The 115,446-nt window shown below is 43.4% G+C and overlaps 1 protein-coding gene across 3 annotated transcripts; it reads right to left on the reverse strand.

Annotated features, from left to right (window-relative positions):
• Positions 1-21,306: 21,306 nt before the first annotated feature.
• On the reverse strand, positions 21,307-110,868 carry EIF2AK3 (eukaryotic translation initiation factor 2 alpha kinase 3). 3 transcript variants are annotated; one of them, XM_036255646.1, is made up of 17 exons: positions 110,789-110,868; positions 97,404-97,533; positions 70,156-70,350; positions 68,346-68,476; positions 66,642-66,873; positions 65,348-65,510; positions 63,920-64,060; positions 62,970-63,092; positions 61,577-61,806; positions 60,893-61,005; positions 57,865-57,987; positions 54,646-54,795; positions 46,417-47,194; positions 39,847-40,014; positions 30,234-30,335; positions 24,066-24,128; positions 21,307-22,320 (listed from the first exon to the last, which is right to left on the reverse strand). In XM_036255646.1, the coding sequence occupies exons 3-17, from the start codon at positions 70,333-70,335 to the stop codon at positions 22,120-22,122; spliced, it is 2,898 nt and encodes a 965-aa protein (XP_036111539.1). In that variant the 5' UTR covers positions 70,336-70,350; positions 97,404-97,533; positions 110,789-110,868; the 3' UTR covers positions 21,307-22,119. The 3 variants fall into 3 exon arrangements, with proteins under 3 accessions (XP_036111539.1, XP_036111540.1, XP_036111541.1); XM_036255647.1 differs by lacking the exons at positions 97,404-97,533; positions 110,789-110,868 and having other exon boundaries at positions 66,642-66,829; positions 70,156-70,262; XM_036255648.1 differs by lacking the exons at positions 70,156-70,350; positions 97,404-97,533; positions 110,789-110,868 and having other exon boundaries at positions 68,218-68,460.
• Between the last annotated feature and the right edge of the window lie 4,578 nt (positions 110,869-115,446).

Raw genomic sequence — 115,446 nt, forward strand, 5'->3', positions numbered from 1 at the left:
AACATTTTTATTTTTATTTATTTTATTTTATTTTTTTTATCTTCACCCAAGGACATTTTTCCATTTTTTGTTCAGATATAGTAGGAGGGAGAGAGAGGAAGAGAGAGAGAAACATCGACGTGAAAGGGACACATCGAGTGGTTGCCATCCGCACGACCCAACCAGGGCTGGGGACAAACTGCAACCGAGGCACGTGCCCTTAGCGGGAACCGAACCTGGGTCTCTCTGGACCGCAGGCCGATGCTCTAACCACTGAACCAAACTGGCTAGGGTGAGAAAACATTTGTAAAATGCAATTAACCAAGAAATATATAGAGGTAAAGTGTTCAACTTTATTACATTTTATTTTAAAAGAATACCTATAAAATGGCAAAGCCTTGAAAGGTTTAGTAGCCATGGTTGGGAAGAGCCAGATGGACACTGGTGGGGGCTGAGTGGAAGTTCTCTGGAAGCCTCTCTGTCGTGTGCGTGGCTAAGCAACGGGTCTGAGGGGCCAGACTTCCCGGGTTAATACCATTCACCATTTCCCAGCTGTGGGAATAGTACTCGCCATCTGTTTAACTGTTCCTTATCCAAAAATGGGAATAATAATAGTTCTGGTCTTACAAAGTTAAGGAGCAAGTGAGCTAAAACGTGTAAAATGTTTAGAATGACCCCAGGCACACTATACGCACTACCGAATACCACTGGTTGCTATTATTTACGTTTTCACATACCTTCTTACCATATGACCTATGGACAGCAAAACCAAAGCCCGGTTTTAGTCCTCAGTCTCTTTCATTGTTCATCACATGCATTATTTCTGAAAACATTTTCCACCTTAATTTTCAAAATATTACAATAACCCAGTTTTCTTACATTTCTGTAATTTTTCTACTCTTAAAAAAAATCACAAAAAACAAGGTTCAGCCCATGGTCCTTTGATCTTTCTACACAATAACTTGCTCAGAGAAGTAATCCACACTCACAGTCTCGCATTAAACTCAAGTTGCCTTGATTTTTTACAAAAGTTGTTTGTCATGCCCAGTCCAGCGCCCTTCATTTTCTCAAGGTTGTACCATCCCCCCATCATCGGGACCTGAACTCCTATACCTCTGACTCTTCCTCATCTATTTCCCGTTCTCAGTGAGATGACCCATTTTTTAGGTTGTTCTTGTAAAACCTTTCTCAAGTATGTTCTTTCTTTTCCACCCCACTACCACCTTCCACGGACAAGAATAACACCACCTTAGCAGTCCGTCTCTTCCCCTCTCCTGCTATCCATCATCGATCATGGTTCTCGACAGACCAAAGAATAAAGTAAAAGCTCTAACGTTAGATCTTAAAGGCTTTCCACAGTCTGACCCCAACTATTTTTAGGATCACCACATAACACTTTTTTTTCTTTATTGAGAGGAAGGGAGAGAGAGATAAAAACATCGATGAGAGAGAACATCGACTGGATGCCTCCTGCATGTGCCCTGACCGGGAATCGAACTGGTGACCTTCTGGTGCATGGGACGACGCTCAGCCACTGAGCCCCACTGGCCAGGCCACCACGTAACACTTTTATACCTCGCTATATTGTAGTTTCAATAGACGGCAATCATTTCTAAATAGCTTTGTTCTCTTTTATCCAGTTAGCTTGACTTGTATTAATCTTCATGCCTATAATACTTCTCCCATCGCTGTCGAAACAAAATCATACCCATTCTTCCGCTGAGATCGAATACTAGCCCTGTACAGAAATCCTTTCAGTTCTGACACTATTCTCACTAATTTCACAGGCGGAGGCGCTGGGAAGCAGGGCGTAGCTTTGTGAGCTCCAGCCTGGCCTTGCCTTGAGTGGAGAAGGCATGAGACCTGTTACATAACTAATGAATTTCAGTCTGATTCAGGTTGTTCCTCGTGCTGATGAAGAGGATTCTACTTTTTGTTTTGTTTTTCAAATCCCAGAACCCCTTCTTCAAATGAAAATTGATACAAGAGGAGTCCAAAGTGACTAAGGATATCCAAAGTAGGGGCTCCACACTCTGTGGAGGGTCATGGGCAGAAAACTGCGCCCCACCCCAACACAATCCCCAAAGGGCTTCACTGGGTACAGGATATACCATAACTATTATTTATTCTAGGTTCTAATATACTTCTGAAAGATACTACTGATGACCAACAAATTAGTATGCTATATATATTTTACAAGTATTTTATTCTTTTTTTTATCCTCACTCGAGGACATGTTTTGCATTTATCTTTAGCTAGGGTGGGAGGGGGGAAGAGAGAGAGAGAGAGACAGAGAGAGAGAGAGAGAGAGAGAGAAACATCGATGTGAGAGAGACACATCAAGTGGCTGCCACCCACACGACCCCTACCGGGGCTGGGGACAAACCGCAAGTGAGGTATGTGCCCTTAGTGGGAACCGAACCCGGGCCTCTCCAGTCCGAGGGCCGACACTCTAATTGCTGAGCCAAACCCGCCAGGGCTATAAGTACTTTATTTTTTCAACCAGTTAAAACATTTTAGGGAAATGTTTAAAAAACAGCTCACCTCGCATTTTACAAAAGTGAGTTACAGACCAAAAAAAGAAAGGCCCTGGCTGGTTTGGCTCAGCAGTTAGAGCGTCAGCCCGTGGTCCAGAGAGACCCGGGGTCAGTTCCCGCTAAGGGCGCGTATCTAGGATGCAGTTTGTCCCCGGCTCCGGTTGGAGTCATGTGGGTGGCAGCCACTCGATGTGTCTCTCTCACGTCAATGTTTCTCTCTCTTCTCTCCCTCCTGTTCTACCTGAAGATAAATGCAAAAATGTCTTTGGTGAGGATAAAAATAAATTAAATAAATAAATAAATAAATAAATAGTATTTTCCAAATGTCACAGTCAGGTGATATCCAAGCTGAAACTTTATATTTATTTATTTTTAAATTTATCCTTGATACTATTACAGATGTCTCCCGTTTACCCACGTCCCCCCAGCCCGCCCCTCCCGTGGCCATCACCGCACTGTTCCGTGGCCACGGGCTGTGGTACCTGTTCTCTGCCTCCTCCCTTCAGCTTCCTTCATCAGTGCCGCCGCCCTCCCCTCTGACGGCCCGCTCCGTGCACCCATGCCTCTGTTTCTACTTTATCAGTTTATTTTATACACTAAATTCCACATATAAGTCAGATCATGTGGTATTTGTCTTTCTCTGACTTATTTCCCTTAACATAGTAATCTCCGGGTCCATCCATGCTGACACAAAAGGTAAGAATGCCTTCCTTTTTACAGCCATGTAGAATTCCACTGTGTATATGACCCCAGCTTTCTTGTCCACTCATCTACTGTGGGGCACTGGGGCTGTTTCCAGATCTTAGCTACTGTAAATAGTGCTGCCATGAACATAGGGGTGCATGTATTCTTTCAGGCTTCTTAGGATATATTTCCAGAAGTAGAATTGCTAGGTCAAAAGGCAGTTCAGTTTTTAATTTTTTGAGCAGACTCCATACTGTTTTCCACAGTGGCTGCACCAGTCTGCATGTCCATCAACAGTGTACTAGGGTTCCCTTTTCTCCACACCCTCACCAGCTCTTGTTGTTTGTTGATCTATTGATGGTACCATTCTGGCAGGTGTGGGTGGCACCTCTGAACGAGCAATCATGAACACTGCAGCCAGTGTTTGGTCGCTGGCCAGTAAATGGTAGCTGCTCTGCCTCCCTACCCCGCCACCACCACACACTTGCTTTGGACCTTGGTGTTCAGAATTGCATTCATCATAACCCTTGTTTGGGTACACACATCCATCGCTGATCTATGCATATCCTGCTTTTAAAATGTATTCAGTGTTTTAGTTAGTTATTTTTGGTAACAGAATAAGGACTACCTCTCCCCAAAGGCAGGGTCCTCCCGTGGTCCAGGGCTGCGGAGGCGGCGCCAAGTCCTGGCACCCACCGTGTTCTCCCTCTGTGCGTTCCTTTCAGTGGAGTGTTTTAGATCGTAAACACTTCGCAGAAGTACACACCCATAATGACTGCTCACTGTGATTTTACAGAAGGGGCACTGTGTACGTACCATTTGGACTTGTAGGGGCCCTTTCTCACCTAACACTGAATCGCCAGGACTGTCCATTTCTGTCACTGCGGTCCGTTTGCTTTGGCTTCTGTGGCTACTTCTTCCCACACTCTCCCCACCTCTCCTGCGGTAAGTGGGCCAGGGGCTGCTTCCCAGGGTGTTCCTACCAAGCCGGTGCTGCCATGCCCATGGGACCTGGACACACCTCCCCTGTAAGTGTGCAAGGGCTCCTGCCGGGGCGGCACCGATGGTACCGAACTGCTCAGCTGAGACGAGGTCAGACTGCTCTGCGGCGGTGGTACCTGGAGGCACAGCAGCACCGCACATGCGCGGAAGCCCCGGCCTTCGCCCTCGCGGCCACTCGGTCAGCCACGCCCGGCGCCTGTCCTCGCCGCGGAAGGACAGGGGTGGCCCTCCACCCAGACCTCCTCTGGGGAGAGCCGGGTCTGTCTTCTCCAGGGTGTACTCTGTGGCTGCATTTGTCCTCTTGGGCAGTGTAACAAGCACTACGTCTCAGGTTCCTCGTTATTCTCTTTCTGCAGGTTGCAGACGCTCCGCGCCTCTGGGAGGAGCTGCGGACAGCAGGGGCGGGGCTGCAGGTGAGATGCTCTGCGGTTGGGGCGGGCTCTGCGGGTGAAGCGGGTGTTCCCCTTCCGGAGCCAGCCACCCCTCCCGGCAAGGTCCGCACCCCGCCTCGGCGTCCACTGCAGGGCCGCTCTGTTCCCCTGCGCCCAGCGCTCCGGGCACCCGCCGCTCCCCGTCCTGGGCCCGCACAGGGACTCTGTCCTGCAGGAGCCCGCCGACAGCGCTGCCAGTGTCGCACCCTCGAGCCCTTCTGCGAGATTCTGATGCCGCCGCAGTCGGCCACGGCCCTCGGCTCCTGAACTGGCTTCTGGCCGCAGCAGGAACGTGCCCTCTCAGGAGCCCCAGGCGCCCTCCCAGGGGCCAGGAGGCCCAGAGCGGGCCCTATCCACCGGCAGCACGGTGAAGGGGCCAGGGCGGGGCAGGCTCCCAGGATGAGGGCCCCCTTCGGCCTAACCAATACCCAACACGAACAGGTGGTGGCTGTGCTGGGTCAAGTGGTCCAGCTGACTGGGCCTCAGCATCCCTCGGCGGTGGCCCTGGACCAACCTGTCCCGGTGGCCCAGTGTGGAGCTCAGCTGCTCGTCCTATGAGGTAGAAGCAGATATTTCTCCAGAGTCCCGTGAAGATGATGCTGGAAGACCTGGAGCTTGGGAGAGCTGGTCCTACAGGTGTTTAAAATAAAAGAAAGAAAATATGTGAACATCTCTCAAATCCTTCCCCTCCCCCTGCTATTTCCAGTATCCATCTGGTACCATACATAGTTATTGCGATATTATTGACGACAGTCCCTGTGCTGTACTTTACATCCCCATGACTATTTCATAACAACCAGTTAATACTTAATCCCTTCACCTTTCCCTCCTCATCTCCCAACTCCCCTCCCCCCTGGCAACCAGCAGTCTGCTGTCTGTATCCACAAGGCTGTTTCTCTTGTGTTTATATTGTTTTTGAGATTCTGAATGTAAATATATAATGTTTAACTTTCTCTGTCTGACTTATTTACTTAACCTAGAACTTCTAGGTGTATCCATGCTGTGACACATGGTTAGATGTCATTCTTTCATATGGCCAAGTAATATTCCACTGTGTGCATGTACCGCCGCTTTGTAACCCGCCCGTCTGGGGCTGGCACTGGGGCTGCTCCCATATATTGGCTATTGTAAACAATGCTGCAGTGAGCATAAGGGTGACTATATCTTTTCTTTCTTTCTTTTTTAATATCCAAAAGTTAATTCTTTCAAGACTATATAAAGAAACCAATTGTTCTTCTATCTATAGAAGGCAAGCCAGGTGCAGACAACCCCCTTGGGCAGTGCAGAGGCCCCTCCCCTGGCTTCTATAATCCTGCCCCTCACATCTGCCAACTGCCTAAACCACAGAGGAACTAGAAGGCCCTCACATACCCGGAGGCTTAGCATGTATAAAAGGCGGCTGGAACCCAGGCTCTGGGCTCTGCCTTTGGAGGAGAATCCGCTGGGGCAGCATCGGTGTGCATTCGTCATTTTCTAATCCTCTGAGTGCGTGCAGTCTGTCTCTTCCCGCCCACCGAATTTCTGCCACAACATCTACATGTGTGCACAGCCCATGGACACAGACTGCAGTGCGGTGAAGACCTGGGGTGGGACAGGAGCAGGGGGGAGGGGAGCAAAGGGGAAAGAATGGGGGACATCTATAATGCTCTGAACAGTAAAAATACGTTCAAAAATTTAAAAAGAAACCAATTGTTCTTTGCTATTTGTTTGTGCTTAATTTATCTTCTTTTCTTTTTTCCATCACCATTTATCCCCCTATGTATACCCTCTTCCACTTCCATCTACCCCGTTCCCCTCAGAATCACCACACTGTTCTCATTACTTTCTCTCTCTTTTTGTTTTGCTCAGTGACTCCACCCCCCAAATACCTGCCCCCAACACTTCCTCCAACCAGAGCTGTCTGCCTGCTCTCTGTAAGTCTTTGCTTTGCTTGTTAGTTCAGTTTGTTCATTAAATTCATATGTGAAATCATATGATACTTGTCTTTCTCTGACTGACTTATTTCACTTAGCATAATGTTCTCCAGGTCCATCCATGCTGTTGCAAAGGTTGAAATTTTCTTCCTTTTTAGTACTCCATTGTGTAAATGTACCATAGCTGTTTTTCCACTCATCTTGGACACTTGGGCTGCTTCCAAATCTTGGCTGTTGTGAATAACACTGCAAGAACATAGGGGTATATTCTTTTGAATTACTTTTTCGGATTTCTTCAGATAAATTTCCAGAAATAGAATCACTGGGTCATAAGGCAATTTAATTTTTAATTTTTTTAAAATATGATTTTTATTGCCTTTTTTTAAAGAGACAGAGGAAAGGAGTGAGATACAAACATCAATGTGAGCGAGAAACATCGATGGGCTGCCTCCTGCATGCTCCCTACTAGGGATCAGGCCTGCAACCCAGGCATGTGCCCTGACTGGGAATTGAACTGGAACTTCTTAGTCCATGGGATGATGTTCAGCCACTGAGCCACACCAGCTGGGCTTCATTTTTAATTTTTTGAGGAAACTCCTTACTGCTTTCCATAGTTGCTGCACCAGTCTACATTCCCACCAACAGTGCATGGTGGTTTCCTTTTCTCCACATCCCCACCACTGGTTTGTTGGTTTATTGACGATAGCCATTTTAACTGGGGTGACGTGGTATCTCACTGTGGTTTTCATTTGCATTTCTCTTACAATTAATGATGCTGAGCATCTTTTCATGTGTCTATTGGCCATTTGTATGTACTCTTTGGAGAAGTGTCTATTTGGGTCTTTGTCTCATTTTTCTTAATTGAATTTTTTGTTTTCTTGGTATTGAGTTGCATAAGTTCTTTGTAAATTTTGGAAACTAGCCCCTCATCGGTGAGCTGTCTTTTTATTTTGTTGATGGTTTCCTTTGCTATGCAAAACATTTTTAGTTTGATGTAGTCCCATTTATTTATTTTTTCTTTGTTTCCCTTGACCAAGGAGGTATATTGGAAAAAATATTGCTACAAGAAATGTCAGAGATTTTACTGCCTATGTTAGTATTTTAGTATTTTTATAGTTTAAAGTCTAACATTAAGTCTTTAATCCAATTTGATTTTTTTCTTGTATATGGTGTAAGAAAGTGGTCTAGTTTTATTGTTTTGCCCATATCCGTCCAAGTTTCCCAACATCATTTATTGAATAGACTACCTTTAACCCACTGTATGTTTTTGCTTCCTTTGTCAAGTATTAATTGACCATAAAAATATGGGTTTATTTCTGGACTCTCTATTCTGTTCCATTGATCTATGTGTCTGTTTTCATGGTAATAAGATGCTGTTTTGATTACTATAGGCTTCTAGTACAGTTTTATATCAGGTTGCGTGATTTCTCCAACTTTGTTCTTTCTCAAGATTGCAGTTACTATTTACGGTGTCTTTCATGATTCCATATAAATTTTTGGACTATTTGGCCCTGGCAGGTTTGGCTCAGTGGTTGGAGCGTTGGCCCGCGGACCAGAGACCTGGGTTCGATTCCTGCTAAGGGCATATACCTCAGTTGCAGTTTGTCCCCGGCCCCTGTAGGGGTTGTGTGGGTGGCAGCCACTCGATGGGGCTCTCTCACATTGATGTTTCTCTCTCTGTTTTCCCCCTCTCCCTCCCACTCTATCTGAAGATGAATGCAAAAATGTCCTCAGGTGAGGATAACAAATTAATTAATTAATTAATTAAATAAATAAAATAATCCCCATTAAAAAAAATTTTTGGACTATTTGTTCTGGTTCTGTGAAATACACTATTGGTATTTTGATAAGAATTGCGCTGAATACACAGATTTGCTTTTGGGAGTATGGACATTTTAATGATGTTCATTCTTCTTATCCATGACCATAGTATATGCTTTCACTTATTTATATCTTCTTCACTTTCTTTCTTTGGTGTCTTATAATTTTCTGAGTACAGGTCTTTTACATACTTGGTTTAATTTATTCCTAAGTATTTTATTCTTTCTGAAGCAATTGTAAATGGGATTGTTTTCTTAGTGTCCCTTTCTGATAGTTCATTATTGGTGTATAAATACGTATGCAATTGGTTTCTGGGTATTTATTTTGTATCCTGCTACTTTATTGTATTTATTTATCAGTTCTAGTAGCTTTATGGTGAAATTTTTAGGGCCCTCTATGTATAGTATAGTATTTTCTGCAAATAATAAGTTTTACTTATTTCTTTCATATTTAAATACATTTTATTTCATCTTTTTGTCTGATTGCTATGGCTAGGACTTCCAGTACTATATTGAAAAAGAGTGGTAATAGCAGACATACCTGGCTTATTCCTAAAGAGAATACTTATAGTATTTGCTCATTGAGAATGATGTTTGCTGTGGGTTTGTTGTCATCTATGGCCTTTATTACATTGAGGTATGTTCCCTCTACTCCCACTTTACTGAGAGTTTTTATTATAAATGGGTGCTGGATTTTATCAAATGCTTTTTCTGCATTTATTGATATGATCATGTGGTTTTCATCCTTCACTTTGTTTATGTGGTGTATCACATTTATTGTTTTGCAGATATTGTACCAACCTTGCATCCCCAAAGTAAATCCCACTTGATCATAGTATGTGATCTTTTTTTTTTTTTAACTTCACCCAAGGACATTTTTCCATTTTTTGTTCAGATAGAGTGGGAGGGAGAGAGAGAAAGATCGACATGAAAGGGACACATCGAGTGGCTGCCTCCCTCATGACCCAACCAGGGCCAGTGACAAACTGCAACCAAGGTACGTGCCCTTAGTGGAAATTGAACCCATGTCTCTCTGGACTGCAGGCCAATGCTCTAACCGCTGAGCAAAACCGACCAGGATGGTGTATGATCTTTTTAACGTATTGCTGGATTTGATTTGCTAATATTTTGTTGAGGATTTTAGCATCTATGTTCATCAGGGATATTGGCCTATAATTTTATTTCTTTTTCATGTCTTTATCTGGTTTTGGAATGAGGAGAATGCTGGCCTTGTGAAATGAGCTTGGGAGTCTTCCTCCTCTTGAATTTTTTGGAACAGTTTGAGAAGATAGGTGTTAGTGCTTCTTTGAGTGTTTGGTAAAATTCACCTATAAAGCCATCAAGGGCTTTTGTTTGTTGAGAGTTTTTTTTATTATTGCTTTGATTTCACTAGTTATAATCTTATTCAGATTCTTCCTGATTTAGTTTTGAAAGATTGTATGTTTCTAGGAATTGATCCATTTCATCCACACTGTTCAACTTGTTGGCATCTGGCTGTTCACAGTATTTTCTTACAATCCTTTGTATTTCTTTGGTGTCAGTTGTTACTTCTTTCATTTCTTATTTTATTTTTGGGGGTCCTCTCTCTTTATTTCTTGGTGAGTCTGATTAGAATTTGCCAACATTATTTATCTTTTCAAAGAACCAGCTCTTGGTTTCATTGATCTTTTTTATTAGACTCTATATTGTTTATTTCTGCTCTGCTCTTTATTGTTTCCTTCTTTCTACTCACTCTGGGCTTTGTTGTTCTTTCTCAAGTTTCTTTCTTTCTTTTTTTTAATCCTCACCCAAGAATATTTTTTTATTTATCATCAGATAGAGTGGCGGGAGGGAGAGAGAGAGAGAGAGAGAAACATCAATGTGAGAGAGACACATCAACTGGTTGCCTCCCGCACAACCTGACCAGGCTGGGGGTAAACTGCAACTGAGGTATGTACCCTTGACTGGAATCAAACCCGCAACTCATTGTTCCGTGGGCCAACACTCTAACTGCTGAGCCAAACCGGCCAGGCTTTCTCAAGATTCTTTAAGTATAAAGTTAGATTGTTTATTTGAGCTTTTTCTTGTTTCTTGAAGTAGGCCTGTAATGCTATGAATTCCCCTCTTAGAACTGCTTTTCCTATGTTCCCCATATTTTGGGTTATGTTGTTCTCATTTTCATTGTTTCAAAGTATCTTTTGATTTCTTTCTTGATCTTATTGTTAACCCATTCATTGTTTAGTAATATGTTATTTAGCTTCCATGTCTTTGTTTTTCAGTTTTCTTCTTGTGATTGATTTTTAGTTTTATAGCATTATGATCAGGGAAGATGCTTGATATAATTTCAATGTTCTTTTTTTTTTTTTTTTTTGTGGTATGTGCCCCTAGCAGGAACTGAACCCAGGACTCTCTGGTCCACAGGTCGACGCTCAACTGCTGAGCCAAACTGGCCAGGGCTGATTTCAATGTTCTTAAATATATTGAGACTTGTTTTGTGTACTAATGTGTTCTAGCCCGAAAATGTTTCATGGCACTTAAAAAGAATGTATATTCTGCTGCTTTGGGGTGAAATACTCTGAAAATATCAATTAAATTTATTTGATCTAGTGGGTCACTTTTAAAAAGAATGTATATTCTGCTGCTTTGGGGTGAAATACTCTGAAAATATCAATTAAATTTATTTGATCTAGTGTGTCACTTAAGGCCGCTGTCTCCTTGTTGATGTTCTGTCTGAAAGATCTATCCATTGATATTAATGAGGTGTTAAAATGTCCTACAATGACTGTATTGCTGTCAATCTCTCCCTTAAAATCCTCCAAGGGTTTTTTTTTTTTTTAAATATATATATTTAGGTGTCCCTATATTGGTTGCATATATGTTTACCAGAGTTATTATATACTCTCATTGAATTGATTCTTTTAGTATTATGTAGTGAGCTTCTTTGTCTCTTGTTACAGCCTTCGTTTTGAAGTCTATTTTGTCAGATATAAGTATTACTACCCTGCTTTTTTGTTTGTTTGTTTCCATTTGCATGGAATATTTTTTTTCCATCCTTTTGCTTTCCTCCTGTATGAGTCTTTTGTTCTGAGGTGGATCTCTTATAGAGGGCATATATATGGGTCATGTTTTCTTTTCCATTCAGCTACCCTATGTCTTTTCATTGGAGCATTTGATCTATTTACATTTAGGTTATTACTGATAGATACTTATTTATTGCCATTTTTTCTTTATGTCTATGTTTCTTTCTCTCTCTGTTTCTTCTTCTTACAGAATTCACTTTGCATAATATTCTCCAGGTCCATCCATGTTATCACAAAGGGCAAGAAATCTTTTTTTTTTTTATAGCCTGCAGAGTATTCCATTGTGTAAAATGTACCACAGCTTTTTATCCACTCAATTACTGATGAGTACTTTCCAGATCTTAGCTATTGTAAATAATGCTACTATGAACATAGGGGTGCATAGATTCTTTCTGGTTGGTGTTTCAGAATTCTTAGGATATATTCCCAGAAGTGGGGTCACTGGGTTAAACAGCAGTTCCATTTTTAATTGTTTTCCATACTTTTTTTTTACAGTGGCTGCACCAACAGTGCATTAAGGTTCCCTTTTCTCCACATCCTTACCAACACTTGCTTTTGTCAATTTATTGATGACATCCATTCTGAAAGGTGTGAAGTGACCTCCCATTTTGGTTTTAATTTGCATTTCTCTGACGATTAGTGATGTTTAGCATCTCTTCATGTCTACTGACCATCTGTATGTCCTCTTTGGAGAAGTGTCTATTCAGGTTGTCTCCCCACTTTTTAATTGGGGTTCTTTTTGTTTTGTTTTGTTTTTGGTGTTGTCTGAGTTCTCTATAAATTTTGGATATAAACCCCTCATCAAATGCATCATTGGCAAATCTGTTCTCCCATTCCTCAGGTTGTCTTTTCATTTTGTTGATGGTTTCCTTTGTTGTGCAAAAACTTTTTAGTTTAACTCAGTCTCATTTGTTTATTTTCTTTTCTTTTGTTTCACTTGCTTGAGGAGATATGGCAGAAAAAAATATTGCTAAGAGAAATTTATGAGATTCTGTTGCCTAAGTTTTCTTCTAGGATTTTTATGGTTTCATGTCTTATATTTAAGTCTTTAACCCACTTTGAGTTTATTTTTGTATATGGTGTAAGAGGTGGTCTAGTTTCTTTCTTTCTTTTTTTTTTTCCTTATGTACCTGTCCAATTTTCTCAACACCATTCATTAAATAGACTGTCTTTACCTGTTGTATATTCTTGCCTCCTTTGTCGTAGATTAATGACCAGATAGGCGTGGTTTTATTTCTGGGCTCTCTGTTCTGTTCTGTTGATATGCCAGTTTTTATGCCAGTACCAGGCTGGAACAGCCTGTAACTTCTTCAGCAAAAGGTTTGTCGTTCCTAAAGCAAGCCCTGTCCGTATTTTCTGTGCATCTGTGTTAACACACCTTTGAAATAAGTGGTAACCACCCTCAAGAGAGCACAGATCTGTTAACTCTCCCGCAATCCAAGTCCCTTCCTGCTTTTTCCCACGTCCCTGTGACCTTTCTTACTTTCCCTTCTTAATTTCAAATGCATAAAAGAAGTTGCAAAAGTGTCTTTCTCTAGAAAATCTGAGATTTTCCTTCCCGGCATTATTGTCAATCAATTTGGCTCAAATAAACTCTCATAAACATTTCCTAGGTTTGGATGTTTCTTATGTCAACACTCACGCGTTTGACTTTTAACCTGAGGTGAGCGGGAGCATTCAGACAGCGGCAAACAGGACATAACAGCACGGCCAGACTTGTTCAGTGAGCTTCCTCTCCCTTGTCAGCGTGACCTGTTTCACCATCAGAGGTGGGGAGACCCGTTTTGAGGTACAGTAGAGGTGATGGAGATCAATGAATGAAACCTACTTGAATCTGACGTTTTACTAAATGCCTCACATTGTTGATTTTCTTTAAGTGTTTAATCCACCTAGAGTTCTAACAGTCTGTGCCTGAACAGTTCTCGGGCCGGTTCTCCTTGACTCAGCTTGTCCAGATTTTAGGAGGAAGAGCTGGGCTTCCTCTAGAAGAGCCCTCTTCCCCACAGGAGTTACTCAGGGGATAGGAGTACACCTGTGCAGGGCCAAGCTGATTTTTATCTTGCTGCTGCCAGCCGGAGGGTTGTAGGCAACCGGGGCGGGCGAGGCTACAGGAGGGTTGAAATAATCTGAAACCACACCCACAGTCTATCACAACGATTAATGTGTGTAGGAATCACCCGGGGCTCCTGCTGAAAGTAAGCTCTGATCCAGCAGGTCTGGGGTGGAACCTGAGAGTCTGCATTTCTGCCAGTGCCCTGGCTCAGCAGCCACACTGGGCTCAGCCTGGACTGCAGCTGGGTCACCGGGAGCTTAAAAAGACCTGGATGCAGCCCTGGCCCGTTTGGCTCAGCGGTTAGAGCATCGACCCACGGTCCAGAGAGACCCAGGTTCGGTTCCCACTAAGGGCGCAGACCTTGGTTGCAGTTTGTCCCCGGCCTCGGTTGGGGTTGTGCAGAGGCAGCCAGTCCATGTGTCCCTTTCACGTCGATGTTTCTCTCTCTTCCTCCCACACTATCTGAACAAAAATGAGAAAAATGTCCTCAGTAAGGATAAAAAAAAACAAACCAAACCCGCATGCCTGGGCCCCAGGCTCGAGGCTGTGATTTAAAGGACTGGGGTGGAGTCAGGATAGCCGTATTTTTATTGTTTTTATTTTATTATTATTTTTTATGCAACAACTATTTATTGAGTGTTTAAATATACCAGATATTATTACTATCCAGTTGAAACAGGTGCATAAATTTGCTTAATTTTCTAAGATTTTGGGTTCTTTTTTTAAATTTATTTTTTTAATTTATTTATTTTTGTGACAGATGTTTCTCATTCCCCCCCCACTGATTCCCCCCTTCCCCTCCCTCCCCGCCCTGTCCCCAGCTTCGTTGTCCATGTCCACTGTTCATGCACACATGCATATAAGTTCTGAGGTTTATCTCTCCCCCACCCCCTCTTCTGGGGATGGTCAGTCTGTACCCCACTTCCACATCTCTGGGACTACCCCATTCCTCAGACTGTTATGTTCATTATATTCCACAAATAAGTGAGATCATATGATACTTGTCTTTCTCTGTTTGGCTTGTTTCACTTAGGATAATACTTTCCAGGTCCCTCCATGTCCTGTTTTTATTGTTTCTAAGGGCCCTGGAGTCTAACGTTCTATGAGATACAGACTTGGTGTTTTGAATCACAAAGGGAGCTTTCCTAAAGGTAGGTTCTAGGTAAACACCCCGACAGCTTTTCCTTCTTTCAGTCTTGGGGACAGTCCCCTGCAGCCACGCCCTGTGGAGACACCCTAGGGCAGGGGTCACTGCAACGAGAGCGGAATTGGGCCCCAGGCTGCTGCAGGGTAACTGCAGAGACTTGAAGAAATAATCCCTTTACCTGCCTTTCCCAGGAGGCTGCTATTGGTACGACTATTTGCGTAGACCTGGCTCTTAAAGGGAATTGTGTCAAGAGGAATTACCTTCACCTTTAGACAGATACTGGCCAAAAAGTTCACCGGAAAGCATCCCGGTGGGCACTCGTCACACTGCCTCCCAGGGACGCCCCTCGACCTCTGCGGCCTGGCGGAGACGCGGTGACCGTTGGCTGCTGACACCGCATTCCCGCGCGACAGCGAGGACAGCGGGCTGAGCTGCTCCGTCCAAGGAGATGCTGGCCGTCCGCATTGGGATAAATCCTCCCTGAGCCGCAGCTTCCCCTGGGAAATGGGGGATAATATCCCCCACGTTGTCGGGATGAGCTTTCAGGAATGCAGAGCTTGGCATGCAGCGGGCGATGTCTGCCTTGGAACCCCACGAAGGAGACCCCTTCCTGCGGATGCTCGGGGTGCTCGGCTCCTGGAGGGGGCGGCTCCTCCCCCCGACCCCTCCCGGGGTGCAGCGTGCCCCACCCCAGCCCCCCAGCTCCACTGCCCCCGGCGCTCGCTGCCTCTGCCCCACGGGACTGACTGCAACACCCAGTCCGCCAAAGCCCGGAGCACCCAGTCTTTCCTCGGTGTCTTGTCGCCCCCACGTGGCCTCTCGGCCTGGCCTGGGCTCCCAGCGCCCCGGAGCCGGATCCCGATCCCCACACCCTCCGGCCACGCTGCGCCCCGACGCCGCGCAGGGAAGCGGGCTGACTCGCAGGCTCCCTGTGCAGCGGCAGCTCAGGGCTCAAGCCCTGGAAGGAGAAGGAACCCCAGCACTCTCTGCTCTCCTGCACGGAGCCCCAACTCCCCAGTACAACAAGGGACATTCAGATCACTTCACCCTCAAGTCAGCGTAACGCGGTTCACACGCCATCAAATGCGCCTTGTCGTGTGCATGTTCAACGTCTCCATTTACGCAGAAACACACGGCTTCTGCTGCGGATTTATACTGCACACACTCGCTTGTTGTACTAGGAGGTGGTTTTTCTTTCCTCCTTCCCCCGTTTTCCTCCTTTCCGCCGCTGGAGTTCCCAGCCAGGGGTTGCTGTGTCCTCATCAGCTAACCACAGATTTGCATAAGTGCACGTTTGTCTGTCTTTAAACCCAGCTGTGCATTTAATCCTCACTGTAACACTTGACCAATTACGCCTATTTTAGAGTAGAGGAAACTGAGGTTATGGCTCAATTTTAAACCTCTTTTGATTGCGTGCTTACTACTTACCAGCTTCTATGCTAAACTTACCCATCTTATCCCCTGATCTTCGCCCGTGGCTGCGGGGGCCAGATTACAGAGCTCTGGGAGTGGTAAACAAATCGGTAAGCGGCTGTAATTGCAAAGCCAGGTGCTACCTGTCACTCCCTCTAAAATGCCCTCTGGATGGAAGGAATTCAAAGAAGGGAGCATTGTTATGCAAAGAGGGTGGGAGAAAGATAATCGGATTATTGCGAGTGTCCTGTTGGCCGCTGTCCTTATTTTAATAATCGCTGTTTCCTCACATGTGAAACAGCAATGAAAATATCTGAATTGCAGAGGTCCTGGCAAAAAGCAATGAGACACCGTTAAATCCTTCTCAACTACAAAGCAGGGTACAAAGATGTGATTAATTAAAACATTGTAAATGTGGTTTATTTTATTGGTTTCCTTTTTTGTTTTATTAATGTAACATTATTAACCCCAAAGTAGGGCATCTGTTGGAAGAAGTCAAACAATAACGGAAATGCAAGTTGAAGTTAATTATCATCTCCCTCACACCCTCCCCAGCTCCACTCTCTCCAGGCAGCCTGTCGGGGTTTGGGGCGGATACTGCTGAACCTTGTGTGCCGGTGCAAATACTCATGTGAACGGAGAGAAGCTGTCTGCTGTGGCTGCAGTCCTACCATTCAAGCTCCTCTGCAGCGCGAAGCTTTGCCCTCCAGCTGCTCCCTGACATCCAATCACGCACTATGCTCTGAGCTCAGACACTGTACAAATGCACCTGCCTTTACTCAGGCATTATCCTGAGTTTTTCCTCAAAAGGTTCGGAGAGAAGATGTTGCGAGAGGGAAGAGGGGGCCAGATCCCTTCCACATTGGCAGGCAGGAGGCTCTTGGGGCACAGTCGGAATAAGCATATTCAGAAGCCCCCTGGGAGAATGGATGGGTTTATTGCTGTGGAATTACACTCTGGGGTGTAAAGTCCCATGTCCCTCAGTCCAGTCCTGGAAGAGGGGCAGTTGGGGGTTTAGCAAGGCCAGAAATGAGGCCAGAGTCCAGAGTGTCCGCTCCATGACGCGGCCCGGTCCAGACGAAGATCAGCCCAGATTCAGTCCATTGATCTGCTGCATGGATCCCACAGTGGGGAGCAGACCTGGAGAATTAAATGAGCAAATGTTTCCTTTACTCCTTTCCTGCTCAATAATAACTAGGTCATTGCGCCGATATCAAAAACACCCGCACCCCTTCATTACTTAGTATCAAACCCTCCAAACCTTCTCTAGACAGCACTGTGACCTTCCTGGGGAGTGACCCCTCTGCCAGGCCGCTCCGAGGGCACCTGAACGGTGTGCTGGCATCGTTTCCAATCCTCCTCCCGATACCCTCCCGCCTTCGTTTCTGACACTGTTCTCTGGGCGCTCTCTAAGCACTCATTTCAGAAGGTAGCCACGTACTGCTGTACTGCTGGAGAAATGTTTCCGAAGTCCACAGCAGCCCTGGCCAGGCAGCTCGGTTGGTTAGAGTGTTATCTGGATTCACCAAGGTTGTGGGTTCGATCTCCAGTCAGGGCACATACAAGAATCAGCCAATGAACGCGTAAACACATGGGACAAATCTCTCTCTCGCAATAAAAACATCATAAAATGTAAAACAAACAACACTTCACACTAAAGGGCAATGACAGAGGGCGCACCCCCGGGCTATGGGAACCAGCACACCTGTAGTCACTGGACAAGGGGTGTCTTGGCTCCGGCTGATGTGGCTCAGGCCCTCTCACCTCTGGCTGGATACAGGCGTCTGCCGGGCTCTCTGCCCCGCCCCCTTCCAGTCCACCCTCTTCCTCACTTGCCACGGTGATCTTCAAATCTCATGTCCTTCCTCAGCTCTGCAACTTTCAACGGCTTCCCACTTTGTCTGGAGTAAAGCCCCAACTTTATTTATTTATTTTTTTCCTTATTGATTTTAGAGAGAGAGGACGGGAGAGGGAGAGAGAGGAACATCGATGAGAGAGAATATCCATCGGTCGCCTCCTGCACGCCCCCTCTGGGGATCGGGCCCACAACCTGGGCGTGTGCCGGACCAGGAATCGAACCAGCGACCTCTTGATGCATGAGTGGATGCTCAGCCACTGAGCCACACCGGCCAGCAAAAGCCCCAACTTTTGACCACAGTTCTGTGAAACATCCCTTTCAAGAGAGCATCTGTCTTCAAACCGCAGCCCCACGGAAACCAGGAGGCACCCTCCTCTCCTGCTTTCAGCTCCTTGTAGTGTCCCGGCCGCTCCGCCTCAAAAATGATTCTCCAATTGATCCATTTCTCTCTGCTCGCACCAGAGAATGCTTTCTCTTTCCTCTCCTCCGCCCAAGACTTCAAGGGCTGTTCCTGCCCCTCCCCCAGTCTGTCCTCAGCATGCAGAGGACTGAAGGTCGCCCTGCTGGGCCCAGGGGCGCCGAGCGAGGGCTCAGGCACACGGCTGCTGGCCCTGCCAGGCACCTCGTTCCCGTTTATTGTCCACTTGAGGAGTTCAAAGGCTGTTCCTGCAAAAACGTTATGGACTTGGAATGGTTGAATCTTTCCATACCCGGGATGTTTAGGTCAGTCGCCTGCAGACACACTTGTCATGCTGTCCTGTTTGGAGGAGGGGAATACCTTTGGTATCAGTGGAAGTGGGGGATGCCATTCCCCACTGGCTGCTGAGGGTCAAATCCTTACGATATCTTGAGAAAAAGAATTTTCTAAGACTCGCATGGGAGGATGCGTGATTTTTATTTGGGTAGAATTACATCTCTGGATTTGCAGTCTTATTTCCCATGAACCAGTCCTGGAGGAGGTGCAGCTGGGGATTCAGCAGAGCTAGAAGCAGAGCCAGTGTCCAGTTTCCATCCCGTGGTGGAGCTGGGCCCCTGTAGCATCACACTAGTTGTAGTCCATTAGTCCACTGTGTGGGGTCCACATGGTGTGGGCCATGTGGCGGACCTGGGAGCATGAGAGCCCCCTGCAAGCCAGGAGCACAAACCAAGAGGCAAGGGAGTCCACTGCTTCGTTTAGGAGTTTTAGTATCAAATCTTCTTTGCTTGCAGTGGCCACACTCACACTGGCCAACACCCTGTTCCCAGGTGTGACTGACAGGCAGGCACCTTCCCTAGGTCACTCGGACTTTACTGGACATGCCTATAATATTTGCTCCATCCCTGTTCATTAATATCCAGGTGCATTACAACGGCATCACCATTATAAGTGGGAGAAAGTTTTTCATTTCAGCCCTCAACTATCTGCTTCTTGTGGGGAAAGGGGAAGATGAGCCCCCTAACGGCAGCTGCTGTAGTTGTAGGGGCAGAATCTGGGAGGGGGAGGCTCCTTCAGAATCGCCTGGCCAACCCAGCTTTGGAAAGCAGGGTGTCCTGAGGTGGGTGGAAGGAACCCTGAGTTCCTGCCCAGCCCTTGACTCCTCCAGGAGTGAGAATGAATGACCCCCCGTGGTTGCATTGTGAGCTTGTTCCATCTCCACTTCCTTGAGAGATTTAATAGCTTTTGGAGTAAATGCACCCAAAGGATCCATGAGAAACAATATGGAAAAAGAAAAACACCCAAACGTAATATATTTCTGCTTTTCTGTCTGCTGCCAGGAGGCAAAGGGCAGAGTAGGTAGCTACTCTTCCATTTCTCGTGGTCTCCCTGCGCTTAGACCAGTCTTCACATCAGCGCCCGGGCATGCGGGTGAGCCTTATCCCCGCACCGTGCCCACATGGGGCCTCCGCCATGCCCGCTGGGGGTGGGGCCGTGCACCCGGCACAGGAAGGACAGTGGCGGAGCGGGTGGGCATTGTCCCAGCCCAGTTCCACTCCCAATGAAAGCAGAGGTCCCTTCCCTTCAGGAGACTCAGGATCTGAGACTTCTGTTTTGAACATCGGAATGGTTCAATCCCCTTTTCTCCTTAACCTCTGCCAGATGTTCACTGCATGACCGGCCCACTCCCCAGTGGCTGTATCAGCCACATCACGTTCTGCACACTCGACGCCACAAACACGGAGCCCGGGACTTGGCCGGGCGCGGCTGGATCACAGAGTGCCCCCACCAGGGCCTTCGCCACTGAAGACACCGCTGCGGCCAGACAGCGGTCTGTGCTGCAGTGTGCTGACCGCCAGCGCGGAGGGAGGGCTCAGATGCCAGGACAGCACCCGCTGGAGGGGAGAGGGGTCTGGAGGCAGGAGGAAGCGCTGCGTGGACTCGCCCTCACTGGCCCGGCCTGACCGCCCGCCTCCCTCCCTCCTGGGCCTGTACAGCACGAGCAGAATGGAAATGAAGGACGGCCTGACTACGTCACGAAACATTTTGCAAATCCTTGGACAGCTTGGGACAAGGGAAGAGCAAAACCCTGACGAGGAGTTGGAATAGCTGGGATTGGGTCCCAGCTCTGCCCTTACGGGCTGGGCTTCGCTACAGGTAGAACGGCTACCCTAACACCTGCACCCTAACACCTGCTGAGGCTAGCTCTCAGGGTACCTGTGAGGGCCAAAGTGCCTGCAGGGGGCCTGGCAGGGGGGAGAGAAAGGGAGGGAGGAGGGCAGCCCCTGCAGCAGGCAACCAAGAACTGGAGAGAGAGATGAGCGGGCCAGGCGCCACGCGGAACCTGCCCCAGAAGTGGGGTCTGGAGAAAGCGCATCAGTACCTGGATGGGGATTCCCTGTGTGCAGACTGCTCAGGACTCTGTGGGACAGACAATCTGTCTGCAGAATGGAAGCCGCCATGCACTTGGCCCTTGAAGGTTGTGTCTGGCTGCACCAGCCAGCCCAGCATGCCGCGAGCCTCGGTGGGGCGCCCAGCAGACACCTGTGCCCGGCCCAGCCAGCACGGCCGCGCCCTGCTCTGAGGGCCCCTCGGCGCAGGGTCCTGCGTGTGCCCAGGCCCCGGCACGGAGCAGGTGCTGAGCAAATATCTAGATGAGGGGCCCGGTGGGGTCTCAAAAGGACTGGGCCCTGGTCAAGACTGGAAAACAACACAGACATCTGTTTAGAATGGGCTAGGATGGAGTTTGAGAGCAAGGCAATGACCCTTCTTAGAAGTCTGACCCTATTTTATAAATTTGAAAACTACCGTTTGGGGGCCAATTCCCTCAAATAAGAGTCAACCATAAATAATTAATAAAAGTTTTATTAAATCATTTAGACTTGAAAGAAGTCACAATAGTTAACACACTTAAGTGCGTTCTATATACCACCAACCCAAATGGATTGAGTTCAGAATTTTTATAAATAAAAAATAAACATATTTACAATGGAAAATAAGAACATGTTAGCAAGTTAAATGATTAAACCGTTATCTATAATCAGTCATGGGAAAGTATCAACCTACAGAATTACATATAAGACACTTAAGATTGTATTAGGGTTAAAGTCCATAATTAAAGAAGTCAATGGTAACATGTCATTCGTTTCTTACTATGGCCCTTTTCCACCCCCACCAGGACTTCTGACCGACTACGTCACAAGCGTCACCCTCTCCTGCAGGCAAAGCACAGACGCATGCGCCCTCCCTGGAACCAGGAAGAACCTCAGCCTGTGAGGTCACAGAAGCCACCACATAACCGGCTGGGGACGTGACCATCGTCCATCGGTGCCATGCGTCCCCCAGAGCAGGGCAGATTCCTGATTCACCCACCAGGGACAAGAACGGAGTCAGCTTTTTGGAAATCAATTTCAAAATCACCGGTATCTCTAGAAAGCCTATTTTCTAGAACAATCTAGTTACCATCTGCAGGGATTTTCATTAATGTCTACTATAAAAATCTCTATAAATTTTGGGGATGGCTCCCGCCTCCCCAGGCAGAAGACGAAGGCTCTGAAGGCTGGCCGGCCCGTTCTGAGAGAGCAACAAAGACAAGGGCCACGAGGGACGCAGGAGTTTCCTCTTTGAGGACAGCAAACATCAAGAGCTGGCTCTGATTGGGGTATGCCCCCAAATCCAGTTTAAATTTGACTTAGAAAACGTAGTCCCAGTAAACTTGAGCAAAGAACGAAATCCTCAAGTCCACCACTTGGAGTCACAGTCCTGGGCCGCAGACTCTGCACCTGTTGGGGAATGGGCACAGCGGCGCCTAACTGCTGGGCAGAGGGCTGTGGGGGTTGCTGGGCTGTCTGGAATGTTTTGTCCCTGATGAACTCATGGAGCGGGACCTCTGCCTGAGCACCATCTTTCCCGGGAACTCCAAGTCCTCAAACACAGCGTTTTCAATGATGCTCGTAGCTTCAGGCCGGTCCACGGGGGATGGAGAGAGCATGTCTTGAACCATCACATACTGAAAGGCAAAGATTGTCTGGTGATGGAAGGGCAGGCTTAGCCCACCAGGCGGGCCCCTAACTCGGGTCAGCAGCACCCTTCCGTAAACACGCTGTCTGCAAGTCAGTGCCGGGCACGGCTCCTCACTCTGCTGAAGGGCAGGAGCCGCCACAGACACTGTACAGACTAGCGGGCAGGGCGTCCCACACTGTACTACAGACAGGTGACGGCGGGACTTGTCTGCGGTTCAGAGTGTCACTCCTGCTCCAAAGAAACATGGACCATCAGAGGTAACTGCTTGTTATCTGACATATAAGACAGGGTCTTAAATCACATTCTTGATACACAGACATGATGATTTTAAAAACAAATTTACCTTACTGCTGCACGTGAATGTACAATTCTCTCAATACAAAACTTCAATTAAAATATAACCATACCAGCCCAGCCAGTTTGGTCCAGTGGATGGAGCTCCGTCCCATGGACTGAGAGGTCCTGGTTCGATTCCCCGTCAGGGCACATGCCTGCGCTGCTGGCTCGATCCCCAGTAGGGGGCGTGCAGGAGGCGGCTGATCAATGTCTCTCTCTAACACTGATGTTTCTCTCTCTCCCTTCCTCTCTCTCTAAAAAAATCAATAAATCATATTTAAAATAAAATAAAATACAACCATGCCAGAGATCAATACCTGACACCTTTAAGAAAGTTTTCTGAATCACCATTTATGTAACATATTCTTAGGAGCCACCTTGGGAATGGATTCATTATAATAACAAATATATAACAAACTGATTTTTAGTAAATATATTTAATTTCGCTAATGTATCTATTATTATAAAATTCATTTTAATGTGATGCTTCATTATACTTATAATACTGAAAGATAAATTTAGACTTCAATTTGTGATAACAGTCTAATTTACTTCAACTTAATTATTCAAGAAAGTTCAAGATTTATCAATGTATATACATTTTTAAATGTTTGTGGACAAAACATTTTATGAAATAAAAATAAACAAAAGCTGAAGAAAGAAACTTCAGGGGTTTATTATGTATACTTTCACCATGAAAGACCAGCTACATTTTCCTCGCGCTCTTCTGAACCTTTACTGTGGGGTTCTGAGTGGTGTGACTCCCACACACACAATCGGTAGAAATTAGTACCCCTCAAAAGAACCCAGCTTTTAAGATCTCTCCCAAATACACTAAGATAAAGCAATCGTGGCATGATAATAGCAGTGGTTCTGTCCCCGGGAGGGGGAGGGCACAGCAGGAGCCCAGCCTGTGGACGCACCGCTGGGAGCCCAGAGCCGCAGGCCCAGGGAGCGAGCCCAGAGCCGCAGGCCCAGGGAGCCCAGAGCCGCAGGCCGAGGGAGCTCAGAGCCGCAGGCCGAGGGAGCTCAGAGCCGCAGGCCGAGGGAGCTCAGAGCCGCAGGCCGAGGGAGCTCAGAGCCGCAGGCCCAGGGAGCGAGCCCAGAGCCGCAGGCCGAGGGAGCTCAGAGCCGCAGGCCGAGGGAGCTCAGAGCCGCAGGCCCAGGGAGCGAGCCCAGAGCCGCAGGCCCAGGGAGCCCAGAGCCGCAGGCCAGAGGCTCGGCTGAGTCCCAGGCTCGGATTCTCACACGCACTGTGTTAGTGATCAGGTCCCTTTCTTCTCTAGACCTCTGGCTTCCTCATTAGTAAAATGAAGCAACTGATGAATTGACACTAATGACCCTGTAAGTTAGAAATATGATTCTAAAGAAAATAAAAGATGAGATTATACAAACCTCACGAGGATATTTCTGAGTAAACAGTGGTGGAAATCTGAGATTTCTTACATCAGTTAAGACCTAAAAAGAAAGAAAAGTGTTACTTATCTTTAAATCTATTTTGATATGTGGATCTATTTGAACATAAACTAGTCTTTGATACTTTCAAACAGTGGCTACGGAGAAAGGGCGGAGAGCAACCAGGAAGCGCGACAGCTGCTCCCGATGGAAATCTGCACCGCGGGCTCCCGCGCGGAGGGCCCCCGTCGGGGATGGATCTGGAGTCCCCGGTAATCCTGCGCCAGCTGCGCACGAGCCCACCCCTGACCTGCACGGGGGCGGACTGATCTGCACCGAAGTGACTCGGCCGCTCGTGAATACACCGCGTGTCCTGGAGTGGGAGGCTTCTCCTATTCGTTTCTAACATCCTTGCATTTGATAAAAAGAGCGTATTCTTTCCCTTTTTTGTTTTTTTGAGTGAAGAAAACCAAATCAATTATGCTAAATACTGAGCATAAAACTAAGCTTTTTTAAAAGTTCTCTGGGAAATTTTCATACAAATTATTGCTCTCTTTATGTTCCAGTTTCCGTATCTACAAAACAAAGATAACAGGGCCCACCCTACACACCTGCTCTGAGAATTACATGGGTAACTCAGTACCTCGCTTAACACAGGACCAGATACCTCTGGAATGCTGGCAAAACCAGCTTATAGAAATAAACAGTCTTTATATTTCGTAAGAAATAAGGTGAAAGGGGGGAGGCAGAAGACAGTACAGGGATGATGGTGATGGAAGGAGACTGAGAACACACAGTGCAATGTACAGATGATGTGTTACAGAACTGCACACCTGAGACCTATATAATTTTATTAACCACCCCAATAAATGCAATGAAAATTTTAAAAATAATTCTTTTTAAAAAAGGATAAGAAATAAATTGGAGTGTACTTTTAAAAAAAGTAAGAACTAGGCTGGCATTTGTTACTTCTCATTAAGCAGAAACAGAAACTTCACTGGACGAATCTATGCGGCAGGTCCTAGGAGGGAGGCTTCACTTGCTAATAGGTAGGTCACCAAACTAAGTGCAAATAAATGCTTGAGTCTGGGTTCACTGAATTACTTTTTAATTATATGACATTTAAAAAAAAACTTTTACTTTAAAACACAGAATTGAAGAAAGACTCTGGCCATAATTCAGTGGGGGAAATGGAGAGTCATTTCAACAAAAAGCATAAAGAAAAGACTGATAAACTGAACTTCAACATTAAAACCAGATGACCTTGGAAAGACGCAAGGAAGAAAATAAAATGGCAAACCACAGACTGGAAGAAAGTAGTCACAATACATCTACCTGGCAAAGGGCTTGAAAGGTGGTCACGGTCATTAGTCGTCAGAGAAATGCAAACTCCGACGACACGAGACTCCATTGTGCCTGTCCTAGGATGGGTGACGTTGCGAGACTGACACTCAGTGTTGGCAAGGGTGTGAAAGAACCATAACTCTCCCACGCTGATGGAGGGAATGTAAACTGGCACCTTATAAAATTAAACCACTTACCACATCACTTATCGATCCTACCTAGGTAGGTACCCGAGACAAAAGAAAACATGTCTACAAAAGACTTGTTCACAAATATTCACAGTATCTTTATCCATAAATGTTCCTCAGTAGGTAAATGGACATGTGAACTGTGGTATACATACAATAAAATATCACTAATAAAATGAATGAACTGATACACCAAGTCACATGAATTAATCTAAAATCTTTTTGGTGAGTCAAAAAAGGCAGACACAGAAGAGTATGTCTTGAAAGACTCCATTTATATGAAACTTTAAAAACAGAAGTAGATGAACAGTTGCCTGGGGTGGTGGCGGGGTGACTGGGAAAGAGTGAAGGAAACTTCCTCAGGTGACAGAAATGTACTATATGTTGAATGTAGTGGTGCTTACATGGGTATATAAGCTCATCAAAACTCATCAAACTGTACACTTAACATGGGTACACTTTATCTTACATAAATTGTACCTCAACAACATTTACTTTGAAAATACCTTGCTCAGATCATTGAAAGGTCTGTTTACATCCACAGAGAACTCTGGAGAGTCTGGCCACACACAGATCTCCCACCGCCTGTTCACTAGAACAGTGTGAAAGAGGGTGAGATGCACCATGTGTCCACACGAAGAGGCACCGGGGGAAGAGTCACATTTCTGGCAGACAGTGATGGAAGCATAGCAACTACCTGAGCAGGAGAGAGGAAGGTAAGCCAGGCTGCCTACAGGGATAATGCCAATGCACAGGGAGTGGTCTATCTGAAAGTAGGTACACGGATTGATACACCCACATATAAACAGATGAGGTTTATTTTCTGGAGAAACTGAACCAAGAAAGTCCAGACTGAGAGTCACTCAACAGGGGGAAAGGTGTGTGCTGCAGGTGTACATGGAACAGGGGGACAGGTGTGCAGGGAGCAGGAGGAAAGGTGTGTGCTTCAGGTGTGCATGGAGCAGGAGGAAAGGTGTGTGCTTCAGGTGTGCATGGAGCAGGAGGAAAGGTGTGTGCTTCAGGTGTGCATGGAGCAGGAGGAAAGGTGTGTGCTGCAGGTGTGCATGGAACAGGGAGAAAGGGGTGTGCTGCAGGTGTGCAGGGAGCAGGGGGACAGATGTGTGCTGAAGGTGTGCAGGAAGCAGGAGGAAAGGTGTGTGCTGCAGGTGTGCAGGGAGCAGGAGGAAAGGTGTTCATGGAACAGGAGGAAAGGTGTGTGCTGCAGGTGTGCAGGGAGCAGGTGGAAAGGTGTGCAGGGAGCAGGAGAAAAGGGGTGTTCTGCAGGTGTGCAGGGAGCAGGAGGAAAGGTGAACATCTGCTCACATCCTACCATCCACATGCTTTCTCAGACAGGAGCATGACAGCCTCTTCTCTGGAGAAAATGATTCCCCGGGCCAGGTCTGTGGATGGTGGCAAGTGGGGAGTTCACCACCACACCTCAGGACAGGCACTGAACTGCAGCCCTCCCAGTGACGCCCATCCCTGTCTCCATTTTAGAGCCCTATTCCTAAATGTGAATGAACAGGTAAACATTGTCAACATGAGAAAAAAATCATTAAAAACCCCCGAGTTAGCAATTTTGGTAGGCAGGGAATGTGACTACACAGGGGTAGTGGGAGGGAGCCTGTGCTGATGGAACAGTTGTGTGTCCAGACTGCAGCCGTGATCCACAAATCCATACATGAGATAAAACAACACGAGCTCTGTGAGCACCTTGTAGTGTCAAACACCTACTGTTACATACAATGTAACCATGAGGAGAATTGGGGGAGTGTATGCTGAATCTCTCTGCATTATCTTTGCACCTTCCTGTGGCTCTATATTAATAAAAAGAAATAAACCCTGAGGAAAGAAACAATACAGGGAGAAAACACACACACATACACTTGAGATGCTCAGAGATCAGTAAAGACACTACAGCCATGGAAAAAGTAACATGTTGTTAAAAAGGAAAAATCTTGGGACAATAAAAAGTGGATGGTCAAAGTAAAAAAGTAATTAAAAAATCTGGAATAACAACTTAAGGAACTCTTGCAAGAACAGCATAAAAAGACAGAAAGATGAAAAATAAGAGAAAAAAATAATAGGTGCTTATAGGATTAAGTCAGGGGTTCCAGGATAAGAAAACGGAAAAATTGAAGAACTTACCAAAAAATAATACAGACATTTATTAGAACTGAAGGATTCGTGTCTTTCGACTGAAAAGACCCACCAAGTATTAAGCTCAGTAAGTGAGGGAAAAAGATCAACAGAATTTCATAACAGCACTGATAAAGGCGAAGTCCTAAACGCTTCCAGAAAGAAGAGAGGTCAAACACCCCACACGAATAGTAGGCATCAGACCCACATCAGTGTGTCAACAGCAGCCCTGTAAGCTGCAGGGTCAATGCCCTCAGTGTTGTGGGGAAAACTATTTCCTCTCTAGAATTGGCACCCAGCCAATTTATCAGTTATGTGTGAGGATGGAAAAAAAATAAATTTTCACATACTTGAGGACTCTAACCATCTCTCTCTCATAGATTCCTCCTGAAGAATGTACTGCCAAATGTCCTCTAGCAAAATAAGAGAGTGATTCAAGGAGAAGGGGAAACATGGAATCCAGGAAACAAGGGGTCTAGGCCGGCAGAGAAGGGAAGTATGTCCTTGGCTGACAGCTTATAGAAGGTCTGGGGGTCAGAACAGACTGAAGGACAAAGGTTTTCAGAAGAAGACTCCAGAAGGAAAAAAAAACCTATCTATCTATCTATCTATCTATCTATCTATCTATCTATCTATCTATCTATCATCTGCCTGTCTACCTACCCATCCACTTATGTAGATAAATCAGCTACAGTGAGTACAGAGAAGATATTGTTTGATATGTGACAAATTTTGAACATTTGTTAAACATTATAATGAAGGTTCATAGAAAACTAAGCAATTGAGAGAAAACGATTCTGAAAAAAAGGATTGCGTCAGACAGAAAGAGTACATTTGATCTAGCATAGAATAATATTTTCATGGTCAAGAGAAATAATGACTTCATTTAACCAAAACTTTTTTATACAACCACAGGTTTGTTTGTTTTTAACATTTTTTAACTGAAATAAAATTCACCTACAAAGTATATACCTCAGGGGTTTTATTCTAGCACATGCTGCACAAGCATCAGCACTACCATTCTGCAGCACTTCCATCACCCAGAAAGAAACCTCTGAGACCACTAATCTACTGCGTCTCTAGATCTCCTCTTCTGGATGTTTCATATAAATGGATTCATACATTCTTGGCCTTTTGCGTTCAGCTTCTTTCACTTAGCACAGTGTTTTCAAGGTTCATCTGTGCGTAGCATAGACCAGCCTTCCATTCTGTTTCATGGCTGAGTAATATTCCACTATATGGGCACACCACATTTTGTTTTTCCATTCACTAGCTGGATGGATTATTTCTACTTTCTGGCTATTATAAAAATGCCACTATGAACATCTGCGTACACTCTTTTGTGTGAGCATGTTTTTATTTCTCTCGGGTATATACTTATGAAATTGCCGAGTCATATCTAACTCTATGTTTAACTTCTGAGTAATTATCAAATGGTTTCCCATAGCAGCTGTACCATTTTAAATTCCCACTAGCAATGTATGAGGGCTTCAATTTCTCCACCTCCTTGCTAACACTTATTTCTTCTTTTATTATTATACCCATTCTATGTAGTGTGAATTAGTATCTCATTATGGTTTTGATTTCTATTTCCCTAATGAATAATAATGTGCTTAGTGGCCATTTGTAAATCTTCTTTGGAGAAATCTCTAAGTCATTTGCTCATTTTTTAATTGGGTTGCCTGTCTTTCTGTTATCGAACTGTAATAGTTCTCTATATGTCTGGATACTAGAACCCTGACAGATACATGATTCACAAGTATCTGCTCCCACTCTGCAGACCACATGTGGACATTCTTATAGGGTCCTCTGATGCCCTGTCATTCCTGAGCCTTCACAGATGTTGGATCAGTTTAATATCCCTGCCTGGGATGTTCTGAAATTGACTCATTTTGGTAGGTCCTTAGGGTTAGACGATCTGAGTCCTTTGGCTACATGTGAGACCTACATCCTCTTCTACCAGGCCAGCTACCAACAGATAGGTCTAAAATTGACAAAGAAATGGTGATAGCGGCACACATTTCGGACAGCAGCTGAAGAAGTGGGGGCGCTTACGAAGCATGGGAAGAACGTGCGGAGGCGCACTTGTTAGCAGACCTGCAGGACTACCTTCCTTAAAGCCCTGGCCATGCTTCGGAGGAAACATTATTTAGGCCTTTCAGTGTATGAGTGTGTGGCTGCTTGTGCTCCCGAATATTCTCTCAGCCTCCACCCTGGGTCCTGGCTGTGCACTTACTACACACTCACTGAGTACTGGGAACTCTGAGTCACGATGGATTGTGTAACAAGCAACGAAAACAATTCAACCACACGAGTTTTGAAGACTGAGCTTCACGGAAGCAAACTGCCTGCAGCCCTCCCCGTGGAGCTGACCGGTCTCTTCACTTGCAGCCAACTGGTCTGCTGGGTCGCGGAGAACTCACTCCCCTTCCCAAGTTCCTCCTCTGTAAACACGAGAGTGTTTTCTTTTCCACCTTTCTGGGCGGGGAGAACTCACCCGCACTCGCTCCATCTGTGTGCCGAACGGGTACAGCAGCTCGAACAGAATGAGGCCTAGAGAGAAGATGTCCACTTTATGAGAGTAGTTGTTCCCGTGGATCTGAAATCCCACATAAAGAAGAAATGTCAGAAAAACAGTAACAGATATCACAACTGACACTACTGCACTGGTGAGCCCTCAAGTTGACTTAGCCACTTCTTGGTTTGAACATACTTGTAGGAATAAAAATGTCAGCAAAGAGTTAATAACCTCACAGGCCCCTTTGCTCCGACTCACCAGAGCCAGAGCAATTAGCTCGTCAGCATCACAGGACAGCCCAGGGCAGTGGAGATAGGCATCAGGGACACGCCGGGGCTGGGGGCCCAGTGAAAGCTGCTCCCGGGAGGTTTCCGAGCTCTATCTAAGGCACATCTCCCATTTCTACCCTTCTCAGTCCTTGCCCGTTTTTATGAGAAAATCTTCATTACTCCAAACCACTAATCAACTGCAGTTGGCCCTCATTACAGCGCTTAATTACGGACCACTCTGCATTCCCAGTGGTATATTTCATGTGCATATTTCCTATTCAGAACCAGGATGATGTCCTGGGGGGAGGGACTGCTTCTTTTGTATTCCCACCCCCAGCACTGGGATAAGTACAGAGCAGGCCCTCCATAAACACTCATCTGTTAAAGCGAAGGTGAATTATAACCCAGAGACTCTTAAACAAAGCCTCATTCACATTGAAGTGACCTTGGGGGACTCAGAAGAACCCTTTTATTTGTGAAAATGGCTTCAGGCACACAGAAGGTGTCCCCAGGGAACACACCGCACTGGCATGTCCTCTGCAGACAGCACCTGAGGCCTGCCTCCCGCTCAGGCCCCAGCACCTGCCTCCTGCAGACGGATGTCTCAGCCTCGCACCAGAGGCACCCCGTTCTCTTCCTCTCCACCGCCCTCCCCTTCCCTCGCCCCTGGGGCTCAGGAAACTGTCACGGGAAATATGCTCCCCAGCAGAGCTTACAGGTGAGGGGAGAAGACATCCCCATCCGATATCTGGAGAACACAAACTAACACACCAGCAAGAAAGCAATGGGCAATGCTGTTCACTCCCACTCGATGGCCCTAATGAGCCCACAGCCCCGGGGGATGGAATGTGGACAGAGATCTGTGCCCAGGCAGTTCCCGGGGGAGATCTGTGCGCAGGGCAGTTACCTAAGTGATATTTCTAACCGCAAAATTTACAACTAAAATGTCCAAAACAAATGTTGATTAAACTGCTTAACAGAAGAGTACTATGTAGCCAACATGGTTTTTCAAGAACACTTAATAATGTGGGAAATGCTCATATTTTAATATTATTCCCAAGATTTACAGACTAAAATCCCAGTTCTGTTTTCTAAAATAAGGTAGATATAAAAGTGTTATAAGATGTATGTACACACATATACCTTGTGTGTATTACATAAAAGGAAATAACTAACCACTTTAATGTTTTAGAGTTTTAGTAGGTAAGTTTTAGTTTTTCTTTATACGTTCCTATATTTTCCATATTCCCTACATAGAGGAAAGATTAACATATAATGAGGGGGAAAGCATTATTAAAAACATTAAAAAAAAACACATGCAGCCCTGGCCGGTTTGGCTCAGCGGTTAGAGCGTCCGCCTGCGGTCCAGAGAGACCCGGGTTCGGTTCCCGCTAAGGGCATGTACCTCGGTTGCAGCTTGTCCCCGGCCCTGGATGGTCGTGCGGGTGGCAGCCACTCGATGTGTCCCTTTCGCATCGATGTTTCTCTCTCTCTCTCTCTTCCTCTCTCTCCCTCCCACTCTATCTGTACAAAAAATGGAAAAATGTCCTCAGGTGAGGATAAAAAAAAACAAACAAACAACAAATGCAGCTTTCCTGAACACATACAAAGAGATCTTTACCAAACATCTAAAAAATAAGAAATTAAGTACAGAAGTCAAGAGTGCAGAATGAAATATACCCTTCCAGAGTTTAACTTGCTTGTTGATCATTGTGTGATGCTAGAACCTGGCCTGTATTTCCTGGTAATTACAACCAAGAAGAAAGTAAGTGTGGTCTCTGATCTAGAAAGAACCTAAAAGCATAAGAAATTAAGAGCTTTGATAAAAGATATTTTTAAACAATGTCTTAGAACAGCTTGTGCGGCTTGGGTAAGACAATTCACAATCAGTGCATTTTAAGAAACTTTTAAAAGCAACATTGTATAAAGTAACAGCTTCCATATTTGGAATCCTGAAGACTAGTAAGAGATGTATTAAGAGAATTGAGACTGTCCACCTTTAGCTACCTGACTGTCATACACTGCGGTGACCAAGTCTCTACAGCTGCCTTTGACTTTCTAGTATCTGCACAATAACAAACATGGCACCACCTGCCATCCATCTCTGCCTTTCTCAGATGGTGGTCAACACACACACACACCAGCCACATGCCAAAGCAGTCAGCACAGCAGTGTGGGCGTGGCCATGGTCACCTGCCTGTTGTTTATCTTCTCACTGACATTCACATTCACTCATCCGCCAAACATTTATGCTAACCTCTAGGCACTGTTTTAGGTGTTGGGGACAAAACTTAAAGAAAAAAAGACAGGCTAAATCCTTCTTCTGATGGCTTATTATTTTAGGGCAGAAGAGTTACTTTCAAAGAGTTAAAAACGCTATGAAAAGAATAAACAGTATAGCCCTGGCTGGTTTGGCTCAGTGGTTACATCATCAGCCAGGGGACCAAAGGGTGGCGGGTTTGATTCCTGATCAAGGGCAGGTACCTGGGTTGCAGGTTTGATACCCGGCCCTGGTTGGGGTCGTGCGGGAGGCAACCAATGGATGTGTCCCTCTCACGTCAGTGTTTCTCTCTCTCTCTCCCCTCTCCCTTCCACTCCATCTAAAATATTAATGGAAAATGTCTTTGGGTGTGATGGACCCTGCCGGGGTGGGGACGGCCCTGTCTCAAAGGGCTGGCAAGGGCTCCACAGTGAGCCCCTCAGGTGCACCTGCGCCAGACAGAACCCCTACTTCCTTTCCACAATACTTCGCGTATGAAGGTTTATTTCCAGCTTTGAATAATGACGAATTAAAATAAATAGTGCTGTTAAAAAGATTTTAGTATCGCCCTGGCCAGTTCGGCTCAGCGGATGAGCATCGGCCTGCAGTCCACAGAGACCCGGGTTCAGTTCCTGCTAAGGGCACGTGCCTCGGTTGCGGTTTGTCCCCAGCTCTGGTTGGTCGTGCGGATGGCAACCACTCGATGTGTCCCTTCACGTCGATGTTTCTCTCTCTCTCACTCTCTCTCCCTCCCACTCTATCTGAACAAAAAATGGAAAAATGTCGAGGATTTAAAAAATATATATATTTTAGTATCAATTCTGATACATGCCCATATAGAAAATTTGGAAAATAAAAAGTCCAAAATGCTTTTCGTTTATTTATTTATTTATGTTTTTAAATCCTCACCCGAGGACATTTTTCCATTTATTTTCAGACAGAGTGGGAGGTGGGGAAAGAAAGGGAGGGGGCAGAGACATCGATGTGAGAGACACACTGATTGGCTGCCTCCCACATGACCCCGACCAGGGCTGGGGACGGAACCACAACCGAGGTACGTGCCCTTGACCGGAATCGAACCCGTGACTCCTTGCTCTGATGGCTGACGCTCTAACCATTGAGCCAAACCGGCCAGGGCCCAAACACCTTTCAAGCTGCTGCACAGAGGCAGAGATGCCGCTACCTCCTGGCTCTGCCTGCTCTGTGTCACGTGGAGGGACAGCTCCCAGCTCCTTGCTGTCTCGTGCAGCCTTCACTTGTCTGGCTGCAGGGTCCGGCCTCCTCACTCGACTAGATGACAAGGCGGGGCAGTTACGTGGCTGATAGATTTCTTCTACTCAAGTCAGTTTGGATACTTTTGGTTACAAAGGATCAACCATGTATAATAAACTTCTTATAAATTAAAATCTTTGCCACAGCCCTGACCGGTTTGGCTCAGCGGTTAGAGCGCTGGCCTGCAGTCCGGAGAGACCCGGGTTCAGTTCCTGCTAAGGGCACATACCTTGGTTGCAGTTTGTCCCCGGCCCTGGTTGGATCGTGTGGTTGGCAACCACTCGATGTGTCCCTTTCACGTTGATGTTTCTCTCTCTCTCTCTCCCTCCCACTCTATCTGAACAAAATATCAAAAAATGTCCATGGGTGAGGATAAAAAAAAAATCTCTGCCATAGGTATCATTTTTTTCTAACTACAAGAAAAAGTTTATTTAGAAAGTCACAGCCCTCGCCAGTTTGGCTCAGCGGTTAGAGCGTCGGCCTGTGGTCTGAAGAGACCCGGGTTTGGTTCCCGCTAAGGGCACGTATTTCGGTTGCAGTTTGTCCCCAGCCCTGGTTGGTCGTGAGGGTGGCAGCCACTCGATGTGTCCCTTCACATCGATGTTTCTCTCTCTCTCTCCCTCCCACTCTATCTGTACAAAAAATGGAAAAATGTCCTCGGGTGAGGATAAAAAAAAAAAAAAAGAAAGTCACAGAGGTAAAAGAAATGGGCTCAGGAAACAAGTTACAGCGGCAAAGGAAGGGCCCTTGGGGCTCAGTAGAGAAGAAGGTCAAGGTGAGGTAACTGGGGGGTGCGGGCATGCTCCCAGGAGAGGGAACACTCATTTTTTTTTTATTGATTTTAGAGAGAGAGATGAAAACATGGATGAGAGAACGTCGACTGGCCAACTCCTGCAGGCCCCCGGTGGGGACTGGGCCCAAACCTGGGCATGTGCCCTGACCGGGAATCAAACTTCTTGGTGTGTGGGCTGATGCCCAACCGCTGAGCCACACACTTTTCATTTCTAAGTTTATTTGTGGTTTGTCCCTTTTAAGTAGATTTGCTAGAGAGGATTATCTTTTTTATTAAAACTTAAACTCTATCATGATGTTTCAATGTTGTATGAGTTCTCCTTCCTATTGAACATGCTGAATCACTGGGACAGCAATATGTTTACTAATGAAGGCTCTCAAATACATGTATCTCCAAAGAGAATGCTGACTGCTTCCTGTGCATTTCAGTAGTTTTTCATTTCTTTCATTTTCTTAACACTTTGTATGAGCATTTTTATTTTATTATTCACCCAATAGTTACTGAGTAAATTTTCAGCTAGCTAAAACAAACAAAAATCTAAAACCAAAATAAACCATCATCATCTTTTTGTATTGCACTGTGATATAGCAAAACAGTCACAAGTTCTGTGTTCAAATGTACTGATGCTTCTGTGATCTAGAAGTCTGAAATGAAGGTGATACCACTGTAATTAAACTAGTTATTAACTAACAACAGGAAAGGAGCAAAGGGGGAGGCCAGCATTACAAACCTGCCATTGGGCAGCTTCACCAGGAAGCTAGAGATTTACACTCCCCAGGGAGTCACCAGTCTATTCCCTGGGGGAAGGGACTGGACAGGGAGGAGAAAGGACCCAAGCTCAGTAAAGCTGGGGGTGTCCTAGGGAAGATACCTACCTGTCAGTCACACCTAGGAACAGGTCATTGGCCAGAATGGGCGTGGCCACGGCAAGGGCACAAGATTTGGGATATTTAATCTTGTGCTTCTGTCGTTGTACTTGGCTCCATGCTTGCAGGGGTCTCTCGCTCCTGCTCCCCTACGTTCGCCCGCATGGCCCACAGTCCCGTGGACCCCGCACACAATGGACTACGGGTCTGTAACTAGCCTGATGCTGAGCTGGACCTGGCTATGATATGGAATGAAAACTCTGGACTCTGGCTTTGCTTCCAGCTCCACTGAAACCCCGGCTACACTTCCATAACTGGACTTGGGAAATGGGATTTCAGAAACACAGAGACATAACTCCATGCAAATAACACTGTGGATGAAAGGGGGCCACGTACGAAACATGACAAGCGCCGGGGAGGCCTTCGTGGCGGCCTCCCAAACCAGAGACTAAAACATAACCACAAAGGATGGTCTGAAATTAAAACTCTTTAACTAAAAGCAGTTCATGGCAAGTAGTTCATGTCCTAGCCGGCATCTCCTCTAACAAAGGTCAGTCTTTTATCCTCACCCGAGGACATTTTTCCATTTTTTGTACAGATAGAGTGGGAGGGAGAGAGAGAGGAAGGGAGAGAGAGAGAGAAACATCGACGTGAAGGAACACATCGAGTGGCTGCCACCCGCACAACCAACCAGGGCCGGGGACAAAGTGCAACCGAAGTACGTGCCCTTAGCGGGAACCGAACCCGGGTCTCTCCGGACCGCAGGCCGATGCTCCAACCGCTGAGCCAAACCGGCCAGGGCACAAAGGTCAGTCTTTTAACAGAGTTTGTCTATCGTCTTTTTCATCTACAATAACATAGCTTTGGGATGTCAAAGTGATTTTCCTTTTCCCAGACCCCGCAAAGCACAGGCACCGCTCTGCAGAGACCACAATCCCCTCATTGTTACTGAGTTAACTGCTGACTGCTAACTGTCCTGTACCCCCTATGTAAGGGATGTATGTGTCTATCATTGTTCTTTTCATCCAATCCCAGAGGTTTCCTGACTCTGTTTTCTCCCGCCTCCGATTTATCACCAATGGATCTCATGTAACCCACTTACGTCTCCCCTTTTGATTTAATGTATAAAATAAGGTGCAAAACTGCCCTTCTCTGGAGCGTTATCCCAACTGTTGAGCTTTTCGTTCCCCAGCAACTGTCGACAGTTTGGCTCAAATAAGCTCACAACAGTTCTTCACGGGCTGGAATGTCTCTTACACTGACCCAAACAAACACTCATCCTCCGTGTGAGGCTCAGAAAACTTTCTCGAGATACCGTAAGGACCCCACCCCCAGTACCCAGTGAGGAAGAGGATAGCCCAGTTTCCCCGACAACAGAAGTGTTTATTTCAATTTCTTTACGAATAAATGTTCAAATGCCAGCTATAAATAAGGCCTAGTATATTTTTCATCTAGCTTCCCTGCATGGGTAAAAGATCCATTCCAAGGGCAAAATGAGCCCTAACCCGTATGGCTCAGTTGGCTGAGTTGTCCTGTGCACCGAAGGGTTGCAGGTTCGATTCCCAGTCAGGGCACATACCTAGGCTGTGGTTCAATCCCTGGTTGGGGCATGTACAGGAGGCAACCCATCTGATGTTTCTCTCACATTGATGTTTCTCTTACATTGATATTTCTCTCTCTCCTCCCTTCCTCTTAAAAAAAAAATTCAATAAAAACATATTCTCAGGTGAAGATTAAAAAAAAAGTACAAAATGATATTAACTAACAGAGTAGAAAATGTTCAGTGGTATGGTTTAGATGCCTCAGGGCAAACGACTGTTCTGATGCACTACCACAGAGGAATACCCACAATGACCGGAAAATGCCATGAAACATTCCTCCCTTTCCAGCTAGTATCTGTGTGAGGTCAGTTTTCTTCACTGGCTTCACACAAATTACCATATTGCAACAAACTGACACAAAAGCAGACAGAAGAGTCTATGTGTCAGGTGTTAAAAGAGATTTGCTGAAATGTAAACAAATGGCACTCTTCCAACTGACCCGTTTTGTTTAGGAAAATATTTATCATTAAAATATCTTTAGGATGAGATAGATTTAATATTGTTATTAAGTTAATAAAATTCTATAAATGTTTCCATTGTAATGAATCTCTTATATGGAAAAATATTGATAAACAAAATCCCAGGAAGGAAAACTCCTGGGTTCTCAACCATGTTTACAAGTACAAACATGTCCTGGTGTTACTGTCATCAGCGGGCTGCTAAGAGGATGAGAAAGGGGAGCCGGACCCGGGGAGCATGTCAGCTGGGGGCAGGAGCCTGTCTGCTTCACCGGGAAGCTATGGCTCCACACCCCTGGGACCACAGCACTGTCCCTCCAAGGGGTTATCACCCTCCCTCCCCACCTGTCCCCCTCCCATACCAAGCTATGTGTCGGGGAGAAAGGTGGGGGGGACAAGGACACAACCCATAAAGTCAAAATGGTGCCGGGCGGTGCATGACTTAGAAGCCTGTCAGTCTAACTGAGAAAGGGATCATTAGACCCATCAGAAGCCCATAAAATCTTGGGAGGTTAGTCGGTTATTTTGAAAATGCTGCTGGTTAAAACTCCAGGAGAACAGAGCTGCTGTCTCCGTGACCCGCATTTGCCCGCTGGCTCGCGTCCTCCTGCCCGGGAGCACACCACCACGCAGGTACAGTGGCCACCTGGGGCCCCAGGCAGCCTGTGGGGCTCTGAAGGACTAGGAAGCAGAAACTATGGGCACTGGCTTTTTTTTTTAATCCTCACCTGAGGATATTTCTCCATCTATCTTCAGATGGAGTGTGAGGGAGAGCGAGAAACACTGATGTGAAAGAGACACATCGACTGGTTGCCTCCCGCACCACCCGACCAGGGCCAGGGATGAACTGCAACTGAGGTACGTGCCCTTGGCTGGAACTGAACCCGAGACTCATTGGTCTGAGGGCCGATGCTCTAGCCGCTGAGCCAAACCAGCCAGGGCTGGGCCCTGCTGAAGACACAGCTGGACTTTCTCCATGGTGGGACGAGGGAGGTGGGACACTGGGGAGCCAGGAGGGAATTCCTGTGATTTCCCACCGTGAACAAAGCGCCTTGCCACAGCAGTCTCCCGTGGGCCCTGGAGAGGCTCCTCTCGCGGTCGTGGAAGAGGCCCCCCCACAGCACAGTCTCCCGTGGACCTGGAGAGGCTCCTCTCGCGGTCGTGGAAGAGGCCCCCCCACAGCACAGTCTCCCGTGGGCCTGGAGAGGCTCCTCTCGCGGTCGTGGAAGAGGCCCCCCCACAGCACAGTCTCCCGTGGGCCTGGAGAGGCTCCTCTCACGGTCGTGGAAGAGGCCCCCCCACAGCACAGTCTCCCGTGGGCCCTGGAGAGGCTCCTCTCGCGGTCGTGGAAGAGGCCCCCCCACAGCACAGTCTCCCGTGGACCTGGAGAGGCTCCTCTCGCGGTCGTGGAAGAGGCCCCCCCCACAGCACAGTCTCCCGTGGGCCCTGGAGAGGCTCCTCTCGTGGTCGTGGAAGAGCGTCCCCCACAGCACTCAGACCAGAAAGTCTGAGAACGGTTATCTGAGCCAAAGGAGCTGGTGAACGTGTCGGCGGGCGCGGCTGGCCTGCTGCCCGAGCTCCCACATGGCCTGCTCCCACCTCCCCTCCAGGCTCGGGCCTGTTCTGCTGGAGGCTAAGAGCCACAAGGCAAGAATTCCGGCATCTGCCCTATCCCCGGCCACAGTGCATTCTGGGAGTCACCCGTGATACTGCAGGGGGCAGCCCGGCAGTGCCTCTGGCTCCAGCCTCTAGAGAACAGTTCCTACAGTTCGCACGGGCAGACTGGGGTTAGGCTGGGGGTGACCTGCAAGTGTGCACATTTCTGGCTGCACCAGGCTTTGGTTCGGGGTGAGCATGTCTCACAGTGTGTGCTCACCCATCCCCCATCCATCCGAGGCAGAGAGACCAGCGAGCTGTGTCACCTGTGAAGCTGCCATCCGTCTCCCTACTGCTCAGACTTTATTCCACTGAGTGTTTTAGGTAGAATGTGGATGGAGATTCTTGGGGCATGTCTAGCTCACTGTCATGCTAACTAAAAATCTGTTTTTAATTAAGAAAAAAACAAGAACGCACCTGTTCTGGGCTCATGTACAGTTTGGTGCCCACCTGTCCCGTGTGCCTGGCACAGGCGGGCATCGGGGTCAGCACCATCTGCTCTTCCTCATCCTGGTCCATGGCTGTCACTAACCCGAAGTCGCCAACCTTGACCACATCATCCATCGTAAAGAATATGTTGGAAGGCTGGAAAACATAAACATACCAACGCACAATGGATGTGTGTCGAAAAGGAGAGAAAGCGAAGGGAATTTATTAAAATGACAGCAGAAAATAAATACAAGAAACTAGATATTCTCAGGCATGTTTCCCTTTAAAATGAGCTCACGTGAAAACAACAACCCTTCCATGCTAGACGAGCACTGTGGGAAAAGAAGAGGGAAGGGTAGCAGAAGGGGTTTGCATTTACATTTAGCCATTTCACTCGAGTCAGCAAACAGCATCTTACGTAAGCACTTACAGATTCCTATTACCTAGGGCCAGGGCAGCTCATGCTCAAGCTCATTATTCTGCACAGTCGTCCCTCGCCTCTTCGCACTTCCGTGTTCGTGGCTTCACTCTACCGCGCTTTTTCAAATATAGTACAGTGTAGTATAGTGTATAGTATAGCACAGTATAGTATAGTGCAGTATAGCGGATAGTACAGTGTAATGTACAGTATAGTGCAGTGTATAGTATAGTGTATAGTATAGCACAGTATAGTATAGTGCAGTATAGCGGATAGTACAGTGTAATGTACAGTATAGTGTATAGTATAGTGTGTAGTATAGCACAGTATAGTATAGTGCAGTATAGCGGATAGTACAGTGTAATGTACAGTATAGTGCAGTGTATAGTATAGTGTATAGTATAGCACAGTATAGTATAGTACAGTATAGCGGATAGTACAGTGTAATGTACAGTATAGTGTATAGTATAGTGTGTAGTATAGCACAGTATAGTATAGTGCAGTATAGCGGATAGTACAGTGTAATGTACAGTATAGTGCAGTGTATAGTATAGTGTGTAGTATAGCACAGTATAGTATAGTACAGTATAGCGGATAGTACAGTGTAATGTACAGTATAGTGCAGTGTATAGTATAGTGTGTAGTATAGCACAGTATAGTATAGTGCAGTATAGCGGATAGTATAGTGTAATGTACAGTATAGTGTATAGTATAGTGTGTAGTATAGCACAGTATAGTATAGTGCAGTATAGCGGATAGTACAGTGTAATGTACAGTATAGTGTATAGTATAGTGTATAGTATAGTGTGTAGTATAGCACAGTATAGTATAGTGCAGTATAGCGGATAGTACAGTGTAATGTACAGTATAGTGCAGTGTATAGTATAGTGTGTAGTATAGCACAGTATAGTATAGTACAGTATAGCGGATAGTACAGTGTAATGTACAGTATAGTATAGTGTATAGTATAGTGTGTAGTATAGCACAGTATAGTATAGTGCAGTATAGCGGATAGTACAGTGTAATGTACAGTATAGTGCAGTGTATAGTATAGTGTGTAGTATAGCACAGTATAGTATAGTACAGTATAGCAGATAGTACAGTGTAATGTACAGTATAGTGCAGTGTATAGTATAGTTGTATAGTATAGCACAGTATAGTATAGTACAGTATAGCGGATAGTACAGTGTAATGTACAGTATAGTATAGTGTATAGTATAGTGTGTAGTATAGCACAGTATAGTATAGTACAGTATAGCGGATAGTACAGTGTAATGTACAGTATAGTGCAGTGTATAGTATAGTGTATAGTATAGCACAGTATAGTATAGTACAGTATAGCGGATAGTACAGTGTAATGTACAGTATAGTGTAGTGTATAGTATAGTGTGTAGTGTAGAATAGTGTATAGTATAGTGTATAGTGTAGTGTATAGTGTAGTGTATAGTATAGTGTATAGTGTATAGTACAGTATAGTGTATAGTATAGTGTATAGCACAGTATATAGTATAGTATAGTGTATAGTGTAGTGTATAGTATAGTATAGGATAGTGTATAGTACAGTATAGTGTATAGTATGGTGTATAGTATAGTGTATTGTATACTATGGTGTATAGTATAGTATATAGTATAGTGTATAGTGTACAGTAGTGTATAGTATATAGTATAGTATATAGTGTATAGTATATAGTATAGTATAACATAGTATATGGTACAGTATAGTATAGAGTATAGTATAACATAGTATATGGTATAGTATAGTATATAGTATAGTATAACATAGTATATGTATAGTATAGTATATAGTATAGTATAACATAGTATATGGTATAGTATAGTATATAGTATAGTATAACATAGTATATGGTATAGTATAGTATATAGTATAGTATAACATAGTATAGTATAGTATAGTATAGTATATAGTATAGTATAACATAGTATAGTATAGTATAGTATATAGTATAGTATAACATAGTATATGGTATAGTATAGTATATAGTATAGTATAACATAGTATATGTATAGTATAGTATATAGTATAGTATAACATAGTATATGGTATAGTATAGTATATAGTATAGTATAACATAGTATAGTATAGTATAGTATAAAGTATAGTATAACATAGTATATGGTATAGTATAGTATATAGTATAGTATAACATAGTATATGGTATAGTATAGTATATAGTATAGTATAACATAGTATATGGTATAGTATAGTATATAGTATAGTATAACATAGTATATGGTATAGTGTAGTATAGTATAGTATAGTATATAGTATAGTATAACATAGTATATGGTATAGTATAGTATATAGTATAGTATAACATAGTATAGTATAGTATAGTATATAGTATAGTATAACATAGTATATGTATAGTATAGTATATAGTATAGTATAACACAGTATATGGTATAGTGTAGTATAGTATAGTATAGTATAGTATATAGTATAGTATAACACAGTATATGGTATAGTACAGTATATAGTATAGTATAACATAGTATATGGTATAGTATAGTATATAGTATAGTATAACAGTATAGTATAGTATAGTATAAAGTATAGTATAACATAGTATATGGTATAGTACAGTATATAGTATAGTATTTGAAAAAGCCGCGATAGAGTGAAGCCGTGAACGTCGAAGCGCGAAGTGGGAGGGACGACTGTGTATAAGGAAAGAATCCTACTTCGCGGAAATTCATTGATCGCGGTGGAGTCTGGAACTGATTCACCGCGATAAACCAGGGCCAGCTGTAGTCCTCCCTGGCGAGCTTCTCTACATCTATAACTGAAGTCAGGATTATAATAATAGTAACAATAATGGCAAATGCATACATGGCACTTATGTGTCAGGAGCCATTCTGAGCTGTTCACTAGTAATTCATGTGATACTCATAGCCCTATGAGTTCTATTAGTCCTTCGTTTTACAGCTGTGAAAACTAAGTCCCAGAGAAGTTAGATGACTGCCCAGCGTTACCCAGAGAGCAGTGAACAGTGGAGCAGGGATTCGAACCTGGGCAGTCTGGCTCCACTACCCCAGGTCCAGCATTCGTACACGTTGTGCCTTAGGGTGGCTAACCACTGCTACTTGATGAACTAAAGAACCAGACTGACGTCGGGTTTATGTCTGAGGGCAAAGAGACTATCAAGGGGAGTAAGAGCCCTTCCCTGCAACTTCGTGCTGCCTATTCTAATAGCCACACACTCCCAGTATTCTAAGACCTCGGATCTGAGTTATAAGCTCACATGCAACTGTTTAAAGGAGGCAGCTCGCCAAATTTCTCATGGTCCTTAAACTTAAGTCCCTACATGAAAGAGGTCACACTCCCCCGGAGCCTGCTCCAACCCCTGCTAACATGATCCCCATTCCTAGCTCTTGAAATAAGGAAAAGGAAAGCCACTTAGCTCAGGAAATGGACTTTCATCAAGCTTCACATCCAGCCAGACAAATGACATTTTATTCCCAGACTCCGAAATGCCACTATACAGTCTTGACTTTGAAGCAGTGACGTTACTGCACATAACCCAAGTCCACGGCAAGGCCCTCCTGCTCTCCCACAAGCCACCGTAGGAGACACGGGGACTGTGCCGCCTGAAATGTCGTGCCTCCCCCCCGTCGTCTGGTGCCATTTACTGAGCACTGAACAGACTTGCTTTTGTTTGCTGAACATTTCGGGCTCTCCAGTACCTGGCCCCGTACTTCCACCAGTACCCTGGCTGGACTTGGGCCCTCTCTTTCCAGCTGTGCAGCACCCAAGCTGCTCACCCTGAGGTGTCATGAACCCACCAGCATAATCCCATCCCCTGGCCAGGACACTGGTTTAGGGATGGGCATGTACCCCTGGCTTCTCAGTGAGATGGAAACTCAGGACTCTGGTCAACAGTAGAGAAGAGACATACTTTCCCTACTCCCGACCTCACCACCCCGAAAGATTTTAGATGCGCAGCCCTGAGACGAGCAGGCACCTGTTCTGAGACTGAAAACAGACATGAGAAATAGGGCGAGGGCAGGCGTGTTCCGGCCACATTCCTTACTCCGAGATAAAGCTTCGCTCGAATCCTGGACTGTGCAGCATATGAGCCAATTTCCTTTTCGATCGGATTACTGTAAATGCTTTTGGATGCAAACAAGAGAACATTCAAAATACTATTATATTATATGAGAATGTATCAGGCATTGTGCTAAGGATGTACTAGGTGAGCAGGTAAACATGGCTACTGCCCTGTGGAAACGAGGGGACAAATAACAACTGTGATGCGAGCTGTGGAGGAGAATACCAGTTCTCTGTGGACGCTGCGTGTTTAAGAGACAGAGAAGAACCCAGCGCAGCCTCAGTGAAGAGGAGAGGAGAGGTCAGTCTGAGCCCTGGCTGCTGTGGCTCAGCAGTCAGTGTTGGCCTCCAACCGAGGGGCTTAGGCTCAATCCCCAGTCAGGGCACGTACTTGGGCTGATCCCCAGTCCCATGCCAGGGTCGTGTGGGAGACAATCAGTTGATGTGTCTCTCTCACATGGATGTTTCTCTCTCTCTCCCTCCCATTCTATCTGAAGATAAATGGAAAAATATCCCCAGGTGAGGATTTAAAAAAAAAAGGAGAAGTCAGTCTGAAGAATCAGAGGCCAGAGGCGCCTAGGAGGTTTCACTTGCGCTCAAAGACTTAGGTCAGAATGGACAGAATGCACAGCTTTTCCTAACTAAGAATAAAAATCTTGGGGGAATTGTTTTCTGGTTCACTAGAAATCTTTAAAAGAAATTTATCTTTACAAAAGAACTGGTGTTTTGATATCTAGAAAACCTAAAGGGAAAATAAATGATCTTGAAATTATTTTGGTGCATGGAGAAACAAAAGAGAATCTGTAGACAATACCGTACCATTAAACAAACACTCACCAATACCTCATAAACACTGTAAAATCGGCAGAATGTTCAAAATCAGTAAGAACCTCATCACATGCCATTCCACTTGGCATTCTGGGTATACAAGAAGAGTAAGTACAGAAGCATGTGTACGTCAGGTGACTGGCTCCTACCAAATGAGAAACCTGTGCCGATTCATAGCCGGCACTCTCTGGAGTTAGGGCATCTGGCCTCTTGGAAGTCTTCTCCCTTCCAACCAAAATCACCCATCTCTGAACATGTCACTCAGTACAGAGAGTTCCTGCAATACGTTCTGGCCACATCAAAATCACTGAAGCATAGTGATTAGATATAATTCAACAATTACTTTGGAAAATGGGAATTACTTCTAATTCCCATTCTTGTTATTTCAAACTCTTAAAATATATTCAAGGATTAAAAAGCCCACTGCTGCCTTTAAGAAGAAAATTACTCATCCAAATAGCTACTTTGGTGCCTGGAACAAGTTTGTGGTTACATAAAACAAAACTGAAAACACTTAAAACGTGTCCCTCTCTCTCAAGAATTTAAGTGGCTTGATCGGGAAAATGTGTGTGTTCACTACACGTCTGCTAACTATGATGATCACTGAGAACACAGACGTGGCAGAAATCACTACGTAGAGTTCCGTACACACTGGAGACGCTGCATGTTTCAGTGAGAACCTAATGGAATGCAGCATGCTGTGTTGCTACCATATGCAATACTGTGTACACTGAAAATAGAGTCAAAGGTGTTAGCTGCAATCATGTGGCTAGCCACTTGCCAACTTTTATCACCCGGATTCTCACCACTTTTCCCAACCTGGACATTCAGGAACAGGGGCAAAGGATCGTGGCTTGCCGTGATCCAGAGCTGGCTACTGAAGAGCCTGCGTCTCACCTTCCACTGGGTCCCTCTCAGTGTGCAGGCAGGACCTGGTAGGGACCGGTGCCAAGCTTACTCGAAGCCGTAAGAAAATGCTACTGAATTTTACGTGAGACTTTTTTTCTTCAGGCGACTGGAAAGACTCTTTACCATAAAATAGACATAAATACGTCCTAGGGGAGAATTCGCGATTTGCCTGAGGCTTTTAAATCCCAAGATTTCTTAGTTTTGCAGCAGGCCCCTCAGGCTGTGTTCCCAGATCTCTGCTCCTCTCTTAGGGGTCCCTCCGTTGAAAACTGACAAACACGGCAGGGACAGCGCGAAAGAGCTGGAGCGCTGGGACGGCGCCCCAAGTACCGACCTTGAGGTCCCTGTGCATGAGCCCCTTGCTGTGCAGGAACTCCACGGCCTCCGCGATCTGCAGGAAGATGTGCAGGCACGTGCTCCGGCCCCTGTCCTCCATGTGGCACCGGCTGTTCATCCAGTCCTTGAGGTTCTCTTTCCTGCACAGCTGCATCTGGATGTAAAGATACACCTTCGGGGAACTGGGCTGCAGCTTCTCTGCAGTGTTCTTGGTGAGATCGAGACTTAAAGTGGTTGGTCTCGGAAGAGAAACAGACAGGGTCGGTTCCGAAGACTGGCTACTGGAATGCTTGGTGGCAGTTAGTTGAGCAGCATACTGGCTGCCGACACGCAGCCGGGTAGTTTTGGGCTCTTCTTTACTGGAGGCATTACCACAGCCCGAGTCTTCAAACACGATTGAAGAAGAGGTTCTCTCCCTCGACCTTCCACAGGGGGAAGCCTCGGAAGGAAAGAGTCCGAAGGAGAGCCCCTCATTGCTGCCCTCCACAGTGCCGTCCTCCACGTCACAGCCGGTCAGACAGCTGTCCTGCAGGCGGCACACCGCGCCCACGGACTCGCTGCTGTCTCCACGGTCCAGTCCTGAAAGTTCCAGTGGGGAGAAGTGGCTCTCGGATGAACTTGCTTGGCCACAGGAAATCCCTACTGAAAAAGACCTGCTTCGTTGTGGTGACGGAGCTATGATTTCAATGTGCTCCTCCGTGGAGAAAGGATCCACTCTGCGTATCTTAACTGACGGCGCGTCCACAGGGCTAGGAGAGCTGAGTGGCCAGTCTGTGCTAAAGTGAAAGAAATACAAAAGGATAAGAGTACATATGCATTCACTGACTTATGTGAACTACACCCTTTGTTTTAAAAGTTTCAACCCGAGTCCTGGCTGGTTTGGCTCAGTGGTTAGAGCATTGGCCCGCGGACCAAAGAGTCGCGGGCTCGATTCCTGCTAAGGACACGTACCTCGGTTGTGGTTTGTCCCTGGCCCTGGTCAGGGTTGGATGGGAGGCAGCCACTCGATGTGTCTCTCTCACATCAATGCGACCCGCCCCCCAACACACACACACACACACACGCTATCTGAAAATATTTGAAAAAATATCCGGTGAGGATTTAAAAAAAAAGTTTCAACTGCAATAAAGCCAGTTATCAAAACACAAATGATGTATGGATTAAAATAAAAACATGGTATGAGACAAAGAACATCACATCCCATCCATTCCTTGTAAAAACAAAACAAAACATAAAACAAAAAAATACACCATAAGACCTTATTTCCACTGGAAACCATTGTCTGGGATTGACCCACAGGGCAGCCAAGGCCCTTCTGTACACTAAGCGCTGAAGGGAAACCAAAGACAGGCCCCCGGAGGCCACGCCTCTGCGGCCCTGTCCCCATCACTTGGCCATTCCATGGTCTGGCTATGGCTGAGTCCACAGCAGGTGTCACTGTGACAGGGCTGTGCTGGGGCTGTGCGGGGGGCTGTGCCGGAGACTCGAAGGCAGGACTTTTCCTCCAGCTGATTGGTAGAGTCTACTTGCAATCTGTTTCTTCTGTTCTCATTTAGTAGCTTTTAAAGGGCCGCCTCTCCTACTCAGCATGTTTAATATAAGAAGTATCTTCAGGTTGCATATGTTTATGTATTTTTAACTGCAAATAATTGAAAACTACTTTTAAAAGGAGCTGCAAATTGTTAACTACTAAGAATCTGAACAAAAAATTTAAAGCATGTAAACAGCCCTGCCTGTGGCGCAGAGGACTGAGTGCCATTCCATGCCCTGAGAGGTCCTGGTTCGATTCCTGGTCAGGGCACAAGTGCGGGTTGTGGGCTCGATCCCCCGCAAGGAAGGGGGGATGACGTGTATTTCTCTCACATCGATGTTACTATCTCTCTCTCCCTACCTCTCTAAAAAAATTAATAAGCCCAGCTGATGTGGCTCAGTGGTTGAGCATCCACCCCTGCACCAAGAGGTCACCAGTTCAATTCCCAGTCAGGGCACATGCCCAGGTTGTGGGCCGAATCCCTAGTGGGGGGCATGCAGGTGTTGGCCAATCAATGTTCTCTCTCATGGATGTTTCTATCTCTCTCTCCTTCTCCCTTCCTCTCTCTCTCTCTAATCAATAAAGAAAAAAAATCAATAAAATATATTTTAAAATTGTAGACAAAAGCATATAATATCTCTTACCGAGAAAAGCCGCTGTAGACCCTCAGTGAATTACAATTCAAAGAGCCCTATCTACCAAACATTTAAAATCCATGATCCAGATTGGTGATGTCGGCAGCACTGCAGGGTAAGAGGACCCCCAGGTCTCTCCCCTTGGAGTTACAACAAGATGGACAGCTAGCGAAGAGTCAGACCCAATCGGGCACTTGCCATGCCCCAGCTAGCACAATGCCAGCAAGGGGGCCAGGACCCCACTGGACACACTGAAAAGGCCGAGACAGCGCTCTGGGCTGGGCTGGTATGCACTGAGGCTCAGCCATGGGCCAGGGCTTCAGGAACCTGCCCGCCTGTCCTCTGGTCTTCCCGGCAGCAAAATCCTCACTCGGCGGATCACAAAAGGTCAGGAAAAACTTACCAGCCTAAGTAGTCTGTACTCATTGCAGCTAAATCCACTAAAAAGAAAAAAACATAGACACCCAAAACTGTTTCTCCCACACAGCTCCACCCCCACACACATCCAGTGGACCCTGGGAGCAGCTGTGTCAACTCAGGAAGATCAGCTCTGCCTGCAACTTCTAGCTAAGGGAAGACTGGGCAGTGGGCACGCACAGGCCAAGACACCCACAGAGACCCATAAAGACCCACATCCCACCACAGGAGTGGTGCCCGAGACCAAGACAACTGGGTCTTCAGGGCAACGCCCACCTCCTAGGGGCATTTTAATGGCCAAGGTGGCACTACCCTACAGATACCCTTCAAGACCCTTAAGAAAAAAATAAAAACTTGTGCTTCAGCACCACCTACTGGAAAACAAAAGAAAGACATCTACTGTATTTAAACCAACCTGCTAAACAGTGAAGAGTTAAAATACTTAAAAAATTTTTCATTTCCACAAATTCCCAGGCAGAAAAATAATCTATTAAGCACAACAGATAACCAAGGTAACAAGAAAGTTCAAAAAGAATTAAAAATCTCCAGAAAATAAACTTAAAGACATGGAAGACTGTGATTTAAATTATAGAAAATTCAAGATGACAGTTCTGAAAAATCTCAATGAGATACAAGAAAAATCAGAAGAGTAATTCAAAGAACTTAGAAATAAAATCAGCAGACAAAAGGAGTACTTTACCAAAGAGACTGAAAGTATAATAAAAAAGAACTAAGCACATTTTTGAGCTGAGGAACTTAATAAAAATCTAGAACTGAGACACATAACATAAAAATAAAGAAAACAGAGGACAAAATCATAGAATACCAACAAACTAATGTAGCAAACAGAAACATAGGGTAAAAAAAAAAGAAAAGAAAAGAAACACAGAGCTACCAGAAAACAAAAGATAAACTGGAGAGAGGAAATGCTCATACATCCATAATTACCCTAGCTGTAAATGGGCTGAACTCACCAACTGAAAGGCACAAAGTAGTAGAATGGGTTTAACAACACACACACACACACACACCCCAACCATAGCTGCTTTTAGGTGACACATCTCAACTGCAAAGACAAACAAATTCAAAGAGAAGGGGTACAAGACGATACTCCAAGCAAATGGCATTCAGAGAAAATCAAGTGTACGCACTCAACTGAGAGCACCAAAGTATGTAAAGCAACTACTAACAGAACTAACAGGAGAAACAGACAAAAATAGTTATAGTTGGGGACCTAAACACCCCTTTGACAGCAATGGATAGATCACCCAAACAGAAAATCAGTAAGAAAATATTGGCCTTAAATAACACATTAAACCAAACGAACATAATCAATAATTATAGAGCCATTCATCCCAGAACCCCAGGATATACATTCTTCTCTAGGGCACATGGAACATTCTCAAGGACAGACTATATGTTGGGGCAAAAACTAGTCTCAACAAATTCTAAAAGGTTGAAGTTATACCAAGCATATTCTCTGACCACAATGATCTGAAACTAGAAATCAACTGCAGAAAGAAAGCTGGAAAAACCACAAATATGTGGACATTAAACAACATGCTACTAAACGACGACTGGGTAAAAGAAGAAGAAAAAGGAGAGATCAGAGAATAACAGAGACAAATGAGAATGACAATACAAAATATCAAAATTTGGAGGATGGGGCAAAAGCTGTAATAAGAGGGAAGTTTACAGCATTACAGACCTACCTCAAGAAGCAAAACCTCAAATAAACAACCTAACGTTTCACCTTAAAGAAACAGAGAAAGAACAAATGAAACCAAAAGTCAGAATAAGGAAGGAAATAAAAATTAGAGCAGAATTAAATGAAATAGAAAACAAAAAGAAACAGAAAAAGTAATGTAACAAAGAAATGGTTCTTTGAAAGAATAAATAAAATTGACAAACCTCTGGCTTCACTCAGGAGAAAAAGAAAAAAGCCTCAAATAAACAAAATCAGAAATGAAAAAGAAATTACAGCGGACACCACAGAAATACAAAGGACTATACAAGAATACCATGAAAAGCTCTAAGTCACCGAATTCGATAACCTAGAAATATATACACTTCCTAGACTGAATTATGAAGAACTGGAAAATATAAACAGACTGATCAACAGTCAGGACATTGAAACGGTCATCAAAAACTGTTCCCCCAAAAAGTCCAGGACCAGATGGCTTTACTAGTGAATCCTACCAAACATTCCAAGAAGATTTAATACCTATCCTTCTCAAACTCTTCCAAAAACTTGAGGAGGCAATAATTCCTAACTCAATATGAAGCCAATATTACCCTGATACCAAAAACTGGCAAGGATAACACACACACACACTTACAGACCAATATCTCTGATGAATATAGATGCAGAAATCCTAAACAAATCAAATACAACAATACATTACAAGGTTCATACATCACGATTAAGTGGGGTTCATTCCAGAGGCACAAGGATGGTTCAACATATGCAAATAGGTCAATGTTAATACACCACATTAACAAAATAAAAGATAAAAATCATATCAATAAATACAGAAAGAGTATTTGACAAGAGATAACATTCACTTATGATTAAAACTCTCAATAAAATGGGTGAAGAAAAGTACCTTAACATAACAAAGGCCATATATGACAAACCTTCAGCTAATATCATATTCAACAGTGAAGAATTAAAAGCTTTTCCTTTAAGATTAGAAACAAGACAAGAATCACCACCTTCACTACTATGTATTCAACATAGGATTAAAAGTCCTAGCTAGAGCAATCAGACAAGATGAAAAAATAACAGGCATCCAAATTGGAAATGAAGACATAAAACTGCCATCTTGTGCAGGTGACACAACTCTCTACACTGAAAATCCTAACGACTCCACCAAAAAATTATTAGAAACAATAAACAAAAACAGTGAAGTGGTAGAATACAAAATCAATGTACAAAAATCTGTTGTGGTTCCTATATACTAACAATAAAATGTTAGAAAAAGAAATGAACAAAACAACTGCATTTGCAATCATAACAAAAATAATAAAATACCTAGGAATAAACTTAACAAGAGATGTCAAGAACCTATACATTGAAAAGTACAAGGCACTGTGGAAAGAAATTGAAGACAAAGAAGTGGAGATATTCCATGGCACAGACAGGAAGAATCAACATAGTTAAAATGGCCATATTACCTAAAGCAATACACAGATTTATTGTAATTGCCATCAAAATCCCAACAGCAGTTAAAAGAAATTTTTGAACAAAAAAAAATCATCAAATTCGTATGGAAACACAAAAGATCTCAAGTGGCAAAAGCAATGCTGAAAGGGGAAAAGAAACCCACAACAAAGCTGGAGGTATCATATGCTCTTACTTCAAATCACACTACAAAGCTTCAATAATCAAAATAGTATGGGATTGGCAGAAAACAGATACACAAACCAATGGAACAAAATTGAGAGCACAGAAGTAAATTCACATGTATATTGGCAAGAAATTTTCAACAAAGGAGCCAAAAACATACAATGGAGAAAAGAGAGTCTCTTCAATAAATGGTACTGGGAAAATTACAAAGCCACATGCAAAAGAATGAAACGAGACTGCTACTTATTAACACCATACCTAAATATTAACCCAAAATGGATTAAAGACTTTAACATGACCTGAAACAATAAAAGACATAGAAGAAAACGTATGTCCTAATTTACAGATCTTGGTCTCAGAGAGGATTTTATGAACTTGATCCCAAAGGCAAAAGAAGTAAAATAAAAATAAATGTATAGAACTACATCAAAATAAAAAGCTTCTGCACAGCAAAAGAAACCATAAACAAAACAAAAAGGCATCCAACTGAACGGGAGAAGATATTTGCAAAAAATATCTCCGATAAGGGGCTAATACCCAAAATATATTAAACCCATACAACTCAACAAGAAAACAAATAATCTACTTTAAAAATGGGCAGAGGACTGAACAGACAGTTTCCCCAAGAACACATACAACTGGCCAACACATACATGAAAAGATGTTCAACTTTACTAGCTATTAAGGAAATGAAAATCAAAACCACAATAAGAGCCCTGGCCGGTTTGGCTCGGCGGTTAGAGGGTCGGCCTGTGGTCCAGAGAGACCCAGGTTCGGTTCCAGCTAAGGGCACGTACCTTGGTTGCAGCTTGTCCCTGGCCCTGGTTGGGTCGTGCGGGTGGCAACCACTCTTTGTGTCCCTTTCACATCTATGTTTCTCTCTCTCCCTCCACTCTATCTGAACAAAATATGGAAAAATATTCTCGGTTAAGGATTAAAAAACAAAACAGAACAAAACACAGTAAGATACCACCCCAGACCTGTTAGAATGGCTGTTATCAACAAGACAAGTAATAACAAGTGTTGAGAAGAGCTTGTGGAGAAAAGCCAACCTTCATACACAGCTGGTGGGACTATAAATAAGTATAGCAACTATGGGAAAGCGGTATGGAGGTTCCTCAAAGCATTAAGAATAGACATGATTGTCTAGCTACCATGCTGTACATCTAAAAGTAATACAGAATAATACTGAATGTAAACTGTAATTTATTTATTATTTATTTATCCTCACCGGAGGACATTTTTCGATATTTTGTTCAGATAGAGTGGGAGGGGGAGAGAGAGAGAGAGAAACATCGACGTGAAAGGGACACATCGAGTGGTTGCCACCTGCACAACCCAACCAGGGCCGGGGACAAACTGCAATCAAGGTACGTGCCCTTAGTGGGAACCGAACCCGGGTCTCTCCAGATTGCAGGCCGACGCTCTAATCGCTGAGCCAAACCAGCCAGGGCTGTAAACTGTAATTAAAAAAAAAATTTTTTAATTAAAAATAGAGCTACCATATGACCCAGTAATCCTTCTTCTGGGTATCTACCCAAAAAATCTGAAAACATTTATTTATAAAGATATCTGTAGCCTTATGTTCACTGTAGCATTATACATGATAGCCAAAACATGGAAACCACCTAAGGGTCCTTCAATGGACGATCAGATAAAGAAGTGGTACATACATACAATGGAATACTACTCAGCCATAAGAAAGGATGAAAGACTGCTATCTGTGACAACACAGATGGATCTTGAGAGTATCACACTAATTGAAGTAAGTCAAATGGAAAAAGACCATATGATTCCACCCACATGTGGGATAACAAAACAGAAAGCTGCAAACAAACAAACTCAGAGACACAGACAACAGAAAGGTGATAACAGAGGGAAAGGGCTGTGGGGGGAGATGAAGAGAGTAAAGGGGGTCAAATATATGGTGATGGAGGGAGACCTGACTTTAGTTGGTGAGCACACAATGCAATATACAGATTATGTATTATAGAATTATACACTTGAAAGTTATATATTGTTATTAACCAATGTCACCCCAATAAGTGTAATTGAAAATCCATGCTTTGGACAAAAAAACAAAAACAAAAAAATCATGTTTAAGTACTAAAAGAACTTTCACTTAACAAGTGACTAGAGAACGTTCCAAAACATGGTGAGCGAGAACACCTCTGCTGTTATCTTTCTTTTTAAAAAAATCATCTGTAAGGTTGTAGAAATAATATTTTGTCTGCATAAGAAAAAACTAACCTGAAAGAAAACATTAATATTTAAGTCTATGTCTAATAATGTTACCTTTCATCTTTCAGCCAAATTTCATCCATTTTTTCTTGCCACTTCTCTGGTGGTGCTTCCAACCAAGCATTGAAGTACCTGACAATTCCTGGGTGTTCAAGCTTAGCTAAAGCTTTAACTTCTCGCATGACTTTTTCCCGAGCCAAATCCCTAAATAGAGAAAAAAGAAGACACTAAAGTTTGCTCTGATCTGAAGAAGTAATGGTATCCAACAGTGAGAACTAAAACTCTCTAGAATCTAAAATTAGAAACAGATGAATTAACATACTGGCATAATTCTAAAAAGTCAATATTAAGTCCTGTACTTAAGAAATATATACATTTTTAGGTTTTTTTTTTTAGTTCTAGAAGTGCTACAAGCACATCTATTGCATCATTTTAAAAAGCTTTCTCACCCTGGCCAGTCTGGCTCAGCGGTCAGAGTGTTGGCCCGCGGACCAGAGAGGCTGGGGTTCGGTTCCCGCTAAGGGCACGTACCTCGGTTGCAGTTTGTCCCCAGTCCCGGTTGGGGTCATGTGGGTGAAAACCACTCCATGTGTCTCTCTTACGTTGATGTTTCTCTCTCTTCCTTTCTCTCTCCCTCCCGCTCTATCTCAAGATAAATGCAAAAATGTCCTCGGGTGAGGATTAAAAAAAAAAAGCTTTCTTGGCTCACTAAAATGGATGACTACAGACTTTTAAAGATCATTGCTTGATTTTTTTAATGAACAGGAAGAACAGGTACAAAGTCATGTGTTGAGGAAACAGCTCAGTCTCACGACTCAGGAGGATGACGAGCGACCACCCAACAGGATACACATTACAATGCAGGAAGCTTCTCTGAGCATGTTTATTTAAAGCGAGCCTCAACTACTGAATATCATGGGCAGTGAAGTTCAAAAAACATCTAGCTTTGACCTTTTGCTGTGACAATTTTCAGATGAGTTGCACTCATCTCATACCTCCAGGGATCCCGCTATCATCTGAAACAACGTAACAACAGATAGCTCCCCTTCCTGCCCCAGGAGGGGGTCTGCTACTTGTTCCTGTCTCCACCTGAACTCACCAACTTCTTCGTTTGTTACCAAATCCTATCAGCTCCTCTTTTTCAGTTCTTTACACTCATTCCTTTCTCATCTGTCCCCACTGCTTTTGCACTAACATTCTGTATATTAAGACTAAACTTTTGCAAAAATAAATCTCCTAATTAACATTCTTGTCTCTGGTCTTTTCCTCATGTCAGCCATCAACATGTCACCTCCACTCTGATCCAGTCATTCTTCTGTTCAAAGGCACACTGTCTACAAAATGAAGTCTAAACTTTTGGCTTGACATTTAAGGTGCACCATCCCATCTTTTCCACCTTCTCTTCCACCACCTTACCCTTCGTTCCCCCTTGCCAGAACCCTGTCTCCCCACCTCCTGAGTGTAGGCCCTGGCCTCTGTCAGGCCCTTCCGTGGGCATGGCCACCCCTCCCCGACACACCTGGTTACAGAGGGTGAACACTCAGTGCAGATGCCACTACCCCCGTGAAGCGTGCCTCCCTGACTGCCTTTCAGCGACATCTGAGCTTTTCTCATGAGAAGCTATTTACTTAACGGAAGTCACAGCTCACAATCTTCCTTGCATGGTTATTATTTGAGGATATACGCAAAAGCCTCAAATAGCTGCAGGTTCTAGAGTGCAGAAGCCTTTCCTTTGCAGTGCCTTGCACATATAAATATTTAGACTACTTAAAAATTATATACCAAAGAAAAGAATTAGTCCCACAGTGCTCAAACATCCCATTCCTGTGTCCCTGCTGGACAGCACATGTAACTATCAGTTAGGGAAGCCCAGTATTAGTGCCCACTTAATTGAGACTCCATGCTAAGTGAAGTCAGCCAGGCAGAGAAAGACAAACACCATATGATTTCACTTGTATGTGGCATCTAAAGAACAAAATAGCTAACAAACAAAATAGAAACAGACTCACAGATGCAGAGAACAGACTGACAGCTGTTAGAGGATAATGGGGTTGAGGGGCTGGGTGAAAAAGGTGAAGGGACTAAGCAAAACAAACAAAACGACTCACAGACAATAGTATGGTGATGACCAAAGGGAAAAGGGGGTGGGGGAGGCAGAAGACAGTAAAGGGGCTACATGGTGATGGGAGCAGACCTGACTCGGGGTGATAAACACACAACACAACATACAGATGATGTATTACAGAACTGCACACCTAAAACCTATACAATTTTATTAAGCAATGTCACCCCAATAAATTCAATAAAATTTTTTTAAAAAGACAAAGAATCCATAGGAGTCTTCTACCACATGTGGAAAGGAAGGTACCTGGAAGCTCATCATCTTAAGTATCACACTGTCCTGAGTCAGAAATTTTACTTCTAGGGATCTATCCCAAGGAAACAGATGTGACCAAATATTTATATAAAAGATGAATACTGCAAAGTTATTTTTAATAGCAACAAATTGGAAACTTAAATGCTTAACAATAACAAATGCTTAAACATAATATAGCACATGTATTACATGAACTATTATCCAGCTATAAAATACTTTAAGCATATTTTAACATTTTAACAAAATACTCTGATTAACATGGAAAATGTTGAGAATACAAAGAAGGAAGCACGAGTTGAAACTGTACTGAATTGACTGTACTGAATTGATAATTAGGTAAACTGATGACCGGGAAAAAATCAAAAGGAAATTCTCTAAAATGCTAGAAGTATTTATTACTGGGTAGAAAAACTGATAATTATTGTTTTAATACTTTTCTTTATTTTCCACAATAAATACAGATTGTTTTGAAATGGTGCTATGTATTAAAATCTATCATTATTAAAATTCACTATGGGGAAGCTCTGAGTTGTTCAAAATAAAAAACAAGGGCCTGTTTTAAAAAGTAGATTCAAAGCAACCAAAGCAGATTGCATCTCTTATTTATTTTTTATATTTTTCATCCTCACCCAAGGGCATTTTTGCATTTATCTTCAGATAGAGAGGGAGGGAGAGAAGGGTGAAGAGAGAGAAACATCGATGTGAGAGACACATCAGGGCGCTGACTGCGTCTTTTAGACAGTTGGTTACTGGCAGCACTTGGAACCCAGATTCAGAAGTCTGTAAAGTGTTTCCTAGAGTCTCTCTGGAGCACAGTAAGAAGGCCATATTGCCTGTGAGATCAGAATAGACTAGACAGTGCTAACTCCTAGTTTACGAAAAGTACCATCCGTTACCTGTTGGGGAGACGGATCCTCTTGATAGCATAATTGCAGTCATCTACTTTGTTTCTAGCTTCAAAGACAACTCCAAACCCACCACGACCCATGCACTGAATCGGTTCAAAGTCTGTTAGATATCTACAAGAAATAATTATGTAGTTTTAAATTCTGTAGTATGGTCATAGTCAGTTCAATCTTATTCTATGATATATAAAAATGTATAAATTCAGTAAATCTCACAGAAGTTATTTTAATAAAGAGTATAAATCCTACTAATTACATTCTTCGTTCTCCTATTTGTATAAACTAAGCAAACATTCTAATTCTTTCCCTAGGAAATTCATAAAACATGTAAAAGCTTCTGCTTCACTGAATCACCTGTTCATCACTTGCTCGTAAAGCAGCTGTACCACTGTTCTGTCCTACCCAACACTTCCCACCACCTATCAAAATACCATCCTTCTCCACCCTTTTACCTCCTGTGGTATTCTGTACTCAGTTCAACATGCATTTTCATCTAATATCAGTGCCTGTGAGTTTTATGGAACGAATGTAATCAATCCTATTATAACTAAGTACTGTGCAAGCCAGAAGTCGCTCTGGGAACCAGAGCTATCTGCACTTGGTGGGCTGCCACAAGAATCAGCGTCTCATATGCGCGGCACTCAGACAGGAGCTGGCTCGCCATGTCACCACAGATGGACCCCATGGCAGGCCTGACCTCACTCGCCCGCACTGCGTGTTCCAGCCAACTTGCCCCAGGTGCTCCCACAGCTTCAGAGCTCTGGCCTCTGCTACTTGCTCGACCGGGATGGCCCGCTTCTCTGTACTTAACGAAACTATTCTTCATTCTGCTCTCTCACTACCTCTGTGAACCCTTTCTAGTCCCCCATTTAATGTTCTCCTAACACTGTGCACATAGTACTATGAACTATTTAAAATTAATCTCAATATTTTGCAGTTATTTGGATGCAGCTCCCTTTCCCCACGGCCACTGGATTGTGAGGACCTTGAATGCAGAGACGCATTCTCATCTCGCTTTGTATTTTCAGAGCACGGGCTCACCAGCAAACAGAAGGTCTAACAAACACCTACTGGCCAAGGCATAAGTTAGTAAGTGAATGAATGGATGCAAGCATGCTGTGGACGTTATTCTTCCAGCCACATGGGGGAGAGTTGAATTAGATTATCTTTGATATCCCTTACGAGGCTAAGTTTATTACTTTACGATCTGCACACTCGTGTTAATGTAGTAGTTGGCTCAGCCTGTTAGAACATTGGAGTTAAGCAGTAGAGGTAACAGATCCCAATCCTCCATGAACCAATTACCTTCACACAGCTGACTAACAATGTCTACCCCTAAAAATAGCTGGTCAAGGTACTTCAGCACAAATCCATCTCCCCAGATGCAAAGGCCCATGAAGTTCATGTCCTGCTCCTGGAGGGCCAACTGAATTATCTTCCTATATTAAGAAAACATCCATATGAAAATGGATATATCTTCTGAAAAGAGAAACACCGTATGTATGCTTGCAGACTCTCTGAATACACGTATCACTGTGCCGAAGGTCTGGCTGATCAATGACTGAGACTCAGGCCTGAACGCAGAGCTCGCAGCCTGAATATGCCGAGAATACAGTCGGCACTCGGCACACATCAGGTATACTACAGAGCTCTTGCATCTGAAAGACAAGCAGCTCTACTCTTCATCATGAATAAAGTTAAAGGAAAATTAGGGCATTCAGTTTTAGACTACACTATTCTAATTCTCTTCACAACAGCTTTACAAATATGTATTTATTCATCATACCTCGCTCCTCCTCCCATTTCTGTTTACCTAACTCTTACTCATGATTTAGGAGTCAATTAAAAGGTGACCTCATTTATGATGCCCTCTTAAATCATCACTAGAGCTGGTCATCTGGTTCATGGCTTTTCTGGTATGTTATGTTCCCCAGTATTATCTCCCCCCAGACTTTAAGCCCCTCCAGGACAGGCCCGGTCTTTCTATTTCCCGAAGCCTGAAACACTGTCCTGCGCAGTGCTCAGAGTCAATGCTGAATGAACAATGACAGCCTAGTGGCAGACCACCCACGGGAAGTGGCCGCGCCCATTCTCCCCCCCCCTCCCTGCCTACTGGTATTGCCGGCCTGGACACATCTTGACCAGCAAGGCTCTTAAGGCCCTTCCCATCTGTGAGTAACTTAGTAAATTTTGCTTTAAGAAACTAACAGTTAAAACAAATTGATTATAGTAAATTCTCAATTTTTGATAAAACAGTATGAATGCAGCTCAGATAAATGAAGTCCACAGATAATCAAAATATCACACGTTTCAGCTATAATTTTCTATCTTTCCGCCACGAAACCCCCGCCCTCGCTATCAGGCAGGAAGGCTCTGTGGCTCCTCCTTGGCCCAGTCTAACCCAAGTGCAAGCACAAAGTGCTGGGAAAGGGCGGCAGGGCACGTGATGCGGGAGACAAGCCACGGCACCGTCTCCTGGCCCACGCGCGTCACACTCTGCATGCCTGGCAGATGCTCGGAGGCTCTATTTCTACTTTACTTTTAAATTATTTGAGTTGACTATGTTTAGGTAACTTACTTACCTCTTCTGCTTTTAAAAATGATCTATTCTGTTGGTATATTCCTCCTATCCTCCTACTTCTAACTCTAGACAGAATAAAGATGAAATAATTGAGGATTAAGTAACATGAAGATTCATATTATAGTCTCATAACACAATAATTAGCATTTAATGCTACAAAAACCCTCAAACACTAAGTTATCTGATAAAAACTTAACTTGGCAGTTGAAATGCTAAACCTCTGTCATACTCTATTTCTATCCATATTAGGGTACATACCACTGTGAATAAGTTAAGTTACTTGAGGGCTAAGTCTACGGCATTTACTTAGGTAGTCACACATCTAAAACCCCAGTTAATCAAGGCGTTACTTCAGGGGCCACTTCTTTGACCCAAACAACTGTCACTGGAAGCGACAGCAGACACAAACACACACACATTTTAGGATAAGACTCTTACCGTGATATGTATCCAGAATTTTTTATGTCATTCCAGGTACTGTCATTAGCTTCTCCACTTACAGAATCATATTTATTTTCAGTTTGACACTGAGTTTCAGATTCCTTCCTTTGCTGATAGGCAGGGGGGAGGGAGGAAATCACCATCAGTACCAAGCTTGATGAAAGTTAGCTAACAACTTTAGGTTATAAACTAACATTAAAAAAATAAATAAGCAGCCTGGCCAGTGTGGCTCAGTGGCTGGGCGTCGACCCATGCACCAGGAGGTTGCCAGTTGACTCCTGGTCAGGGCACATGCCCAGGTTGTGGGCCCCATCCCCAGTGGGGGGCATGCAGGAGGTGGCCAATGTTCTCTCTCATGATATTTCTCTCACTCCCTCTCCCTTCCTCTCTCTCTAAAATCAATAAAGAAAAAATATTTTAAAAAATAAAATTAATAAATACTATAGAGAAAAATAAAGGCATTATAAGAACACAAAACAGCGCATGTCCCTTGCGAAACGGAAGGAGAGGGCGGGTGGGGGCCCGACGGCAAGGCCCGGGAGCCACCGAAGGGAAGAAAGGGGACGGCACAGGGCGACAAGGAGCTGACGGTCAAGCCTAAGTAAATGTACCCCCCCCACACACACGTAGTTTTGGAAACTCCCAGCACTCTGAAATACACTGGACCCTGAGGCGCCTCACTCTGTGCGGCGGCGGGTGGAAGAGCCTGCGCACGATGAACGTGGTGGCCGCGATGCAGAACAGGATGGTGCCCGCGATCTCCTTCCACCAGTGCAGGAGGAGGACCGGGTCCTTTCTGCGGACGTTCCTGGTGTAGGCCGGGTTCTCCGCGAATCGGACTGTGATCTGGGTGCTCCTGGTGCTCCGCTTGCCCCGTTCTCTCTGATAGTACGGCAGATAATAACCATTATCTGAAAAAACAAGCAGTAAAAGGTTGCTTTAGTGTTTAAAAAGATAAACCGAAGTGGATTCATCTTAAAAATGACCCATTTTCCTATAACTTACAACAGTAATTACTTTTGTAAAAGCTTCATCTCTTCTGGAACACATTCGATAGCCTCATTTACCTGAGATTTTTACTATGCAAATACATTTTCTTTTATTCCACAAGCAACAGACATTTTCTTTATACTGAATAATAAGTCCAGAAAAAATGGAAAGGCCATCCCACTCATTACCTCATTAATAATTAAGTCCTTTAAATGCAGGAAAGAATTAGTAATCCCCTTCCTTGAAGGATTTTAAACTTTGCTTTAATTTAGCATCAATCAAATGCCATATTTTACCATGAGTCATTCTTCAGACACTGCACAATGTGGGCCGATTACCCAGTGCTCTCTTACCTGGGCTCTGATCAAATCGGTAAAGGCTGGTGTTTCTAGTTCAGAGCCCTCAGTTTTTTATCAATTTAAGTTCTGCTGACGAGGAATCTATGTTTCTGTCTAATGCCAACGTGGGGACTTTTTTATATCTAACTGTTCAAAAGACTTTCCCATCTAAAAATATCCTAACTTTAAATACACAGAAATGTGTTTCCTGCCAAAATTCACCTATTCTTGACTTTTGTAATAATTTTCCTTGTGTGCAAACAAAATTGAAACAACCTCTTTTTACATCATTTTCACATAGCTCTAAGGAAACACCTGTTTTCTTCGTAACACTGACTGATTTTACATAGATTACATTATCTAGGCTGACAATTAAATAAGAACTAATGCTTACTGTACACTTATTTGCAGGCACGGTGTTAATTAAAACTATGTGCATTATCTCACTTAGACCTCACAACAACCCAATAACAGCCATGAGAAGCACCATCCTTGTTTTACAGGGATAGGAACAGAAACACAGTCAAGTCAGGTGTCCAACCCAAGAGGTGGCCAGATGGGTCTGAACCTGGCAATCTGACTTGGAGCTTGCCCCTGGCCACCATTCACCAGATTGCCTTCTATGGTATTTTCTTTTCTACCCCCAACCACTACCTTTCACTTGAATTTTGTTAATTAATTTCAAATAGTACATAAAATAAATTAAAAATAAAACGCATTTTCAATCCAAGAATAAGCACACTTACCATAAGGATACTGCAAGATTGAAAGTGCGCCATTACTGTACTCTTCATGAGAAAACTTATCGTTACTAAGACATTTGTCAAATTCATCAGACCCTACCAAGATAGGAGTTCTGGAAGGAGAATCTGAAAGAAAATGTAAAAACTTAACCACTAAGACTTTCATTAAAACACGTGTACCTCATTCATTAAAAAAACAGATATTCAAATAGTTCAGTTCAAGTATGTAAGTCAAACAAATGGCGCAAGGTTCTCCCCCTTCAAAAGCAATCTTGGAGAGAAGATGAATCCTTTAAACAAGTAATTAAAACCGTGTGATACAAAAATATACACAAGGTACAAAACGATAACTGAAGAAAGTAGGTAGCCTGGTATTTGATTTCAATTCATTAAGTGTGTCAAAGAGTATGTACCAACCAGGTAATTTCTTCATAAATTCTTTATATCAGTAGGCTAATAGCTCACTTGGTCATGGTTGGTGAATGGTTAAAAGTTTTTCTAAGTTGTACAGACAAATATTAACATTGAGTTCCAGCAAACCAACTGTTGTTTCAATGAAATCATGTTCTAAATGGTAATTAAAATTCATTAACATCTGCCTGGCCTGAGTGGCTCAGTTGGTTGAGCATAGTTCTGTGCATCAAAAGGTTGCCGGTTTGATTCCCAGTCAGGGCAGATACCTGGGGTTCAATTCCCATTTGGGATGCGTACAGAAGGCAACTGATCAATGTTTCTCTCTCCCTCTTCCCCTCTCTCTAAAAATTAATGAACATGTCTTTGGTGAGGAGTGAAAAAAAAAATTATTAATATCTGAAATACCTTCCTAGTTTATCAGAAAATATAGAGAATATAATTGTTGTGATCTTTATGACAGTCAAAAGTAGGGCAAAGACACTCATGACGGGGCCTCTGAACACGCTAAAAAACTTTATAAAAGTTTACAATCCACTTACGAATTAAGGGTTTCCATTTGATCGTTGGCAAAGGAATAATTGCGTTTTCATTATGAACAGATTCCAAGGCCTTGGGATTTGTTGGAAACTTTTCTGAAATTCTGACTGATGACTGCAGATACAGCTGGCCTCTGTACATTCCTGAATCAACCAGAACACTATCAGTTTTATTGATAATCAAGCACCAATAATAGTTTTCAAAAGGTTCATTTCATTTAAGAATATTAGATTAAATCCAGTTATCTTTCATGTGTTATACAGCTCTTTCAAAAAAAAATCATGCCTGACACACTCAAATGACCCAAAGGCTATTCAACAAGAATACGGGAGGAAAATTACACCCAAGGTTCATACAATGTTTCACACTGAATAATAACTTTCAATAATTACTGGAGAGCTTGAACAGTAGGAAAATTCAAAGAAAAGAAGTCAGTGTACTCTTATGAGACTAATAACTTAGATGAACTAACATTCTCTTGAAGAAAATAATTCCAGAGATACTGCTAACAATTCAGTTACATTTAGTATCATTAACATGTGTAACATGTTAATCTTTCAAATTCCTACATTTCATTGAGAATGAGCAGTAGGTAGCACACCGTTAGAGCTTAAAGAAGTCTGTGAGTATCTGACCACCAAAACTAATTCAAATAATTAGATTCAAGGTTTTTCTAAAGTTATTATGTCAAAGGCCTTCAACTGTCCAGAAGTACTCCAAAATTTTATTTTTATTTTTCAGATAAGTTGTATAAATGCACAGAAAAATAAAAAACAAACGTAATCTTTAAGGGAGGAACAAATTGCAAGTACAAATACAGATGTAGAAAGTTTTAGACTTTGAGGATATATCAGTAATTTGAAATATGCTATATATATGTATAATGGCAACATTTTTAAACCTTTCTAATCTAGGTCTCAGAGAAAAAAAATCTATTGTAATTAAAAGTTTCAGAACTGGATAAATGAAACAAAATAGCAGGACTGGAAATAAAACTCTAGATCTCAGGGCGGAGAATGTATCCAGGACTTAAAACTACTATGGGCACTCTGAAGCCGAAGCAACGCTGTGGGCGTCTAAACTAGATGTCCATTCGTCTGCAACCAGATGAGACCCTCACCCAGGTAAACGCTGTTTTCTAAACTAGATGTCCATTCGTCTGCAACCAGATGAGACCCTCACCCAGGTAAACGCTGTTTTCTAAACTAGATGTCCATTCGTCTGCAACCAGATGAGACCCTCACCCAGGTAAACGCTGTTTTCTAAACTAGATGTCCATTCGTCTGCAACCAGATGAGACCCTCACCCAGGTAAACGCTGTTTTCTAAACTAGATGTCCATTCGTCTGCAACCAGATGAGACCCTCACCCAGGTAAATGCTGTTTTCTAAACTAGATGTCCATTCGTCTGCAACCAGATGAGACCCTCACCCAGGTAAACGCTGTTTTCTGTGGCTCCTCGGGCAGCTTCTACAATGTCTTCTTCGTCTTCTAAAACGTCATCATTTGAGACATAACTTGTGTCATCAAAAAGGCTGATGGGAATGACTTTGCCATCCTTAACCAGCCAGGCAGATGCGATGGGAGTACAAAACTAAACAAGAGTGAAAAAGTTTTTTAAATAATTTCAAGCAGTATGTATGTATTCCAACTTCTAAAATACCATTTAAAGTCACAAATTTCTTTTTACATTTTTATTTTTCCAGATTTATTGACAAAAATGCATATATTTACGGTGAAAAATGTGATATTTTGATATATGTATCCATTGTGAAATGATTAGCACAGTCAAGCTAATTAACACACCCATCACCCCATAGTTATTTTGTGTGTGTGGCGAGAACATTCATATCTACTCTCATTTCACAATGTATATGTACATCAAATCATCACGATGTATAGACCAAATAGATACAGTTTATACTTGTCAATTGTACTCGGTAAAGCTAGAAAGAAATTTTTTTAAAAAGTCTATACTCATGGCAAATTTCAAGTATATGATATAGAATTATTAATTACACTCATCACCATGCTATACATCACATCTGCAGACTTCAGTCATCCTGCATAACTGAAACTCTGTATTCTTGACCAGTATCGCCCCATTTCCCCTCCCCGCTAGTCCCATTCCTCTCTCTGCTTCTATGGAGTCAACCTTTTCAGATTCCACCTATAAGTGAGATGATGCAGTATTTAATTTTCTGTGTCTGGCTTATTTCCCTTGGCATAATGTCCTCCAGGTTCAATGTTGTTGCAAGTGACAGGATCCCTTTTTGAAAGCTGAATAATATTCCACCGTGTCCACTCATCCGCTGGTGGATGCTTAGACTGATTCCATGTCTTGGCTACACTGAGTACGGCCACACTGAACATGGACTGCAGATGTCTCTCAGAGATACTGACTTCACTCCTTTGGGATGTGCACCCAGAAGTGGAGTGCAGGGTCACACAGCAGGTCCAGCCTTAGCTTTCTGAGGAACTGCTCACTGGTTTCCATAGTGGCTGTAGCAATCTCTAGTCCCCACAACGTGCACAGATACACTGTCATACACTGCTCGCCAATATCTTCACCAACACCTCTTTTTCACAATAGCTATTCTAACAGATATAAAACCACAAATCTCTTAAAGCAGAGAACAAGCTGAACATCCAAAACGGCCAACATGTCCCGTGTGGGCAAGCTGAGAAAGGAAGACAGTGCGTAAATGCTCAGGGGTTTGGGTACCTGATACTCCCATTCCAGGTGTCCTCCCTTCTTACTGAAGGCCATAACCTTCCAGTCGGCAACAGAGACTTTTATCACTGTGTCCACGACGGCAGCTTCCTGATCTTCCACATCGGAGATCACTTCAGACTCTTTGTTCCGACTGGGTTTTAATGTGCTTTCAATAAATCCGGCTCTAGTTTCCATGTCTGGAATATACCGAAGTTCAAAGTGGCCAACACTGAAATTCCACCTTAAATTTACAAATGCATGTTTTAGAAATTTACACTTGAGAAAAGGGGGTTAGATAAAGAACTCTGACACAGCAAACATTAAAATTTGGTGATGAGAAAAAGAATCTTCAGGAAAGAAGCGCTGTTCATTTATGCCACAAAAGGGCGACGCTGGTCCTGACACTTGACAAAAGGGTTCTGAAAGCTGTGAGTTGACGTCAGCTATGGGACAGATTCTTCTCTCAAAAATAAAAGACGTTCACATTTTTTAAATTTCTGTGAAAACGTCCTGAAGGCAATGTGACACTGTACACCACACCTAAGGGTCCCCTGATCTCTACTGACTCAGAGCTGCAAGTCACTCAGCCTTTTCTGGGTTTCAGTGCCCTTGTCCATAAAGTGACATTAATCATGTTTCCTCTATAATTAATTTACAGAAAATCACTTAACTATTATTAACAGTATAATATCCTGTCACTTAGATATAAAATGGCCTTAACATTACAACATCTATTAAAAAATATATACTTAAGGAACATGGATCTTAGACCTAGACTCTTCCGATACTGGTGACTCAAAATTCTAATTAATTTGAACATCTGCTCCTAGGGTGGCTGAGCACCCAGCAAGCATTCAAACTCTTAAAAGCAAAACCCTATGAAGGACATAAAGGCTAGGTTGCAGATACAATGCCCTCCTCACAGCCAGAGAACGCAAAAAAAAATGCACCCTTAACTGAGTTTTAGAAAACAATTTTCAGGAAAGAAAAATGAATTATATTGCATCATATTAAACTAAATTTGAAAGTCTGGTTTGCTTTCCAAGATAAAGATGGAATCTAAAATTATTTTTACTACAAAGGCAGTTTAACCTTTAAATATTAGGTTTTTAAATATCACACATGTATGTGATTTAAGAAGAGCATATATTATCCAAGCATCTTATTTTTAATCACATGTTTAAAGGTAAATTTTACATAAAAAAGTCATTATTTGGAAGAAAGAAAAAAAAAGAAAGAAATTTGACCAAATAAATTATACCTTCGTACATTAAGAAGAAAATAGACTAAAATGTTATTTTAAAATTGGGGTAATCAGAAAAACTATGAAACTACTATATACCAGAGAGAAGTCAGTCAAAAAGGTCCAAGCCGAAATAAAGCACATTAACTTTCTCTTAGAGCTTTTTGCACTGAAAAATGTTGATTAGTAAGATTGCTGTAACAGATGTCATCAACCTAAGACTGAACTGATAAGCAGTCACGTGTGAGACTCCTCCTAGTCCGCACATCCTGAAGCATATGGTGGGAAGTCCAGGGCAGAATGTGTTAATAATCTTGAGGCCATTTTTAATTTAGGGCTTACATTTTTCTTGAAAGAACAGAATGCTTCTAGAGAACCAAGAGAGGTCAGAAAATCTGCAAAGAAAGCCCGATGGGTTTGGTCTTGGCGGGTCTAAGTGCTACCAGCAGCAACCTGCTCTGAATACACACTTCTCACTGCCACTGCGAGGCCCGACGGCGCGGACCGTCTTCTGGGTGCGCTGCAGAAGCAGGACGTCCTCCTGTTCCACGTCGTCGTCATCCCATTGGCGACAACCCAGAGCTGAACAGATGTACCTCACCTGAAAGGACATATAAAGTTAGTTAAAAAAAAATTTACAAGTTACAGGAGAACAAAGCCATTAAATAAAAGAATCTCTAATTTATTTGTAAAAAATGAAAAATGTGTAAGAAGTACTCAATTATTCAGAAGTATCAGCTGGATTCCCAACTCCTATGATGAGGTATTTAGAACCATAGAAGTAGCTGTGAATATGCCAGGGAATGATTTTAAGGTTTCAGATAATTAGTCTTGAGCACGTCAACCAGTTTTGATATCTTAACAATATCCTTGATAAAATTTCAGGTGAATTTTAAAAAGTCAAAACCTCCTAGTTTCCATAGAGCACTGGTTGGTTTTGTTTTTGTTTTTTTTATCCTCACCTGAGGATATTTTTCCATTTTTTGTACAGATCGAATGGGAGAGAGAGGAAGGGAGAGAGAGAGAGAAACATCGACGTGAAGGGACACATCGAGTGGCTGCCACCCGCACGACCAACCAGGGCCGGGGACATACTGCAACTGAAGTACGTGCCCTTAGCGGGAACCGAACCCGGGTCTCTCCAGACCGCAGGCCGACGCTCTAACCACTGAGCCAAACTGGCCAGGGCGAGCACTGGTTGGTTTTTAAAGATGTGAACCTCTTCTGACAGCCACAGCATGTCAAAGTACCTCCTTCCAATCCTCACTAAAAGGAAAAGGCAGCCTCTCGGCGGGACCCGAACGGAAACCCCGGGAAGCAGCACACCTGCTGGAAGGCTGAGCTGCAGACGCGCCTCCAGCCGGAGCCCAGGACGCACTCGGCCCCGCGACAGACACAAGGCCGAAGGGCGAGGACGCGAGGCCTCCTCAACAATGCAGAATCGGGGTGCAGAAGCAGGAAAGCATCTGCGTGTGCAAGTGCTACAGACCTAACATTTAATAGGCAATTGCTCAAGTGTGAGAAACTCAAGGGTCGAAAGATCATTTTTCTATGCTTCTTATTTTCATTTTAAGTCTATATATAAAATATTCACACATCAAGGTGTTAAGGGGTTAAAAATATTTTTGTTTCTAAAAAGATGTTTTTAATTGGTTATTCCTAATAATGAATTGTTATTGAAGATCCAATCTTAGAAGCAGATTATGATCACATCCTAAGAGCTAACAACGGACAAAGACTAGGTCTTAGCAGCATGACTTTGTCGCCAGACAGGTCAAGTCAAATCTGACCTTGGAAGTTTCTGAACCTTTTAAAGTCTCAGCTTCCTCATCTTTAATACCAGTACACACTTTCTTCTTGGATCCTCTTATTCTAGGATCAAACTAGATAAAGAAATGAGTGGTGTGATTATTCTTATTAGGATTGTTACTAATCTTTGGAGGGTCCCTCATCTGTCCAAATGGAAACAGAAATACGTAACCCTTAAGAATACTGTGAGGATTTCAAAATAATGTGCAATAAATGCACCTAACAGAGTAGAGCAGGTTGTCTTCCACCTGCTACCTGGGCTCTGCTGTTCACTCTGTTGTCTTGGATAAATTTAGTTTACATTAGTAATTTTTTCCTCTTTCTACTTTCTAGTTCTTTTACTAAACCAAATTAAGTCCTCAAGGGAAATTTTAATAAACCTCAACCAGTAATAGTATTGTCTAAGAAATTACTTCTTCTATCCTTATTTATTCTGATTTCTCCCCAAATAAACTCAGCACTTGCACTCACCTTTCCACTGTACGCACTGAGTCCATACGAGGTGAGAGACTTTCCTCCAACCAGAACAACGTCGTCTCCAAACTTGTAGGAAGATTCCAGAAGCGACTCAACTGTAAAAGGAACTGTCTCCATGCTCTCGCGGTCCCGGTCCCACTGGAAGAGGTCTCCATCCAGGGAAGGAATGATCATCTTATTCCCAAAAACCTAAAAGAAAAGCTACCTTTGAACAGGACCTTCGCTGAGAGAACTGACTGTAAGAGCTGGAGCCTGGAGCCCGAGGGACTCTGGCCTCCTCCTCAGCAGCCCCGCTCGTCATCCGCAAGCCACCTGAGAGAACCGCCCGCCTCTCCAGGACCCCCAGGAGGTTGTCTAGCTGCCTTTTCTCCAACTCAGTTTGCCCGCAGTGTCTCAATGATACATGAGTTACCACAAGAAGTTTTGTGATCGAGTGAGATCGAGAAGAGGTTCCTACAGGGGTTCTTGTAGTGAGCAACAGGCTAACATACAAAACAGTTTTCCAGCGAGGGGACCTGGGCAGTACTTTCTAGGCCCATTGTTGCCATAGGCCCAGATCCAAGAACACAGTTGAGTTACACAGTACCCCACCCTTTCTTCTACTTACTCTCTCCGGTCTGCTGTGTGCTAGAAGCCTGATTTTATGCTCTCAGTTGTTCTTCCTTCTTATCAATGTTTACTGAGGGCCTACTATGTCCAGGTACTATTCTTTGCTTAGGATAGACCAATGAGCAAAACAAACAACAATAAAAACAATCTCTGTCTTCTGGAGCTCAAACTCTGGTGTCAGTAGACAAACAAGGTAAGGGACAATTGTAGGGTAAGTCAGGTGATAAGTACCAAAGGCCAATAGAACAAGATAAAGGGGGAGGACAATGCGCATGTAGGAGGGGAGAGACCGGCAGTGAGGAGTTCAGGGCAGACCCCGCTGAGAATGTAATATCTGAGCAAAGTCTAAACATGAGCATTAACCATGCTTCTTTCTGGGGCACACCCTTTTGCCAAGGCGGAAGGTGTAACTGTGCCCACCACAAGGAAAGCGAAGGCTACAGAGGCAAGGGTGAGGCAGGGAGAGGAGGGAGAAGGCACGAGATGACGATGATGGCTGACAGCAGAAGGCGCTGAAGGTCAAATCTGGGACCCAGTGGAAGGGAAGGCCAGTGGATTTCATTGTGGATTCCGTATGGGATGAGCAAAAGAAGAGTCCAGCATGGTGTAAAGGTTTGGCCAAGAACATCTTGTTTCTTGAGAAAGACTGTTAGTGCATGTTTTGATGACATTGATCCCTTGGCATTTATTTTTTATTTTATTTTTTAAATACATGGGAAATAGTATATATACTTTTTAAATATATTTTTATTGATTTTTTGAGAGACAGAGAAACATCGATGTGAGAGAGAAACATCGATCGGCTGCCTCCTGCACACTCCCTATTGGGGATCGAGCCTGCAACCCGGGCATGTGCCCTGACCGGGAATCGAACAGGGACCTCTCAGTCCCTGGGACGTCACTCATGCACTGAGCCACACTGGCTGGGCAATCCCTTGGCATTTCAAATACATATACAATTTGATTTACTTTAGCTAATGACAAAACTATTTTCTTGATTATCCAGGCTCAGAAATTTGGAAAAGGGGAATAGGAAAGAATAAAGAGTTTAAAAAACAAAAAACAAGACTCCAAACAAATGTTGGTCTTAACTTTTGTTAGAATGTTTCACTCTGCACGCCTTCCTCCTGTTCTGGAGGGCAGGCTGGGAGGCACTACCCCAACACACTTCTTCCTCTCCCTCCCAGCTCCAGGCTTGGGGGCTTCTGCGTGAACTATCACAACAGCCTCTACACCTCTTCCCCGGAAATGCCCTCCTTCTAACCTCTCATTACTCAGAGATTCATGTCTGCAGTCAGAGTTAAGCTTGTTATGACACTATTCAAAGAACCTTCAAAGCTCTCTACTGTCTTCTTTTTAAAGACCCCAAATCCTAAGTCTGACATTCAAAAGTGCTCTAAACATGACCTCAAACAACCTTTTCCTCCTTGTCCTTCACCTTCCGCCACATGGGCAGCAAGCAGGCCCATTGCTCAAGCATGATTTTACTGCTGCGTTCATTGTTCAGCTGTTGACAGACTGTCAAGGCCATTTCTTCTCCCCGGTACACCCTCCTATACCAACACCGCCCAGTCTGTCTGGACAGCAAGCTAGCACCACTTACGTTTGCTTTGAAGCCCAAGACAATGTTGGCAGGGCAAATTTGAGGACAAAAGCCTACCCACTCCTCAGTACTGTATTAACTTGTTGCTGTAACTATAAACTGATATTCACATCTTCAAAAACTGCTTGTTGTACCTGTGAGAAATATTGCCCAGTAAGCTAGTGCTGTCACAGTCGTTTACAAAGCAGCCGTAAAAGAAATGCACTCAAATCTAGAGTCCAGATTGTGTTATCCACGTCATTCCCCAAAAGAACTGAGGCTTCTGGAAAATGGCTGATCCCAGGGCTGGGGCAGTATGGGCACAACATCGCCTTTAACGTTTGAGAAAGGATGAACGTAAATTTTTTTTTCAATTTAAAAAAGATGGGCGCATGCCACTGACCACATCTGAAAGAGTTTAAGTACAAAAATAATTAAGTACTGAATTATAAAGCATTAGAAAAACAGGAATTCATGAGTCGATACTGACAACAAACAGATAAAATAAATAATATGGGGGTAGAGGGAGGGCTCCTCTTGCTATAGAATGCTGAGTTTCTCCCGGTGACTATGGAGGGAGGGCTGCAATTGGGAAAACGGGTGTTTAGCAACCACCACAGAAAAGACTGAATCTGGCAAAAATCAGCAATGGTGTTAAATCTAGGCAGAAATTTTGATGAGAAGCAGGATGTTTGCATGGCCTCATAGTATTCCGCCCCCCCCCCCGACTGCTTATTAGTTACAAGATATTGTAAAATAAATTAAAAAGTAAATAAATAAAAGCAGCAATTACATAGGGAAGAGTTCAGACACCTTGAGTGGTGACCAAAATGAGGATCACCCCTGCATGCCAGATGTGGTGCCCTGGGGAGGACATGACCTGTGCACCTTGCCAAGACTGCACGGTCGCGTCTAATACAGGACACCAGACATACACAAAAGGACAGAGACACTGTATTCTTCAAAAACATCAAGGTCATACAAGACAAAGTCTGTGGAAAATCCAGATAAAAAGAGGCTAAGGTGACAAGAGGCTGAGCGGGGACAGAGGATGCTACAGAAGACATTCCACCTACTGATTAAATTGGAATATGAATAGTAGATTAAAGTGTCAATATACATTTACAAGGTTGACAACTGTGGTGTGCTTATGTAAGAGAGTATCTCCATCAGGAAGTATTTAGTAGTGAAGGGCCATGATGGATATTTAATTTATTTTCAAATGTTTCAAGGAAAATGTGTATATAAGGGATTAGGGCAGGGGAAAGAGAGAGAGGGGCACTCAAATGATACAGCCAAGGAGGCGTGGGTAGGTAAATCTGGGTATATAAGGGTTGGGGGGGGGGTACCACTGTTATTTGGGCAATTTTTTGTAGTTTGAAATTATTTCTAAATAAGAGGTTAAAAAGAAAGATACTCGAGAGCCTTGCAGGAGCTCTGTAATTAAAGCCAGAAGGCTATAGCATTAAGTCAAAATTCACCATCATGCTGGGTTTTTAAAGATCTCCAATTATTAGTTATTTATATTTATATTGGTCAAAGTAACATACCCTATGATACAATATGATCTCCCATTTTGAGTTACATATGTTACAAAATCAAGTATCTATTGTTCTCTACCTTCCATATTATGTGAGGTATTCTATGGAGTATTTACCAGAACAGTAAATTCGAATTACGGTGAAGTCAGAGGGACAGGCCGTCCAGCGGTCCAGCCGTCCACGTGGTGCTACTTGAGCACCAACAGGAGAGCGGGCGTGTCACTGGGAGGAGATGGACGGTCTGCAGCACAGAGAGAACGTGACTCGGACTCCTTTCCTCTTGCATGAACCACCTCTTTCCCCCTAAACAGAGCAGGTCCTCTGGGAACACAATGGCTCCTAATTCCACAAACATACCCCAAAAGTTAATAATATGGACTAAAATCCATCATTGATTTAAGGAAGATCTATACTCCTCCTAGTGTAGTAGAAAATAAACTATCTACAGTAAAAACTATGGTTTAAACTGTCTAGATTTTATATGATGGACCATATTGTGAAAAACTGGCTTATTTCAAAAGTTAGATCTTCAACAGCGTTTTAACTCAATGAGAAAAGTAGAAAACCCAAGCCAACAGCAGAGAAGCATTATGATTCAGTGCTGAATCATGCTATTTCTGGGCTGTGACTGTAAAAGTTCAGCCTTAAACCGCCGCCTGTGAGTCATCCCGCGGCTGCGGACCTCTCTCCTGAGCTCCGGAAGCCTTGCAGGCTGCACGTGAGAGCAGGGACCCTTTCCGTCAGCCACAAGCAGCAGGATAGCATTCCGTTCAGGTAGAGGTGACGTCAGCCCTCACACAGCATTACCTCACCCGCCCAGCACAGGAATGAGTCACCCGGAGGGTAGGGGCGGATCTCGGCCGGACACAGTGTAGGCTCCCGCGACGCATTTTCACGCCCCTGATCACCCTGTGAGCGGCTATTTGCTCCGCTGCGCTGCTCCGCGTCTCAAACGGATTATGCAACTTGCTTCCCCCTTTAGTCATTTTTAAAAACATAAATCCTTGTTTCTTGTGTGTTTTCCCCTCTCGATTTGGTTTTTCTGCTCATAACTTTAAAGTAAGAGGTTTGTCACATTGGCCAGCAAACTAGGACCAAAGACCCAACAAGGTCCTCATCCATGCAGTCACAGAGCAGTCCGGAAAAGAAAGGGAATCGCTATTTCTGAACAAAATCTGAATGGCATAATGAACATTGGTGGCACACGTAATCAGGGCTGCTATTTGAAATCAGAATGGGGAAACAAGAGCTCTGATTTTCAAGCAGCAGAAGGCAGTCAACTGAGAAATGCAGACAGCACCAGCACTAAAGCCAATGTAACCACAATGAAGACAGATTCCTCTAACCACATCAACAAGTATGTTTTCATTCGGTTCTTACACCTTTTCCATTACCTCCTCCCACCCACATGCCATCCACACATACACTTCTCAGGGTATATGCAATTTTTAGTTAACTCATAAAAATTTTGAAACATACTAAATATTTTATTTATTTTTAACCCTCACCCAGAAACATTTTTTTCATTGATTTTAGAGAGAGGGAGAGATGGGGGGGGGGCGGGGAGAATCCATAGGCTGCCTCCCAAAAGCACCTGGCTGGACTGGGGCCAGGGAACTGAACCCGAAACCTAGGTATGTGCCCTGACGGGGAATCGAACCCAAGACCTTTCGGTATATGAGACTACACTCCTATCAACTGAGCCACACAGGCCAAGGCATAATAAATATTTTAATAAAAATAAAAATATAACAAACCCCCATGTATCTATCACCCAGTTTTAACAATGATGAATATTTGCTCATTGTTCCAACTATTCTCCACCCACCCTCTCCATACACTTGTTTACTAGAGTATTTATTTTAAAGTAAATCCAGACATCGTATCATTTCACCTATAAATACTTCATTGCTGACAAATAACACACCAACATTACATATAATGGAATTAAGAGTAATTCCTTAAAAGCATCTAATATTCAAATGTATCTGATTGTCTCAAAGATAGACTATGCAACAGTATTACTCCAACAGAGAATCCAAACCCCACATATCACATCTGATCCTTTTGCTCTTTTATGCGTGCACTGATTTCCTTGAGAAACCAGGCTTAGTCCTCCCATAGAACGTCCCACAGTCTGGATTCTGCATGTCATTTAACTTGTTCCTTTATCCCCAGTATTTGCTGAAAAATGTGATCAGCCCTGAAGCTTTGCTCTGACGCAGGTTCAATATTTTGATAAGACTACTTCATAGACGGTGCTGTAAACTTCCTATTATATTAGTGGTCAGCAAATAGCTCATGGACCAGAGCCAACCGTGTGTGTCAGCAAATCAAGTTTCACTGGAATGCAGTCACAGTCACTCATTTATGCACTGTCTGTGACTGCTTCCCACTGCCCCTGCAGAGACCACGTGGCCCACGGCCCGAGATGTTGACTATCTAGCCCTTTGCAAGATGTTGACTATCTAGCCCTCTGCGCCCGTGTTATGTCTTATTTGCTACTATTCATGGGCGGATTCAGGGAAGTCCACATGATCCCTGTGCTTTAGTGTGTCCAATCAACTTTTCACCATTTTGGTATCCATGGATGATTACTAGTTCAATAAAGGGGATAAAATAATGATTTTAATTCTATCATTCTTTCTACATTATTAGCTAGAATTTTTCCATAAAGAATTTTCCCTCATTCAGCTTCAGAAGCTGGATTTGCATTTCCTCAAGGAGTGACTCAGACATTAAACACTTCCAAATCCAAAAAGTTATATCCAGTGTGTTCCCTAAGTAAGAAAGAAAGAAAAGGAACACACTGGCCCTGGTAGTTATAAAAGCCAAGTCCCAAGTACATGCTGAGAAGCAGTCGAGTTAAAAGGTTTTGCAAAAGCAGGTGTCCAGCATCCACAGCGAGATGACTGTAGCCCGTCCAGCCCCACTCCTGGGTCCCCCCAGCCACTCGCTATGACCCTGGACAAAAGCTAACAAACACTTGACTGTTTCACAGAATTTCTCACATTAAGTTATTGTACTTGATCCTCAAAACCACTCTCCACAACTTCTTTGAAAGGTATGTCTTTTGGTTCCCAAACTACTGATTTCTACCACTGTGGTGTTACGTTTGCCTGCTCTTCCCCCCACTCCTTCCCTGCTACCCCCGTTCCTCCCCAGACAGGGCTTTTGACATTCTCTTTTTGGTGAGACTTTCAGTGAATCTAAGGGAAGTCTTAGTGAGGTATTTGCATTCATATGCCAATTATTTCTAATCGTGGAAGTATTTATAAGCATTTATAAAGTATTCACACCAACATGCTATCTACATGATGTAGTTGAGAAATTATTCTTGATAAAGTACATTAAGAATTATAATTATTAGTACAGAAGATATAAATACATTGGTAAGTATTGAGATATTAAAAAAAATAAAATATTGGAAAGTAAGCAAGAAATAAATCCAAAGATCTAGGGTTGAGTCTCACCTGTACTACATTAGACAAATTTCTGAACCATTTTGAGTTCAAATTTTCTCATCTGAAAAATGGGGGTTAATAAGAATATTTACTTTATAAGGTCATGTTAAGGATTAAATAAGAACGGGTTTGCGCCCAGCTGGTGTGGCTCAGTGATTGAGTATCAGCCGGTGCACCAAGAGGTCACCAGTTCGATTCTGGGTCAGGGTACATGCCCAGGTTGTGGGCCCCATCCCCAGTGGGGGGCATGCAGGAGGCAGCCAGTCGATGTTTCTATCTCCCTCTCCCTTCCTCTCTCTTTAAAATCAATTAAAAAAATGTTATGAAAAGAATGGGTTTGCTATCACTTGGCAAATGATAAAGTGTTAATCAAACAACAGTTGTTATGTCGATGTAATAATCCCAGGCTGCTATTTTGAACCTCTAACGTAACTCGTGTGTGTGTCTAGTGTTAAAAACAAATATATATAAATTCATCATGAGACTTCTTTTATTTTCTATAAGAAAACTTCAGAAAATAACTATGGTTCATTAACACCAAATTTCAAAAGTAAGTTTTAAAATTCAAATAGCTGCTCCAAAAGTAAGTTCAAGAAGTGAGTAGAAAGTTTAACTATACCATGGTGATTTTTTCTTTCCCAACCCTGGATCCACAATATCTGTTTGAAAACAAAGCCTCGAAACTAAATAAAGATGAATTCAATGTAAGATTTAAATATATTAGGCCCTGGCTGTGTAACTTAGTTAGTTAGACCATTGTACCAATACGCCAAGGTTGTGGGTTCGATCCTTGGGCTGAGTACATACAAGAATCAACCAATGAATTCATAAATAAATCAATGTTTTTCTCTAATCGATGTTTCTCTCTTTCTCTTCCCCCCATTAATAAAAAAAAATTAAATATATCAAATTGTTACTAGTCTTTGATTTACCAGAAATCTCTACCAGACCTAAAATTCTCCTTTGATTATAATACAGAGGTTCTGCAGGATTGTAAAGTACTTTATTTATCATAAGAATAAGCAAAATTAAGGAAGGTTAACAGGTATATTTTTATATATTTCAATTCTTCAAAAATGGTATACAATGTATCCAAAATAAAATGGTAACTCTTGCTCTGGCCAGTTTTGCTCAGTGGTTAGAGCATCAGCCTGCAGACCAATGAGTTGTGGGTTCAATTCTGGTCAAGGGTACATACCTCGGTTACGGTTCGTCCCTAGCCCTGGTTGGGTTGTGCAGGAGGCAACCAGTCAATGTGGCTCTACCACATCAATGTTTCTGTTTTTCTCTCAACCCCCTCCCCCTCACTCTGTCTGATAATAAATAGAAAAAATCCTCAGGTAAGGAATAAAAAAAAAAAAAAGGTAACTGTTAATAAATCAAAATCAGCAATTGAACTGACCACTAGATGCCAGAATTACCTATCTATGTTTTTTCAAAAAGGTCCAACATTGTTATGTTGAGAAAATACTTTTATTTCCCTGAAAACATTTAAATTAGCATGATGAGGAGAGTAAAGGAATCTTATTCACTAAAAGAAAAGCGTTCCTGGGAAATCATACCTCAAAGACTAAGGGAGATGATCTAACGTAAGGGATTGTAAGCTCTTTCAGTAGCTCTGACTATTAAAGTCACCCTGTGTGACATGCGTAAAAGGAAATGTAGATTTAAAATAAAAGTAAATACAGAAGAAAAAACAAACCATCACTGATTTGATATTTATTATCTTCAAAACTTGGTAATGAATGCCCAACGGCAGTGAGATACCAAGTAGATAATAACTGTTTCATTCTTTTTTTTCCTTAAACTAGTTAACCTACAAAACAAAAGACTTCAAGGAAAATTACCAGACTAACTTTTTAAGCATTTTTCATATTCATGGTGAAAATCACAGATTTTAGAAACTGTCTCTTCCTTTCCTTAGACCAATATACATTCATGAAGTCAATTTCTTAAAAAGTAGGGTCAAATCAACTTCTTGCTTGGTAACAAGCGTACTGGAATAAATTGGTTTGTTTCACAGCATTGCTTTCAGCCATGCTAAGTGATTAATAAAACAAACTGAATCAAAGCACTGCTTCATTCCTATAATTAAAAGAAAAGCAATTAACCGAAACAATTATTTAAATATCGGTCTGCTATATGATTGACAGCAACTCTTCACGATAAATCACCATCTTAGGTGACATCATGAGGCTGACTATGTGCCAGTTTATGTACAAATGAAAAACTGCAAAAGGACTGGACATCTTTCAGTGTAAGTTTGAGAATCATTTTTTTAAAGATTTTTTTGTTGATTTTTACAGAGGGAGGAAGGGAGAAGGAGAGAGAGCGAAACATCGATGTGAGAGTGATACATCCAATGGCTGCCTCCTGCACGCCCCTCACGGAGGACTGAGCCCGCAACCCAGGCAGGAATCGAACTGGCAACCTTTCGGTGCACGGGAAGATGGCCAACCAACTGAGCCACACCAGCCAGGGCATAAGTTTGATGATCTTTAAAAGAGATTACAGATCTTCTTTTAATAAAGCAATACTCAATAAGGTCTACTAATGAACTCTTTGTGAACCATGAATCAGTAACCATGAAAAGTATGCTCTTTCCAAAGACCCCCCATGCCCACCCTTGAAGGCCTTCTCAATGAATGCAGCCCCAGGCGATGGACAGGAGGTGGGAGAGCTCCTGCTTCCTGGTTGTCTGTTTCTGCACCTGTTTGAAACAACAAGGCCTGTCCCTAGAGGAGGAACAAGCCTAAAATAAAACAAAACCCCAGACTCTAACTATAGACTGATAAAAAAGTTGTTTGTTCTTTTTAAGGGGCATTTTAACAGAAAACCGAAACACAAAACAAATATATCTCTAAATAAAGGAAAGATAAAGATATTCATCTGTCAAACTAGCTGTATACACACACTTATAATATGCATTTTAAATAAATACAAGAAAGGTCTTTGTATTTATGAATATGTTCCAAGATATAGAGAAGTAACCAGTTCAAAGATATTAAATCTTAGATTTGGTAAAGAATCGTCCAAATGCCATCCAAAGACCTCAAAGAAAAACTATGTAAATATGTTACAAAACAAAATAAAATTTAAGACAATGAGGACCACAGGCAAATCTCCTAAATGCTTTTTCAAGGTTGAATCTGCATGTAAATTACCAGAGGAAAGCAAATCAGTTTCATCTCAAGTGGGTCCTTCTGAAAATTAAGACAAAATTCTTAGATACTATCAAAAGTACTATGCTCAAAAAGTAGGGCACATCTGTTAAAGCTAACAGAATACACCTTAGGTCAGCAATTTTTAATCTTTTTCATTTCATGGCTCACACAAACTAATTACTAAAATTTTGCAACACACCAAAACTATATCATATTTTTTTTTACCAATCTAACAGAAAAATAGGTATAATTTTGATTCATTCACACCAGACAGCTATTGTCGTGTTGATTGTTGTCATTTTTTAAAAATGTTTTTATTGATATTTTTAGAGCAAGAGGAAGGGAGAGAGAGAGAAAAACATAGATGAGAGAGAGAAACACAGACTGGCTACCTCTTGCATGTCCCCTACTGGGGATTGAGCTGGAAACCCAGGCATGTGCCCTGACCAGGAATTTAACCAGGACCTCTCAGTCCATGGGACAATGCTCAATCCACTGAGCCACACCAGCCGGGCAACTGTTGCCTTTTTTTTATTTGACAATCTAAGGGAAAAGAGGTCAGTGCCCCTGACTAAGAGTCAGGTATTGCATATTTTAAAAATTCTTGCGGCACACTGGTTGAAAATTACTGCCTTGGGTTTATCATTTATTCTAACACAGACACACATAGTTTTAGCTTGATTTATATCAGTATTCTTTTAAGGAAGTTTGCAAATACCTAGTTAAGAGGAAAAAATGGTGATTCAGATTTGTGTCCCAAGGCACCTCAACTTTCCTACAGTATACAATTCATTCTAAATATAATGTAAAATGCTTGTTTTTAACAGAAACAGTAATCTCTGTAATCCTCTGGGAACTTATTTTTTTTACTGACATAAAACACCACTAAAGCAACATGACATACTACCTTAAATGCTTTTTGGATCAGAAAAGGTTAAGGACAACATTGGAGCAGGCCACAAGGCAATGAGACACGCTCCTAATGGTAACATCTAATGAACTTTTTAAAGAATCCTTAAATGTAGTGAAAGGGAAGTTCCAAGATCCATCTAGATAATTTACTGGGGTGTTCATGTATTTGGTGGTACTGGATTCTTGAAGTTAGAACAATCTTTAGAGACTTAGTCCAACCCCCTAATTTTAGAGAAGGAAATTAAAGACTAGGTCAAATTTGGCTAGGTCATAAGCCAGCTAGTGGAAGAAGCACTAGAACACAAGCTCCTGAGTCCTAGTCGCTCCTACCTAAAAAGTTCCTGCACAGCTTCGTAATTCCAACAAAAGTGCAGGTAATGCATAACCAATTCCTCTCTCCCTGATAGCTGGAAACTACGGTACAGACTATAAAATCCTTTGCCCTTCGGCTTCTTATTAGATTCATAATTGCTGCACAGAGAGTACATCTTCTCTGGTGTCCAGATTTGATCTGTTTCCTCTTTGTAACACTCCGATGAAGCCTGGAGGAACCGACATTCTAATACAGGAGTCCCCACGTGAAGCCAAGGGTCTGCCTATGGTCACCTGGGTGGTACGTGCTACATCTCCACACCAGTTCCTCTACCTGCTGCACCTAGGCTCCTTCCTCCACGACCCTTCCGAGCAAATGCTGGGCTTCAGACACAGCGTTAACTGTTACATTGTATCAGATGCATTTAAAAAGTTATCTACGCATCCAATTCCCAGTGTTCCAAGTAGTAGTGTTTGGTCCTCTTTTTGTGGTATGTTGTCCAACTTCTGAACACAACTTCTAGACGCTGAGCAACACACACCTTGCTGGTGACTGCAGCTCACAACACATCCCTCTCCTTGTTGACATGATCCTAATCTTACAGACCTTTTTATCACTTTTATTATATACCACTAAGCAATTGTCAAAGTGTGGCCTGTGGACACTTTAAGGGACACAGAAGGCAAAACAGTTTTTAACATGGCATCACTGCCCTCTCACTGAGTGACATTTGTACAGAGTGTAAAACACTGAAGCTGGGGCCTCGGCCTTGTATTCTTTTTTTTAGAGAGAGAGGAAGGGAGAGAGAGAGAGAGAGATAGACACATTGATGAGAGAGAACATGGACTGGCCGCCTCCTGCATGCCCCCCACTGGGGATCGGGCCCACAACCTGGGCCTGGGCCCTGACCAGGAATCTTGGTGCCTAGGTCGATGCTCAAACACTGAGCCACACCGGCCGGGCGACGGCCTTGTATTCTTATTCTTTATGGCCGCACGCTCACAGCAAAAAACTAGATACAGGGCAGTTTCACTCAGAATGTTCAGAAAGAGGCGATAAATGTGAGAACTTTTGTTGAACTGTGACCTGAATGTACACACTCGACTGTCCCGCCTGCCTCGCTAGGACGTGGCATTGAGCACGGGCCCCACGAGCACCCTGAGGGACAGCACGTGTGACAGAGTTTGAGCAGAACCAGCAGTTTTGCTCACAGAGCTCCATTTTCACTTGAAAAACTGAGAGAAAAACTATGGTTATGAGACTTGGGTATTACACAGACATTTTCTCAAAAGTAAAGTGAATCTCTCACTTCAAAGACAACACTTGTGATAAAGTTCAAGTTTTCACAAAAGCTGGAATTTTGGAAAACCTGTGGCTACAATGTGAGCCTGACCGCTCCCCAGCACTTAGAGGTTTTCCTGATGTGATCACAGTAAGAGTAGTAACTGATTTTTACAATACTCTGTGAGGGAACATTTCAGTATTGGGAAGATCTTTGTAACCCAGTAAACCAGTATTTTCCAAATAATGGTAAAAAACCATGCAAGAGTAAAAGGCAAGACAGACCAGTGGATGTTAATGTAACATAATACATAATGTTCATCAATATGGTTTGAGATTCCATAGTGCAATTAACCTTTAAGAAACTTTCACTTATTTTGATATGGTATAAAAAAAAAAAAGACCAAAATCACCTGAAAAGGATATTAAACTACTCCTCCCTTTCCAACTACTATGTATGTATGTGTCTGGACTTTCTGCTTTATATAGTTCAATGGAAACAATGCCACATATTAAATGCAGAAGCAGATACAAAAATCTAATTGTCTTCTACTAAAACCAGAAAGTAAACCGATTTGCAAAAAAGTAAAACAATGCCACTTTTTTCATTAAATTTTTTGTACTGGAAATATCATTATTCTTCATAAAATATGTTGTTTATGCTATCATACAATGGGCCCATTGGTCTTTTTTAATGAATTAATAAGTAAGTGTTTTTAAAATTTGTTTTAATTATTTAATATGGTTTAAGAGTAGACGGATATGACCCTGGAGGGAAAGGGCTCTCAGGAGCCACAATAATGTTTACAGATGTAAAGGGAGACAGTCAAGCTCAGACGTGCTGTGCGAACAGCCTGAGTGTGTAGGGGAGGCACAGCCCAGATGGGAGAGGGCTCCCGAGCAGGTGGAGCGGGGACAGTCCGGCACGCCTGAGCTCAGTCCAGCGTTATCACCTCGTCAGTTTAAAACTTCAAGCAATTAACCTCTCTGGGCTTCCGTTTCCTCTTCTACAGAATGAGTCCAACATGTCAACCTCAGGAGAATCACGGTGGGTGTTAGTTACACTGTGCTCGTAAAGCACATGACACGTGTATTACAGGGCTGGGAGCAATGGTGTTGTCACTGACGTATCTACATAGTAAACACACAGCCTGAAGAAATGGTCCCACACACTCAGGTGTGCAGCAAAACATAATAACCCAATCATGCTACCACAAATGGTTCAGTAACTGAAGATTTTCTTTCCTTTTCTTTAAAGTAGAAAATTTAAGTCTAGGCAATGCAGAGAGGTCTCGGGACCCTTGTCCTGCAGGACAGACAGCAGTGAGCTTCTCATTCATTGTGCAGAGGTGACAGAGTGAACTTTTGGAATATGCTTGCACTTTGACACTTCAAAACAGTCTATCCAAAGGATCTAGAGTTGGGGTTGGATAGGAAGAGGATCTTTAAAACAAGACAGCCCTAATAAACAACAGAAAATGGTAAGGACTAGTGATGATGACAATGTGTCACTGCAACTGAAACATCCGCTCATCCGCTCATCCGCTCACATGGAGGCGGTACCAAAACGCTGCCACAGGAAGATGCTGAGCCACCTCCTCCCGAGAACATTTCGAATTATACCTGTGTTTAGAGCAACTCCTCCTAAGACAGGTAAGAGTCAAAGAAACAGCTTCTGCACAACGAACAGGAGAGACTGCACAGACGATGGCGGGAAACCACGAGAGCTCTTCAGGAGCTGAGGACACTCTAGGCCAGGAGAAACGTGAGCGCCATTGTTAATGCTTCCTGTGCACACAGACAGTGAGTGGGAGCTCTATCCAGGGTCTCTGGCCAACCTGCAGGCCACTGTAGTTCCTCCCCAGCCAATAGTCCCAGAGGCAGATCCAGCACAGCAGGAGGGCACCACAGTGTGCATACAAGGGGCTCCTCCACCTGGTGACTGATCCAGTGGGTACAGGGGGGCACTGCACACCCACTGGGTTGCATGCACGCAGGGCTCCCCAGTCTAGAGAGGGTACAGAACTAGCAAAGTGCAGCAGTGCATGCACATTGCCCCATCCAGAGAAAGTGCAGAGCTACCAGGATGGTGTGATGTGTACACTCAGAGCTGTCCTGCTCCAACCCGGTTTAGGCAACAGACAATTAAAGCAATAAGCATGCTAAGCACACCAGGAAGACCCGCCTAGGCAATCAAGTGTACACACACCAGGCAATAAGCATGCTAAGCACACCAGGAAGACCCGCCTAGGCAATCAAGTGTACACACACCAGGCTACCCCACGCAGAACCTATACCTTCAGACCAGGTGACATGCCAGGCACCACACATGCTCATCCCAACTACATCTAACCTGCCAAAACCACACAGAGGAGATGTAGCTCTCTCAGCTAACTTGTAGTAACAAACACAGAAAGTCAAACAAAATGTGGAGACAGAAGAACATGCCTCAAGTGAAGGAACAAGAAGAAAAACAATAATAAAACAAAGTGATTTGCCTGATAAAGAATTCAAAACACAGTATAAGGGTGCTCAAGAATCAGGACAGTGGTATAGGGGAACTGAGAGAGTACTTCGGTGAAGAAGTAGAAAATGTAAGAAAGATGAGCAGTCAGGGATGAGCAATACAATAACTGAGATAAAGAATACAGTAGTGCAAATCGACTGCAGACTAGTTAATACAAAAGAGATCTGCTTCCTGGAAGACAGAAGAGTGGAAATCACCGAATCAGAAGAGCAAAATGAACAAAGAATGTTAAGTAATGAGGATAGCATAAGTGGCCTTTGGGATAAAACCAAGCACTCTGATATTCACAATATACGGATTCTGGAAGAAGAGAGAGAGACATGGGCAGGAGGTATATTTGAAGAAAACAATTGATGATAACTTTCGTAATCTGGGGAAGAAAACAGACATCCAAGTCCAGTCAGCATAGAGAGTTCCAAACAAAATGAACCCCAAGATGCCCACACAAAGAACATACTGTAATTAAAATGGGAAATGGTAAGGACACAGAGACAATTTTGAAGGCAGCAAGAAAAAAACAAGTCACATACAAGGGAAACACCATAAGGCTATGGACTGATTTCTCAGAAGAAAGTCTAAAGGTCAGAAGGGAGTGGCAGGAAATAAGACCTGAAAGAAGAGAACCTACAACCTATAATATAATATCCAACAAGGTTATCATTCAAAATTGAAAGAAAGATAAGTTTCCTAGACAAGGAAACACTAAGAGTTCACCAACCATTATACCAGCTTTACAAGAAATATTAAAGGATCTTATTTGTGCCAAAAAGAAAGACCAGAAGTAAGAAAATAGAGGAAAGAAAAAGTAGCAGTGTAAAAGTAAATATATAGCAACCATTTAAAAAGGCTAAAATTAAAGTTAAAAAACAAACGTAGCAAAATTAACTATAACTACAAAATACAGATACGCAAAACAAAAAAATATAAAACATGACATCAAAAACAGTGTAGAGGGGAAAGCAAAATGTATTGCAATTAGAATGCTTTTCAACTTAAATGCCTATCAGCTGAAAACAGACTGCTGTAGATATAGATGTAGATATATATGAACCTTATGGTAACCATAAACACATTAAAAAATACACAAAAAAATACAAAGAAGGGAACCCAATCAAAACACTAAAGAAAAACCAGCAAATCAAAAGGAAAGAAATCAAGTGAAGAAGAAAGTAACAGAGAACAAAAACAACCAAAAAACAATGAACAAAATGGCAATAAACACATGCCTATCAATAAGTACTTTAAAAGTAAATGGATTTTGCTCCAAAAAAAGACAGAGGGTGGCCCAGCCAGTGTGGCTCAGTGGACTGAGCGTTGTCCCACGGACTGATCTGGTTCAATTCCCCGTCAGAGTACACACCCAGGTTGTGGGTTCAATCCCCAGTATGGGGCATGTAGGAGGCAGCAAATTGATGTTTCTCTCTCTCTCTCCCCCTAAAAAAGGACAGGGTGGCAAAATGGATTAAAAAAAAACAAAAACAGAAAACAGGAACTATCTACATGATGCCTACAAGAGACTCACTTTATGTTTTTTCAATTACAGTTCACATTCAATACTATTTTATATTAGTTTCAGGTATACAGCACAGCATTAGACATTTATATATTTGAGGTGATACCCCAAATAAGTCTAGTACCCACTTGGTACCATAGGTAGGTATTATAATATTAATAACTATATTCCCCATGACTATTTTGTAACTAGCAATTGTATGTCTTACATCCTTCATGGTTTTCAACCAGCCAACCTCCCTCCCATCTGGCAACCAGCAGTTTGTTCTCTGTATCTATGGGTCCATTTCTGTTTTGTTTGTTCACTTATATTGTTCTTTACATTCCATATATAAGTTAAATAATATGGAATTTATCTTTTTCTCTCTGGCTTATTTCACTTAGCATAAAATAGCCTCTGGGTCCAACCATGTTGTTGCAAATGGAAAGATTTAACCATTTTTATGGCCTAGTAACAGTCCACTGCATACATGTACCTCTTCTTTATCCAATCATCTATTGATGGGTACTTAGGTTGCTTCCATATCTTTTTTTTTACTTTTATTAGTCTTTATTTTATGCTGAATTTACTCTGGGGCCATAAGTTTTTGTTTCTTCAGTTTCTTCCGGAACATCTTTTTCTACTGTGCAACCTCCTCTTCTGGTTTAGGAACAATCTGCTCTTTCTCACTCCAGAGTGGCCGGGAGAGCTCGTGTACAGGTTAATCCACCCATGAGCTCTGTGAGTGCTACGGCACATCTTGGGAGCATTGTTTACCTGGATATGCTCAATAACCAGAGAATCTACATCTGAACCCTTAAGTTCAGCATTGCTCTCTGCATTTCTAAGCATGTGCAGCAAAAACTCAGCACTCTTTCGCCCTGGCCGGTTTGGCTCAGCGGTTAGAGCGTCGGCCTGCGGTCCTGAGAGACCCGGGTTCGGTTCCCGCTAAGGGCACGTACCTCGGTTGCAGTTTGTCCCTGGCCCTGGTTGGTCGTGCGGGTGGCGGCCACTCGATGTGTTCCTTTCACATCGATGTTTCTCTCTCTCTCTCTCGGTTCCTCTCTCTCCCTCCCACTCTACCTGAACAAAAAATGGAAAAATGTCCTCGGGTGAGGATAAAAAATAAATAAATAAAAATCAAACAAACAAACAAACAAAAAACCTCAGCACTCTTTTTGGGCCACCGACCCTGTGTCCAGCCCCACTGTTTCACCTGGGCACACCTACCAACTCCACCATTGTAAAAGATCATTTCTTGATTATTGTAAATAATGCTGCAATAAACAAAGAGATGTATATATCTTTTCAAATTAGTGTTTCGGATTTCTTCAAATAAATACCAAGAAGTGGAATTGCTGGGTCATAAAGTAGTTCTATTTTTAATTTATTGAGGAAACTCCATATTGTTTTTCATAATGGCTGTACAAATTTGCAATCCCACCAACAATACGTGAGGGTTCCCTTTTCTCCACATCCTCACCAACAATTGTTGTTTGTTGATTTATTGATAGCCATTTGACAGGTGTGAGGTGATATCTCATTGTGTTTTAAATTTGCATTTCTCTGATGATTAGTAACTTTCCATCTGTATGCCTATTAGTCATCTGTATGTCCTCTTTGGAGAAATGTCTATTCAGGCTCTCTGCCCATTTTTTAATTGGATAGTTTGGAGTTTTTTTGGTGTTAATTTCTAAGTTCTTTATAAATTACGGACAGTGATGCCTTATTAGAAGTATCATTGCAAATGTCTTCTCCCAAACGTTAGGTTTGTCTTTTCGTTTTGTTTATTGTTTCCTTTGCTGTGCAAAAACTTTTAGTTTGATGTAGTACCATTTGTTTATTGTTTTTTTCTTTTGTTTCCCTTGCCTCAGTAGATATATCAAAAAAATATAACTAAGAGCAATGTCAGAGAGTTAACTACCTATGTTTTCTTCTAGGAGTTTTATGGTTTTAGATCTTACATTTAAGTCTTTAATCCATTTTGAGTTTATTCTTGTGTATTGTGTAAGAAGGTGGTCTAGTTTCTTTCTTTTTCTCACTTGTATCTGTCCAGTTTTCCCAACACCAGTTATTGAATACACTGTCTTTATCTCATCATATAGTCTTGCCTTCTTTGCCAGAGATTGACTGACCATATAAGGGTGGGTTTATTTCTGGACTCTATATTCTGTTCCAATGATCTATGTATCTGCTTTTATGCTAGTACCATGCTATTTTGATTACTATAGCCTTGTAGTATAGTTTGATAGCAGGTAGCATGAGACCTCTAACTTTGTTCTTTCTCAAGATTGCTGAGGCTATTAGAGGTCTTTTGTGGTTCCATGTAAAATTTTGGGATATTTGTTCTAGTTCTATACACTCATAACAAATGATCAGAAGGAGAAATTAAGAAAACAATCCCACTTACAACTGTGTAAAAAAAGTAAAATATGTAGGAATAAATTTAACCTAGGAGGTGAACGACCTATGCTCAGAAAACTCTAAGACACTGAAGAAAGAGGACACAAAAAAATGGAAAGATATACTGTTCTCATGGACTGGAAGGGTTTATATTGTTAAAATAACAGAATTCCAAAATGACGGCAGAGTGAATAGAAGCTGCACAGACCATCTTTCAGGAACAAACTGGAATTACAACTAAAATAAAGACAAATCGTTAGGAAAAAGCAACAAAAAAGCACCTTGCGAGGACCATATAACCAGGGACACTGAATCGATTCTGGTAGGATTGCAGAGGCATAAGAGGGGGGCTGGGAGCCCACGGACAGCAGCAGTCTGAGCTGTGAGCAGCGCCCTCAGGGTTAAACTCCCAAGCGGCTCCACAGCACAGAGCCGGGACAAACACTAAAATAGCCACAGCCACTCACCTTGGGCTCTGGCAGGGGGTGGGGGGGTGGGGGGGGGTGTGGACTGGACTGGAACTGTGTGGGGAAACCCGGGATTTGAAAGGTGCTCAGAGCTTTTGCTGAGTTGAGGCCACACAGGACTGTGACCATCTTACTCCTTCCCAAGGCTCTGGGCAGAAGTGGCAGCCCCTTCCTCAGAGATTCAACCCCACCTGGTGGCTACTGAAATGCAAACGGAGACTCATTAACAACTAGCATCTGCCCCACCCTCTGGAAATCCCCTTACGCTGAACACCTGAGGGAGTTTTTCATTCAACTGAGAACCCAAGGCTCTTCAAGTAACTATGACTAATAGCCTCCAGGCAAAAGGCTAGAGAATAAATGAACCATTCCTGGGCTTGTAACTTTTCCCAAGAAAGTAAGACTTCACAGTGGTGTTTAATGTGGGTCCTCCCACACTCATCCAAATTCAGGAGAGGGAGCCACAAACAGCAGAACATCAACACCCACAGGGAAAATCTGTCAGGCTCCAAAGCCCACTGTGATAGCGAAAATGGTGAAACAAAGAAACAAATGCCAAATGAAAGAACAAGAGGCCTCTACCAAAGATGAGATAAATGAGGTGCACTTAAGCAAGTTAACAGAGCTAGAAATCAGGGCCATGATATTGAGGAAGCTCAACAACATGAGTAAGAACATCAACACCATGAATAAAGACATAGAAACATTGAAAAGCAACCAAATGGAAATTAAAAACCACCCAGAAGAAATGAAAAATGACATAGCAGACATAAAGAACACACTGGAAGGTCTAAAAGCTGAGGACCGGATCAATGAATTAGAAGACAGGGTAGAAAAAAATCAACCAATCAGAAAACCAAAAGGAAAAAGCAATTAAAAAACAGGAAGACAGCTGAAGAGAACTGTGGGGCAACTGGAAAGGTACGCATCATAGGAGTCCCCGAAGAAGCAGAAAATGAGCAAGAATTAGAGAATATATTTGAAGAAACAGTGACAGAAAACTTCCCAAATTTGGTGAAGGAAGAAAGCATTCAAGTTCAAGAAGCACAGAGAGTCCCAACTAAGAAGAACCCAAACAGGCCCACACCAAGACACATACTAATTAAATGCCAAAAAATAAAGATAAAGAGAATCCTAAAGGCAGCAAGAGATAAGGAACCGGTTACCTACAAAGGAACCCCCATAAGGCTCTCAGCTGACTTCTCAACAGAAAAACTATAGGCCAGAAGGAAATGGCAAGAAGTAATCAAGGTCATGAAAACCAAGGATCTGAATACAAGACTACTCTACAAAGCAAGGCTATCATTCAAAATGGAAGGTCAAATAAAGAGCTTCCCAGATGAAAAAAGGCGAAAGGAATACATTAGCACCAAACCAGCACTACAAGAAATGTTAAAAGTTCGCCACTCTTGTTTAACATAGTACTGGAAGTCTTAGCCACAGCAATCAGACAAGAAGAAAAAATAAAAGGGATCCAAATTGGAAAGGAGGAAGTGCAACTGTCATTATTTGCAGATGACATGATACTATACATAGAAAACCCCAAAGACTCCATCAAAAATTTACTTGACTTAATAAATGAATGTGGAAAAGTAGCAGGATACAAAATTAACACCAAGAAATCGATGGCATTCTTATACACTAATGGTGAATTCAAAGAAAGAGAAACTAAGAAAACAATTCCATTTACCATTGCGGCAAAAAAATTAAGATACCTAGGAATAAACTTAACCAAAGAAATAAAGGACCTCTTCGCAGAAAACTACAGATCATTGAAAAAAGAAATAGAGAAAGATATAAAAAAATGGAAACACATACCCTGTTCATGATTGGAAGAATGAACATCATTAAAATGTGCATATTACCCAAAGCAATCAATAGATTCAATGCAATCCCCATCAAAATACCAAAGGCATACTACACAGAATTAGAATAAATATTTCAAAAGTTCATATGGGACCAAAAAAGACCTCAAATAGCCACAGCAATCTTGAAAAAGAAGAACAAAGTTGGAGGGATCACATTACCAGATTTCAGGTTATACTACAAAGCCACTGTAATCAAAACAGCCTGGTACTGGCACAAGGACAGGCATATAGAACAGTGGAACAGAACAGAGAACCCAAAAATCGATCCAAGGCAATATGCTCAATTAATATTTGACAAAGGTGGCAAGAGCATACAGTGGAGTAAGGACAGCCTCTTTAATAAATGATGTTGAAAAAAATTGGACAACTACATGCAGAAAAATGAAAGTAGACCATCAACTTACACCCTACACAAGAATAAACTCAAAATGGATAAAAAACTTAAATGTGACTCATGAATCTATAAAAATGCTAGAAGAAACCGTAGGCAACAAAATTTCAGAAATCATACACAGCAGAATTTTCACTGATACATCACCTAAGGCAATAGAAACAAAGGAGAAAATGAACACATGGGACTACATCAAACTCAAAAGCATCTGCACAGCGAAAGATACAATCATCACAACAGAAAGGCTACCCACTGTATGGGAGAGCATAATTGCCAATGATATATCAGATAAGGGGTTAATTTCCAATATATATAGAGTGCTCATACAGCTCTAAAAAAGGAAGACAAAGAAACCCCCCCCCAAAAAAAAATGGGTAGAGGAGCTAAATAGACACCTCTCCAAACAGGACATACAAATGGCCAAGAGACATATGAAGAAATGCTCACCGTCACTAATCATCAGAGAGATGCAAATTAAAACAACAATGAGGTATCACCTCACACCTGTCAGAATGGCCACCATCAACAAATCATCAAACATCAAGTGTTGGCGAGGGTGTGGAGAAAAGGGGACTCTAGTACACTGCTGGTGGGAATGCAGACTGGTGCAGCCACTATGGAAAACAATATGGTATTACCTCAAAAAATTAAAAATTGAACTTCCATTTGACGCAGTGATCCCACTTCTAGGAATATATCCTAAGAAGCCTGAAACACCAATCAGAAAGAATAGATGTACCCCCATGTTCATAGCAGCACTATTTATAATAGCTAAGATCTGGAAACAACCCAAATGTCCATCAGTAGACGAATGGATAAAAAAGCTGTGGTACATGAACTCAATGGAGTGCTATGCAGCTGTAAGAAAGAAAGATCTCTTATCCTTTGAGATGACATGGAGGGATGTGGAAAGTATTATCCTAAGCAAAACAAGCCAAGCAGAAAAAGACAAATACCACATGATGTCACTTATTTGTGGAATATAATGAACATAACAATCTGAGGATTAGTATAGACCCAGAGAAGTGGAAGTAGAGTACAGACTGACAACCCTCAGAAGAGGGGGTGGTGGGGGGAGGGAGTGATAAACCACAGAACTTATATGCACGTACGCATAACCAATGGACACGGACAACAAAGCTGAGGAAGGAGGGGGTGGGCATCGGGAGGAGGTTTTCAATGGGGAAAAAAAGGAGAAACATCTATAACAAAAATAAAATAATTTAAAAAATGAAAAAAAAAAGTAACAATACTACCCAAAGCAATATACAGATTCAGTACAATCCCATCAAAATACCAATGATATTCTTCTCAGAACTGAACCACTCTCTTACACCATATACAAAAATAACTCAAAATAGATTAAGGAGTTAAATGTACGTCCTAAAATCATAGAACTCCTAGAATAAAACTTATGTTGTACACTATTTGACATCAGGGAAACAAACACAAGAATAAATAAATGAAACGTCCTCAAACTAAAAAGCTTCTGCTTAGCAGAAAAAAAAAAGGTCAACAAAACAAAAAGATAACTGACCAAATGGGAGAATATATTTGCATATAATATATCCACTAAGGGGTTGATATCCAATATGTATAAGAAACTCATACAACTCAATAAAAAAATACACAATTCAATAAAAAAACTGGGCAGAAGACATGAAAAAACATTTCTACAACGAAGATATACACAGGGCCAACAGATATAAAAAGATGTTCAACATCACTAATCATCATGAAATGCACATAAAACCATAGTGAGATATCATGTCACACCTGTCAAATGGTTATTATCAAAAAGTCAACAAATTACATGTGTCGACGAGTATGTGGAGAAAAGGGAATCCTTGTGCACTGTTAGGGGAATGCAAATTGGAGCAGCCACTATGGAAAACAGGATGGAAATTCCTCAAAAACCTAAAAATAGATCTATCATACAGCCTAGCAATTCTACGTCGGGGTATATATCTGAAAAAACAATACTAATTTGAAAAGACATATGCAACCCTATGTTCATTGTAGTACTATTTACAATAGCCAAGATCTCTAGATGACTGGATAAAGAAGATGCAGTGCAAATATACAATAGAATACTACGCAGCAATAGAAGATGAAATCTTGCCATTTGCAAGAACATAGATAGACCTAGGGGGCATTGTGCTGAGTGGAATAAATAAGTCAGAGAATGACAAATACAGTATGGCTTCACTTATACATGGAATCTAAACAAGAAAAAAATGAGCAAATACAACAAAATAAAAGCAGACTCATAGAAACAGAGGTCAAAGGATTACCAGAAGGGGAGGGGTAGGGAATGCGTAAGAAAGTTGAAGCAGAACATAGTAATATTGTGATATATTTGCACGGTGCCAGATGATTACTAGAATTAGGTGATCACAGTGTAAGGCAGAAATGTCAAATCACTATATTATATATCTGAAATTAATATATTGTATACCAACTATAGTTAATGTGTTTTTTTGTTTGTTTTTTTGGTATGTGCCCCTAGCGGGAACCGAACTCGGGACTCTCTGGTCCCCAGGCCAACGCTCCAACCACTGAGCCAAACCAACCAGGGCCATAGTTAAATTTTTGAAATTTAATTTAAAAACCAGCTAACAGCCCTGGCCAGTTTGGCTCAGTGGTTAGAGCTGGGCCCTGGGACCAACGAGTCTCGGGTTCAATGCCAGTCAAGGGCACATACCTCAGTTGCGGTTCGTCCCTGGCCCTGGTCTTGCAGAAGGCAACCGGTCAATGTGGCTCTGTCACAGGAATGGATGTCTCTCTCTCTTCCTCCCTCCCTCCCACTCTATGTGATAATAATAAGAAAAATATCCTCGGGTGAAGAATAAAAATAAAGTAAAAACCCAGCTAATATAATTGGCATTTGTAAGAAAACGTTCACTGGCTGCTGCTGACTTAAACGTGCTTCAGCATCCAGGTCATCACGACTGCCCAAGCTCTCCCGCCACACCAGGCCCTTCAGCTGCGCATGCGCGTTCCTTTGCGACATGCACACGCTTTGCGGCACTGCCGCACACTGTCGTGTTACCTCAGAGGACGCAGCGTACAGCCTTCTGCGTTGGCTGGTCCTTTAAGTGTCTAGTTTAAAAATACAGCATACCCAAGCATACTCCAAGCGGAACACGGACAAATAATGTTTAGCGTGGGTAGTAATCATCTGAGTATTACACCTGATTCGAAATTGTTAATGTAACGTTCAATCAGATTGCTTCTTGTGCTAGTGATTCACCATAAAGGAAGCTCACGACTCTGAGGGCGGCTCAGCAGGCCGTCTGATGAGCTGTGGGCTGCAGTCCGTGCGGGCTCAGCTCGCAGCCAGCGCGGGGGGCGGCCGGTGCACCCCCGAATGCCTGCCGGCTGGGTCCCGCAGCGCCGCCCCGCCGGAAGCCGCCTTCACCACTGATCAGTGTCTTCTCAAACCCTCGTGTTAGGTTCTGCCTTTGCAACCTTGACACCGGCTACGAGGCTTTTGGAGAAGGAAAGGCTGGTGATGACAAGAGTAAGTACCCCGGGGAGTGTCCCAAAGGAACACCTGATAAGGCAGAAGCCAAGGGGAGTCTGGAAAACAGTGTCAGCCGTCACAAAGCAAGAGGGACTTACTTTAAATGACTGAAATGAAAGAACAAAGCTCTAGAAAAGGAGAGTCTCTCTCAAGATTAAGAGTGGAGACTAAAGACGAGGGAAATGAACCGACCTCACTCCCCGAACCTCACCAAGGAAGGCAGTGCCCCCACGTTCTCCACGAGCTTAGGACACTCTGCGGCCTCAGCCACTGCCCAAGTCCTACAGTCACGTGGCAGAGCAGTTTTGGAAGCAAGGTCTCTTTTTTGCAAATAATCAAATTTGTCTAAAAGTATATTCTAAGAAAATTTCATATGAGTTATGCTAACAATAAGGATGCACACTTGAGGGAAAATGTAGAGAAAGAATCATTTCTGAGGTTTTGCAGTATGTAGGGGGTGGGGCCCAAGTAGGTTTACAGTTGTTCGTATGGAAAACGATGCAAAAATTAATAAATAATAATACAGTAAACCCTCCATTTAACGGACTTCTGATTTAACGGACAAAATTTCTGGTCCATATGTCAGATGGGAAAATTAACAACCTGTTCATTTTAAAATGCTTTTAACCAAGATTTGCTTAATGTTAAATTAACAGGGTTTTTAAAAATTATTATTAATTCACTTTTATTTAACAAATTTTAGCGAATAGGCCATATGTTGGGAAAAGTACTGTAGTATTTCACAGACATAAATAAATATTACCTATCACAACTATAGTCTACATCTTTAAATCCCAGAGTCACTGCTCGTAAACAGTGTTCGGGGAACAATCCGCACGTGATCACACTGCCTGGCAAGATGTACTGGGGTCTGCCGTCATGTGGCGTGATTTTCTGCAGCAGTTTTATGGAGTGCCAGCTGGTGTCCCCACGTCCCGGCCGTGTGCATGTGGTCACTCTCGGTGACTGGTGAGCACATGCATTCACTAGACCTAGTCAGGATAAATTTAAACTTATACTGTAAAATTACAGTAATATATGTAGAAAATTTTTCTGTGAAGTTAAACTTTTCATACAAACTTGATTTTAATTACACAAACCTGTCTACATAAGTAGACAGGTAAACTAACTAATTTGTCCATTTTTTAACACATGCATTCAGAAAACCTACTGTATTTATTATATAACTGACCTTCGGTTTTAACGGAAGCCTCTCACCCGAGTCAGTCCATTCTCTACTGTACAAGAATAGACTCTGTATTGGGCATACTCACAACTGTAAGCCTACCTCTGCTCACCCCTGTACTTCTATTAAAGCACAGTTACGTTACTTATATTTGATTCATTATTTAGGGGCTATGTGATAATAATCAATGATCATGTTATAGCTCAGATAATGAGCTACACTGATATAGCAAATAGTATCCTTAGTTACTCATTTATATAATTAACTCATTTAATGTCCAAAACAACCCTAAGACATAGGTGATTAATACCACCTATCTCATTACAAGAGGGTAACTGAGGAACAGAAACGTTAAGGAACTGCCCCAAAGGGACGTGGTAAGAGCAGGCAGGCCTCACACCTGGGCAATGGGGCCCTGAGCCCCACCTCTAAAAGCAAATACATCGGATTAATAGCAATTGCTCATTACAACTGAGTTTTTCTGTTAAATGTCAACATTTAACAGAAAATTCTTACCTCCGGTTTGCTAAGGCTGGATGAAACCAAGGAGCCGGACCCCACGTCCAAATCCCACTGCTTTTTACCATGATTCTCTGGATCCAAGGCAGCAATTCGCCCATCCAAAGTGCTGATAATCACTAATGACCTGTAAATTTAAAAATTAATAAGAAAAAGTTTAAAAGATATCAAAGATGTTGAGTACCTACTCCACGCACTCGAAAGAAAGCCGGCCGCTCCCAGGCCTCCACCTGCAGGAGGGAGGCAGGGCCCACCTCCTTACACACTTTCTGTCCTGTCACCCCTCTCTGCCTTTAGCACTGAGACCACTGCACTGTCCTTTATCTGCTCACGTCACTTGTGAAAAGTCCCAGACTCCTGGGTCACCCATCCCTCCCACACTCTCCTCCCTACATGGAACTAACTCAGCATTCTCGGCTCTCTCCTCTCCTCCTACCTTTCCCCACACCCAGCAGTCTTCCCTGAACGGTCACTTTCCTTCTTCTCTAATGCAGTCTGGCTGTCCCTGAGGACACTGCTTCAGAAGCAATAGTTTTCTCCGTGCCACTGATCACTGAGCCTAGTGATGGGGCAGCTGTATTCCCTGCACCTCGTCACCATCCCCATCCCCAGACTGCTTTCTTCCTCTTTTCTCTAAAAATCCCCAGGATCAGACTGCTCCATCTATTACCCCCCGAGCAACTGTTTACTGACCCTCGGGTCACTAGCCCATGAGGACTTTTGCTCCTGGTTGACTGTCACCATTAACAAATTCTTTGGGTTTTCACGGTCTGTCTACCTTGTCTCAGCCACTCTTGTGGTCAGACCCTAGTTCTTGTCATCAATCACAACTGCCCAATCCCACTGATATTTGAAGCATCCCACCCCCAGCTGCCAACCCCTCTTTCCAGCTCACTTCCTCTACTTTACTGACGCCAACAAACCCCTCCAGAACCTACATCCAGTTGCAATTCCATAGTCCATCATTTTAAACACTTCCTCTCCCACACCTTCAACCCCTATACTTCTCTTGCATGTCACACTTGACTAGCAGAATTCCAACCCTAGTTAAATTGAACTTCCTGCCTTTTTTCATTCTTGAATCTGTGCAGTTGAATGTGGCTGAAGAAAAACATAACCATGCTGACTGGTCTCACTTTAATTATGACCACCAACCTCAAAAGGGCTGTTAATGATGCTCAATAATCATATGACACTCCCGTAGACCATCCACTTGCCAACTGTCCTAGGTTAACTACTCAGTTTCTCATTTTTCCTCCAATTTTTGATACCAGCTCTTCCAAGCTCGTGCAACTCAGAGACTGTGCTACCTGTTTCTTGGAGGAAACCATAAATAACCCAACAAGACTTACCGCCATTACATCCATGCATCTACCTGCACCTGGACCCATGTATTCTCCCTTCCCTCCTGTCACTGCGGGGAACAATCACACTCCACCTACCACCACCATGTCCACAGAGGCAAGAGCTCTCTCCCTCACGCATGTATCAGGACTCACTCCTGCAAACCTGTCCTCTTGTCTCACACCGGTTACTCCCCTCTCTGCCAGACCATTCCCTTCAGCCTTCCAATCTGCTATGATTTCTTCCAACGTAGAAACCAACCCAGATTAAACAGAAACAACCCTCCCCACCCCACAGCTTCCAATTCATTCCTTGCCCATTTTGGAGCAAATTTCCTTGAAAGAGTTGTTATATACTCTATGTCTCCACATTCTCCCTCCCCTTGTCTTGAACAATTTCTAATCAAGATTTTGCTTCTACTGCTCCACTGAAAAGGTCCTTGATGGAGTATCAATCACTTCCACGTAGAAAAACCTCATGGTCAGGTCTGTTCACTTGACCATCCAGCAGCACCTGATCAGCTACATCTCCTCTCCTGATACTCTATTCTTACTTCTAGCCTACCCTTTCGCAGTTTCATTTTCTAGTTCCTCTTCATCTCCCCTATCTCTTACAGTATTCTCTACCTATATGTACTTTTTCTTTTTTTGTTGGTCTCACCCAGTCTCATAGCTGAAAATACCATCTATATGCTGCCAACTCCCAAATTTTTATTTCTGGTTCCAGGCTGCTCCCTAAATTCTGGACTTACATATCTAACTGTCTTTCAGATTTAGATTGTCTAAGTGGCCTCTCAAAGTTCACATACCCAAAACCAATACCCCCAGATTGACTTCCCTAATTCCTCAAATACATCACGCATGCTTTTCCCGTAGGGTCTTTGCAGCTACTGGTCCTTCTGCCTGGAACATATCTCCCCATATACCTAGCAAGCGCTCAGTAAATACTTGTGTCAAATGAAAGAATGTGTTGTCCAGTTGCTCTAGGAATTTGTTAGGTATATTTGTCTGCTTCCATGAAAATTCTAAACACATACAGTTATGTTCCTGGTTAGGGTAAACACAACATTTACCTTTTCTATCGCACTTGATGTAGTGTACACAAATTAACAGTAAAACTGCAAGCCAACCGAGACAAAACAGCTCTAGTAAACTCATGCGAAACCTTTCAAATAATGTGTTTACCAAATGAATAAATAAAATTGTTAATTCAGATCCCAAACCACACACCAATTCTCACTTTAAATTTTTCAAGTGGTAACTCTTAGTCTAATTTGTGAAAATAAAAAATTTTGCCACACTACAAACTCGAATAATTTTAGATAAACCAAAAGAAAAGGAACAACTCGATTCTCCTACCCAAACATTATCCTGTTTTCTAAAGAAATCTATTGGGAGATGGGGAGGACAAGGATACCTCAAGTAAGAAAAGTATTTTATAATGAAGGTTATAAAAACTCACATCTTAAATGTGCCACTCTAAAAATAAAAGCAATAAAATATAATTAACTTAGAGATCCAGGGTTCGAAACCAAGATACCCTTTTCCTAGCCCCACTGTATAAATGCCTAATTTTAATGTTGAGTAATCATTAACCACAAATAAATGGTTAAAAAAAATAATTCTCATAGAAATAAAACAGTGTAAGCAACCAGTGTTAACCCATGAAAACTTAAGGAGACCACTGGAACACTTCAGACACTTTTTCAAAAATTCACAGCACTGTTCATTTATTATCCTGGACGTTCTACTTATAACAACAATAACAACAACCAAAAGCTATACTTTCTCTAAATATGTAGCTATTTAATCTAGAGGCTCATAGAGAAGAACAGTACAGTTCTAACTTTCACCTTCACAATAAAGAAAAACCCAACGATAAAAGATATGTAAGTGTGCCTTACGTGAACACAAGAACACATTTTAATAAGTCATTTCGAGCTGAACACCTAACTATTCTTTCACTGGAAATCTATTACACGGAGTGCATTTAACCGACTCAAAATCCTGCTTTTTAAAGTGAACAAGATATTTCGGATTAGAAACTACATTCAGGCAATGTGTGTGAATCTGAGCAGAAATGCAAAGAAACACAACGAGGGAGGACACTTCAGCACATCACTTTCTTACCTGCTGCCACCACTGACAGTCGTCTGACCCTTAGATTGGAGTGTGGTCCCTTCATATTTTAACCCCTCTTTAAAAAAAATTTTTTCTCTTTATTGATTTAGAGAGAGTAAGGGAGAGAGAGATAGAAACATTAATGAGAAAGAACACTGATCGGCTGCCTCCTGCATGCCCCTCACTGGGGTCAGGCCCACAGCCTGGGCATGTGCCCTGACAGAGAATAGAACTGGTGACCTCTTGGTGCAGGGTCAATGCTCAACCACTGAGCCACACCAACAGGGTTACTTTAACCCCTCTTAATGGGAATAACAGAAAATCCCTAACGAACTCTGTCAGATGTCAAAAATTATATCCTTGCCCTGGCCAATTTTGTCAGTGGTTAGAGCACTGGCCCAAGGATCAAAGAGTTGCAGGTTCGATTCCCGGTCAAGGGCACATACCTTGGTTGCAGGTTCAACCCCCAGCCCTGGCAGAGGTCCTGTGGGGGGTAACCAATCGATGTTTCTGTCTCACATGGATGTTTTTCTTTCTCTTTCTCTCTTTCTTTCTCTCTCTCTCTCTCTCTCCCCCCCCCCCTTCCTCTCACTCTATCTGGAAAAAAATAATCAATAGAAAAAGTATCCTCAGGTGAGGAATATATAAATATATATACACACACACACCCCTTCTGCCATGGCTGAAATTGAGCATCCCCACACAAAAATATATACTATGATTTATACTACTATATCTAATCAATGTCTATGAGAGAGATGCTCACTGACGTGCTAGCCACTGAAAAATTCATGAAGTAGACAGATATTGCTGAAAAACCAAGTCCTCAGGTTGAATGCAGCAATAATCAGAGGACAGTAATGAGAGATGACATTTAAAATAAATATCAATTAGAGATAAAAATGAAACCCTCTAATTGGGAAAGTATACGGCCATTTATCTCTCCATGATCCACTTGCCCTAGTTTGAGGCTTCTACGGACAAGATGAAAACTTTCACTTATTCGAGAACAAAGGAGCTGCAGAGGCAGCATTTCCAGTGGAAAGAATCAAGGCCTCGAAGTCCTGGTGAGCATCCACACGGCTTCCTCATGCAACCGGCTTTTTCGCAGGTAAAATACACACACCTCCTTTTACTGCTCTTTACTTGACTGCATGTCATAGATGTCACATTTTTCACAACTGAAGGCAAGACCCTCCACCAGCTGAAAGATTACTGCGTGCTTGCTCAGGTTATTGCAGTGGTCTGGAACCAAACCGTGAAATCTCCCAGGTGCCCCTGTGGCTCTCTCGCCTAGCTCATACTTGCTATTTGCCACAAAGTGCACAGAAGTCAACTTTTCTCCACATATTTCTCTATCCAGCCTACCTGCTCCCTCACACTCTACATTTAGACACGTCATGTACTCTTGATTCTATGACTTCAGTTTCTTTTCTGTCTTTCCCTCTTGTCCGTTACCACTGCCCTTGTCCTGGAGCAGATTCTCATTTCTCGTTAGAACACCTTTAAAAGCCTTTCTGACATGTTTTCCCGCCTTTGATCTCTTTCCCTGCTGCTCTCCTAACAGCTTTGCTTCTGTAAAAGAAACCCGATAAACTCCTTTTTTTTTTTTTATCCTCACCCGAGGACATTTTTTGATATTTTGTTCAGATAGAGTGGAAGAGAGAGAGAGAGAGACATCGACGTGAAAGGGACACATCGAGTAGTCACCACCCACATGATCCAACCAGGACCAGGGACAAACCGCAACCGAGGTACATGCCCTTAGCGGAAACCGAACCCGGGTCTCTCTGGACCGCAGGCCGACGCTCTAACTGCTGAGCCAAACCGGCCAGGGCCCGATAAACTCTAGACACACCACATGCACACTGAATAAAGTCCACACTGCGTTGTATGGCATAGGAAACCCTTCGTAATCTGGCAGAACTTACCCACATCACTACCCACCCCCCCACACACACGTTTCCAACCTTTTCAACAAAGTTCCCTTGTTAATTTATTCTTTGTCTCACATCTTACATTATTTCATTTGCCCAATAAACACCACTTCTAGTGAATTCCCACATCTTTAGGGGAAATATTTAAGTACCAAACAAAATATTCAAGATATCTGGAAAGAAGTAGCTTCAGGTTTGATATAAGTCTAGTTCAAAGCAAGGAAACTGACTTTTTATCTTTTTCCTGGTTATATATATTTTTTAAATTTCATTTCTAAATTACAGTTCACAGTAAATATTATTTTGTATTAGTTTCAGGGGTTTAGCATGGTGATTAGACAATCATATAGTTTACAAAGTGTTCCCCCCGATATTTCCAGTACCCACCTGGCACCATACAGAGTTATTACAATACTATTGACTGTATTTCCTATGCTGTACTTTTTTGTGGCTACCAATCTGTAGAAACTGGACTTGTTGATTAGCCTTCTACAAATGTCCAATTTCCATCAGGTTATTTAAAAAATACTGACCTGTCACAGATCCCCATTTTTACCTTGACAGGGCCATAGGGGTCCAGGAGCCCTGGCCTGGTAACCACTGCTCTGTGCCCTCACTCACATCATCGCTGCTGCCCAGATTGTCCTTGACCTTCAGATTCAAGGACTCGCTCCCCTGACACTTGCATTCTTCTCACTCTCACACGATTCTTAGGACACCGATTATCCACTCAATTATAGTTAATTCTTTAACACCTGTACCTCCCTTCAGACTGAGCAGTGGTCCCAAAGACAAGCCCAGTGGTCCATTTTTCTACCCTCAGCACCTAACAGTGTCTAACCTCTAATAAAATGCAATTAATATTTGTTGACTCAATAAGTCTTGATAGGGCAGACACTATTATTCACACAAACAAAAACAGGAAAGAGCCTGGGCAGATGTCATGTCTAAGGTCATGCACCAAATGAGAGGTTCTGAACAGAATTCTGAAGTATTTAGGTTTCCCAACACTAATTCTATCATTCTGCTACCTGTGAGTTTATATAAGTGGCAACTACTGTAGTACTATCATGTACAGCTTTTATTCCTTCCAGAAATCTCATCAAGATGCCATTTTTCCTGTTGTTGGTCTGATTAATGCCCTCAACTAAGCAAAAACGACCTTATTCCAAAATGAATACCCAATTTAAAAATAAACTGTTTGCTTGGACTTAAGTTACCCAGAATAACTGCCGATTTACAATTCAGTTTATCAGTCTGATGAGTATGTGCTGAATTACTTCAGTACAGTAATTTTAATAGCCTCACTATCCGCAGAAATTTCCCACGTGAAAGAGAGGCGTGTGACAACAGACTATTATATCGATTGCATAATTTCTACATCAACAACTACTTATTTTAAAGGTTCACATTTCATTTTTTAGGGAAAAAAATCTACAGTTAAAAAGGTGATTTGGTTGAATCTGCTCTTTCTTTATGTAGCTAAGAATCTCCCCCCTAAACAACATGCTCTCAGCCTGGGGCTGGGGGCAGCTTTCCACCAGACGAAGTGCCGATGGAGGCCCCTGTGCCCTTTCTGAGCCCTCCTGACAGAGTCCACAGGCAGGCACTGTATCTGGGACTCCAAACCTGGCTCACACTCTTTGCCCGGCCCTGGAGATTCCCCAATTTGAGGGCCCACCCAAGCCGATTCCAGTGGCTTTATCACAGGAATTGCCTGACTTGTCTCATGCTTCAGACTTTCCTGAAATCTCTCAAACAAGTGCATCTGGCCTCAATGTGCCCTGTACCTCTTATTAAGTGGCCCCAGGCCTGGCACTAACAGCAGCTGGCCTTGGTTCATAGCTTGGAGATACCTGGGCACCTGCAAGTCCAGCACAAGCAGCAGCCATCTGCAGATCGCTTTGTAGCTCGTGCTCGGTGGCTCCGAGCAGAACACAGATGGCAGCTGACCTTTGCCTGTGCCTCCTGAGAGTCCCCAGAGCCAGTGCACCTGGTGGACAGCTCAGACCATGTCAAAGCACCACCCAACCACCTCCACAGCAACACACTCAAGGGGCAGACTCAGTGGGCACCAGAGCTGCACAGAGTAAGTCCTGCTCTGTGAGGTTGGCCCCTCCACAGCTGATCCTCCACAGTGGTTGGAGCCAGTCCTTGCAGCCAACTGACCTGGAGGCAAATCCCTCTCACTGATGTGCCAAAAACAATCAAGGCTCAACTACAATAAAAAGGTATACGCAGTCTATGGGAGCTTGGAGGAGTGCACCTGGAGTGCTCAGCTTAGGTGGCAGTGCCACTGAGCCCTACAGGACACCTACTATATAAGGCCACTCTACCAAAAATAGTAGATGTAACAGCTCCACCTAATATGTAGAAACCAACACAGGGAGGCTGCCGAAATGAGACCAAAAGAAAAAAACATGTCCCAAATGAAAGAACAGAACAAACTCCAGAAAAAGAACTAAACAAAAAGGTGTATTCTTTTTTTTTAATTTGTTTTTCTTTACTGATTTTAGAGAGAGAGGAAAGGAGGGAGAGAGAGAGAGAAACATGGAGACAAGCAATCGACCACATAGAATTCAAAACATTGGTTATAAGGATGCTCAATCTCAGGTCAATAAACAGACAGGAAACATAAAAATGAAACTAGAAAACATAAAAAAGAGCCAGTCAGAAATGAAGACTACTAACTGAAATGAAGAATACATTACAGGAACTCAACAGTGGAGTAGATGAAGCAAAGGATCTAACCATCGTTTTGGAATATAAGGAAGCAATAACTCCCAATCAGAACAGCAAAAAGAAAAATGAATCCAAAATAATGAATATAGCTTAAGGAGCCTTTGGGACAACTTCAAGCGAGCCAACATTCACATCATGAGGGTGCCAGAGGGAGAAGAGAGAGAGCGAGCAAGAAATTGAAAACCTATTTGAAAAATTAATGACATAGAATTTCCCTAACCTGCTGAAGGAAACAGACATACAAGTCCAGGAAGCACAGAGAGCCCCAAACAAGATGAATCCAAAGAGCCCCACACCAAGACACCTCATAATTAAAATACAAAAGATTAAAGACAAAAAGAGAGTCTTAAAAACAGCAAGAAACAAGCAGTTAATTACCTAAGGAGGGAGCTCCCATAAGACTGTCAGCTGATTTCTCAACAGAACTTTGCAGGCCAGAAAGAATTGACATGAAATATTCAAAATGATGAAAAGCAAGGATCTGCAACTAACATTACTCTACTCAGCAAAGCTATCAGTTAGAATCCAAGGACAGCAAAAAGCTTCCTAGACATGAAAAAGCTAAAGGAGTTCATCAATACCAAACCAGTATTATATTAAATGTTGAAGGGTCTTCTTGAAGAATCACTACTATAAACAATAAAATGGCAATAACTACATATCTATCAACAACTGAACTGAAAAAAAAAAACAACACAAAATAAATGAACAAGCAGAACAGAAACAGACTCATTAATACAAAGAACATTTTGACAGTTGCTAGATGGGAGGAGTGTTGGGGGATGGGTGAAAAAAGTTAAGGAATTAATAAGTACAAATTGTTTGTTACAGAACAGTCATGTGGATGTAAAGTACAGCATAGGGAATATGGTCAGTAATAGTCTAATAATTATGTATGGTGTCAGATGGGTTATGAGATTTATCAGGATGATCATTTTGTAAGTTACATAATGTCTGGTCATTGGGGTGTACACCTGAAATGAATATACTATTGTATGTCAACTATAGTTAAAAATTAAAAAATGATTAAAAAAACTAACATATGCTCTCACGCAGGAAAGCACATGTTCTCATTCAAAAACAAACTAGCACTCAGTGGACTTTGCTTCTTAGTCCCCACCTACTAAGTAAATCTTCAAATCAAACCTCCTTTATTTAAGCATATCACAAGACTGTCTGTGCCCCAAATGAAAACATAAGGTCATAAGTTGCCAACTATACTTTATATTTTGATGTGTCCACTACACAGTGTTATAGACAACATGAGAGTGACAGATATCCTGTCCCTACTACATTAAAATATTTCTGGGAGCACTTACTTTATGAAACATTTTTATTCAAAATGGTTATTTACATACAGAACAGGGTAAGAAAAATAAAAGTAATCTTGCCCTCTCATATTTAGTTCTGTAACCTACATGTTCTCCAAGTTTTCCTCTTTGTATTTTGAAAGGTTTTGTAATAAAAATAGAAAGCAAAAACAAACAAACAAAAACCAGCTGGAGCCCTGGCTATTTTGGCTCAGTGCTTAGAGCGTCAGCCTGCAGTCCAGAGAGACCCAGGTTCGGTTCCCACTAAGCGTGTGTACCTCGGTTGCAGTTTGTCCCCCCCCGGTTGTGTTGTGCGGGTGGCAGCCACTCGATGTGTCCCTTTCACGTCGATGTTTCTCTCTCTCTCTTCCTCTCTCTCCCTCCCACAATATCTGAACAAAAAACAAAAAAATTTCCTCGGGTGAGGATAAAAAAAATAATAATTAAAAAATAGAATGTAGCTAATGAAAATGCCATCAAGAAGAAAAAACGCCTGGCCTGGTAGCTCGGTTGGTTAGCGCACAGTCCAGATATGCCAAGGTTGTGGGTTCGATCTCCGGTCAGAGTACATTCAAGAATCAACCAATAACTGCATAAATAGTGGAACAACAAATAGACATTTCTCTTTCTCTCTCTCCTTTCCCTCTCTCTCTAAAATCAAAAGAAAAGAAAGAATTAGCAAGTCTTATACTGCTTCTTGCAATGCCTCAAGAAAACATGCAAAAATGATCTTAATTCCCTACCTCCCTCTTTTTAAAAGTTTTGCAAGTGGCATAATTCTTCACAGCTGTTTGTAATAAACACTTGGTCAATTCAAATCTCTCCCCTATTCCTTCTTCTTGAAACAAACAGGATATTGGCCTATTATTATGAACTGAGATTCTTTTAAGAGTATTTAGAAAAAAGTTTTATAAACATTGCACACTTACCTCCTGTTGACTCTATCAATTAACTTACCCAAGGTTTCTCAAACATTCCATACTATCTTAAGCTACCAGACAAACCCCTGCATCTGGGCCTAGACAACTGTTTGCCAAAGATCACTTACACTCTGCCAGGCAAAATTCCTCTATTTTCACCATGTTTCTGAGAAAAGTGCTCCTCCTGCTTGCCAAGGAGATCCTCTCCAACTACTTTCCCCTCCTCTTCCCATCCCTCTTTTTCCACCATGTACACAGGCTCTCTCCTGTATGAGTACAAATAAGATCAGAGGTCCCTGGTCCTAAAATTGGCCTCCCATCAGGTTTAACAGTGAGGGAAGGAGGGGCTGGGCTGAAAAGGATGAATCCTTAACCTCTCTCTTGCTATCTGAGTTCTCTCTATTGCTTTGCATAAACTCTCTGCGCTCATCATCAACTCCCTCCTTCTTCTCAGTCCTCGCTCTGCATCACCAACCTAGCCAGCTGCACCTGTCTCCTTTGCTGGCCCACCTTCTCCAAAATATAAGGCATTTTCTGAGGACTTATCATGAGCTTCCTTTTCTCGTAGCTTCAACTACTGATCCTGACTGCTCTCCAACATCAGTCACTCATTTCCACCTGCCTACCAAGTATCTCCTCTAGATGTCCTGCCTGGACCTCCAAGGCACCATCCATCACCAAACCCCTTATCTTTTCTTCCCTGCTCCCCTAATTCTCTCAATTGCCCCATGTGTATTCTCACTTTCTGGCCACCCAGTCTCAGTCTTTAGATGAGAGTGCCAGGGGAGGAGGAATTGACTTGTGGGCTAGAAACCAAGATTCTACCTCAAATGTATCCCCTCTATTCGACATCCACTTACCAGTAACCCTCTCTGAACTGCTACGACACTGTCCTTGTGGTAGCCCTACCTCAAGTTTGTGGTACATGGTGCTGCTATAGAAATATTTAAGCTCAAGCTGTAACCAGGCCTGGCATTTGAGATACTCCAAACAGCACTTCTCAAACTGTAATGTGCGTGTGAAGCACACTGTGATCGTGCTAAAATGCAGATGCTTGCTCAGTGGGTCTGGGTGGTGCCTGACTCTGGACTTCTGACATGCTCCCCGGTGACGGCCATGCTGCTGGTGTAAAGCTAGATCTATACAATATGGCCTCACCTATTTTTCTAGTCTCATCTTTTATTCCTTCCTGCCCAGCACTCCCATATGTATGTCTGTATTTCTCACATACACACAGGTCTCATGTACACAAACACACAATGATGTACACAAATAAAACGTTCCCTAAACATACTTCCCAGCTTCTGTGCCTCTTGCTGTTTCCTCAAGTCCTGTGTCTGCCCATCACTATTCTAACCACTTTCCAGGATCCAGCTCATTCTGCCCCGCCTTTGTTTAATCTTCTCATTTCCTCCCCCCTTGCACCCCACCCGCTGAAGACCACAGAAACCTCGAGACACTGGTGGCACTTAGTGTGCACCCCTTCTGCGCTGTGATGTCATGGGTCACCTCCTGTAAGTCTCACAGCTGGACTGCACCCTCCTCCGGGAGGGGAGGGGCTCTCCACCTCCCACCCTGCGGACCACCGGGCACGCGGAGGGCCTCTGAGGTGCCCCAGGTGCCCACTGCTGGGTTTGTAATCTAGGAAAAGGAAACATCTCGCTCACGTAACTTACCTTGGGCAGGCACTTCAGAAGTTTCAAGTAAAACACTCTTCCAGGAAAGTTAATTCATTAGCAAAACCTATGAAAACTGTCAAATGTTTGCTACATTTTTTTTTTAAATCGATATATAAACATTCAAGTGGTGCTTAGAGAATGTTAGGACTTATCCTATTTACAGTAGTCTGGTTAGATCAAGGTTCCCATATTTAACTGAAAATTAAATCTATTTGTTATAATCTAGTAATTACTACATTGTAAATTTACAATACTTTGTAATCCACATTGCAGCTCTTCCTGGTTTCATTTACCCTGCTGTTTCTTTTATCATTCCATTTATTAAATAGAAAGTTACTTTCTCCCCAGGTGTGCTAAGACAGCTGTCTGTAAAATACTTTACCATTAAAACGCCTTACATTTGTGTCCAGACTTTGAAAAGTGCTTTAAAACAGGTATCTTGACGTACCATTTTCTTTTTTTTTTTTTTTTTATCCTCACCCGAGGACATTTTTTTGCATTTATCTTCAGATAGAGTGGGGGGAGAGAGGGGGGAAGAGAAAGAAATATCGATGTGAGAGAGACACATCGACTGGATGCCACCCACACAACCCCAAATGGGCCGGCGACAAACTGCAACCCTTAGCGGGAACCAAACCCAAGTCTCTTTAGTCTGGGGGCCGACGCTCTAACCGCTGGGCCAAACCGGCCAGGGATGAAGTACCATTTTCAATAAGGTTAATCAACTCAACCAGAACAGCTCTAAATGTTTATACAGCAAATTCCCTACATATCAAAACTGTCAAAATTCAAGAACCTTAGTGTGCTCGAGAACTGTCTGGTTTACTTGTTAAATTTGCAGATCCCAGGTTCTTAAGCGGCGCGAGTCTGACTCGGTGGGTGTGGGTGAGCTGGGACTCCAGCTAACCGGCATCCCCAGGGGATTCTGATGCAGGTGTCCCGCGGATCTCAGCTGGAGAAACACTGACATGAGCCCTGCTCCGGGGCGGCACGCCGAGCTTCAAAGGAAATGCTGACATCTCTGTGCAGTCCTTTCCCCAAACAGCTGTCACACCAGCACAGCTAACTGGCGGTTCCCAGAACACAGGGCGGGGATGCTGAAGTTGCTGGGACTAGGAAAAGCCCGAAGCGACAGGAGGGAAAGCGACGTTTCTTTCCCACCTCCGCGCTCCCTTCGGCGGGCATCCCCAACACACCTGCCGGGACCGACGCGGGGCGCCCCGCGCTCGCCCCCGCCCGCCGGTCCTCCGCCGGCGGGAGGCCGCAGCCCAGGGGCACCCGGCCCTCGCCCTCCCGGGTCGGCGGCCCCGCGCTCGGCCGCGCCCCTCACCTGCCGTGCGGCCGCAGCTCGGGCTCTCGGTCCGGCTCGGGCTCGGGCTCCCGCGGCTCCGGCTCGCCTGCAGCCGCCGACAACGCCTCGGCGTCCTCCACCGTCACCTCAGCCGCAGTCACGGCCCCAGGCGCCGGCACCCGCGCGGCCGAGGTGGGAGCCGCCGCGGCCCCCAGGCCGAACGCCGCTTTCGCCGCGTGTGCGTGTTGGTCGCGGGCGCGCCCTGCAGCTTCCGTCCGCGCCGCGAGCCCCAGCAGCAGCCCCAGCAGCAGCGGCAGCAGCGCCCGCGGGAGCAGCCCCGGGCGGGCGACGCGCTCCATCAGCGGCCGGCTCCGCGCGCGGGCATGGAGGGGAAGCCGCCGGCGCCCGCCTCTGCCGCGAGCCTGATCCCCCGACCAACCGAGGACGCACTGGAGATTCCGCCGCCCCGACGGCCTGGACAGCCAGCCCCGATCCTCCCGCCACGTCTTAGCTCGGTCTTCACCACCGCCACTTAAGTGACAGTCTCCCTCGGACCTCACCCATTGAGCAAACTTTCTGGGCGACTGCTCTCCGATTGGCTGCGGCCACTGCCACTCCGGGATCCACACTGGTCCTGTTGGAGAAAGTGGGCCTTCCCCGGTTGTCAACATCACGCCTGCCAATCAAATCGTACTATCCCCTCCCGAGGCCCAGCCCTGTTCCGGAAGCGGTTACCCTGGAAAAGGCCCCGCCCCCTTCTTACCTGATTGGTGGGCTTCTCAAAGCGAGAGGCGGAGACGGCTTGCAGTTCATTAGTGGAAGCGGATGCCCCTCAAAGCTCTGAGATAACTTCTTCCTGATTGGTTGGAAGCGGCACTTACTACGTGGCCTATTCTGACTGCGGAGAGGACCGTCCCTAGTGAAAGGGAGAGTTGGGGGCGACGCCCGGGTGGTGGGGAGCGGCGACCCTAAAGGAGCTCTGTGGCTCTGCTAAAGCCGGATCTGTTTGGAAAGGCGACCGCGAGGCAGGAAGCAAAAGTGACTGCACAAGCCGTGCGGCTGGTGGACGGTGCGAGGCGGCTCGGACAACCGCGCTGCGTGCCTGCGGCCCCCGAGCTGCCGAGGACTCGGGCTGGTCTGGGAGGCCGGTGGCCTCACGGGTGACGCGTCCGCTCGCACGCTCGTCCCGTTGTGAAGCGGAAGCAGCCGGGTGCGGGGCGCCGTGGGCATTCGCCCAGCGTCAGGGCTCGTTACGTTTGTGGAACCGAGACCCGAACCTGGGCTTCTGACCTGATGGGGTTTCAGAGGAGAACGAGGAGGCTGCACACGGCCACGCGGGGGAAGACCCGAGTGTCGGGCAGGAGTGGGAGCGTCACGCCCCGCGAAGGTCGCCGGGAAGAGCGAGCAGAGGCGTGAGGGGACGAGGGCTGTGGGTTCGGAAGGTGCGCCTGTCGCAGTGTTTTCCGAAGAACAGCACCAACCATGAGGAAAGTAATTGGGAGGCTGTTTCTCAGCAAAACTGGAGACTTTCAAGAATTGGCAAAAACATGCTGTAATTTCTTAACACCTGAAAGCAAAACCAGAAGAGCCCCACCACCCTGTCGTCTTCCACCGCGGTTTGTGGCCCCCAGCAGCAGAGCAGAACTTCCGGTGTCCCGCACCTCCTGTCCTCCATTCTCCCACGCAGGCCTCCGGCCCGGACTGCACCGAACTGCCCTGCGAGGCCGCCACCTTATCAGCTATATGTGACCCGGTGACTCAGCCTTTCCTGCACGCAATGTTTTTCACTGGTTGTTCTGCTTCCCACAGATGAAGTCACAACACTTACTTAATCACCTTTGCCAAGGCCTCGTCTCCAGTGTGGTTACATTTTGAAGTGGGGGTGGGGGGTGAGGACTTCCTACGAATTTGGAAGTGAGGCAGACACACTCCTGCCCATAACACCAGATAAATGCAAGGCTTGTTCCCTCAGTTCCTTCATAGTTCTTATCTTCCCAGTGAAGCCTCTCCTGACCACCCTTTTTTTTTCAATTACAGTTTACATTCTTTTTTAAATCCTCACCCAAGAATATTTTTCCATTGATTCTTTTTCAGATAGAGTGGGAGGGAGGGAGAGAGAGAAACATGGGTGGGAATGAGACACATCACATCGATTAGTTGCCTCCTGTGCGACCTGTAGCAGGGTTGGGGAGCGAACCTGCAACCTAGGTACATGCCCTTGACGGGGGAATGAAACCCCCAACCCTTCATCTGCAGGTGACACTAACCGCTGAGCAAACCTGCCAGTGTTTACATTCAGCACTAGTTTGTATTAGTTTTAGACATTCAGCATAGTGGTTAGACAGTCATATACTTTACAAAGGGGTCCCCCCTTCCCCTGGGATATTCTCAGTACTCACCTGCCATCATACACAGTTACTACAATATTATCCACTATATTTTCTATGCAGTACTTTATATCCCATGACTATTTTGTAACTGCCAATCTGTACTTCTCAATCCCTTCACCTTTTCCACCCAGTCTCCCAACCCATCCCCGCTGGCAACCATCAGTCTATTTTCTGCTTCTATGTCTGTTTCTCTTTTGTTTGTTCATTTATATTTTCTTTAATCCACATATAAGTGAAATCACATGGACCCTGGCCACTTTGGCTCAGCGGTTGGAGCATAGGCCTGCGGACCAGAGAGTCCTGGGTTTGGTTCCCGCTGGGGATGCATACCTCAGTTGTTTGTCCCTGGCCTGGTTGGGGTCGTGTGGGTAACAACCAGTCGATGTGTCTCTCTCACTTCAATGTTTCTCTCTCTTCCCCCCTCTCTCCCTCCCACTCTGTCTGAAGATGAATGTGAAAATGTCCTCAGGTGAGGATTAAAAAAAAAAAGTGAAATATGGTATTTTTCGTCCTCTGACTGACTTATTTCACTTAGTAGAATACCCTCTTTTCTAAACACTTTCTAAAATTGAAACCCCCCACTCACTCTCTAAACTCCTGCTCTGCTTTATTTCTCTCCTTAGACCTTCAATACTATGGTTTACATATTTGTTTTGTTTATTGTTTGTATCCCTCTACACCTGTATAAGTCCTGTGAGGGTTTGTTCATTAATATATGGCAAGAACCTCAAACAGTGCAAGGTGTTTAGGAAGCAATTAAAAAATAATTGTTGAATGAATAAAACAATTTATTCAAGAGGACAGAAGGGAAAGAGATAAGTGGAAAAGAAGAGATTGTAGTTGCTGTAGGGAGGTTAAGAAAACAAGATCCCAGAGAATCTGGAGGAAACAGGGGCATGCCTTCTATACTGAAGGCAGAGATTAGAAGGACCCCTAGATAATAAATTACTTTGAATTGAAGAGAAAAATAGATGAGAGAGCTCAAACTAGTAGATCATTATTTACTCAGCAAAACAGGAGATGAGCGTGATGCCCCACAAAGGTCGCCGGGAAGAGCGAGCAGAGGCGTGAGGGGACGAGGGCTGTGGGTTTGGAAGTGCGCCTGTCGCAGTGTTTTCCGAAGAACAGCACCAACCATGAGGAAAGTAATTGGGAGGCTGTTTCCCAGCAAAACTGGAGACTTTCAAGAATTGGAAAAACACCTCCTGCCTAGGTGAGGAATTTAATAAGTACAATGGGAAAGGTGTCAGAAAATTAACATGAGATGAAAAATGGTTGTTGACTGCTTGTAATTGTCTGAGATTAGCTAGTGTAGATATTTTAGTGAACCTAGTCATGGCTCTGTAACTTTTTCAAAAAATGATCATGGCATGAACAGTAATCTGAGCTAATAAATTAGGAGTCAGCTTGCCACCTCTAAATAATGTGGAAGTTTTGCTCATTTATTCATTACCATTCAGGGAGCATCGCGTGCCCCCTGCGTGCATTCGGAACAGACCAAACAGGCATGGTTCCTGCCCTCCTGAAGCTTAGCGCCTAGTTAGGGAGACAGACACTACTTTAATACTCATACATATGTTTATATGATATACACAAACATAAGCTATGATGAAAAAGGCATAGGCAGGAGAGCACAGTGATGGGAAATGCCAGTAAGAAGAGTTGAGGTCACTACTCTGGAAAGTCTTAAGTGAGGGTTAGCTGACTGGGAGAGTAACTAGAAGGAGGGGAGAGTCAGAGTTTTAGTACAGCATGGAGAGGCAAGGAACTGCCAGGGGACTCTGGAAGCTGAGTCTGAGCGCCTCAGGGAAGTGTACAGCGAGCTGGGACCGGCCGCATAGCTGATTCATGAAAAGAGGCTGCTGCTTAGGTGCCTGAGCCAGGGCTGACCTGAACAGCTAAGATTCTAAAACTAATCATGGGCCAGGAGGTCAGGAAAACAGGCCGGAGACTTAGAATCATAGGCTCAGTTCATTAACAGAGAAATTCTGCATCTGTTGAGATTATATTTGGTTGTAAATAATAAGTCCAGTAAGCCAGTGTTCCCAAGTGGTTCTTCTTACACCCGACTAGTGGTATGTGAGAGTTCCGGTGGTTCTGGATCCTCATTGATATCATCAGTCTTTTAACTTTTGCTATTCTAGCGGGTATGCAATTGTCGGTATTTAATTGTGGGTTTGGTGTGCAGTTCCCTGATGACTAATGATTTGTGGCATCTTTTAATGTGCTTATGGAACATTTAGATATAGCTTCTTTTGTGAAATCTCTATACGAGCACTTATCAAGGGAGGAATTTATATGGGGAAG

Source organism: Molossus molossus, unplaced genomic scaffold (assembly GCF_014108415.1).
Source record: "Molossus molossus isolate mMolMol1 unplaced genomic scaffold, mMolMol1.p scaffold_m16_p_12, whole genome shotgun sequence".
In the NCBI taxonomy this organism is placed as follows: Eukaryota; Metazoa; Chordata; class Mammalia; order Chiroptera; family Molossidae; genus Molossus; species Molossus molossus.

What these genes read in the sequence shown, in the direction of transcription:
- EIF2AK3 (XM_036255646.1), bottom strand. Translation starts at nt 70,335, where the DNA reads ATGATCATTCCTTCCCTGGATGGAGACCTCTTCCAGTGGGACCGGGAC. An exon ending in AGGATCCGTCTCCCCAACAG is followed by an intron (nt 54,796 to 57,864) that starts GTAACGGATGGT and finishes TTCTCTATTTAG; the next exon opens with GGATTTGGCTCGGGAAAAAG. An exon ending in TCATGCACAGGGACCTCAAG is followed by an intron (nt 40,015 to 46,416) that starts GTCGGTACTTGG and finishes TATGTTTTCCAG; the next exon opens with CCTTCCAACATATTCTTTAC.